Genomic DNA, 144179 nt, shown 5'->3' with positions numbered 1-144179 from the left:
CCATCATCAGCTGCTGCATACAATGTGCAATTTGAGTGGAGCACCTCAGCACACTCTACGCACTGCAGAAGGCACGCAGATGTATCTCTGGAGCTACATGCTGCAGCAGCCATCATTTCTCCTCCAGAAAAAAAAATGCAAATTGAAAGAAGCCAGCAAGCATTGTGATGCTGGCGGTGTTACCTCTTGCAGATTTTGGGTTGCAAATCACCAGCTGAAGAATCATCTGCATATTTGGTTATCTATACACAGCCTGAAAAAGCACTGGAGTTATCTCAGGATCTGGACTGGATTATCCTAAAATAAATTTGCTCAGGCTTTCAGACTCTTAATTAATTTAGAAATTAATCCCTATTTTGCAAGTTGAAGTAAGAGAAGAGTTTTCCAGAGTAACTTTTATGGGTTTTTTTTCATTTTGTAGCTTCACATAGTGTTGTGTTGTTGTTGTTTTAAAATCATGTATGCTCTATGGAGCATCACACTTATTTTTGAAAATGTCTTATTTATGAACTTACCCCAGTTACTTTGGGGTTTTTTGTGTTGTTGTTGTTGTTTTTTTACCTTTTCTTTGCTACTCAAGATCTGTGAGAAACAAGCAAAAGATTCTGCAGTACTTATACTGAAAGAGGTCATACATTATTCAAGTGTATTTGCATGTATTTGGGCTTCCACCCCACACCAATCCACTTTCTATGAGCCAGGAACAAATACATAACACAATTCAGTATTGGTCAAATTGATGGGGGTGGTGGGAGGGATGAGAGATAAATGGGAAAACACAGCATGCCACATAACTGTTAACTGGTACATTGTTGCAGTTTAATAGCTTGGGTTTACCATCTTAAAGAAAGAAGTTAAATTACCTATATCAGGGCTACAGTAGTATGCACACTTACTTGGCATTAGGGATCAGAAAATCTGCCCAGCATTTCTGCTTCTTTCCATTTCTTATTTTCTACATCAGTTTTAGATTTTTTTAAAGTCCTCATAAAAATCATCATTTAAGTCTTCATTAAAACATGAAGACTTTTGTCCAATATGCACATTTTTGCAAAGCATTTCCCCCTAAAATAATGCATTTTTTCTGAGTTGTTTTCACACTATATGTGTTTAGAATTTCTAGTAAAGAAATTCTTGTGCACATTACTTGGTTGGAGAAGTATGGATTTTGAAGGATGGTGTTGTTTAGGTTTGTGTGTTGTTTTGGGGGAATGCGAACTAGGTAGATTCAACTTTGCAAGTGAATTTAATTCCATTTCTTTCCCATCCCTACTTGGGAGTAAGCACCACTGAACACAGTGGAACTAACTTCTGAATAGAGAATAGAGAAGCACGGGGATGGGTGGCATGTGGATTTAAATGGCTTAGCTGTCATCACACCAATGCTAGTGAATACCCACCCTCACCCTAGTTGCTGACGTAGATGGCAGATATGAGATCCCAAGGACAGGCCACAAAAGTGGACTTGGAACACAAACTATGTAGTCCAGGACTAGGATATGTGATCAGTAACCTAACAAAGCACAGTAACACACTAAACGGATGGGCTGTAGCTCAATGGCAGAACACCTGTGTTGCATGCAGTAGATCCAAGGTTCAGTCCTTGCTATCTCCAGCTGGTGTAATGCAGCTTCCTACATTCCTAAATCTAACACTTGTTAAGTCTGTGCATACCCTACTGCATATATCAATATCAACCGACTCCTTTACTTGCAGAACTTTCTTCAAAGCAGAACAGAAACATCAAATGATACATCCAAACAGCTCCATAAGACATATGCCAGTCCAAGGCAGAGCATCAGCATCCTACAAAATATGATATAATTCCAACAGACCTAGAAGCAGAGGTCTGTCTCTCCCTAAAACCTGCATCCTCCTGGAGAGTCATTCACATCTTTACTCCCACAGAGTCTGAGAACAAAGAACTCCAGCCACCACCCTTCCAAGATGGCAAATTCAATACCTCTCATGTGATCTAAGGTTAAAACACCACGTCAGAGCTACCTGAGAACAATAAAATAAAATAAAATAATTCCTTCCAGTAGCACCTTAGAGACCAACTAAGTTTGTTAATTATCAACCCATCAAGGCAGCTCAGAGAGCCCTTTTTGCTCTTAATTTAGCTTGGTATACTTCAATGGAATCTTCCATGTTAGATCTTTTCAGCAATACACAGGCATTCCCATTTCAGTGTCAATTAAACAATTATACTTAACAAACCCAACAGCAATAAGCCATAAATATACTGCTTGACTGTTGGGAACATTGCCAGATCAGAGCAAATGTTCATCTAGACCAGCATCCTTTTCCCACAGTGCATGAGGTAAAAGGTAAAGGTAAAGGACACTTGGATGGTTAAGTCCAGTCAAAGGCGACTTTGGGGTGTGGCGCTCATCTCGTTTCAGGCCAAGGGAGCCAGCGTTTCTCCACAGACAGCTTTCCGGGTCATGTGGGCAGCATGACTAAACCACTTCTGGCACAGCAGGACACCATGACGAGTGCCAGAGCGCACAGAAACATCGTTTCCCATGGTGCCTAGCCACAAGTCAGCTAGGAAACCTGCAAACGGGGCATGAAGGCATTAGGCCCTTTTGAATTTCCCACACTGCCAGGAACTGGTGTTTCACCCCTGAACATGGGGGCTCCATTTAATTGGAATGGCTAACAGCCATTGAAAGGCCCTCCATTACCTTGACTAATCCCTATTATGCTATCTTAAGCAAATGACTCCTGCCACATCTTGTAGTGGTGAATTACAGAAATTTATTCTGTGTTGTGAAAATAGGTTTTACCTTTCTCTGCCCTGAACCTACTACCACCCTCATTGCATGACACTCACATCTTATCTTATGAGAGAGGGGTGTGGGGTGATTTCTCCTATTTCGGCCTGCTCTAAGCGGAGGTAAAGAAGCCAGAGAACTGAAGAGAAAACTGTAGTTGATCATAAAGTCTATGGAGGAGAGGAGGGAGCTCAGAGACAGGTATATAACCTCATTATTCCGTTTGCAAAAAGGCCTGGCGGGTGACAGCCTTTAAGAGTTCTTGGTATGTCAAGGAAACTGTGGCCCTCCTGGTGCTATCAGACTCCACTTCCCATCAGCTCCAGTCAGCATGGCCAATGGTTAGGGGTGCTGGGAGCTATGATCCACACCATCTGGGTGGGACCACAGCTTCCCCCTGCCTAATCTACAATGACTATATGGAGGAAGAAGAGGCAAGCTTGGGAGATAGTGTACCAGTGTTAGAGACATAGTTGGTATGTAGAAAGTCCCAGGTTCAATCACGGACATCTTCAGTTAAAAGGATCAGGTTTCAGGTGATGTGAAAGGCTTCTGGAGAGCTAAATACTAGCCATGTGGCATGGTGTCAAAAAGCTTGGACTCGGGCATGAGAGATTCAAGTTCAAATTCCTAGGTCAGCCATAAAAAGTCATTGTGTGACCACAGACAAAATAGTTCAGCTTAACCTAACTTTCAGGAGTGTTGTGAAGCTGCACAAATTGTTGTTGTTTAGTCATTTGTCCGACTCTTCGTGACCCCATGGACCAGAGCACACCAGGCACTCCTGTCTTCCACTGCCTCCCGCAGTTTGGTCAGACTCATGTTGATAGCTTCAAGAACATTGTCCAACCATCTCATCCTCTGTCGTCCCCTTCTCCTTGTGCCCTCAATCCTTCCCAACATCAGGGACTTTTCCAGGGAGTCTTCTCTTCTCATGAGGTAGCCAAAGTATTGGAGCCTCAGCTTCAGGATCTGTCCCTCCAGTGAGCATTCACTGAGCGAATTTGGAAACCATCAAGCTGTTTCTTTCTTCACCTTCAGTGGAGATTAAATTCTGAGGCCATTCTTAGAAGTTGGGCTTTTCTAAACTGCTTTCAAAGAAGCCATCATATTATGAACAATGTAAACTGATGCTCAATCCAAGTAAGATTGAGATAGTGTTGGTAGGTGGTTCATCTGACTGTGGGTGGGTGTTCAACCTGTTATGGATGGGGTTGCATACATTCCCTCTGAAGGATCAGGCTGAAAGTTGACAGATGCAGCACAGTCACGGGAGCCCCAGTTAGTAACCTAACAAAGAATGCAGCACCTTCCAACAAACACTTGAGGCTGGTGCACCAGTTGCAACCAGTCCTGAGCGGAGAAAGTTTAGCCACAGTTATTCATGCCCTGGTGACCTCTGGCTTAGACTATAGCAACGTGTTGCGCACGGGGTTGCTTTTGAATATTTCTCAGAAATTTCCATTTGTAACCTAGCAGCTGTGTTTTATACTAAACTGGAGTGCCTACAACTCTCTCCAATAACAAATATTTATTTTTTATTTAAACAATCTGGCAAATACAAAAAAAAAGAATGAACAACAACTAGCAGTGTTGTTCTTTTTCCTCAAACTTACAGACTGTTCAGCCATCTAATCCAGGACAAGAAACAGATGCTCAATTCCATCCAGAAGATATGCCCTTAAATGATCTGGGTGCAGGTGTGATCGACTTTATGCCATTACAGGTGGTGAATGGCAAGAAGGCATTCTCAGTTATGGTGCCTCACATTTAGGTTGCCAGTAGAAAAGGACTTTGGGACAGAGTTCTAAGGGATCCTACAGCAAAGTTGGCTTACTACATTTTGAAGTAAGTGAAGTGAATCAACTGTACCCATTACCATGTGAAGAAGCACACTTTGGGCCAGTCACTGCCTAGTAGCCGAACGTACCTCACAGGGCTGTTGTGGGGATTAAATGAGATGGGGGAAGAACCTTGTGTGTAACCTTGAGCTCCTTGGATGAAAAGGTGGGGCAGAAATTAAATCTATCGATCAATCAAATACTTCAGGTGTCCCTGCTTTGACTCATGCCACCTCACAGAGAGCCTGCTTTACCGTGGACAAGCTACAAATCTCTCCCAGGCACCCCACTTCAGTTTCAGATTCACCCCAATCCAATGTGCACCTAACATCTGTTTTCTGCATTGATTTCCCCGCTGCTGCTGAGAACAGACAGCAACGCAAGCCTTGCTCAGAGTGAATTCCAAACATAATGAACTAGGAGAGCTAATAAAAACAACAAGAAGGGACAAACAGATAGTGAAATGGCAACCGGCAGATATAAATGAGATGAGATTTTAATATAGATAGGCTTGACAAAGACAGACCTGGGGAGCCTGCATCCTGATCAGAGAAGATCACCAAGGGTGCTTCCAGACAAGAGCTTAATATTGCAAAACAGGTCATTGGCAACAAAAAAAATTAATGTCAGGTCTTCCGTGGGAAGGGTAAATCCAGATTAAATGGGGGGAGGTGGATTCAGGCTGGCATTTTGATCCCAATGATGTTGTGTGGATACCACGGAAAACCTGCATGGCTCCGAAGGAGAGTAACGGTTTCTAGAACAATGTTGTTGTTGTTTTGCAGAAGCAACAATCTCCCCCATGATGTCTTTGGGTGTATCTTGAAACTATGAGGCTGTTGACCAGAAAGCATAAACAACCCACTACCCAGGGCATTTTCCTCCTTCAAATGCGCAAAAGCAGGTAAGTGGCCAAATCCATTTGTTTCAGGCCCAGCAGCGCCAAGCAGCTACCACTGGACCTTACTCTTCTTCCCAAGCTGTAACACCACTGCCTGTAGCTGGTATTGCCACCATGCCCTCCACCTTTTTGCCTGCTGCGCGCAGAGATTTCCCGCCCACGTGCCTGTCTACTGACAGTGGAATCTTAATAGGACTGAGGATGTGGGTGGAAGAGATTAATGTGGAGGCAGAGCAGGGCCAGCGCGGCCTCTGAGTCTGAAGTTCCTTACCCCTGCTATAGGCAGGCAATGGAAACCACAGCCAGGATTCCCACTGCCCAATTCAGGCCCAAAGCCATCTGATATGCAGCATCCTATGCCACCAAGACACAATTGCCCCACAATAAAGATATAAGGAACTGTATGATTAGCAATAAGTGGGCAATCACAATGGGTTATCTTAGAGCATCTTATTTATATACTTAATTTTTTAAAAAATCATTCACACATATGACTGGCAATTGCTCCACAATTAGCAGCTTCCCCAGGTCACAAATTGGGCAGGAGAAAAGTATTTCTGTGGAGCTGATTTTGTGAGGTATGGAAGTATCCATAATGTATGTGTGGCCTGCAGCTAGGTTTCCATCCACGGTGAAGGATTTACTTTGGCATCAATTTCTTGTTGAAAATAAAACTGTACTAAGGGCAGGATGTTGCTTTTAACTAGCCTGAGATGACTAATTATTAAACTCATTTTCTAAAGGTTAGCATATACAGAAAAGCAATTATATGGAGATTAAAACAAGTTCAGAAACTTGATTCATTCTGAAAGTATGGTAAACCTAAGTCTTGTACTATTTCTGAGTTTTAATGACCTCAGGAACATTTTATTTAACTTAGATGTCAAATGCAATTTCGAAATGAGAGATGAAATATATTTCATGGGTTTTCTTTATTTTTCTTTTTTTTACATAGTACAGAGCACAAATTTCACTGGCTGGGTTTCCCCCCCTGAATTTCTGCAGCTTGGCACGGATGCCATACATGAAGTTTAACCCTTTAGATTTGACACTCTCAGAAGTATGAAACTGGAACTTGGAACTTAGATAACACAGGATTTTCTTGCTTTTGACTATACCTCAGTTAAAATAAATCAAAGCTTAAGCCACATCAGGTTAACCTAGTAAAGAAGTTGTTGTTATTGTTTAGTCATTTATTCATGTCCAACTCTTTGTGACCCAAGCACACCAGGCACTCCTGTCTTCCATTGCCTCCTGGAGTTACGCCAAATTCATGTTGGTAGCTTCGAGAACATTGTCCAACCATCTCATCCTCTGTCGCCCCTTCTCCTTGTGCCCTCAATCTTTCCCAACATCAAGGTCTTTTCCAGGATAAAGAGGTACATCCACATTTATAAACTTAACTGGGTTGGTAAGTTAACATTCCACAGACAATAGATTTCCAATCACTTTACAAAATATTGATCAATACGTAATAAACACATTCACTCACAGTTTCAGTTGCAAGACAAAGAAAGACAAACCATGCTTTAATGCTGTATCTCTTTGCAGGGTTGGGGGAGGTTGTACCTCAAGCACATCTGATTGTGTGTCCAGTTACTATGGAAGCCTTTATTGCTAGGTGGCTCCAACTTCATGACAGAACCAGATCACGTGACTGTAAGAAGTTCCGTTTGTATGACAGTTAGACTACAATTCCACCGTATCCCCAAATCATTGACTGGAGAATACAGTGTCCACAGAAAAGCCGGGACACAAAGGAGTGTGCTATGAATAGTGTGCTATTAAGCCACAATATAGACTCCATTTAAGTTCATCTCTTGGTCTGTCACACTGATGAATGCCTGTTGCCCTGCAGATGTTGTTAGAACGCAGGTCCCATCATCCCTGACAGTGCTGGCTGGAGCTGATGGAAGTTCAAGAACATCTGAAAGGCCACAGGCTCCCCATTCTTGATGTATTCAGTGCCCACTTACATCTCAGTATACTCAAAAGAGATATCCAATAGTTAAGTGTCTAAGCCCCACAGTGGCTGAACATGTCTACTGAAAACACTGAGAAGCCACAGGATTTTGTGTGTGAGAGAGAGATGCAAATCTGCTATTCCTGTTCTCATTTAACACAGTGCAAATTTCATTGAAACACCCATTTCAAAGGGGCTTACCTGTCCCCGCCCCCGGTAAGTGTGCGTGGATTGCAACCCAAGTCTTCAAGATTGCTTTCAGTATCAAAATATTTATTGCTCTTCAAACAGTTGTTGCTTACGGAACGTGGAGCTGTATGTGTATCCAAGACACTTAAGATTCCACTAAAATAATGCCAAAAACGTCCATACCTTCAAGAGAAAGAATCCATTACTGGGAAGTCTTCACAGATGATGTTCATCTGCCAGGGTGGTGTTGGAGCCCAAGTGTGTTGTTGTCAAGTACTGTACAGGGCAATCTAAGCCCTCCCCACAGTGAAGCAATGGATGTAGGATTTATTAGATCTGGCCAATAAGGAAAGAATTATTTATAGTAGAAGAGGCACTCCAGGGAAGCTTGATTCCATTTGGCAGCTGATCCTAGAGATGCTTAGCAATTAGAATAACTCACTACTCTTTTTTAGCGTCCATCACCCTGAGTGTTTTTAATATTATGGGATGGAGGACTGAAGAACTGAGATGGGCGTGCTTGAAAAGGGCATTGTTGATATTATTCTCTGCCTTGCATACTTGCAGCTTCTGAAACTTCCATATAGTAGGGTTACCAGACGTCCCCGGTTCCAGGGACAGTCCCCAGATTTGCAAATCTGTTCCCGGACAAATTCCGTCCCCAGAATGTCCCCAGATTTGCAAATCTGTCCCCGGGAAATATGGCAGCGGCAGCCTCAGCAGCCCGGAGCCAGCCTGGTAGCGCAGTTGGCTCTGGCTGGCTTCAGGAGCTGCTTGCTGCTCACTGCCATGGCCCCCACCATTTTTCCTTGCCGGAAGACCCCATATGATGTGTTGCACACAAGACACATCATATGGGGACTTCCGGGAGGCAAACTGGCGGGCACCATGGCAGCAAGTAGCAAGCAGCTCCTGAAGCCAGCCAGAGCCAACTGCGCTTCCAGGCTGGCTCCAGGCTGCTGACTGCTGCTGCCACTGCCACTGCTGAAGGGGAACCGGGGATGTCCAGTGGTATAGATCTCCTGCCCCCTTCCCCCTTTGTTTTGACTGATCAGGGAAGGCTCAGGAGTTGCGTGTGAGCAGCCATTGCCCATTTAAAAAAAAACTCTGCGCATTTATGTTTCACAGGGTGAGAAAGAAGGGCTTTGCACCTGTATACAATATGCATGTTTGCTTGGGGGCAGGATCTTTTGCCTCAACATCCCCTTTACTGACTCCCTGTTGCTACTCAGCTTCAAAAAAACAAAAGTGTCCCTGGATTCACTGGAAAAAAAATCTGGTAACCATACCATATAGCTTTAAACACAAACACAAGAAAACCTTTAATATTATTAATTATTAATTATTATTATTAATTACAGATTTACAAGTTATGTACTGTATTTCCCTTGTGGAAAGTAACAAAGGGTGAGCTGAGGGAGAGGCAAAATTACAAGTACAGTGGTGCCCCGCTAGACGAATGCCTCGCTAGACGAAAAACTCGCTAGACAAAGGCATTCGTCTAGTGGGAAGCTGCCCCGCAAGACGAAAAAGTCTATGGGGCTGCTTCGCAAGACGAAAAATTTTCGTCTTTTTTTTTTCGTCTAGCGAAAACCGCGGTTTACATTGCCGCTTCGCTAGACGAAAAAAACCGCTAGATGAAAAAATTCGTAGAACGAATTATTTTCATCTAGCCGGGCACCACTGTACTGAATTTAAATTATTTCAACTGAATTAATTACTGTATTTCAATTAAGATCATTAATATAAATGTCTACATATTGAGGAACCAAATTTTAAAATCCTTTTAGAATCTTGTGTCACTTAAAATACCATTAAATCTTTGTGGCAGAGGTTTTCTCCCACTAGAACCTCTTAATCAAAAACATGAAGCCCAAGGCACAATAATAACGTGATAGGCTTAACCACAAATGTAGTTTCCGTTGCCTTTTGTTGAGGGCCACCAGGTCACCCCAGAGACTGTGCCTCCAGTCTCATTTCTCCAATCAGGCCCAGCACCAAGGAGGGGGTCAGGTGGGGCACTGGCTGAGGGTTTGGACCCTCTAAGAAGCCCACCAACCAAGTGGTCACCTTCCCCTTCAGGACCCCAAATGTATGAGACATTTTTAGTAGACTGTTGTTGCTTTTATTCCATGGCTTTTTATCCTCTCAAATAACATATCTTATAAGCAGTCTATTCTATAAACATGTGAAGCTGCCTTATACCTAACCAGCCCACACAGAATCCCTTTTTAAAAGACCTGGAGATGCAAGGGATTGAAGCTCAGACCCTCTACCTGCAAAACATGTGCCCAGCAGCTACTTTACGGCCTCTCTCAAGGGCTTCTGAATCACTCTGGAAACTGAGTTGTTTTTTGCTCTTTGTGTGTAGAATATATGTTCTAATTTGCTCTATATGAGCCAAGGAGACAGAAGAAGAGACAGAAGAAATGTACCAACTCCTTCCCTTTGGGCTGCCAGGTTGCAGATAAGGTTGTCCATTCCATGGCAGTGAAAGAGGAGGCTGAGGTTGTGGAAAGGGATGCTCTTCCTGTGGTCCCTTTCCATAACCCCAGCTCTCACCTCCGCTTGGATTAGGCTTGCTTTTACACCCAATACTACCCTGGAAACCAAGTTGTATCAACATTACTTAGGCTGTACTGGGGAGAAAGACCCACTGAGGATAAAAGAACTTCCTTCTGCAGAGACACGCATAAGATTTTGCTGTTAGCAGCTGTTTGGCGAAGGTTTAATTTACCTTTACCTTATTTATTCATCAGTGATATAAAAGATTTAAATAAAGGGGAAAGGCTATTATAGAGGACAAATTAGTGAAATAAAGGACAGTGGTTCACCCTACCAGAGACAAAGTACATACTATTGATGTTTGAGTGTACATCATTAATTAGTGTATTTATTAAGATCTCTTTATTTAGGGTATGCTATGACCTCTAGTGGTTAGATAAAAGTCATTGTTGGCTTTAGTACAGGAAACTCTGTTTTGTGTGCAATTTACAAACAAACCTAAGGATACACACCCTTTCTGTCTCTGTTTGGTCCCACAAATTCATCCTGTCACCCCTGCTCTGAGATACCTTCATGCATTCAGTGATGCTGCACCATTCCAACACACATTTCAACTGGGGCACCTTTTTATACTGAGCCTTTTTTATACTGAGTGGCATATTTAAGAAAAAAATTAAGAAAAAAAAAAAACCAGCAGGCACATATTTTCTCATCAATGTATTTCCATACCAGGAAAATTACCCTGGTGATTTTGGTTTCTGCATATCATTCACCTCTTAAATGCATGAGAGCCCTACTAAAAAAGACAGAACGTTTGTCATAGTGTGACATTGAATTCCACCTGCTATCTTGAATGGGGCTCGCTCCTTTGTAAGTGAGACACAGAGCCCCCAAAGAACAAAATAAAATATCTATCATTTAAATAGTTCTTGACTACATTGGGAAATTTCTACAGGAGGGAACTTAAATGCCCAATCCAGCCCCTGGAGGCAGCCTTCCCCAACCTAGTATCCTCCAGATGTTTTGGACCGCAACTCTCATCATCCCACACAACTGATGATGCAGGCTGATGAAAGTTGGGTTGCAGAAAATAGCCAGAAGATCAGCGGCATAGGAAGCCTTTTCACTGCTCGGGGCGGCAGTGTGGAGGCACCCCCCTGGGGGCGGGGCATCACGGCACATGCGTTGGACGAATTTCAATGGGCATGCGTAGTGGATCCGGCCGGCGCTGCTGCGAGCTGACGAGCGAGTGGCGGGTCGGGCAGCCCCTGTTGTAAATTGTCCAGGGAAACGGGAGCAACGGGCATGCTCCCTGCTGGGCCAAACACCCCCCCGGCCGAACTGCCGGTCGAACTTCGAAGCCCTGGAACAGCAGCAGAGACCAGAGACCTAGCTTCAGAAAGCCAGGCACTCTTTCTGTTCATTCAGCAGCAGAAGATGCACCACAGAGGCGGGCATGAGCATTATAGTTAAGCATTTATTAGGCGAACATGAGGACAAAAGAAAGCACACGTGCAGTCACCTCCATGTTCGGAAAACGAAAGAGAAAGTACAGACTGAGGAACGGAAGTTCCCAGCAGCACACTGGAACACTATACAGACATGTGACAAGCTCCCATCCTCAGTCTGTTATTAAGGTGGAATGGGAATTACAACAGCCCCACGACCCACCGCTCGCTCACCGGCTCACTGCAGGAGCAGCAGCGCCGGCTTGGAAGCTTCCAATGGGGGGGGGAGGTGTTGTACAGGGAGGGGAGAGGCCCTGTTGTGAAGGCGGGAGTCTCTATGTAGATTGCCTGCAAAGATACATCTTTTGTTTATTTTGAACCAAAGCATGGCCAACTTCTTTTTTAGTAGGGCTCTCATGGGGCTGCCCCATCCAGATGGGGTGCTGGGCGATGGGGGAGGGGCCAGGGAGTGTCACCCCCTCCCCTGGAACACGGGGCACAGCGCCCCTATGCCCCGCCCTTCCTACACCACTGCAGAGGATACCTGGCTTGTTCAGCTGCTCTGAGGCAATAAGATACAAAGGAGGGGGGAATGTGTCCCCTTCTCTTTGTTCAGCAGTTGGGGACCACAATGGGGAGAAATGCTGAGGAAGGAACACAGCTGCCTCTGCCATCCTCCTGATCCCTGCATACAAAAAACATTGAGGGCAGCAAAATAACGTCAGGGAACCCTGATCAAGCCCCAGCCACTAGACCACATTGGATTACCATCAAATAGCCTTGGCTCATCTAAACATGAGATTAACAAGGTTCCTAGGGCATCAAGCAAATGTGGGTCTGCAATGGGAAGAACTGTGGTCTGAGCTTAAAATGGTGGTGTGTTATAAGCACCGCAGTGTGCTCTTAGCTCATTGGATTCTGGGAACTGACAATGATTCTGCTTGGGGAATAGTGTGTTGTACACAGGCTGATTGCTGCTTCCCTGTAATTCTTTCAGAACACATCAATGTGCATAAGAAACAGATTCTCGGATAAACTAAAACACATTGCTCTCTCCTCTGAAGAAAATACTGGAATGGCTGCCCTGTACTTGCCACCTTGCAGGAAAGGGCGAGCGAAGCAAAACATTCATCTTTTTATTGTTCACTGGCTCATGAACAAAACTAGGTTATTCTGCTGTTAGCTTCTGTGTATGACAGTTCACTGGAAACACTTGAATCAGATAATTGGAATCCAACTCTCCTGTTGACAACGGTAGTATGAAAAAACGGAATTGAATATGTAGAAGGAAATGATCTGATGGCTTTCATCTGCTCTTCGTCGCTAGGGAGAGAGCTTTTCCATTTGTCTCCGTCGGAGGCAGCCCCATTCCTCATCATGGAGAGGCTCTTGCCTTCATGGAGAAACCACAGAAAAATAATGACCATGCAGAAAAGGAAATAATATTACAAGCCATCCTGTTGTCAGAGTCAGTCATGTGACTGTGCCAAGACAGGTTAGGATCACATCTCACTATATCTTTGAAATCTATGAAAAGCAGTTTGTGGACTTGTTTTATGGCCATAGGCAGTGATGTGTGATTTCCGCGCCAAAATATTTGGAACCATTATACACCAAGTATACTATGCCAGTTGGGTATATTTGCTGGGCTTTGTAAATCATTCCACATCTAGGATTTAGGGGGAGGGGGAGGGGGAGGGGGAGGGGGAAGTGAAAGTTTCTTCAGGGAAGTTAGGCACTGTCTCATTCTTAGAGTCCTAACCAGGAGTGTTGGGGGTTCCCTAGAGCCCATAGGGCCACAGGTGTTGTGCCCTGAGTCTCATAATAACTTAAGAAAAGCCCTCCTGGATTAGGCCAGGCACCCATCTAGTCCATCTTCCTGTTTTCACAGTGACCAACTGGATGTCTATGGGAAGCCTGCAAGCATCTATCAATTTTGTGGAAGTTGGTCAGACTGGAGTGGCACAACTGTTTTCCAGATTTTTTAGATTAATCTCAAGAGCATCTTGGCTCTTCAGCAGTGGTGAAGTACCCGGAGGTGAAGCTGCCCAGATGTTGTTGGACCACAAGTCCCATCACCCCGACCATTGACCACGTAAGCTGGGGGTGATGGAAGTTAGAGTCCAACAACTTGTTGTTGATGTTGTTATATTTATAGATTTATAAGGTTCAAAGTATGCCCATAACAGCTTATTCTTGAGCAAACTGTCATGAAAATAGCATAAAAGTATAAGTGAAGACAGGTGTAGTATTTTAAGAGCAACGTTTGCATTCAAAAAAATGTACCTTTTTCTCTTCCCAGGGTAAGATCTGACACTTGGTTTAACAAGTTTTTAACAGTTATTTATGAGCCAGAAAATATGAGCTGTGGAAGGAACCTATTGGTTTGTGCCTATGCCATCTACAACATACCTCTCACTCAACTATTGGCAACTATTTCTAAATATTTGAAATTACAAATAAATAAGGTGAAGGACAAAGTAGATACATATAAACATGTAGGTCACCTTAGGGTTGTTTTTTTTAAGATTTATGCAGACATGGGAGGGAGGAAGTCTGACATCCAAATCAAAATTTAACTTGCTGAAATGTGTTTGTGTAAGGCATGTTGCAAAGCTGGGATCAAACCATGGATGAAGAATCTTCTGTGTCCTCTGTTAAAATATTATCTCCCTGTATGTTCCCTAAAACAAGCAGCAAAGCTGCAAACACCCTCTTAATTCCGCAAGGTCCTAAGCACTGTGATTCAGTCAATTTAAGCTCATGGTTGTCCCAGAAATTGCTGAAATACTACTCATTTTTCTAAACTAAGCTCACTAAATTGTTACCATTTCCTTTCGCAGCCCAAGAGGATAAATGAATACACACTGATAATCATTTAATTGCCTTATAAACAACAAGCAATTAGCACTACTTAAATGCTCCAGTGGCACAAATGGCCTTCTAGGAAGACACAATAACAGGTCATTAGATTGTGGGGTTATATACTAGGGAGCCATACAATTGAGTCTGAATACGTTCCTTTTCCTCGCTGTGCTACCGTGTGCCATGCAAATAGAAGCCACCAGTGCCATAGACCCTATAACCAAATTATGCTGGACTGAGTATCACTAGTGATGTTATAGCTCACATATTTCCAGATGGAATGCTAGGAAAGAATAGGAGCCTGTAGTGGAAGATCCATCTCTGTGCCCCCCCCCCATTTGTATATTAGGCAAAAGTGCATTCAAAGACATGTATATCAGAAGAAATCTGCACTAAATTGCTTATGAATTTTCAAGAGGATTTCTCCCTCAAAAAAAATGGCAAACTGATGTGGAAATGTGAAGAACTGAGCTTATGACTGGAAAAATAAGTAACTGATATTGACAGATATAACCATGTGACCTCAATGCCTCAGTTTTCTGTCTGTGGTGGTCATTGCAGAGGGGGAAATTGTGCCTAAATGGCTGCGTTGATTCAACCATTAGCCTTGTTTTGTGAGGCTATTATTGAATTCAGGCTACCAGTACAACCCTCAATAATCAAAACTAAGTGTACTTCTAACTGTCTTTGCATTGTAAGGAGCTCTTGTTTCTTCTGAATCTACAGCCAGCTGAAAGCACAGTGCTTTTAGCTAAAATAAGCATGCAATTCAAATTCCCCTCATCAAATATAGATGAGACACTTCAAAACCGAAAAAAGCCACCCTTGCCATTGATCCACAAGAAAGACAGAGGTCCATTTTCTTCCAGAGAGTGGCTCTGCTTTTATTTTGCTGTTATCACACAAGTGTGTTTCTGAAAGCATTGAGCCGATCTCAAATGGGATGGTTACAAGGCGTTTTTGAAAAATGAATTGGGTAGCCCAGCCCAGCCTTTCTGGGCAGCTATATAGCCAATAAACAGGTCTACACAGCAGAGTTGCTATACACTTAATTACAATCCCTATAATCTACAATCCCTGTGGTAACTTTTCTGGTGCCTCTTTTTGATCCTTTCACATTTAGTTGTCCTATCACTGTGAAACGGAAGCTATAACGCACTATTTTTGGATGCTACGCAAGAATGCCTTTTGAACTTTTGATGTCTTCTCTTTCTATCACAGTAAAGCAGAAGCAGGGCTGATCCAAGACAATTTGCAGCCTGAGGCAAAGGACATGATGACACTTCCCCTAATCCAGATACAAAAACTGACCAGTCTGGCAGTTAAAGTTAACTTCAGCACTGGTGAAAGGGTAGCAAGCTAGCTTAGTGGCTGCATGGCATACACAACTCCATGCCCCTTAGCATCCATCGCCTGAGGCAGCTACCTCATTCTCCTTATTGGTAGGGACGGCGCTAAGCAGAAGTATACAATCCAACCGTGAGCATAATTCAGACAGCATTAAACACCTTGAAATCCCATTGATTTCAGTGGGAGTGGGATACACTGATGTTTAGCTTCCCGCTGAAATAATTACAACTTATTGCACAACCCTGTATATGTCTGCTCAGAAGCAAGCTCCATTGAATTCAATTGGCCTTATTTTCAAGTACTTAAGAATATGAAAAACAAAATAAAAATTTCTTTCCAGTAGCACCTTAGAGACCAACTAAGTTTGTTCTAGGTATGAGCTTTCGTGTGCATGCACGAGCTTGCTGGATCAGGCCAATTGCCCATCTAACCCAGCATCCTCTTCTCACAGTGATCACCTGGATGTCTGTGGGAAACTAGCAAGCAGGACCCAGGCACAAGAGCTCTGGCACACTGTGGTTTCCAACAACTGGAATTATGAAGCATGGCTGCCTCTGAGTGTGGAGGCAAAGCATAGCCATCATGGCTAGTAATCACTGATAGTGTTATCTTCCATGAATTTGTCTAATCCTTTTTAAAGTCTTCCAAGTTGGTGGCCATCACTGCCTCCTGTAGGAGCAAGTTTCATAGGACAACTATGCACAGTCTGAAAAAGCATTTATTTCAGTTACTATAATATGGCAAGTTAATGTAACATTGAAACCTTAAATGCAGTCTATTCTATAAACATGTGAAACTGCCTTATAAGCTGGAGGAGACTCTTGAGAGTCCCATGGACTGCAAGAAGATCAAACCTATCTATTCTTAAAGGAATCAGCCCTGAGTGCCCACTAGAAGGACAGATCCTGAAGTTGAGGCTCCAGTACTTTGGCCGCCTCATGAGAAGAGAAGGCTCCCTAGAAAAGACCCTGATGTTGGGAAAGATGGAGGGCACAAGGGGACGGCAGAGGATGAGATGGTTGGACAGTGTTCTCGAAGCTACTAACATGAGTTTGGCCAAACTGTGAGAGGCAGTGAAGGATAGGCGTGCCTGGCGTGCTCTGGTCCATGGGGTCATGAAGAGTCGGACACGACTGAACGACTGAATAACAACAACCTGCTTATGAGCATCTGGTTGGCCACTGTGAGAACAGGGTGATGGACTAGATGGGCCACTGCCCTGATCCTGAAGAGCTCTTCTTATGTTCTTAACCCTGCCTCTGATCCCCATTCCAACTCCAGTGGAGTGGTTTGGATAGCACAGAGCCCCTGGCTGTGAAAGTGTTAGGGAAAATACAAAAGGGACAGGTTCAGAAAATTCCCTTTAAACTGTGCACTGATTAAGAATGAACAGTTATTATTGTAGTTCATCATTAGTATCTTAGTGCTTAATTACAATGCAGTGTTCTATTCCAGATGATGCGATTTAATTAAGCTCTAAGCTGAGCAAACTAAATAAAATTTAATTAATGTGACTCCTAAAGGTCCCTTGTTATGTCTCCTAAATGTACAACATATTGCAGGTGCAAGTGCCATTTCCCTCGGGAGACCTCATTGAGCTATTTTGCTTCTTCAGTATCTCGCAGGCTAAAACACAAATGCACACGCACCCCTGTTACGGGAGGGAAGGGTTTTTCAGTATGCACATCATGGAAAAACAACAGCACTGGCTCTGTATGTACAAACTGTGTCAAAGCAGTCAAACTGACAGCTTTGTTTAGTAGCAATCCATTAATTGACAACTGGATTTACGTGGCTTCCGAAACCACTGAGGGCTCATTTGCCTTATCACTAACAAAGCAAATGTCTCCAGTCTGAACAAAATGCTCAGATGAGCCACTTTAAGCTAAACAACCTCAAATGAGCTGTGACATATTTAGGAAGAACTCATTGAACACAATTTTATAATAAGGGGGATGGCTTTCATGCGCTGCTAGATTTGTTATGCAAGCAGCCGAAAAATCAAACAGGGAGAAGGCTGCATTTGCCAGAACACTCCTTATGTTGTTCTTCCTATGCTACATTTCTGAGAATCTGTGGCAATATTCTTTTTTTTCTTTTTTTAACAAAATTTATTAGCATTTTCATAATATAACACAAACCCAACCCCACACCTACAAATACAAAAACAAATACAATTACATATAATGTCAGGATTCTTCTTCTTATTTATATACCTTACAAAAAAAAATTTTCTAGTTCTAAATCTTGACGTTTGACTTCCCCCGCCTTTTCACCTTCGGTTTTAAATCAATATACTATTTCCTTAACCACTTTTCTCTATATAAAAAAAATTTAACTTTACTTAACGAAAAAAAAACATACTTATCTTAATCTTTGCATTATAACCTAAATCATAACCAAATATTCTTATAGCTAAACTTATTTCTTCTATCCTTTATCATGCTGCTTTTAACTTAAAATTCAATATCTCCTTACTTATTTAAAATAAACTTGTAATTAACAGACTTCACACTCCGATCTCGGATACCATGGCAGACCATTTAAATTATACATTTAATACTTCAACCCACTCCCCCTCTGTCCATTGTCTTTTTCTGTCTTTCTCCAAAACCAAATCTCGAATTGTCTTCCTCTGAGTGTCCACAGATCCAGGCAGCATCCACAACAAACCCCGCATCGAGCCTCAGGGTGCTCATCATCTCCATTCCTGTGGCAATATTCATTGATGTTGTTTTGAAAACAACAACACCTTCTTCTTACTCTCAGCCTATTCCCATGGTTATAACCATTCAGTGGTTAAAAGCAAAAACACCAGCCCTTTGCACTACAGTCATACCTCGGGTTGCGCGTTTTCGGGTTGTGGAACGAGCCGAACCCAGAAGTACCGGAACGGATTACTTCCAGGTTTCAGCACTCGCGCATGCGCAGAAACACAAAATGATGTCACGCACATGCACAGAAGCGCCGAATCGCGTCGCACGTGTGCGCAGGCGCAGCGCTGTGGGTTGCAAACATGCCTCCCGTACAGATCACATTCGCAATCCAAGGTATGGCTGTATGAGCAATTTGGTGTGTGGTTAAAGTCGGGAAGGTTCTGTAGCTCAGTGGCAGAGCATCTGCCTTGCTGCAGAAGGTCATAGAATCATAGAATTGTAGAGCTGGAGGGACACCAAGGGCCATCTAGTCCAACCCCCTTCAATGCAAGAATCACAGCTCAAGAATCCTTGGCAGATGGCCATGCAACCTTTGTTTAAAAACTTCCAATGAAGGAGCGTCCACCACCTTCCAAGGTCCCAGGTTCATTTCCCAGCATCTCCAGGTAGGGCTAGGAAGGGCTCCTGTTTGAAACCCTGGCCAATTACTACCAGTCAGTTTAGACACTACTGACCTAGATGGATCAATGGTCTCACTCTGGGTGTCGGACCTCAGAGGAGGAATGGTGGAGACCATTTCCCCCTCCTCCTGGACCTTCCAGAAAAGAGGCAGACAATATAGATTTACAACAGTGGTTTGTGGGAGGTCATAGCCCAGAGGCTGTAGAGGGGGAAAGCTGGGAAATAATGGGAGAGGAGCAGGAAGAAGAAGAATCACCAGGGGAGAAACAGCTGACACTCAGTGTCTTTAGAAAGCATGCCAGACCCCCCCTCCCACAACCCAGCAGGCAATGAAAGTAGGAGAGCAGAGAGCTCAGAGGCAGAAGGCACAGATAGCCACCATAGGGATGACGTATAATGCATAGCTGTCAACTTTTCTCTTATTCCGAATAGGGAAATTCCCTTATTCCGAATAGGATTCCTCGCAAGAAAAGGGAAAAATTGACAGCTATGATAATGGGAGAGATGGAGGGTGCGGGGTTTCACTCGGAGCAAAACCATTACTACAAAAGGCAGCTTTTTCTAAGCCTCTCTTTGTGAATATTGAATAAAAGACTTCAGCAAGAACTCTCCTTGTTTATCTATTCCTGGCAGCCTACCATGGGGCGGGGGGGCAGATTGGATTTCCTGGCACCTGGCACTGGGCATACCCACACTTACCTTTTGCCCCACTCTTTCCAGGTACAGGTTAATTGGCGGGGAAATGGAACCAAAAGCTTCTGATCTCATTCTTGCAGCCATGGTAGAAACGGAAAGGAGAGCAGGGAGTATGTGAGCCTCAGGCTCACCTAGGTTCATTCCCATGATAATAAGCCATTTTATTTATAGTATTGCAATTTTACTGTTTTAGCATTTTAACACGTACGCTGCCTTGAGACAGATCGTAATAGGCAGTATATAAATAAGTAAATAACTTATATTCCACAACCAGGGTGCAGCCCCAGAAAAAGTCCCATCCAAATCCCATCAGACCCAGCCAGCCTCCAGATTGTAACCCACAACATCTGGAGGAAATCACATTGGGGAAGCCTGGAGGCTTGTTTGTTTTTGTTGACTACCAGCTGTTGTTGTTGTTGTTGTTTTTGTTTTGCTATTCCCTCCCTCTCTCCTATATGAAAGGAGTGGCATGTTTTCTGCTGGATGAGCATTGCGTGGGGCCAGATACAGCAACGCCATGGCATTTAAGAAAATAACAAACTATTGACCTAATACAAATCTCATCTTAGAAACTGTGGGTTGGACACACATCCCTGTATTGCAACGAGCTACTGATGTATCAGCTCAGACAGGCATTTAAGAAAACCCACTTGTACTGTTTTCACAGCAATCTTCATGTCAGAAAATCAACAATTATTTAGTAGCCCAGTGATTTTCCTAGAAGATAACATTTATTTGCTTTGTGCAGATTATTATTCTGAGCAAAACCTGTGAAACAACAGCATCCCAGGAAAACGTACTATTTACAACTGTCAAAAATAAGTATAAAGGACATACCAAAACAAACAAGGTGCGTTCTGATTGCCTTTAATATGACAGTCTTCCTATATAGTCAATCAAGTAATACTAGGTATTAGTAGAGTTACTGAGAGAAAAATGGAGGGTATGCTGACCTAGTGAATAAAAATTCAGAGCATATTTTATCCCTACCAATTTTAAGATTTGCTTACTAGTCTAGTGTGAGCTGGACAAGCGGATCAGCAAGGCAGCTATGGCAATGGCTTTCCTCTCCAAAAGGGTGTGGGAGAATGAGAAATTAATAACCAATACCAAGATGAAGGTGCTTGTTATGGAAGTGAGTTGTGGGCAACTTACAACCACACGGAGTGACGCATCAACACATTCCACATGCACTGCGTCCAGAGCCGTCTCATCCATTGGGGCTGGTGGCGCGGCGCGCCAGGGCGCAATGGCCTGGAGGGCGCCTCCGTCCTCCAGCCCCGCTGGCAGCGCCTGCCGGCAGCGCCCTCTGACTCCCGGCAAGGGAGCTGGCCGGCCACGCCACGCCCTCTGGCTGCCCAGCAGAGCACAGGAGCACAGCTCTGCGCGCCCTTCCAGCGCTTCCGGGACGGGAGGCGAGGGCGGCCGGCTCGCGCTCCCGCGCGCAGCCGGGCAGCTCGCGCTCCGCGCGCAGCCGACCGCCCACCCGATGGAGCACAAGCTGCCCAGCCGCGCCGCCCGGCTGCGCCGCACCATCCGGATGCGCACGGGAGCGCGAGCCGGCCGCCCTCGCCTCCTGTCCCGGAAGCGCTGGAAGGGCGCGCAGAGCCCCGCGCAGCTCCAGCACCACGCCCCTCATCCCCCGCTCGCCCACCCCCCTCCCAAGGGGCGGCAAGCGCGGGAGGGAGGCGGCGGAGAGGCGGCATGGCGGGGGCGCCGGAGGGATAGCCGCGCCAGGGCGGCAGATCCCCTTAAGACGGCTCTGACTGCGTCAGGACAATTTTGGGCAGCACGTGGCAGGACAGAGTCTCAAAGAAAGATGTGCTCTCCCAAGCCCACATTCCCAGCATGTTCACCACACCTGTCTCAGCAACGCCTCTGCTGGCTTGGTCATGTCCACAAAATGGAAGGTGGTAGGATCCCCAAGGACAAGCTGGCTTCAGGCACCAGGCCTGTGGGCAGACCAACTTTGCATTACAAAGATGTCTGCAAACATGACATGAAGGTTGGCAACATCAACCCTGCCATGTGGGAATCCCTTGCTGACAACCTCTGTGCTTGGAGAAAGGAATGACCACTGAGAGGAGCACAGAGAGAAGAAACACCAGGGTGCATCTGCAGCAGCAGCAGCCAGCCCCTTCACATCTGGGCTTCTAGAGCAGGCTTCCTCAACCTCGGCCCTCCAGATGTTTTGAGACTACAATTCCTGCAGGCATCCCTGACCACTGGTCCCACTAGCTAGGGATCATGGGAGTTGTAGGCCAAAAACATCTGGAGGGCCAAGGTTGAGGAAGCCTGTTCTAGAGGATGTACAGATCTTGCCTTCGGGTATTGCTCCAAAGAAGACCCCTGGTGAGTTCTGTTTAATTCGCAATCTCTCTTACCCAAAAGGGGGGACTGTTATTAGTGCCATCCTACAGGAGCTTTGCTCGGATCGCTATGCATCCTTTGACCATACAGTAAAGCTGGTCAGAGACTGCGGCCTTGGCGCTTTCTTGGCAAAGTGCAACATTGAATCAGCTTCCCACCCAGTGCACCCAGATGATCTCAACTTTCTGGGCTTCAGATTTAATGACTGCTAGTATATAGATCATGGGTAGCCAAACTAAGGCCCAGGGGCCAGATTTGGCCCAATCACCTTCTAAATCTGAGGGACAGTGGACTGGCCCCCTGCTGAAAATGTTTGCTGACCCCTGATACAGATACATGGGAATTATAGCTCTGGAAAGGGAATAGGGGTCTCCTAACAACTCTCAACACCCTTAGCAAACTACAACTCCCAGAATACTTGGAGGGGGGGAGCCATGAGTGCTTATTGTGATATCATAGTGTTTTTAATATATGGTATGAATGTGGCCTATGTTTAGCTAGTGTGCACCTGCAGCAGTAAAGTTGTTTACAAACACAGGCATTTCATATTACGTTATTACTTATTTTAAACAGTTTTCAGACAAGCCCAAAAGTTTTGTACACTTTACATATAGTTTTTTTGTATCTGTCTGAATTAGGAGCGGGGAACTTCTGGCCCTTCAGAGGCTGCAGGACTACACCTCCCATCATTCCTGATCATTGGCCATGTAGGATAGAGATGATGAGAGCTGGAGCCCAACAATATCTGGAGGGCCACAGGTTCCCCATCCCTAATCTAAATTATATGGAATCTCTACACCAAGAAAATGAAGCGTGTCGTCCCTTCTTTTCATCTTGGTATTTAACAAGGTCTCATCTTCACAGGCTCTGAAGACCTTAAGCCCTGCTTGGATACAGAAGATTACAGCTGCAACACCTATAAGAAGAAAGACTGAACATAAAGGCTAAAGAGAATGAAATCTCATTTCCATAAGTTTCACAGCTCAGGGAATTACAGCCCAACATTCATGCCATGAAACAATCATAAATGCCTACACTAAAAAATAATTTAAAAAACCATGCCCTGGTTTCTTACTTTTTTTTTTTTTTGCCTAAAACCTACTACTCAACATAAGCCACAAAAATTCATTTTTTTGAGATATGAAAAATCTTGCCAGTAAAAAGCTCTTTGCATTCTTGGGTTCTGCAGTTTTCTTGAAATACTTGCGAGAGCATTTTTCAAATGTTGCTGACAGAACAGTTGTTGAAAACAACAATTCCTTACAATAAAAGGTAGGGATCTGAAAGAAAATATTAATTTGCCCGTGGTGTTATAGCTGCATATTTCAAAGAGAATCCTAGCCTTTCAGTTGTTGTTGTTGTTGTTGTTAGTAGTTACTTTTATAGCTGACCCAGAAGCTAAGGTGGCATAGGGGGTTCCCCCTCCTTTAATCCCCACAACAATCCTATGAGGTAGGTGAGGTTGAGGCTGTGTAACCCATGGCCAGCCTGAAACACAACTAGGAAGGGGTGAGATGGTTGTCATGTATAATGAGTAAGAATCCAATGTCTTTGTTCAGACCAGGTCTCTCCATGGTTTTAAGTGTGATAATGAGTTGCAATTCAGCAACTTTTCTTTCCAGTCTATTTCTGAAATTCTACACTTAAAACCATGGAGAGACCTGGTCTGAACAAAGACATTGGATTCTTATCTCACTATACATGACAGCCATCTCACCCCTTGCTTTTTCCTGTAAGACCAATTGCAGTTGTTAACAGTCGTCAACAGTTACAGGTAGGTAGCCCTGTTGGTCTGCCGTAGTCAAAACAAAATAAAAAATAAAAAAATCCTTCCAGTAGCACCTTAGAGACCAACTAAATTTGTTCTTGGTCATCAACAGGTTTTCCACACCCATCAGCCAATCACCCATTCCCACCACCCTTCTGAGTAATACCCCTCCTCACTCTCTCACTATATATAAGGGTCTGGTGACTTTTATTTCAGTGTATCTGAAGAAGTGTGCATGCACACGAAAGCTCATACCAAGAACAAACTTAGTTGGTCTCTAAGGTGCTACTGGAAGGATTTTTTATTTTTTTACTATGGCATACCAACACAGCTACCTACCTGTAATTGTTTTTCTGTAAATGAATGTCTGCTTTTTCTCTGTGTTGAGACTAACACTGCCTGGTTTTACAGTGCAACTGTAGGGTGCTCTGTCATTTGTTCATAAATAGCTGTGTAATGTTCTGCACCCCCCCCCTTAATCTACATTGACATAATTTCCAAAACTGCATTTAAAAAAAACCACTGTCTACCTTGGCATTTGGCTGTATTTGTTTCTCTTTCGTTACGTTAGTCAGGTGCTAAGCAAATAAAATCAATTCTGAAGTTATAAAAAGCAATTGAAAATGTCTAGTCTTTTATAGCAAAGACTCTGTTGTGGCAGCCCACAATGCTTCGAAAAAAATCAATCATCATTTCATCCTGCTACGTGTGCTACTAAAATTAAGGATTTATGTTAGGCTACTAGGGGAAATTATTTTTAGAGAACTACCTTTGCAAGATTTTTTTTCTCTCTGCTCATAAAACTCCTGTTTATGGTTTCCTCCCATAACAAGCGATCGCCTCCGTTCCAGCATGAATTATAGATATTAATGGATGATCCCGATTTACATAAAGTTTCCATCTTAATGGGCACCAAAATTGCAACCAGGGCAACAAAACCACTTACGATAAATGGCACACAGTAAACAAGTCATCACTGCCTTAAAAATATCATGAAGAGAAAGGCTGATAATATAATAATTACATATTATCCTCACCACAATTCTCAATGCTCAGAGAAATTTGCACTACTTTATCAGCGGTGCAGTCATAAGAGAATAAAGCCTGAGCTGGATAGCAAGATGGCCGGAAAAGCATTTAAATTCAGTATAGCCTAAATATTTTAGTGAAGTATCATGCCTGCTGGAAAGGAGCAGATTCAGCATCCATGTTTGCATATGCTGCTGTGTTAAGGCCTTTGTCATGTATCATATATTTCCAGCAGGAAGCCATAGGTCATATGGCTTCTTGCTGGTAATATAGGATGCAGAATAACAGGCATGATTCAGCAGAAATTATGCATTTTTAAAGCTGCACACTGACTGGGAAGTAAGACCTCAGTGAAGTCAATGGCGCTTCTTGATATATATATGCACAGGCTCTGGCTGCACATCCCATTGATTTTGATGGCAGGGTTAAGCAAGTATAATAAATTGCTTTCAATAGAATCAGTGGGACTTTTAAAAGTTTGCAACTTTGGCCGCTTCCAGACAATCTGTTTATTAAGCATTCATCTCATTTTGTTTGTACAAAATTTGCAGTGAGGTTAAATAATGCTACGTAGCTATTCCTTGAGCATTGTTCTGGATTGTTTGTGGGGAGGTTAGAGCATATTGCATCAAGCAAGCATTATGCCACGCTTTCCAGCACATATCACTATCACTTTCCTTACCTCAAAAAGTTTGATTTTGGGTGGGGGGGGTGGAGAAACAAGGGGTGGGCTAGTTGTGCAAGAGCACCAAATCCATTTTTTTATTGTGCAACCTACATTTTCTGACATGTGAATATGACTCTCTTCAAGAGCCCAGCTATTCCAGTGACTGGGATGAACTAGTTTGGTTTAATGAAGTTCCCTAAATCCTGAGTGAACAGAACACGAATTAAGTTTGTTTTGGGCAATTTCTAGTTAATTCGTGTGTGTGTGTGTGTGTGTGTGTGTGTGTGTGTGTGTTTTATAACTCTTTAGACTCTCCGGACCTTTAAGTTTAAAGGTAATAGTTGTTGGGAATAAACTGTTCACATTCTCCTGTGTCTGTGTTTTGATGTTTAAGTATTTTATGTACTTCAGCACAGCGGCTTGTAACATTGTGAATACTTGTTTTTGGTTTTTGGTTTTGCTCAGAATCATTTGGGTAATTCCCATCTCCCTAAACCCATTTAATGAGAGCATACTGCTGCCTAAGTAAGGGAGAAATCCAATTTTGATCACCAGGGCAAGCCCTAAGTCTCCTAGTAAAATAAAATGAGCATGCTCTATCAGTGTGCAATGTATGGGTTGTAGCCACCATCACCACCATAGGCAAGATTTTGTGCTCTCACATGTGCTTGGTCCTCTTTGCTATGAGACTTATGCCTCTGAGCCATTGTCCTGCTTGCTTCATCATCCAGAGCTCCCCAGTAAACCAGAATGCCTTTTGGACTCCACAGTGCCAGAGGGGGTTCTGGGGAGTGATCATATTGATATCCATCTCGCCATTCCATAATGAGGTCGGGGCATCAGCAAGAGTGCTAACCTTACCAGCCATAAAGTCCCTCAAAGCATTCAGTTACAGGGGGGGGGGAGGTAATCTTAAGAAGTCCTCGCCCCTGCAACTGCCACCAACAGCTTACACCTAACCAGGAAGTGGTTCGTTTATGAAAACAAGGTTACGGTATATAGAAATTCAACCCACTACCAGACCAATCCCAGCCAGCATGGCTGATGTTCCGGAATGATGGGAGCTGTAGTCCATTAACATTTGGAGAGCTACAAGTTATCTATTCCTGACATAAATACTAGGGTCTTGGCCTCCTGAACCTTCCCTAGTCAACGGAGCAGTACTTTCTGCTTGCCTGTTGACATTAGGCAGGCTCCATCATTGTATTCTTTTAGACTTCTGCTAAAAAGAACTTTCTGCTTGGGCAAGCCTTTTCAGACACATGTGGTTATATGTCTTGTTGTGTTTCGTTGCTTTTAGATGTTTTTCACAGTTTTGTAACATTTAAAATATGTTGTTATTTTATTTTTAATTGTAATTTTATTGCAGAGATGTTTGCAACCTGGACTCTGTTGAGAGAAGGAGAGAATATACATGTGATAAATCAATATAAACTTCAGGGCCCAGCCCAAACCTGGGTTCTAGTACATATTCACCAGTCTGAATTAGAATATGGCCACTGACAATCCCAGATTGGCACTGAGAGATTCTTGATACCAAACTTATTTTCCATATTACCAGAGACATTTCTCTCTCTCTCTCTCATGTGGTTCTGTACATGACTATTCAGAAATAACCCTGTTTGAGTTCAGTGGGATTTACTCCCAGGTAAGTATAAGATTGCAGCTTAAAATATGCAATATGCCAAATCTAATCCATTCGTGGCTTGATATAATGTTTGTGTATATTTCCTCTTTTAAGTATCTGCTTCTGTTCTGCATCTCCTGCTCAATATATTCCCGGCTTGAAAGAAATAAGAGTCCTTCGCTTTCAAAGGTATCTGGTCTTGCTATTTGGCTTTCTAGTCACATACCTCATGTGTTTCAAAAATACTTTAGTCAACTTTTAGAATTCAATAACTGACTTTGATAGAGAAATTACTGTTCCAGTGTATGGCAAATGACAATGGTCTAGAACACTGTTAAATTTAAGTCTTGAAAATGAACTTTAATAAAATGTGCTCCAATAATGTACTGTGACAGCTTTTAGAGAAATCAGCTTCAATACTCTGATTCTCCCAGGAATGCAGTGAGATATACTCAAGCAGCCTTGAGCCATGGAATAAGCAAGCAGACAGCTTTATGATAAATGGTCCTAGAAACCTAAATTACAACTGCACCAAATGAACAATATGTCCAAATTATTTGGTGGCTTTTTTTGTTGCAGAGACAGCTGCCATGAATACAGTGTGCTACCAGAGTTGTCTACAAACCTACAGTGTCACCTAGTGGGCAAACATCCCGTCAGGAAACCAGATCCTGGCTTGAAGGCTGCTGCAGGCTAAATGTCTCCCATCTAAACAACAGAGTGGGTACATGAAAGAACGGCAAAATGTCAGGTTGCCTACCAGAAAGGGAACACTAGGCTGAGCCAGTATTTGGAAAGTATATTGCATGACACACAGCAAATGGGGCTGCAGAAGATGGCGACACTATCACCATCCTTCCTCCAACATGATTTTTTTTCCAGTGCTAGAAAGATGTTATTCTTACTGTTGTGATTTAGTTGTATAGCACCATCAATACATCTGGTGCTTTACACAGCGACAGGGGGTAAAATAATAACCCCCCTGTTCCTAGGAGCCTACAATCCACTGGACAGATGGAGAGACAACAGAAGGAGGGAGTGGTGACAGAGACAGCAAGGACTGAGGAACAATTTGTGAATTTATCTTGGTCCTGATTCTACCTATTTGAAGGGTGGCAATACATTTTGATAATAAATTAATCTTATCTGTGGCCCAATTCCAATATGAGGCTAGGAATAAACATCATGGCGGGGCTCCAGGCAATGAGTGGCAGGTTTAATCCTGGACTAATTTACACTCATAGGTGCAGTGACCTGGTTTAATTCTGATGCCAGTTGCAAGAAGCTCCACAGGGGTAAATAGTTGTTGTTGTTTTTACCTGTCTTGCGTCACATTAACATTGAGCATTTCTGACTATCTAGCCAGCCATCAATTTCTGGCCTATCATTTATGATATTTGCAAATACAGTAATATCTATGTTAAATTGACTCTGAAATGTTCTTTCTCCCTCCCCTTGAAATCCATAAAAATTATTATGAAAAATTTAAATTATAATCAGTGCAATAAATAGAGTAGCTCAGCATCATTAAAATGTAGAATTCATATTTTGTACTGCTGAAGGTACCATGAAGCAAAACATTAGCAGTCAGTTGTTACTAGATCTGCCTATGTGCCTGTCTATACTCACACAAGCCTGTTTATTACATGCTTCATGGAAGCGTCACTTTGGGAATCTTCTCTGGAGGCCAGTGCATGCCAGAGATTATAGTGTTTGACAGAATTACATTAGAAATACCCAGTGCTTTTTTCTGGGGGTACGCAGGGGTACTCTAAACATTTTAAGTGTGGCCTCATTGAGGGGAAGTATTTCAATATGAGTAGGAAAACGAGAGTTTCCCTAAACATTTTTTTTTTAGGGAAAAAAAGCACTGGAAATACTAATGCAGCCCTGCTTATTTGGGGGGACTAGAACAAGAGCCCAAAGTGCCAAAACAAAACATAAAGTATTTCTGTACACAAAATGGCAGACAATATTTAAATAGTATTGTGGACTGAAGCACCAGAAGAGAAAAACAAAATGGCAAGTTGGTTAGTTGTTATAAATTACATAGGCTACCCAAATGTATACAGGAAATATCCTTAAAAAACTGTATGTATAGTATTTATGAGGTGATTTGTTTACTTGATTCCTTACCTGCCCTTTACCATAAGGTCCCAATGCAGGTTACAACAATGCATTATACAATTATAAAACAAATAATTCAGCTGCAATCATAAAGCAAACCATAAGAAAACCACTTTAAAACATTTATCTGTATAAAAACAGTTAAAAGTAATTCGGTTACAGACGCAGGCTGGGATAAAGATGTCCACTTATAAGGCTTGTTGAAAGAGGAATGTATTCATTAGGTGCTGAAAAGACAACAGAGATTATGCCTAATTGTAAGGGGAGGGAATTCCAAAGGGTACCGGTAGGTGCCACACCGCTAAAGGCCCAATTTCTGTATTGTGCAGAATGGGCGTCTTGATAAGATAGTATCTGCAGGAGGCCTCTTCTGCAGAGCACAGTGATCAATTGAGTATTTAAGGTGTGAAACAATCTTTTAGATATCCTGGCCCCACCTGATAAAGGGATCCACCTTGCAAAGGCAAGGTGATTTATTTATTTTTTGCACTGTCCAGGAAGACTGGCCATTCAGAGTGGGGAAGGATGCCTGGATGACAGAATTGTACTGACCACCTCAGGTGGGAGGCTTTAAGGAAGCCTTCCTGTTCAGCTTTCTGGCAAAGATGTTCAGCCAGACCAAACTGGGATGCAGAAGAGTACACTGAGCCAGCCTGTCTAGATGCACTGGAAGATGCCTCAGAGGAATCTTTGCCAAGCTGTTTTTGTGTTCTTCCCATATCTTCTTCACAATCTATGATAGTAGTGGCATTGATGGAAAAGCAAACAGGAAAGCTGAAACCTATGATGAGTGCAGAGCAGTGATGCCTGTTTAGAGAATTTATGGAATTTGTGATACTGTTTATAGAAAGAGTATGCACACGAAAGCTCATACCAATAACAAACTTATTTGGTCTCTAAGGTGCTACTGGGACGCGGGTGACGCTGTGGTGTAAACCACTGAGCCTTGGGCTTGCCGATCAGAAGGTTGGCGGTTTGAATCCCCGTGACGGGGTGAGCTCCCATTGCTTGGTCCCAGCTCCTGCCAACCTAGCAGTTCGAAAGCACGCCCAAAAAGTGCAAGTAGATAAATAGGTACCACTCCGGCGGGAAGGTAAACGGCGTTTCCGTGCACTGCTCTGGTTTCGCCAGAAGTGGCTTAGTCATGCTAGCTAGCCACATGACCTGGAAAAACTGTCTGTGGACAAACATCGGCTCCCTCAGCCAGTAAAGCGAGATGAGCACCGCAACCCCAGAGTTGTTCGCGACTGGACTTAACTGTCCAAGATCCCCTGGCCAGAATCCTTCTGACATGATTCTTTATCTCCTCGCAGACGTAGATAAGTATGTGACCTGGCATGTAGCACTTTTTGCAACTGCCGCCAGGAAAAATTTATATAGCCGAAATAGCTATCAACTGTAAAGGAGATGAATTTATTTGACCCCATCTACACCAAGCTGTATCTTTCTCACTAAACTTTGTACATAATTGTCTATTGTATTATTCAATATTACTTTTAATATATTAGTGGCCCCGCAGTGATTTTAGCTTATAAATTTTATTGTCTAATGTTTCAATTTGTATATTGAGTTTCTATAGCTTTGTGCAGATTAGGTCATGTTTTGACAATGTGAATGCTTTAAGTTTTTGTATCAAGCTAGTATATATTTTATTGAATGACATTGTATACATTGCAGCAGCCTTTGGCTATAAGAAATAAACTTGACTGACTGACTAACTGACTGACTTAACTGTCAGGGGTCTTTTTCCTTTACATTTAAGGTGCTACTGGAAGGATTTTTTTTATTTGGTACTGTTTATGTTTTTCTTTATAAATTATTGGATTTTATGTAATGCTCACATGTTTATAGTTCCCATTTACACTTTTCCTTAATTGTTTTAATTTTTATGAATACTTTTTAATCCTGCACTTTGAAGGAAATTTTACTGAGTTTTCCTTTTCTTTCTTTGAAACCAATTAAAAATGCTTTAAAAAGCAAATGGTGACATTCATTGTTGTTGTTGTTTAGTCGTTTAGTTGTGTCTGACTCTTCGTGACCCCATGGACCAGAGCACGCCAGGCACTCCTGTCTTCCACTGCCTCCTGCAGTTTGGTCAGACTCATGTTGGTAGCTTCAAGAACACTGTCCAACCATCTTGTCCTCTGTTGTCCGCTTTTCTTTCCCAACATCAGGGTCTTTTCCAGGGAGTCTTCTCTTCTCATGAGGTAGCCAAAGTATTGGAGCCTCAGCTGTGCTTCCAGTGAGCACTCAGGGTTGATTTCCTTAACAATGGATAGGTTTGATCTTCTTGCAGTCCATGGGACTCTCAAGAGTCTCCTCCAGCACCATGATTCAAAAGCATCAATTCTTCGGCAATCAGCCTTCTTTATGGTCCAGCTCTCACTTCCATACATCACTACTGGGAAAACCATAGCTTTAACTATACGGACCTTTGTCGGCAAGGTGATGTCTCTGCTTTTTAAGATGCTGTCTAGGTTTGTCATTGCTTTTCTCCCAAGAAGCAGACGTCTTTTAATTTCTTGACTGCTGTTGTCACCATCTGCAGTGATCATGGAACCCAAGAAAGTGAAATCACTCACTGCCTCCATTTCTTCCCCTTCTATTTGCCAGGAGGTGATGGGACCAGTGGCCATGATCTTAGGTTTTTTTTGATGTTGAGCTTCAGACCATATTTTGCACTCCCCTCTTTCACCCTCATCAAAAGATTCTTTAATTCCTCCTCACTTTCTGCCATCAAGTTTGGGTCATCAGCATATCTGAGGTTGTTAATATTTCTTCCGGCAATCTTAATTCCGGCTTGGGATTCATCCAGTCTGGCCTTTCACATGATGAATTCTGCATATAAGTTAAATGTTATGTACTGAGTTGAATAGGATCCAAAATGCTGAGTATATTTCATTAAATAAGCAGGGAGACAATATACAGCCTTGTCGTACTCCTTTCCCAATTTTGAACCAATCAGTTGTTCCATATCCAGTTCTAACTGTAGCTTCTTGTCCCACATAGAGATTTTTCAGGAGACAGATGAGGTGGTCAGGCACTCCCATTTCTTTAAGAACTTGCCATAGTTTGCTGTGGTCAACACAGTCAAATGCTTTTGCGTAGTCAATGAAGCAGAAGTAGATGTTTTTCTGGAACTCTCTAGCTTTCTCCATAATCCAGCGCATGTGTGCAATTTGGTCTCTGGTTCCTCTGCCCCTTCGAAATCTAGCTTGCACTTCCGGGAGTTCTTGGTCCACATACTGCTTAAGCCTGCCTTGTAGAATTTTAAGCATAACCTTGCTAGCGTGTGAAATGAGTGCAATTGTGTGGTAGTTGGAGCACTCTTTGGCACTGCCCTTCTTTGGGATTGGGATTGGGATGTAGATTGATCTTCTCCAATCCTCTGGCCACTGCTGAGTTTTCCAAACTTGCTGGCATATTGAGTGTAGCACCTTAACACCATCATCTTTTAAAATGCTTCAGCTGGAATATCATCATTTCCACTGGCTTTGTTATTAGCAGTGCTTTCTAAGGTCGACATTCATACACACAGACAAAATCTATTCAAAACACAAATCACAAGCCTGAGTAGTCTGCCTGGGACCAAGACAGGAATCCAACTAGTCAAGAGGAGGAGTGGAGAAAATAATGGACAGAGACTTGTGCTTCCTATTTTGGGGCACAAGAGGGCAGCAATGATACACTCTCTCTGCTGCTCTGACTTGATTTAAAAAATTGTAAGCTTTTCTGGGGAAGTGACCTGTCCTGTTATACTTTGTAAAACACCATGAATGAACAAACGCACATAAAGAAAATAGCTAATAAAACACTATTGAAATACATAGTGAAAATAATTAATGTCAATTATAATATTTAGAGAGGGTATGTTTAGCCTGGAAAAGAAGTGGCAGAGGATATCTGATAGCCATCTTCAAATATCACGGCTGTCACATGGAAGATGGAGCACGCTTCTGCTAGAGGCTAGCACCAAACCAATGGCTTAAAGTTGCAAGAAAGGAGATTCACATTAAACATCAGGAAGAACTTTAGGACAGTCAGAGCTGTTCGGCAGTGGGTGGGGACTCCCACGAGAGGCGGTGGACTCTCCTTCCTTGGAGGTTTTGAAGCAGAAGTTGGATCATGGCCATCTGTCAATGGATGCTTTAGCTGAGATTCCTGCATTGCAGGTGGTTGGACTAGATGACTCTTGTGGGTGGGGGTCTCTTATAACTCTATAATTCTATGCTCCAATGATTCAACACATTCGGAAAGCCAGCCTTACTTCCCCCTCTCCCATTTCTCCCTCCCTTCCTTCTGCGATAGGAAGAGCATCAACCAATAGCCAGAACCGGCGCACCGCAGCGGCCTCTACCGGCCACGCCGTTTAGAACACGTCGATACTCCCCTCTGCGCAGGCGCTCTTTGAGATCACCAACCCTTTCATCTCGCGTCATCCCTACCGCCGGGGCGGAAAAGGGCAGGCGGTTCTAATTGGAGCTTGGAGGAGACGGAGTGGGCGTGGCTACAGGAGTGGGCGTGTCCCGGAAGGGAGGCTGCTGGATGGCCGCGGAAGCGGGGAGAGGGAGGCAAGGGCGCCCGGGTTGCCCTCGCTGCGCGCGGCTGATAGATGCTGCTGTCGCCGCCGCCCCTGCACCGGCTGGGCTGGCTCTGGCTGTGGGTGCTGCACTCGCTGGGGCAGCCCCCTCCGGCCGCCGGGAAGGAGGTCGACGTCGCCCGCTACAGGTGAGCCCGGACCAGGATGACTGTTGGAGGGAGAGCAGCTCACTGCTCCCTCGTCACCTGGGCTCCTTTGCTTTCCCTTTTCTAAAGGCTCTGTGGTTCCAGGCAGATTTTCAACAGGTGAAGCCTCTCCTTTCCATGGCGTGCCTCTCTGGCTGGCCACGTTGAATTCTACCTGCCATCAAGTCTCCCGCAGGGACAACGGGAGGGGAAAGGGTGGTGTCAGCCCTGCTCTCAGATGGAAAACCGAGGGTGTGGGAGAGCGGAAATCCTCTAATACTTACATGCAGCTGTATTTATCCGTTTGCTTTTTTTTTTAAGTGTTTGTGGTCTAATAGTGAGAATGAAATAAAAAGTCAGGGGATGAGGATTAGACTTTAGATGGCAAGTTCTACCCTTGTAGAAGACGGTAAGAAACGACAGTCATTTTATTCATGTGTTTGTTTAAATATCTTAGGGATGTGGCTTCGTGGAAAAGTAAACAAGGTATCATAGCCATGGGGAAATCATAAAAATAACCGAGGGCATACTGCTCTTGACATATGCAGGTCTTTGTGGTCATGGTTAAAAGCAGCTGTGAAGAACTTTGAAGCAACCCCCCCCCCAAAAAAAGTAGATCCTGCAAACCTGAAGTGCTTCCTTTAAGAGAGTAGGGAAAGTGCAGTGGATTCTTGAAAACTATTTATAAGGGAATCTTGAAGACATTGGTTTGGTGTGAAGACATGATCAGAGGCCTTTTTCTCTTCCCTTCTTCTCTGCCTTCCACTGCATTCAGTGTATATCAAGCAGGCAGCAAGAAAGTTGGAAGGAAGAGAATTGCTGAGGTGACCTACTGAGGGCCCATCACAGCCCTGGTATGGGAGTTGCCAAAGATGCATATTTATTCTGCATGGTGCCATTCCCTGTGGAGGATGTAATATTTGAAAGCATCTCATTGTGTAAACCCTAGATGAAAAACATTTATTTTGCTTTTCAGACCAAAATTGTTTCCCAGAGTGGCTCGTGGTGATCAAAAAGTCAATTCAGTCCTTGTGGCGGGAATTGTATGTAAATGAAATTGACAGAGGCCTTGCCCTCAGGTTTACAGACTAAAATGACCAAAAGGAATGGGAACAGAGAGAGAAACTTGCGAATGGAGATCAGTTTGACAGCGTCAGAATTACGTGATTAATTCTGAATTGGCATTTAGCTAGTTGTGGTCATACTGACCTTCCCTTGCTGTTGGTCTTGCTGCCTAGAAGTGATACAACTACCCATTAGTCCAATTAGTGCTTTCCCCATCACTCCTGCAGTTCCAGGGCAACTGGAGCAGAGCTCTTTCTGGCTGGAAGATGGGAAGCATACTTATTGCGGCTGCTCCATTTCTGGAAGAAGGCTGCTCTCATCCTTGCTGTGATCTTCTTCATGTGGGTGGGGTTTCAGCCTCCTGGCCGCCCGCAAAACTTCCAATTTTGAAGAGAACATACTTTGTTTTTAGATGATATTGCACATGTATTGCATCATACCCCATTTTAGAAGAAGCATTACCTGCTCTGTGAGAGAAAAGAGAATGCGTCTTCTATGATGGCAAGTGTGTTCCACTTTCAAAATTATGGAAGTGCTGTGCTCACCTTTGTAGAGTTCACCTTTTTTGCTGCTGTTGTTCTGTGGTGTTGTCCACTTTTCTGTAACACTAAATTTCTGAAACGTCTTTCCCCCCCTCCCTTTAGAGCGCGAGTCAAGTCCATGTTTTATCATGCTTACGATAATTACCTGGAAAACGCCTTCCCGTATGATGAACTGCGTCCTCTGACATGTGATGGGCAGGACACTTGGGGAAGGTACTGGGAAGACTGAATCTTCTTTCTCTGGTTGCTTGTGGAATTTTGAAATAACACCTTCTTAGGGGATGTCCCTATTTACTAGAGCAGGTGTCGTCATCCCCCACCTGCCATGCTGAGTGAAGCTGATGGGAATTGCAGTCTAACTTCTGGAAGGCCCCATGTTGGGGAAGGCCATGTTAGAGGACATGTCATGCTAAATTTGGCTGATTCTTACTCAGATATTCCAGAGAATCTAGACCCAAGAAACAGGTTAAACAATAAAAAAAGATGTCCATTTTATAACTTCAGTTGTTGAATGCAAAAGCAGCATGGAAAGCTTACAGCATATGCTAGTGGTCCTGGAACAGCATAGATTTAACCTTTTCACTGCCTTTGGAATGGGTTTGTTTTGCCTAGAGAGGAAAGACTGAGGTGCACATGATGAAACTGTTCCAATACATGAAGTGCTGCCACAAAGAAGAAGCCAATTTCTCTGCAGAATTTGATGTAATGGGCTCAAGTTACAGGAGGATGGATTTCAGTAGAGTAGTGGGAGAAACGTCTTAATTGTAGGAGCAGTTTAGCCATGGAACTAACTACCTACGGTGGAGGTGGGCTCTCCCTCACTAGATATTTTCCAACAGAGACTGGACAGCCATCTCTTGCAGCTGCTCCAGTTCTGGTTTTTCAGAGAGGAATCCCATTGGTTAAATGCCAACATGTGCATCTTTCTATGTATTTTGTGGTTGATGCCACATTTGCCTCACCAGCATTGCCTTCCTTTCTTTTTCAGTTTTTCTCTCACACTGATTGATGCACTGGACACTCTGCTAGTAAGTACCATTTGTCAGTAACACCATCTTTCTTAGTTTTCTCAGGTCCTGCTTATTCTCAGGCATATTGCACATTGGTAGGGGGGGAAATTCTGTTCCTCATACTTTCAGTTTCTCCCTATTTTGAACTTCTTTACAAACAAGTAAAATGTCAGCATTACTAAAACCAAGCACAAAATGGATTCACAAATTTGAAAACAAGGGGTTATATCCAACACTATTGTTTCACTTACACAACATAAGTTTCCATAAGCAATGGACCATGCTCCCCTTTCTTGCCTGCAGCTTCCTCAAATCTTCTCCAGAGGGTTGAGGGACCTTTCAGAACAGATTTGAGGGTGCACAGAGAGAGAAAAGGACAGTGTGAGACTGGAAATTCATGTTTGCAGTGCAGGATACAACCCAAATGCAGAAGTAAAATTGTCCATTATCTCCCAGGACAGAGAAATGCCAGCTAATTCCAGACTTGATCCATAAGAACATAGAAAGCTGCTCTATACCGAGTTAGACTCACTGTTCCATCTACCTCAGTATTGTCTACACTGACTGGCAGCAGCTCTCCAGGGTTTCCAGGCAGAGAGTGTCTCCCAGACCTATCTGGAGATGCTAAGGATGGGACCTGGGACCTTCTGTACACAAGGCCAACTTCTGTTGTTGATGCAATGCCAACATTCCAAGTTCTTGCACATTTTCTTCATTAAAACAACTTGAAACCTCAAGGGCAAAGCTATATTGCTCCAGTGTAATATTATGTAATATATTTTTCTTATTGATTTCTACCCTGCCTGCCCCCAAATTTAGATGTTTGCAGTCTCATGAATTGTGTGCTTTCAGTTACATTTATTTCTTCCCAGATTTTGGGGAACGTCTCTGAATTCCAGAGAGTTGTCAGCGTGCTGCAGGAGGGTGTGAATTTTGATATTGATGTAAATGCTTCTGTCTTTGAAACCAACATCAGAGGTGAGCGGAACTCCAAAAGGTCACTTGTCTTGGAAGTATTTTGCATAACAAATTAGTCTAGGGTTGCAGCACAGAGGAAAGATGAGTGTGTAATATAGTATTATAATTCGGAAGAGTAGCCATGTGTAGCCAGTTGTAGCAAAAACAACAAAGAGTCAATTGTAGCAGCCTTTTAAGGATTGACAATTTATTATAGCATAATCTTTCATGGAGCAGAGTCCATAAGAGGTATAAAGTGTAATCCTAAATTGGCAGGCATTATATTAAAAGCACTGGGGGTTAGAAGAATGGAAAATGGAGAGGGAAATAAAAGCTATAGAAATACCCTGTTCAGAGGCAATACAATACCAGATTAGAACAAGGATGGATTAACCAGATATTCCTGAATGCCAGTTCTTATTATTCCTGACCTTTGGCCTTGCTCTCTGGGGCTGATGAGAGTTGCAGCTTCTAGAGCAGGGGTCAGCAACCTTTTCCAGCCATGGGCCCGTCCACCATCCCTCAGACCATGTGGTGGGCCGGACTATATTTTGGAAAAAAAATATGAACGAATTCCTATGCCCCACAAATAACCCAGAGATACATTTTAAATAAAAGCACACATTCTACTCGTGTAAAAACACCAGGCAGGCCCCACAAATAACCCAGAGATGCATTTTTTTTTAAAGGACACATTCTATTCATGTAAAAACAAGCTGATTCACAGACCGTCTGCGGGCTGGATTGAGAAGGCGATTGGGCCGCATCCGGCCTACAGGCCTTAGGTTGCCTACCCCTGTTTTGAGGGTCCCCACTTCCCCACCCCTGTATTAAAGAGAGAAATCAGACAGACATCTATGGCCTTCTGTCCCCTGCCTGTAGGGGTCCTGGAAGCAGTCAGCTGGCAACTGTTAGAAACAGAGAGCTTAGCTACATGGGCTTTTCGTCTTATCCAGCCGAGTTGCTGTTAACATTCTTGTGATGATTCTAATGCAAGCGTTTGCTCTGGTGCTTTTCTGTATTCATTACTAAGGCGCTAAGTTGAATATTTCATGACTTACGCAGTATATTCCTTGCAATGATCAAGGGAAAAGATGTTGCTGGGATAAGAACAATTAATGTGTGTCTCTTGAGAAGCTTAACCAAATGGCTGGCTGCTCTGTAGCCACTGAAAAGGAAGTCAGTTCTGCACACTTCACATTGGCCAATTTGCACAATCAAATCCTGGGTTAAGAAGCCAGGATGTGAAAGTGTCATGCATGCTCGCATGCAGCTCCTTCATGTGAGCGGCATAACAGGCCAAGATTCAGCTTTTGGCCCTAGTTTCTCATTATGTGTGAACCTAGAAACTGTCGTTTATGGGCTTTTGGACAAGACTGGATGTGAGGCCATGGTTTAAATTTGATTTCTAGTTCCTGGCTGGTTTGGAACCCACACAGCATAGCTTATGACTTTGCACATAAAACAAATCTCTGGTTAAAAGCTGAATCATCACTTGTTCAAAAAAACTCATTGCCACCCACAAGTAGCTCCTGCATATACTGACTTCTTAAGCCAGGAATTGTTTGTCCATTTAGTCTGTTTGCTTCTCCTTTTAAACATACTGTGATTGCAAATAAAGGGGCTGGGCATGGTTATCAAGAGGATGGTGGCTAGTCGGCTGTAGATATGCCTGGAGGAAGTGGATTTTCTAGATCCGTTCCAGTCTGGTTTCCGGCTTGGTTTTGGCTCTGAAACATCCTTGGTCGCCCTGATTGACAGCCTCCATTGGGAAAGAGATGGAGGAATGCAACTCTGCTGGTTCTCCTTGATCTCTCAATGGCTTTTGACACCATCGACCATGGTGTTCTGATGGAGTGACTCAGGGAGGTTGGAGTTAGAAGTACAGTGGTACCCCGCAAGACGAATGCCTCGCACAACGAAAAACTCGCAAAACGAAAGGGTTTTGCGAGTTTTTAGTTGACTCGCGAGACGAATTCGTCTATGGCTCTTTTTCGCAAGACGAATTCGTCTGGCGAGGTACCACTGTAAGCACCGGATCCTCGCCCCGCCGTGTTTTAAAGCTGCAGGGAGTGCTGCTGTTCGCTCCTTGCAGCTTTAAAACGCGGCGCGGATCCGGTGCGCGGGGGGGGCGGCGTCGGATCGCGCACGGCCATCCAAAATGGCGGCGCGATCCCACTCCGCCCCCCCGCGCACCGGAGCCTCGTCACGCCGTGTTTTAAAGCTGCAGGGAGCCAACAGCAGCACTCCTGTTCGCTCCCTGCAGCTTTAAAACGCGGTGCCGCGCCATTACAGGGAGCTGTAAAGGCTTACCTTTTTCTCCGGTCGGGAGGGGTGTTGTGCATCGCATCCATCTTGGATCGACTGTGCATGTCTGGAGATCGCAGACATGCACAGTAAAGCTGCAGGGAGCGAACAGCAATGCTTCTGTTCGCTCCCTCTAGCTTTAAAACACGGCGCGGCGAGGCTCCGGTGCGCGGGGGGGCGGAGTGGGATCGCGCCGCCATTTTGGATGGCCGTGCGCGATCCGACGCCGCCTCTCCCCACCGGAGCCTCATCGCGCCACGTTTTAAAGCTGCAAGGAGCGAACAGCAGTGCTGCTGTTCGCTCCCTGTAGCTTTAAAACACGGCGCGGCGAGGCTCCGGTGACGGTCGGAAGGGGCCCCCGGACTTTTTTCCCCATAGGAACGCATTAATTAAATTTTAATGCGTTCCTATGGGAAACGGTGCCTCGCAAGACGAAATTTCCGCAAGACGAAAAGTCTTGCGGAACGAATTAATTTCGTCTTGCGGGGTACCACTGTACTGTATTACAGTGGGGCTGTTGGGTCCCACAAGGGTTCATTCTGTCTCCTAAGCTATTTAAAATATATGTGAAACTGTTGGGAGCTGTTATCTGGGGATTTGGAGCATGGTACTCTGCTCTCTCCCTCCATTTCATAGAAATCAGAGTCCATGAAGGTGTTGGACAGGTGTTTGGAGGCAGCAGTGGACTAGATGGGGGCCAATAAATTGAGGCTGTTTCCAGATAAGACAGAAGTACTGTAGATGGGTAGTTCCTGTGCCCAGGAATTTGGTGTACAACATGTTCTGGAAGGAGTTGCACTCCCCTCTTAAGGAAAAGGCTTGTAGTCTGGGAGTATTCCCAGATCCCAACTTGTCACTGGAGTCTCAAATTGCTTCTGTGCCTAGGAGTGCTTATATCTAACATAGGCGGATTCACCAGCTGCAGCTGTTCCGAAGTCAGAGTAGCCTGGCCTCAGGTGTCCATTCTTGGTGGCCTCCCTTCTGGACTACTGTAGTATGTTGTATGTGGGGCTGCCCTTGAAGACAGTCCGGAGACTGATGATAGTGCAGAATGTGGCTATTAGGCTGGTAAGTGGAGCAACCTGATGGGGCCATGTGGCTGCCAGTGAGGTACCAGGTACCAGGTCCAATCAATCAGTACTAGTAAGTCCTAAATATCAGCTATCTCTGATCCTGTGATTGGCAGGTGAGGCCTTGTTGGGGTGAATCTGGCTGGTGTTGCGGGCTTGTGGACAGTGCCTTTTCCCCACTTGTGGAATGCCTTCCCTAGTGAGGTACATCTGTCTCGTTACTGACATTCCAGAGAAATTCAAAAACATTCCTGTTTACTGAGGCATTTGATGGCTGAAAGAGACTGTGAGATCACTGGCTGAGATACTGTTTTTAGATTTTTGTTTTGTTTTATCAATTATATGTCTGCTGCCATGGCCTCCTTTGGGAGGAAGAGCAAGATACAAATCAAATTAATAATAACATATTCACCCTTTGCCATTGAGACAGCACTACTTTGCTTTTTAAATAAGCTGTTCCCATTTTCAGTGGTCGGCGGACTCTTGTCTGCTCACTTGTTGTCAAAGAAGGCTGGTGTTGAAGTGGAAGCGGGATGGCCCTGCTCTGGGCCCCTCTTGAGGATGGCAGAGGATGCAGCTCGAAAACTTTTGCCAGGTGAGCACTGTTGTGGAATCTGAAAAATCATTTCCTCCCTTTCTGTGTTGCTGCCTTATAGGCTAAACTAGATTATAAGTAATAGGTACCAGGAACTGCAGGGGGACAAATTCTTGCAAATTGCTAGAAGCAGAAGAGATGTAGTTGGATATCTCAAGTGTGTTGAAAATAAATATTTATGCTCTTAATGCAGCCTTCCCCAACCTTGGGTAACCAGATGTTGTTGGACCCTGGACCTGCTAGCTAGGAATGATGGGAGTTGTAGTCCAACAACATCTGAGGACCCACAGTTGGGAAAGGCTGCCCTAATGTATACTGGGCCGAATGTTGCTAAAATCTGAAGTAATGAAAATAGACTCAAGTGCCTGCTTTTTTATCAATAAGTATACCACAGCAGCAAAAATAGTAATATGGCTAAGTAGTGGATAATGTGGGACACGGGTGGCGCTGCGGTCTAAACCACAGAGCCTAGGGCTTCCGATCAGAAGGTCGGCGGTTCGAATCCCTGGAACAGGGTGAGCTCCCATTGCTCGGTCCCAGCTCCTGCCAACCTAGCAGTTCTAAAGCACGTCGAAGTGCAAGTAGATAAATAGGTACCGCTCTGGCGGGAAGGTAAACGGCATTTCCGTGCACTGCTCTGGTTCGCCAGAAGCGGCTTAGTCATGCTGGCCACATGACCCGGAAGCTGTACTCCGGCTCCCTTGGCCAATAAAGCGAGATGAGCATTGCAACCCCAGAGTTGTCCGCAACTGGACCTAATGGTCAGGGATCCCTTTACCTTTACCTAGTGGATAATGTAATGGCTCTGATAAATACCTAAGATGTGAAATAATGCAGCTAATGCAATGTTTACTTTGAGGAAGTAGAAAGTCATTAAAAGTGCTGTATATGGCATGTATTTGTCACTAAGCATTCATTGCACACTTGAGCTAAAACAGAACATACAGTCTTTGCTGTGTATTTGAATAGCGATGATCATTTTAACTTGTGGTTACTTGGATTCGCATTTTGTTCCCCTATGAATGGGCTACTGTTAAACTGGAATACAAATCCCAATCTATACAACAGAAACCTCTTTGAGCAAAGTAGTTCTTCAGTATACAGCTGTGTTCTTGTGTCTGTGTGTTTTGGAAAATCTTTAAATTATTGTCATAAGCCTAGGAAATCTATTGGTTGCCAAGCCCATTGAGCTTGATTGAACAGTGTATCGGGGTTGCTCACCAGAAGCAGGTAACAATTCCTTATGGGTAAATACCTTGCTTACCAGACCTGCTGTTCAAATTTTGCTGTACGCTATAGGTGACGAGGCAGACAAACCTACATTTCCCAATGCATTGAATTAGGCAATCTTCCCAGTAGTTGTCCTGACTTGTTTGCCCACTGTTTAGATTGTGCTGGGTTGTCACATGACTTGTTGTTAAAACTAGAAACACGCCTGATAGGAGACTTGCAGGAGTATTTGTGGAACCAACCTTGGGAGAATCCACAGTTTGAACTGTATTACCTACACTGGGCCCCCAGTTATGCTAGTTCTGTTTTGAAGCCTTTCAGACTCCAACTGGAATGCCATATGGGACAGTGAACTTACTACACGGAGTAAACCCTGGAGAGACGCCAATTACTTGTACTGCTGGAATTGGTACATTTATAGTGGAATTTGCTACATTAAGTCATCTTACAGGTGACCCAATATTTGAGGATGTTGCCAGAAAGGCTCTTAAGACCCTCTGGAAAAATCGTTCTGATATTGGCTTGGTGAGTGGAAAAACCTCATGTCACACTTTTCAACTACATAGTTTGATTTCTGTTGAAAGTATGGTTGAATTCTTTTAAAACGCTGCCACTGAAGCACATTGATTGCAAGAATATAACAGTACCAAGTCCACCATGTACCATAAACGTACACAGGCTGGTATAAGCTGAATCCTACTCCCAAACCTCTGTTGTTTGTCTACATCAAGGATGAGCATGATGAGCATCGCCGTTTTTCAATAGCTTGTGGTCCAGATACCTTGAGCTTTTTTGCAAGAATACAATGGGCGATCATATTAGAAGATGGCTTGTTGAAGTTACAATACTTGTAGAAACCTGCATTGCTTGCTACTAGTCACTTCCTACCTCCACATTCTTACAATTTGTTTTAAAAAAAGATTTGCTCTTACATTTTCTCAGGTATACAAATCAGTTCAGGAATTTCCTCATTGGTCATTTTACATCATCATCATCATCATCTTAAATGAATCTCTTCTGTCATGGAACTCAAGAGAGCATACATGACCCATTCAGACACTGACCAGACTCAGACCTGCTTAAGTTTAGCAAGGTGGTGGCCTCATGTGCCTTCAGACCCTCCCACTCCCATCCACCACCCATTAGCCATTGGTCTTTGTTTTCACTGAAAACTGGTATGATCCACAAAGTGATTGTCACAGGATTTAATGTGGAAGTGAAATTCACTCTGGGGGAAATCCAGTGTATTCAGTTGCGTTCTAGGTTTATAGTATGTTCTAGGACAAATCCAAGAACTTGGAACTGAAAAGCAGCTGGGATTTTAAATAAAAGTCAGAACAGTTGATGCCATGATGAGCATTCTGTTTTTAAAAGACTGTGTTAATGAATCATTAATGTCACATGTTAGAGATGCCTGGTTCTGTGTTAGTTCTCCTAAGCAGAGTAGACTCATTGAAGTTAATGAACATGGCTAACTTATATCCATTAATTTCAATGGGCCTATTCTGAGTAAAAATTAGTTGATTACCACACAGTGGTTTTTTAAGAATTGGTACAGTAGCACACATTGTTGGCACTAAATGCATGTTAGAAGGGCTGCAGAAATTAAGATTTTTTTTGTTACGTCTTTGTGCTTTTTGGGAGCTTGTACAGATAACAAACCAAGGATCTATTGTTCGCTGAAATGTATAGAAATGTAAACCTATGCTAATTTCAATCCATAGCTTTTAATAAATGGGAGTTGTTGTTTTTTCTTTCAGGTAGGTAATCATGTTGATGTGGTAACCGCCAAATGGGTAGCCCAGGATGCTGGCATTGGAGCTGGAGTAGATTCCTATTTTGAGTATCTTGTTAAAGGAGCCATCCTATTGCAGGACGAGGAGCTGATGTCAATGTTTCTAGGTGAGTTCAGAAAGGGCCATAGCCCAGTGGCAGGGCATCTTCTTTGCATGCCAGAGGTCCCTGGTTCCATCCCTGGCATCTCCAGGTAGGGTCAGGAAATACCTCTGCCTGACAATCTGGGATAGTCATTGCCAGCCATGGTGGACAATGCTCATTGGCTTCCTTCCTTCATCACATTAGAGAAGGGCTGTAGCTCAGGGATATAACATCTGCTTTGCATGCAAGAGGTCCCAGGGTTTGGGGATCTCTCTTCTCTGCAGCCTTAGAGAGCTGCTTATAGTCAATGTGGACAAAACTGAGCTAGATGGGCCAATGATCTGACTCAGGCAGTGACATGTGATGGTCTTGTTCAATGGCGATGAGCACAATCAGGAGAATCACACTTTAAAGCTTCTGATTATGCATCGGCAGCCCTGTCTCTGCCAGCCCCTGTCAGGTGTGGGACAGGTGCAGATGGTTTGAGGAAACTGTCTTGCAGCCAAATTGGAACAGGTGCCAGGCCAAATTAGGACGCATGTCCAGGCCATGGCCCCAGAGGCTCCTTGCCCCTGCTTTAATGATAACTTATGTGCCATTTTTTTCTTTCCCTCCTTGAACCGCAACTGCTCTGTATAAGCTCATGTGTTGTGAGCAGAGTTCCTTTTTAAAATATTTATAAAAGGAAATTCGGATGATAACTGTGTTCTTTGAAATGTATGCAAATAGAATATATGAAAGCCAGTTCGTTTTCATTTGCTCTGAAATTCTTCTTCCAATGTTTATCGTTCATTTTGACTTTTTTTCCTGTAGACTACAACAAAGCTATAAGCAACTACACAAAATTTGATGATTGGTACCTCTGGGTTCAGATGTATAAAGGAACAGTCTCGATGCCTGTTTTTCAGTCCCTTGAGGCCTACTGGCCTGGCTTGCAGGTAAGGGCTCACGAAGAACAGCTGTGTTTTAGCTAAAGAACTTGTGGCTCTTCATATGTTGTTGGAAGCTGTGGTCAAGCAATACTTGGTGGCGACAGGTTCCACCCCTGTTTTAATTGCTTGTGTTCTTTGTAATTCCATTTGTACAGTAAAACTGAGTACCTGCGTCAGAGTAGGCTTCCAATGCAGTATAACATGAATCCAGTCTTTTTGCCTGTGTTGGATAATCCTGTACTTAAATCAGAAGTGTCAAAGCAGATGAGGGCCAATATCTGCACTGGGAAAACCAGCTGTGGCTTTTTCTTGCTAAGAAAACAGTTAGCAATAATCCACTTTTCGTTGTCTCTCTGATCCCGTGTGAACTGTAATTCCGCTGAGAATCTGACAAAGGCTGTTTTAGTATCTAGGAATGAAAATGAATGATTTCCTAAAACAGAGTAGCCCTATTAAACTTGAACATGTTATTTCTAGTAGATTTCTTTCCAGATTTTTTTTTTAAACTGGTTGCCACTGAGGTGTCCGTCCTATGGTTATTTTATATCCCAAGTCTTCTTACAGACATGCTTTCATTACATAATTGATTGTGCTATTACAGTTCTTCCCCCTCCCCCCCTTTTTCCTTTTAAAAAAGCAGATCGAGTACTATTTGAGGGTTCTAGTTGTGCACTGTGCTTGGTTTGATTATATCTGCTATGCTCCATTCTTTCTGTTACCTCACTGGGTTTTTTCTGGTTTTGTTATTCCTCCCAGAGCCTCATTGGAGACATAGATAGTGCAATGCGAACATTCCTCAATTATTACACTGTTTGGAAGCAGTTTGGTGGGTTGCCTGAGTTCTACAATATTCCCCAGGGTTATACAGTGGAAAAGCGTGAAGGGTATCCACTTAGACCTGGTAAATGAGAAATAAGTATTTTGTATGTGGCATCTTTCATTTGTTGTTTACAAGGCATATAAATACTGCAGATGTATGTTTAAACAAAATAATTTATATACTGCTTAACTACAGTAATCTCCAAGCAGTTTACAAGGATGAAATACTGAAAGTAAATATTGGTTAGAACTATAAAATCAAACTCCAGTTAAAATGCCTGCTGGAACAACAACAACAACAAAATGTCTTCAGTAGGCGCTGGAAGCTCAGCAGGGAGGGAGGAAGTCTTCATGACATTCCTCCTAGGAGTGCAGGAATAAAACTGCTTGCACATTTGCAAAACTAGGCATGGTTTCAAAGCAGATGAGGAGACTGTGTGTTAATATTCCTGCTTTGCAGGTGGTTGGAGATGACCCTCAAGACTCCTTCCAATTCTATGATTCCATTATGTCATCTTGAAGCAAGTGCCATAAAATTGGGCCCACAATACTAAACACAACGGCTCCTGGTGAATACGAGCCATGCATGCAAGATAGGGCAACCACTAACACCCCCAAAGACCTCAGTGATTAAGAAGAGATACAAGGGATTAGGCAGGTATCCTGGACCCAAATTGTTAAGCGCCTTGTAAAGTAATATAAAAACCTTGAGCGTGGCTTAGTAGCGTATGGGCAGTCAGTGTAAACTTTTGAACACTGCAGTTATGTGCTGGCGGTAATCTGTCCCCATCGACAGTCTAGCCCACAGCATTTTGCATCAGCTGGAACCTCTGGACCAGGCCCAAATGCAGCCCCACATAGAGCACACTGCAATAATAGAGTCTTGAGGTTACTAATGCATGGATCACCATCCAGCAATGGCCATAGTCAGCATACCAGCTGTAGCTAGTAAAAGGCACTCCTCATCACCAAGGCCTCCTTAGCCTCCAGCAACAAAGATATACAGGAGACTCCCCCCCTCCCCCCCAAAAAGTCCAAGCCTCTTCTTTCAGAGGGAGCATCCAGAACAGGCAACTGTCCAGTCTCCCAAACACATGAACCACCATCCCAAAGGGCTTCCGTCGTCCCACGGTTCATGCTTAGTTTACTGGTCCTCGTCCAGATCACCCCTCCACCTAGGCAAGTGTTCAGATCATGCATAGCATCCCCTGACTCAATGTTATGGAGAAGTAGACCCGTGTGTTAATAGCCTATTGATGACCCTTAGCCCCAAATATCCTAAAGACTGCACCCAGTGACGTCATATAGATATTAAACAAGATTGTTTAAGACTTTAGCTTGTGCCTTGTGCCTTGTTTTTGGGTGATCTCCAAGTTGCTTTGTGGTTTGCCTTGGTTATAGATAAATCTATAGTTCAAAAACATTTCAGTCTAAGTGGCTCCTGAACCTCTTTCTGTTAAAAATAGGGTTCCAAATGCATATTGTTCTCTGGTGTTGCTGAAGGCAGCAGCTTTGAACAGCGAATGCAGAATAAAATGAGTTCCAAACTACGTGGCATGATGGGGGGAATAGTTTTAAGGAAAACTGATTCTTTTATCCCTCATTCAAGTAATAGATGACCTCTGTTTTGAACTATTGTGTGTTCTGAATCTTTGGGAAGCTGTGCAGGTGTTTGCTGTGTGTTGAATAAATACATGTGTATGCAACGATGTAGCTTAAGGGGTGGGATTCACCTCATCAGTTGAAACCCCCTCTCCTTCATGTGCCTCCTGAAATTAGCTCAGGAGCATAGCTGTCAACCTTCCCCACTGCTATATACATAGCTGTCAACCCTCCCTGCTGTTTCCCAATGCTATAATAAGGGAATTTCCCGCAAAAAAGGGGAAAGGTTGACAGCTATGCTCAGGAGTTCAGGAGAACCCCCCAAGTACAGCAAGGGGGAGGGGGGATAATTCCATCTGGAAAGCTGATAATCTTGTGCATACAGATTATTTGTTATAGCGCAACATTGATTTCCACCCAAGCTTTTTCTTTTTTGTATTTTTTGCAGAACTGATAGAGAGCGCAATGTACCTGTATCGTGCTACCCAAGATCCCACCCTTTTGGAACTGGGCAGAGATGTTGTAGAGGCAATAGAAAAAATCAGCAAGGTTGAGTGTGGCTTTGCAACAGTTAAGTATTTCTCCTGAACTATCTTCCTCTGCCCCCTCCTTTTTAGTAATGGACTAGCGTGTCCCTCTCAAGCATTCTTTTCTCACTAGCAAAAGTTAACCTAACAGAATGTGTTGTTTTGGTTGGTTTGTGTGTTTTATTCTGTGGCACAAATATGACACTGATTCTAAATTCTGCTTATTTCAACAATAGACTTGAACAGATCTCTTCATTCATGCCACTGTATATTTCTCAGAATGTTGCTGAAACAATTGTAAGACAGATTCTGGCATATGCAGTGTAACCACTTTTCCCTCCCTTTATTTTAAAGATCAAAGACCTGCGAGATCACAAACTAGATAACCGCATGGAGTCCTTCTTCCTGGCTGAAACAGTGAAATATTTGTATCTACTGTTTGATCCTGACAACTTCATTCATAACAATGGGTCATCCTTTGACGTCGTACTGACACCCTATGGAGAATGTGTTCTTGGTGCTGGTGGATACATCTTCAATACTGAAGCTCATCCCATAGACCCTGCTGCACTGCACTGTTGTAGGAAACAAAAGGAAGAGCAGTGGGAGGTAGAAGATCTAGTGAGAGAGTTCTATTCTCTGAAAAGAAGCAAGAAGTTCACTTTGACAAGAACTTCCGGAGGAAGAGAAGCAGAGAGGCACAAAGACTATGCAGATACTTCTTCAGAAGGCCGCAAAGAGCAAATGAACACTAAACAGAAAGAGAAAAGGAAAATCCCACTCCTGAGCTGCCCTAGTCAACCATTTAACTCCAAACTGGCTGTTCTAGGGCAGGTCTTCTTAGACAATACTTGATTCCTTTGCTCTGATTCAGAGTTGTTGAATTCAATAAATATGTATTTTATTTGCATTTTTCTGTTGCTGTTTCCTTAGGGGGATATCTATCTACATCTTCAAATGGGAGTAAATTCTGTTTGGGCATACATCCACTTTGGAAAGCAGAAGTATTTTGAGAACAACAAAAAGCAGTTGTATGACACTTAGTATAGCTTTAGTTCCCAGATTGTGCCAGCCCCCTGCATGCCTTGTTGGTTAACTTTTCTCTATCTCTCTTTCAGAGAGTGTTCATACTCTTTAACCACAGGCAGCAAGGCAGGTTTGATCTGATATTAAATACAGTAATACCTTGGGTTACGTGTGCTTCAGGTTGCGTTTTTTCAGGTTCTGAACGCAGCAAACCCGGAAGTGTTTACTTCCAGGTTTCGCCCAGCGAGCATGCACAATTCGCGCATGCGCAGAAGTGCGATATTGCGCGTGTGCGATATCGGTGCTCGGGTTACGGACTTTTTGGGGTGCAAACGGCACCCCGGAACAGATCGGGTCCATAACCTGAGGTACCACTGTAGTCATGTTGGCCTCATGCAATAAGAAATATTGTAAGCAAGTATTTGAACTGCATAATCTTTAGGCATATGTGTTTAGAAGACAAAAATAGGTTACATGCCCAGGTTGTGGGTACCTGGATGCAACACCATTACCTGGGTGAGACTCGTTCAAAACTTAAACAGCTGAACCTAAATAAGTTGTAGTTTGAAAACTTGTCACACACTGTTCCAATAAAATGTTGTCTTGGTCTGTAGTCAGCAAGATGTTTGTTTACAGCATGGTGACAGGGAGGATCTTTTGGTGATGATTACTGACTAAAATGTGCTGCAGATACAGTGTACTGAACTGTGGTAGCTCTGTCCTGCAAAGTACCTGATTCAGATTTCACTCTCGCCACGAGTTTGCTACATGGCCCTTAGTCAAACAGCTGTGCAATCACACTTTGCCTGCTATTTGCAAGATGTAGATAACATACAGTACTAACCTACAGAGTTGTCATAAAGATTGCTGAGATAATTATGCTGGGTGCTTCGAATTCTCACATCCTGTATACATGTTAAGTTGATGGCTGTGAGAACAGATGGATTCACACATTTCTATCATAGACATTAAAGAGAAGGGTGATTATTTGTAGTCTTGGGGCTTTCCAACTAGGACACGATGGTGGCTTCTGTTTTGTATGTGATTGTTCTGGCAAAGACATCCCCATCTATCCTACTCTATAGCTGGGAGTACTTTTTGTTTAAAGCAGGGGTTTTTTTGAGGGAATGCAGCTTCCATTTTAAGATGCATTGCTTTTCTTTGTTCAGAGAGAAGCAAACCATGAGTGCTGGCTTGCAACTTTGTTCCCCAGTGTGGCAACTGCAAGACTGAAAAATAAATGATGCAAGCAAAAAGAAAGGGGGAAGAAACCTCTTGCAGGCAGAGACTTTTGTTTCTATTTTTATATACAATACCTATTTACATAAGGGGTACTTCTTATAAATAATAAATGGCAATAAGTGAACTAGAGGAAGGCTATAAATCCTGGAACACGTAGAGATGGGGCTGGTATAAGTTCCATGTTGGCAATTTCTAGGATTTCTGCCAGATTCTAAACAGACAGTTTGTCTGGAAGGAGCAGAAAAGCTCCCATTTTGTGATTATGGGTCAGAATAATTGCATAGAAGCAACTTGCATTTACTTTTTCTTTCCACTTACATATTCTCATATCCCATTTAAGGACAAAACCCTGTGATTTCACCTCAGCCAACGTCCCAGCTTCGTTTTACTATCTACTCTGTTGAAGTTATGGAGAGGAACTTGAAAGCTTGTAGGCCAATTTCTTGCAAGTTGGTTGGCCTAATTAATTAAGTTAGTTAGTTAGTTAAGTTGGTTGGCTACTATGGATTATGTTGTTGTTGTTCAGTCGTTCAGTCGTGTCCGACTCTTCGTGACCCCATGGACCAGAGTACGCCAGGCACGCCTATCCTTCACTGCCTCTCGCAGTTTGGCCAAACTCATGTTAGTAGCTTCAAGAACACTGTCCAACCATCTCATCCTCTGTCGTCCCCTTCTCCTTGTGCCCTCCATCTTTCCCAACATCAGGGTCTTTTCTAGGGATTCTTCTCTTCTCATGAGGTGGCCAAAGTACTGGAGCCTCAACTTCAGGATCTGTCCTTCTAGTGAGTACTCAGGGCTGATTTCTTTGAGAATGGATAGGTTTGATCTTCTTGCAGTCCACGGGACTCTCAAGAGTCTCCTCCAGCACCATAATTCAAAAGCATCAATTCTACGGCGATCAGCCTTCTTTATGGTCCAGCTCTCGCTTCCATACATTACTACTGGGAAAACCATAGCTTTAACTATACGGACTTTTGTCGGCAAGGTGATGTCTTTGCTTTTTAAGATGCTGTCTAGGTTTGTCATTGCTTTTCTCCCAAGAAGCAGGCGTCTTCTGATTTCGTGACTGCTGTCACCATCTGCAGTGATCATGGAACCCAAGAAAGTGAAATCTCTCACTGCCTCCATTTCTTCCCCTTCTATTTGCCAGGAGGTGATGGGACCAGTGGCCATGATCTTAGTTTTTTTGATGTTGAGCTTCAGACCATATTTTGCGCTCTCTTCTTTCACCCTCATTAAAAGGTTCTTCAATTCTTCCTCACTTTCTGCCATCAAGGTAGTATCATCAGCATATCTGAGGTTGTTGATATTTTTTCCGGCAATCTTAATTCCGGTTGGGGATTCATCCAGTCCAGCCTTTCGCATGATATATTCTGCATATAAGTTAAATAAGCAGGGAGACAATATACAGCCTTGTCGTACTCCTTTCCCAATTTTGAACCAATCAGTTGTTCCATATCCAGTTCTAACTGTAGCTTCTTGTCCCACATAGAGATTTCTCAGGAGGCAAATGAGGTGATCCGGCACTCCCATTTCTTTAAGAACTTGCCATAGTTTGCTGTGGTCGACACAGTCAAATGCTTTTGCATAATCAATGAAGCAGAAGTAGATGTTTTTCTGGAACTCTCTGGCTTTCTCCATAATCCAGCGCATGTTTGCAATTTGGTCTCTGGTTCCTCTGCCCCTTCGAAATCCAGCTTGCACTTCTGGGAGTTCTCGGTCCACATACTGCTTAAGCCTGCCTTGTAGAATTTTAAGCATAACCTTGCTAGCGTGTGAAATGAGTGCAATTGTGCGGTAGTTGGAGCATTCTTTGGCACTGCCCTTCTTTGGGATTGGGATGTAGACTGATCTTCTCCAATCCTCTGGCCACTGCTGAGTTTTCCAAACTTGCTGGCATATTGAGTGCAGCACCTTAACAGCATCCTCTTTTAAAATTTTAAATAGTTCAGCTGGAATATCATCACTTCCACTGGCCTTGTTGTTAGCAAGGCTTTCTAAGGCCCATTTGACTTCACTCTCCAGGATGTCTGGCTCAAGGTCAGCAACCACATTTCCTGGGGTGTATGAGACCTCCATATCTTTCTGGTATAATTAACTATGGATTATAGCGTCCCTAAACATTTGAGTTCACAGGGGTGCTTAGAAAATCCACGTGAAGTGCTTCAAATATTCTAACATGCAGTAGGCTAGTAATATAATTATTACATATGCACATAATATGCTCATGCTGATTATAAAAAATAGTTATTGGTGCTTTGGTTGGTAGTAATATTTCGTACACAACTGTGGCTTAATTGAAGAAAGGCTTTACATGTAGCTATCTAACAAAGCGGGGGGGGGGGCGTTTAAAAAGAACCTCACGTGCCTTTGTATCTGCGGAAGGCGTTGACAAAATACCGGAAGTCCTGGCTTTGATTGAAGGGAGAAGGAGATGACAGCTTCGCTTCTCCGCTCCTTACGTGCTTCCCTCACCCGCATTCCTTTCTGTAAAGCTGCTCGCACTTTACGGCCAAAGACTACGTTTCCCATCAGCCCCTGGGGAGTGGGGGAAACGGGAAGAGGCAGGCGCGTACTCCTCTCCCCACCAATCAGGAGGCGGTTGGCTGTACGCGCGGCCGGGCCTGCTGGGGTCGCTGCGGCACAGCCCGGGAGACGTTCCGTTCAAAGCGCCTGAGAGGAGGGGCGCTTCCTGTTTAGCCAGAGGCAGGAGCGGCTATGGCGGCGGCGGCGGCGAAAGGAGCAGGAGCGGCGCCCCCGCTCGCGGCAGCGGGCCCAGATCCCGGAGCGCCGGGGCGGACGGGAGCCTGCAGAAGGCCGGCCAACATCCTGGCCCAGCTCCGGCATGCGCAGCTCAGTGGCCGGGGCTTGTCGCGGGGGCCGCAGGTACCGCGGGGCTGAGGCGGGCTTTGTGGGAAGGCCGAGTCTGAGGCGACGCCGACACGCCACCTCCCTCAGAAGAGGTTGCGCTCGGCTCTCGGGAGACGGGGCGGCGGCGGGAGGGACGGACGAGCCGCGTCCCATTCCAGCCTTGCCTTTTGCAGCTCACTCTGGGCCCGGGGTGGGAAGTGGGGGGCTGTTTTCGCCACTGGCGAAGTGGGAACTGTCCCTCCCTCGCGTGTGATGCCGCCCCTTTGTCTCTCCCCACCCCCATACTCGCATCCAGGAGGCGGCCCTTTCTAGGCACCCGTTAAGGCGAGCTCGGGCAATTGTATCTCATCTCCCCCAGCCTCGGAAATATGGGAGTCGGAGGCTTTCTGGCTCCCAGGGAATCCTGGAGTTGCTGCTGCGAGGCCTGCTTGGCTTCCTGGTCTGCAACTCTCAACGGCTTTTCTGTTGACAAGGCCATTGCCTCTTTGGCATTTGCTGAAGTCCGGTTCCTTTCCCCAGTAGCGTGCAGTCCACTTTACTTCGTTGGAAAGGTGTCGTCTCGCCTTGCTCGCCAGAGTTTTTTGCCCGCGCACGGGCGTCTTGCACAGCCCCATGACAAGGTATGACTCCCAAGCAGGAGTCAGTTGGCAGAATATAAGAGGACCATGTTCTCCATCGCTAAGTCAACGTGTGGCAATTTTGTTGTGTTCCGAGAGGCAATCTTAAAAGAGTGATCTTTATGTAGCAGACACAAAGTCTGGCACTTGAATTTTTCACCTACTTTCCTCCATAACAGCGGCCACGTTTAGGAGCATTAGAAAATAATAGTGTCCAAGGACACATAACAAATACAGTTAATAGCATTTAATAGCATAAAAGTTAATAGCATAAAACCTGAAGTACCAGCATTGCAAATCTACAATGTTGATTATCGATACTGAGCTGTGAAACCCTAATTAAATCATAATTACCTGAATAAGCAAGGCTAAAATTGGGCATCAGGCAAAAGGTGATATTGGCCTCTGAAATGGAAGAATGGGAGATGCTCAAAGGAATGGATATTTATACCCATTTTTTCCTTTGAAGGAGATTTTCTTTCTAACCTTTTTCAATTATTTGAAGACTACAGTCCACAAAATACCCAACTTCAATAAAGGGCTATATTTTTGCTTTTATAAGTATCTGTTGTTGATTATGATGTTCTCCCTCTCTTATTTTTTTCTGTATCCCTTTATTTCTTTTAACTGAAATCACCTTAATAAAACATAAGTATTAAATTTAAAAAATTGAAAGGATTCAATAAATCATGTCCTCAAAATACATTCATTTCAGCTTTGGCAATGGTTTTGATCAAACATAATTTACTGTCATCAAAACATAATAATTTTAGTAGCATCTAATAAAACTACATCCAATACAAACAAATGCTATTTTAAAAAAGTATCTTGATAAGAATTACATGCACTTTATTAAAACCTAAATTTTACAGGGATGTGTTTGACTCATATTGGAGCATACTAAAATTATCAATGTTAAAAATAGCATTTGCTGTGAACACAGCTTGCTTAACCAATACATAAAGGTGGATTAATTAAGTCTGGTCAATCAAGGGTTGTTTTTTAAAAAAATAATGGGAGACATAATAGTACAGTATCAGTTCAAGTAGGGAATGGGAAATAGTGATCTACCATTCTGGTATGCAAGTCTGCCCTGTCTCTGAAGGGTGTTAGAAAAATAGAAAGATGCCTTTTATTCCCATTTCTGTAAGTTTAGTTGGATTGCATTGGTATAAGGAAAATCAGCCATAGGGCCTATTGCAGTATTCTGGAACTAGCCAAAATGAAAATATTTGCCACAAATATATGTGAAGTTTTTTGAAGAAATATTCCTTTGTATGTGATACCTCACAATACACAATAGAATTTAATGTTGCAATCCAGCACTGAGCTGGGTACACTGAAGCCTGCTGTTTTCAGTGATTTAAAGGAGTTTTAACACTGTTGGATTATGATCAAAATGCATAGTATAAATGTTAAAAATTATATTCCTTCCTTTGAGGCAAGTTTCTAGATGCCTAAAGTGGTTCTTTTCTAACTTGAAAATAGAATTTACTTACCAGAATAACCTAACTTGCTCAGTTCTTTTTTTGTCCTTCAGTGAAGTATGTTGTGCCTATCCTACTTAAGTCATTTCCTTTAGTCATTTCCCCTGAATACTAGAAGAGTTCTGGTTTGATGACTAGTGGAAAAGGTGACATTGATCTTGTAAACTCCTAGTTGGGTTTCTTCAATGAGTTTTGAACTTTTGAAACTGTGCTGTTTTGCTTGTATATATTTCATGCTTGATCAGCATTCTTTCTCTTTTGGCACAATAAACTAAATTACAGGTACAGTACATGGAAATTTACATCCAGAATTTTTAAAAACTCTTCTCTGAAAATGGTGGAGCCAGAAGCTTTCTTAAGTGTGAATGCTGAGATTTAAAATACAGTACTGTTTTGTTCCGCTCACAGGGACTTCTTAAAATAGAAGTCCCTGTGAGTTGGGGGGCGGGGAGCTGCAATGGCCCAAAGTTACCTATCTCTGCTGCAACACTTTAGCATGGAGTTGCTAGTCAAAACTTTTTGTGTAGAAGGTTCTTGCCACTGCTTTGTTGCAAGATTGGGAATGAAAAGAGAACTTGAAGCATTTATTCTTTTCCATGGTGATGGAATCTGCATTTCAATAGCATTTTCATGGGGAGGGGAGAATTCATCACTGTGTCATCCACAATGCATTTTTTGCATGGGCATCATCACTACTGCACATTACAATCACACACATCTTTTCTGGTGTAAGTGTTCACAGTGCAGAAACTGGTTTTCCAGCTCAGGTATGCATAACAAAATATACTTGTAAATTTAGTTTTTTTGTTTTTCTTATACAGTGGTACCTCGGGTTACATACGCTTCAGGTTACATACTCCGCTAACCCAGAAATAACGCTTCAGGTTAAGAACTTTGCTTCAGGATAAAAACAGAAATCGTGCTCTGGCGGCACAGCAGCAGCGGGAGGTCCCATTAGCTAAAGTGGTGCTTCAGGTTAAGAACAGTTTCAGGTTAAGAACGGACCTCCAGAACGAATTAAGTACATAACCAGAGGTACCACTGTATTGAAAGTTATATCTGTGAAGAAAAATCATAATGTGAGGAGTCCTTATATCTGAAAAGAGCTGTGGTGTTAATCCTGTCTAGAACCTGACAAAACTGATGGCACACATAAGCTGCCCACTTGGCCAACATCTAAATGATGTCTGTCTGTTTGCACAATGGGATTTCTAGTTTCTCTTCTCTCCCCCTAAAATCTGCTGAACGCTCCCTGAATTCCGCCAGAGCAGATTTGGGGGTTGTGTTTTGGGGGTCCATGGGGAGGAAATGAAGGGAAAGCCCCATTGTGTAAGCAGGCACCTACTTCCGCTACATTAGATTTCACATCTTGACAAGCAACCCTACTTAGAAAATTTATTTTAACCCTTCAGTGGTTATTGAAAATCTGCAGTATTTTAAGTGTGATAAAGCTTCCTAATTTTGATAAAATAAGGGAAGGAAGATGAGAATAACAGATTTGTGGGGAACTAGAGTAAGTTATATTTTGGATATTGAAAGTGCAGGATAATTTACAAAATATTAGTTTTTGAGTCTAAAGATAATACAGAATGAAACGACAGTATCCCATCTCCAAATCAGCTCTGTAAGGTTGAGGTAACCCTCTAGAATTTGTTTAGGGGGCATGCAGGGGGAAAGGAGGGGGGATATTCTGTTGCACAAGCAGAAATTATTGCACAGATAGAATGTTCACATAGCACTATGTTGGATACAGCCCTTTATTTACGGTACTATCAACATTGTGAATTTATAATTTCTCTGAGCCAATGACAATTTAAAAAAAAAACCATCCTTTTCATTTTTATAAAGAAGATAATCTACAAAAGAAAAATAATAGGTGGAAGATATAGCAGGGAAAGCAATCTAATTTTTTTGTATTAATATTTTTTATTAGCAACAAACTAGTCAGCAGTTGTACATTGTTAACATACCTCACCATTATCACTACTCTGCCTGATAACTGCTTATTTCCTTTGCAATGCTCATATGTGAGAGCTGTGGGTATTAATATAGTATAGTTATAACAGAAAGCAGGGAATCTCTTGATCTACAGATTTGATCTGGGTGGCCTTAAAAAAAATCACATTCAGAGCCTAGCTGTCAGTTTTCAATACTATGGAAAATATTGCTGGTGGATTATTATTTTTTTTTAAAAAAAATGTTTTGGAAATTCAGCACTAGACATTGGCCTACTAGAGAATGGTAAGAATTTTTAGGACTGTTCTTGAATGGGAAAAGCTTTAAGCAAAAGAAATGATGGGGTGGCTTGGTTTTTACTACTGTTCACAATAGCTAAACTATGTTAACCAGCTGAGGAATGAGGAAAAGCTTAACTCACAATGATATCTGAAAACAATATTTCCCATTTCCCTTAGGGTAACCTTCAAAGGGCGCCCAGGAGATTATAAACCTGCCCCCCCACCTCACCCCCAGCTGTAGTGGCAATGTTTGCTTCAGTCAACCAAGGTCAAAGCAAACATTTTTAATGCTGATTTAAAAAATCATGTTTTAGCGGCTGTACATTGGCTTGACATGTTCATCAAGCTATCCACCACAAACTCAAGTCCTCATTCCTATTCAGTCACCACCACCACCAATTCAGACTCCTTATGTGAAATTCAGAGAAAAAAGTGCCCCAGTTTGCATCAGTTTACTTGACTACATAGTGTTACATTTGCCATTTTACTGCTCGTTCACCCAGTTTAGATAGATCCTTTCAAAGCTCTTCCTCATTTTTGTTTTAACTATCCAGATCAGTTTGGTATCATCAACTCTAAATCATTTATGAACAAGTTAAAAAGCACAGCTCCCAATATCAGTCGTTGGGGAATTTGCAGAAATCTGCTTTGGCAAGTGTTAGGACAATTGGAACACACAGCTATAAGTTTTTCTTATAAGTAAGATGCAGTGAATATATGTGGATTTAATACATTAACAAAAGTACAATTTTCAGTAAACCATACCAGTCCTTTTATGAGTATCAGAGTATTTGACTAAACATCACTGGCCCCATTCTTCAAAATGTTGCAGTCTGCTTGGCACTAAAGATCTGTTGTAATTAAGGTCACACAGTGTTGCCTGTATCAGAATACAGAACCCTCTTTGTATCCAGATTTTCATGTGAATGACAACTGAATTTTCAAATCTCACTTACAATGAAAGAACTTATATTATTGTGGAAGCATTGTTAACACCCATACCTGATATTTAGAATGCTTGCTGGGGAGATGGGGACAGCGTTTAATTTCTAAAGAAAGACATCCAGGGACTCAGACTTACACCATGAGTTTTATAAGCCATCCTCAACAGTGTGTGGGAAGGGTGAGGAAACTTGCTTAGTGGAAAGGAAAGGACACACTGTGTGAGCTCAAGGGCACTTTTAATGTATTCTAGTGGGTCAGTAGAATTAACTGTTGGCTTCCAAGTTGGAAGGCAATTTGTTGTCCCTTCTATATCAAGAAAAAGAAGTTTCTGCATGATTGGGGATGCCTGAACATATCTAGTGTAATGGTGAATATCAGATACAATGAGCTCACAATTTGGGTATAGTGACCAATTTCCAAGACACCAGGTAGCATGATGCATGCTCTGGGGCAGCATAAAATATATTATATCTGAGAAATGTGTCAGTCTCATCTTTATCTTGTCTTGTAGCTCACAGAAGCTTTGTTAAAGGAAAGAGATAAACAAGCAAAGTGGAATGGAATTCCCTTGCTCTTACAGAAGCTGTATGAGAACAGTCATCCCAACAGTGATTTATCCCAGTGCCAAGGCATCTTAAAGGTAATGTTTCTTACTAGCAGGCTGATGCATGGAGCAGAATCCATTCTCAGTTTCCTCTGATATTTTAAGTCAATTCATAAGTTATGTGTTAGTCACAGATTCTCTTAGTGGCCCCTCAAATGCATGTGCTCAGCTATTTCCATCCTGTGCATAATTGTATATACTGCTATCAGGCCCCTCATTTGTTGTCTCCCCCACTCCCAGCTAAACATCCTCAAAGCTTTAAACTTTCTTTGTACAGAAGATTCTCCAACCCATTGGTTATTTTTTCCAGAAGAGTAAAAAGGAATTGAGTATTGGTTCAAGTTCTGCTCATATAAAGTGAATTTCAACAAATGTGTTTCACATATTTACTTAGAAATCATTTCTTTTCCCAATCTTGCATGTTTGGAAGCTTGGTGTTTCAGACTACATTGATAGAATAATTATGTTTGTTCTGTTTTCTGATATCACATTTAACTGCTGATGCAGTGAATTAATCTGTATTTGTATAATTTTTGGTGATCAGCCATCTGGTGCTGCAAATTGATGTTTTGAAAATCTCATAAGTATCCTCAGTAACCTTTCCTCAGTAACCTTCTGCAACTACTTTGAATAATAGACTATGCTTTGATACGAAGTATCTCTCAGTACTTGCAACTTTAACTTTTGTTCCCTGCCAGGAGATTTCTCCCCTCCTTTCAATGGAAGCTATGGCATTTGTCACAGAAGAGAGAAAGTCTGCTCAAGAATCCACTTTTCCAAATACGTACACATTTGACTTATTTGGAGGAGTTGATGTAAGTGGTTTCAACTTTTTTATAAAAAAAATATGCTGTAGCATATTGTCAAATACAGTAACTAACACATTGCGTGAGGCATTGGTAGTAGGAATAATTAAATACTAATGCTCTTGTTCAAGACAATAGTACAGCCATAGGAAGGTTTGGTTACCCAAGAAAGCGAAATTTAAAATGTAAGGAAGGGATTCTTCATTACAATAGGAATATTGTGTTTTTGGAGACTAAAGTAACTTGGCCTTTTGGCTTAGAAAATGAAGGCTTAAGAGAAAACACAATTTCACTCTACAAGTTGAATAAACAGTCACAGGGTGCAACTTTAACCAAGGTTAAAGTTATATGATCTTGGTGTGTTTCTTCCATTCTTTTGAGTTAGTGGGGTGTAAAGCAGCATGGATTTGCATCACTTTATTGGATGCTAGGAAGGAACCTTCCTCAATGAGATTGGGTATCACAAGGAAGGAAAAATTTTTCTCTCTAGCAGGAATGACTAACTGGCAGTCCATGGGGTACTTGTAGCATCAATAGAGGTAAGGATGAAGGGCACCAATTCCGAAAATAAGAAGAAACTTCTAGAGTGCAGAACCTTGGCCCTCTGGGTTTTTTCAGACTACAACTTCACAGTGTTAGAAACTGAGATATGAAAGCTAAACGGCACTTTAAACCTAGGTTATGGGTGCAACGATGGAATGTCTAGGTGTGTTTTTTATAACAAGAATTCTTCAGAACTGCAACTAAAATATTATGTTCATTTTTTACATGGTCTAGTCCTTCACCTGCTCCCCTCCCCATATATTCTTAAGAGGGTCTCTTTTCCAGTCTTCAGAGTAGCTGGAAGTGGGGAGGCAGAAAAATGTCTTCCTTTCCTTCCACTCTGCAGTTTTAATCTGAAATCTTAGGTGCAGTACTGCGCCCAGAGCTCAGAAACTGCTCACACTAATGAAATTCCTTATCACAAAATGCACCTAGAACATTGGGAGTTTTGAACACTGCAACTCCAACAATCCTTGATCATGTTTATAATCTGGAGTGCCACGGGTTTTGCACCCCTGCTGTAAGTGGCACTAGAAGTGTGTGGCTTATTTCACCCAGTATATTTTGAAGTAAGTCTCTTCATCAGAGGCACTGTGTATTTTTTGTGTTGCAAGGTAAATACATTCTATATTAGGCATCTCATAACTTGACTGGCCAACTGTCCTTCAGCATTTCAAAACGTTTATGGGGCACCCATAATTTCAGTGCTAAGAAAGTTAAGGATTGTCATGGCTCAGAAGTGATATTCAATCTTCTTGAGAGTCATAGGATCCTGACGTATATAATTAACACTTAGCCTCTTGAATCCAGTATATTACCGGTAAGTACAAAGTGTCTAGTTTCCTTTTGCATATTTCATAACCAAATCTTTAATCTTAATAAAGCTTCAATTTAGTCAGAGGCTGGCTCTGGCAATGGAACCCCTTAATGAATGGGTCTGTGATAGAGCTAACTAAAAGTTGTCTATAAATTAAACACAAGGTCATAGTTAAAAGCTTGGAGAGCAACATGTCTGTATCTTAAAGATAAATTTAGAAAAGCACATTCTTTTATTACTACAGAATCTTAATAGCTAGCTTGAACTAATATTGAAACTAAGCTATTTCACATTAAAATATGAAGCTGCCTACTACATCAAAATCTTTTAAATCCTCTTCCAAGTTCATTGGGAAGTTATAAAAGCCTTTTGTCTGTATAAGCTACAATTTTACAACTAATATGCACAAAGACTGAGTAGTGATGCCGGTTGATATAACGTCTTGATCAGATAAGTTACAGGCAACGTAGATTTTGCTTTTAAGTAGCCTATAGCTTTTTAAAGTGGCAGTGTATTCAACTTCTATGCAGCCTTTACAAGAAGAGGCCACAGGCATATTTTATAGAGTCCTGTCCTCCTTAGTGATTAGAGGGGTGGTTCATGGTCCAGTCCTGTATGTTGTGCTATACGATTGCATCCTGGGCCACTACTGAAAGAATAGACTGGATGCCAGCTGTGCTTCTTGCTCTGGGAAAGCACCAGCTATTGGTTGCTACTGTGTCAACTGATAGGGAGGACAGGGTGACTTCCATAAGGTGCAGGAATGTGCAAAGGCCATTTTCAAGGGCAGGAGATGCCCCATAGTCCTATAGATAGCTTTGCTACAATTGCCTGGAATGTTTTCTGGGTGACATTGTTTCCTTTTACAATAGTTGCTTCTGTCTTTTTTAACCCCTTATCAGTCTTATCCCAAGTCTTTCTTTGAAATGGAAAAGAAGGGTCATATAAAAGGGTGTGTGGGGTGAATAAAAGAATCCATTAATTTTAATTCACTTCACTTACATTTATGTAAGTGTGTATTGAGTTTTCCCAGTGTGTATATTCAGTAAATATTAGTAAGTATATGTGTATATTTAAAATATTAATACATGGCAGGGGGAAAGCTTGCCCTGCAAATGTAAAGATCAGTAGACTATCTATGTCCTCTGCAAATGGCATTGCCTCAGTAAAGTTTTGAATATCTGTTTCCCCAGTGATTTGTTTTGAATATAAGTATAAATTTACACTGTAGCCTGATTTTCATACAACACTGAAGTATAGTTGAGTCTTTTGCTTATGTGTTTTCCCCGGAATAGCTGCATCATAGAGGCCAGAAGTTTACACCCCTAATTTCAATATAACTATATCTTTTCATTATGGTTGAAGCACAGCAAACCTATGTTATTGCTTACTATATTGTATTGAAGGGAGCTAGGACAATCAATCATGATGTAAAGGTGGTTTGTTTGACTAGGCACTAACCATAGTTTGTCTGTGCTTGGAGATAACAGGTAACAGCAGATGCTTCCAAGCTCTTCTTCAGCCACGCAGGAGAGGGGATCACATGGACCCAAAGCTTATACACAATACTAAATTATGGTTTAGTTGCCTGTGAATTCAGCCATTGCCCAGTTCACCTACTGTATCCCATTAAACCATACTTTAAAACATATTATTGTCTAAATCTCAACAAGCAGTGTGCACATTGCTCAATAGTTCCTGCAGTGTTCTTCTCCCAGTCTTGTTGCTGCCACACCACAGATTAAATAAATCAGAGTCTGGGTTGTTGTATCATCTGAATCCAGGTTCATGATTCATTTCTTTCCAAACAAACCATGAGAGGTAAGGAATATTTTTCTTTTCTTAATTTTTTTGAGTTAAAATAAACTTTATTCATAATTCAAATCTTACAAAAGAAAAGATAAAAACAAATACATTATCTTTCCCATTCCCATTGTCCCCCTCCCCTCCCTTCTCCCCCTCACCAATACGTGATTTTATTTACACAATATTTGACTTTATCTTTTTTAGTTGTGTTGTTACTTCCATTATCATTATCCTAAATCCTTTATTTTCCTTCATATTTCCCTTGTTCAATTTATACCAAATCCACCAGAATATCAATATCTGAAAAATGTACCATTAAGTAATCTTTCACTCCTTCCCATTCCTTTATTTCTTGATTGGAGCGACCTCTAATATTAGCTGTTAATTTTGCCATTTCAACCAATTCGTACATCTTACTTCTCCATTCTGATATTGTTGGAATATCCTCTCCATTCCATTTTTTTGCAATTAATAACCTTGCAGCTGCTGAGGCATATAGAAAAACCTTTATATAGTTTTTGGAAAATTCGTCCGATATCATACCTAATAAAAAGGATTCTGGTTTTTTTTATAAATGTAATTTTAAATATTTTTTTAAATTCCTCATATATCTCACTCCAGGATTTATTTATCTCTTTACATCCCCACCATAAATGATAAAATGTGCCCACCTCTTTTTTACATTTCCAACATAAATTAGATTGATTTTTATATATTTTGGATAATTTTTCTTTTTGGCTTGCCTTTTATGCATTTAGGAGAAACCACAAGCCTGTGTTCAGATCACACAACAAGCCAGATTCAGATTAATTTTTGTCTGCAGCATGGCAGCAGAAGGGGAGACATGTTGTAGGAACTTTGCAGCATGCACAAACTTACTGCTCATTCACCTTAAAACTATAGTTTCTTTTAAAAGGCAAACAATGGCATTGCATTGCTCTTGAAATATGACTATTGTTTTGAAGAGAAGCATAGTAACGCAGGACACTGGATGTTCTGTGCAGTACAATAGAGGGGAATTGTTGTTTTTTAAAGTAGTTTGCTTTAAAGTTCAACATAGCCCAAAAATGAGATGCTGTTTTTTTTAATTAAAATGCATCTATATAAAGTTATTGTGTATCTAATTTTCACAGCTTCTAGTAGAAATACTTATGAGACCAACTCTTATTACACAAAAGAAGAAGCAGAAAAGTAAGTAAATAATATACTTCCTTCACCAAACCTTGTTTTGTTTCCTTCTCTTCTCCTCGTATCCTGATAGAATAATTGGTCACTAAACCAAGTACTGGTAGCAATACAGTTTGCTAACATTGTGTGTGTGTTTTAATGATGTATGAAAATGAAGTTTTACCACAGTTTAACTTTTATGGTTCCAGAGGTGAAAAATGCTGGTAAAACATGCTGGTTTGTAGGATTAAATACTGCACAATAAACAAAGTATATAGGCAGTGAACATAGCACATCCATAAAACAGCATTAGACTACTTTGTAACATCTGGATAGTGATGCACAATAACCAGTGTGTTAGAGGACCCGCTCCCCAAACCCTGGAGGCAAGCCCAAGTCTTGTTGGGTAGCAGTAGCCAAATGACCAGAGTTAAACACCAACCACTGTCATCACTCCTGCGAGTCCACCACTTTCGCTAGGAGAATCACAGAGCCTTACAGAACGTCACCTAAGATTTGAGAAACAAAATACTAAGAACCAGACTTTCTGTTCCAACAATACATAAGCCTCCAAGAGGTTATGCAGTAGCAGTTTGTCTGAGCAGCCAAATACATGGATTAAGTTCTAGAAATCTTACTCAGAAGAACACACAGGAATTGGGTGGAGTAGATTTCTTTAAAATTAAATTAAAAATAGTTTAAAAAATAGACTCCAGTATGCCAGTGAAAGTATAAGCAAAAGTATAGTTAAGACTACAGTTGTGAATTAGAAGACAGGATACAAAGCAATGAAAGCTAGCTTTCTTAGGCTAATACAAACAATATCAGCAAATGGACCAGTGCTGCTTACTTATACAGTAATAATAGGCACAGAGTTTCACAATCCAGACAAGCTAAATGCCCTTTCATTTAGAAGCAAGGCTAGAATCATGTGGCATATATATAGGCTCATAAGGTAATAAAAGGAAGTCGAAGTCTCACAGTTTCTTGTTTCATGTGGTGTTCAGAACAGGAATATCGCAAGAGATCTGCAGTATTTCTGTCAGCCATATAAACTTGATGTAAACGGATTGCCTGCCTGCCCTAATAATAGTTGTCATTCAGCTTCGATCAGATCTCATTTTTATTGGATTTTAGCAGCTGAGATACTTGCTGGATTTTTTCATTGGTTCATTTGGGCTGTTAAATAGTGTGGTGACGTATGTCTTTGTGGTTGATTGTTCAGGAAGCATTAATCAGTTTTTTTCTATTGCAGTAAGTGATGACCTCATCAAGGATTGTTTAAGCATATTGTACAACACTTGCATATGTGTAAGTTATATTTTCTGTTCTGTCAATAATTTTTGTTTTATAATACAGCTAAGTTTAGGGGATTCTTGGTCTGAGAGAGAAAAGCTTTCAAAGCATTAAATTAATGTTGCATGCTGCAATATTCTTGATGCTAACATTTCTATTACATTTCACAAATTGCAGTGTAGCTAACCTGTTGCTGCTTGCATTTTGTCTAAACATCTTTTTAATAAGGACTCATTGCTATTTATTGCTGAGGTGTTTTAAGCCTTAATGCAGTGGCTTGCTGTGGGAATCTTGGTTAGCATTCCCTGTTTAAGACTCGTTTCAGTTATGTATGCTTTTTAAATTTTAATCTGCAGTTGTATGAGTCATTTAATGTTATTGGTAGTATTTGGACTGTTTTTTATTTAAAAAAATAGAAACTTTTTATCAATGTAAAATTAGTGTTGAAAACTTAAGAGTTGAGTTCATGACATTAAATGTTGCATGAAAACAAACCAATAATTCCTGTCATTCACATTACATTTGTATGCATTGACAAGACTATTGGATATTTTTCTTTGCTGGTATGCACTTTTATACTCACATCATTTGAACGGCCTAGCTTTCCCTGTTGAGAATTTATTGCTCTTCTACTTAAAGTCAAAGAAAGCTGGAAAGGTTCAGAATCCTACGTGGAATAACAAGGAAGGCACTTTCTCCATTCCTTTTTAATTTCCACTTTGCTGCCTCCTGGGAGAGCTCTGTTTTTCTAGATTATTTTTAAATTATGTGTGTTGTTTGTCTCAGCAGTGTTAGCTTTTGCTCATGTGTATATGTGGTTTCTCATTATTGTAGACTGAAGGAGTCACAAAACGATTGGCAGAAAGAAATGATTTTGTATTGTTCTTGTTTACATTGATGACAAATAAAAAGACATTCCTGCAAACAGCCACCCTTATAGAAGACATCCTGGGAGTAAAAAAGGTTTGTTGATAATCTAGCCTATACCATCATGTTCTCATTTAATCTTGAAAACTCTTTTAACAGCTTGTAAGTAGAAGTCCCTTCTCAGTTCAGTAACTGGAAAAAAAAATCTTGTATCCTAAATAGAAAATGCCATATTACTTGCTCCTAGCCTGTCTTCCCTTTGTAAGGTTTAAGAGTTAAGTAGCTTGGCAGCAACTCTCCTAACTCTAAAATGGAATTTTGGAAAGGCATAATGTAATGGCAAGGCTGGGTACCTTTTATTGAGCCTGCTGCAGTGAGTCCCCGTTATACATCTCTGCATGCACTGCTTTGATTACCCCATTCACACCTTAATTTTCTGGTCTCAAATAAAGTAATGTTGTGGGTAGCACTATGCCCAGTTCTGTATACTGGAATTTGCAAGAACATGGCGAAGTGAGTGTGTCCAGAGAATGGTGACTAGGGTTGTGTACGGGGTCTGGAGGGACAGTTGGAAAATGGGTAGGTTTGGTGTGAATAAGAAAAGGTTAAGAGGAGACATGTCTGCTGCCTTCAAATACCTGAAAGGCTGTTGCACGCAAGAGGGAGCAGACTTGTTTTCTGTTGTTTCAGAGCTAAGAGCTGTTGGACAGTGGAATGGACTGCCTTGGGTGGTGGTGGGCTCGCCTTCATTGGAAATATTTAAGCAGCTGGGCAACCAGTTGTCAGGGATGCTGCATTTAAGTTCTGCATTTTAGATCCTTCTTTGATTAGGAAGTTGAACTAGATGATCTCCAATGTCTCTTCTGACTCTGAAATTCTGTGATTCCATTTTTATCATGAGCTTGGAAATACATTTATTTAGCAATTAAGTTTTATCAGCAAATTTAATTAGATCTCCCTTTTCCCAGTTAAAATTATAGCTGAGGCTTTCAAGAAAGGGGGGAGTTTTTAAAGATGAGGCATTATTTCCTGACCCCCGTTATGTTTGCTATTTAAACCTTGTTTGGGTTTGCATAGAGACAAATATAGCACAAATGTAAATTGTATTACTTATTTGTAGTACACAAGCTAAAAGCTTTGGATGTAATGTTTCATGAAACTTGTACACTTTCAGGAATCTGAGGAGTTTCCTTATGTTCTCTAACTTGTGAGATTAGTTGTCAGTTGCTGTCAGTACTTTTCAGCATTGTGCTATTAAAAAAATTGCTTAGCAAAGAGTAACTTACCAATTATAATTTTTAAATATGTTCCCAAGTGTATAATTCATTCAAATTAAAATGAGATACAAGAAATAGAAGGAAAACCAAGAAGCAGGGGACTGCAGCAAGTCTCATTTTGTACCCTACACTTTCATAAATGGTGCACATATGTCCTTAAGACTCTCAGTTTCATTATAAGATAACTGTGCAAAATGTTTAAGCTAGATGCATATTGCAGTCATGTTCTTTTCAATATTCAGTATTCAGTATTATTATTTTAGCTGCTAGTGCTAAAAGAAGTAAATCCTTTTAATTTTCTGGAAGTCCAGACAGTGGGAAGGTAGCTTCATACCCTCATCTAATTAGAGGAAAATAATAAATAATTCCTGCAATTAATAATTTCCAGCCAATCAGCATGGAAAAATAGGCAGTTTTGTGTGAAGTACAGTATAATTTGTGGACTATTTATTAATGTTAATAATGTATCAGAAGTAAATGTTGATAACTGCTAAGAGGGCCTCCCTTTGCTGTTATGCAGCATGACCTCTCAAGGTTGTTGTATGGCCCATCTAATACATTACTTAGATAGAATAGGAGCCCCAGGAAAACTGTTCTCCTATGATAGGCTTCCATGTTGCCTAGGTAAAGTATGCTGTTCCCTCTCCAACTTGTCAAGGAGCAATATGATAGCAACAGCCCCACATGACCAGAACTTCTGTACTTTGCTGGGGTGACCCCTTTGTACAGACATATACAAAACATTAGATCCATTTTAAGTACTTGCTATACAGAATCTAATGAGCCACATAGCAAGTACAGTGGTACCTCGGGTTAAGTACTTAATTCATTCTGGAGATCCATTCTTAACCTGAAACTGTTCTTAACCTGAAGCACCACTTTAGCTAATGGGGCCTCCCGCTGCTGCTGCACCGCCAGAGAACAATTTCTGTTCTTATCCTGAAGCAAAGTTCTTAACCTGAAGTGTTACTTCTGGGTTAGTGGAGTATGTAACCTGAAGCGTATGTGACCCAAGGTACCACTGTAATATAAAAAGTAAAATGGTTGCAGTAAGCCCACAACTTGCACGCAATTTCCTTGTGCCCATTCAGTTTTACATGCTTGGCAGAAAAATAATTTTTTTCAATAGAAAGGGGGTGGGTGTCTGGGAAATCCCAGCTGCCATTGAGCTCAATGTGTTTTGACTAGATGTGATTTTGGCTGTAGGCATGATCCTTGTAACATAGCCCCCACATAAATTGCAGGCTTACTGTAGTTTAAATTATGTTAATGTTCTTCAGAGTGGTAAATTAAGAGATTCCTATCTCTATAATGCCCTATCTAGGAGTTTGCCAAAAAGTGTTAAGTGAGATGAGGACAGAGGTGCACACCAGCTCCTTTTCAGACCTTCAGCTGAGTGCATCTTAGGTTCCTGACTGCAAGTGCACTTTGAATTGAATATTAATGCAGTTAGACTCCTCCTTGTAAATGGGAACCCTGGTTTCCCTATCAGTATTCTAAGCACATTCAGCTGAATATGTTCAGGATCCCCCTTTGTCTGAGTCAGGGACCAAATGAAGTGCAAGTTAGCATGTTTAGGGACATTGAGATCAGTGCTGCCTTTCTCCACTTCTAGCTAGTGGTTTCAGATGGAGATCAGAATAGGGTTGCTTTTTGTTGTGTTTTTTATTTTTTATTACAGAATAGTGTTTTAATCTGCAAGAATCTTGGAAATAATATCTTTGCTAATTAAAAAAAATCATCTATGGGTCACTAGCAGTCATATCGCTTGTCATGTTTTAGGAAATGATTCAGTTGGAGGATATTCCAAACCTCTCCAGTCTAGTCTCTAGCTTTGACCAGCAGCAGCTTGCAAACTTCTGCAGGATCCTTGCAGTTACAATTTCAGAACTGGACACAGGCAGTGATGACAAACATACACTTCTTGCAAAAAATGCTCAACAGAAAAAGAACTTGGGTCCTTCTCGGGCGGAAATTAATCAAGGTAAAGCATCCTGTTTCTGAAATTAATATGTACTCAAATTGATATGTACTCAGTTACTGTATTTTAAGGTGCAAGTAAACTTGATTTCAGTTGGATTTCTAATAATAGTTGTTCCATCAATTTAACATTTGTTAATCCTATTTGCTTCTTGTCATAGCTGCACTCCTCAATATACCAGGCTTCATTGAACGACTGTGTAAACTAGCAACCAGAAAAGTTTCAGAAACAACAGGAACTTCAAGCTTCCTTCAAGAATTGGAGGAGTGGTACACCTGGCTAGATAATGCACTTGTACTTGATGCACTAATGCGTGTAGCAGGTGAAGAGACAGAGCAAAGCAGCACAGGTACCTGCTTTTAAATTTGCTAGAACAGCCATTTAATAACCTAGTAGCTTTATCACCTGTAGATCTACATGTGGCCTTGTCTTCCACTGTACTCTTGCTTTGACATTTTCGTACAGGAATGGAAGCATGTGTGCAGCAGTCCCTAAAAAGACTGGAAAGACTTGTGCAAATATCTCAGGATGGTGTATTCAGTTTCTGCTGCATTGAAGAAACTTAACATCTTCTCATTTCCTACATTTTTGTTCCATTGATAACTATTATATAACTACCTCCTTGCCCCCCCTTTTGTCTCTTAGAATCTTCAGATGAGAGTGGATTTGCCTCTACTTCACCAAGGAATCAACTTCCACAGACCATGAAGATTATGCATGAGATTATGTATAAACTGGAAGTTTTGTATGTCCTCTGTGTGCTTTTAATGGGCAGGCAAAGGAATCAGGTGAGATTCTGTATCAGAAGTGTATAGTGAATTGCAAGCAGCAGCTCTGAAAATTAAAATGGGGGTCCAGCTACTTAAAATCCTACAATCTTTTCAAACTCTAGACCACTGTTAATCCATGTCCTGTTGAGCAGATAAAATTAAAACCTATATTGCAGTTCTTCTCTGGAATAAAGCAGGAATATACTATAAGTCTGTGCCTTTTCACTTCTTATCTTGTAGGAAATGGATGCTTGTTTATTCATGTATCTTGCACAGTGATCAGCTATAAGGTTTTTGGTTGGTGATTTAGTAAGAATTTAATTTGTATGTGCCTTTATGTACTTTTCCATTTGGCAAGTACTTTGCATTAAGTTAGGCAGCAGTTAAGGCACCCTGCTTTATGCAAATACTTTGAAATGAGGCTTTTAGCTAATGTTTTAGCCATGTTTTATGCCAGTCTATTTTGGGATCAAAGTCACACTAAAAAGTTTCACTTTAAATTTTGAAATTTGGTGCATTATTGAAAACAAGTACAGTAGATTGAAATGAAGGGTGCAGCCACTGCAGAAGCACTCTTGAAACAACATTTTCTTCATTTCTAATCATTCTTGTGGGGTGTGCAGAATAGAAAACACTAATGGATATTGCTGGATATTGAAATATATATTTTTCATAGGTGTGTGTGTAGATTATGATGGCTATATTTTGTGGAGAGGTGGGGGAGCTTAAAAGAATAAACTGACACAATTTATGGAAGATCTTAAAACAATATACCTGTAGTGAATATACCTGATCATTCTTCTTGCCTAGGTTCACAAGATGATTGCAGAATTCAGATTGATCCCTGGCCTTAATAATTTGTTTGATAAATTGATCTGGCGGAAGCATTCAGCATCAGCTCTTGTTCTGCATGGGCATAATCAAAACTGTGACTGTAGCCCGGTGAGTATTAGGTTTAAGCTGCTGCATAGGGTATGTTCTTTTGAAATGGCCCTTAAGAGCTCATATGTAATAGCTGTTAATAATGTTGATAACTAGCCTCTTCAGTTATTTTTGATACTATTATTTTTTCTGATTGCAATGGTAACATAATCACTCTTTAAAATGGCTTAAATATTTTTTAAAGCCTGGAAGTCGTGACTTGATGTTTCTACCAGTCTGCTAGTAAGGATATTCTGTAATGTTTCTTATAAAATAAATTCTCAACTTCTTTCTTCTGTAGGATATTACATTGAAGATTCAGTTTTTGAGGCTACTTCAGAGTTTTAGTGATCACCATGAGTGAGTATAGAATATGTTTGCCATAAACTTTGTGGTGGCACTTCATGTATTGCTGAATTGATGGAACATCATATTTGAAGTAACTCAGATAATTTAGAACCTCCTTAAAAGTAACATACAAAGAATGTGTAATAGTTTTTATCATGTTTTGCTGTTACACTTGCAAGAAGTGAGTGCAAAGATATTTGTAAAGCACATTTTGGGAGAGACTATGCAGTGGCTGCCAGTATGCAAGGGACCAAAAAGTGGAATACAGCTGTTAAGACTAGTTTTGTCAGAGGACACATTCAAAGGCACTATGGGCATGAATTTTGAGATCCTAAACAGATTTCCCCAAATCTAAATTTATATTTAGGGCATTCTTTATAAAAAAGTTCAGGGGGAAAGGAACTGGAATTGTGAAACTCGGCCTTCTGCTATTTTAGAAGTTCCTTTTTCACAATTTACTTTAATATGACAGTATTCAGCTAAAAAATTACGCAAGCAGAATGATTCCTGCTTGCGCAACAGAAGTTACCCCCCCACACACACACCATCCCAAATCTGCTCTAAAGGGTTGGGGGGAAACCCCAGAACAGGGGGAGATGGGGGCAGGGGAGACATTCTGTTGCGCAAGCAGAAGTCATTCTGCTTGGGCAAGGAACTACCTAATGCTACTTTGAATGCAACCTGTAGTTTATTCTGTGGGTTCATTGTGAGATTATTTGTCCAATATAGAGTTAAGTTTTGGCTCTGTGTTTCTGTGAAACTGAATAGAACCTTGATACCACAGAAGAACCAGCATAGGTGTGTGCATTTTTGCAAAGGAAATATAGATGATGCATTAAAGAATCAATGTTTGCAATCACTCCTTCTGTCCTGATTTTTATATTAGGAACAAGTATCTACTTCTAAACAGCCAAGAGCTTAATGAACTGAGTGCAATATCCCTCAAAGCCAACATCCCTGAAGTAGAGGCAGTTGTCAACACAGACAGGTAAAGAGAAGTGCATGTATGTTTCTATCATTTGTTCTTTCTGAAAGTATGACAAGTATCCTATTTTACCAGGCCTGTCTCTTGAACCCCTGCAATAAGTTGGGTTATCTCTAACTTTGTTAGTATGTTGAACACTCAATGCAATGGCATCTTTCTGAAGTGTATATTGGACAGCTGGGTGGGGCCACATATGCCCTTTAGGGATTGCTTGCAGTCCTTTACAATCTGCTTCTATCCCTAAAGCCAACTCTTGTCCCTTTTGAGGCAGAACTTAGTTCTGTTTATTCAGACCTGTGAACACTTAGCAGCCAATGTTGGCTGGAGAGAGTGAATGCATAAGCGATGGTTTTTGAGAGTGGACATTGCAAATCATAGGTAATTTTGATAACTGATGGGAACATGAATGGGGAGCAGGAAAAGGATCACATAGGATTTCATAAGGAATTTAATTAACATATTTAAAGGATGCATACACTTATACAAATGAACATATTTATTTATATAATGCCCTTTATACCTATATTTCTGTTTAAAGATTTATTACATCCAAATTCCAAATTGGGTCACACTGACATTCTGTGCAGTGCTTTATGTTGCCCCGTTTGAGGCATGGGACATTCTTTCCATCTAAGAGGGAACAGGTTTCACAGCTTTACCCTTTTCATAGAAACAACAGATTGAGTTTGTGGGCAATAGTGGCGTGCATTCTTTAAAAAACAAAACAAGTAGTAGCAAGGTGTGGTCCTTTCTGCCCCCTTTCCAAGCTATTTGGCCTGGGAAATAATGTTGCTGTAGATGTCAGTTTGGAGGACAAAGGTGCAAGCAAATGGATTTCAACCCTCAGATTCCTAACATTTGAGGATTCATGGGACTGATTATCATTCATTTTCCTAGCAGAGAGTTCAGTTGATATGGAATGATAAACCGGATAAGGTGGCCTCTGTGTTTTAGCCACAGGTCAACACCACTCTGCTTTTGCTTATTTTCATAACTTCCCTATAATTACACATTGTGTGATCTTGTACATCTAGAGACATCTGGAACATACAAGTATTTCCATATTGGCTACCAAAAAAACCCTGGGTGTAAAACATTTTTTTTTAATTGAAATAACATCTGTTGGGTTAGAATATACAAGTTCTGAGTTTGTACAGTTCTGAATGCTGTGTAATGGAAAAGTAACAACCCATTCTTGTGCATGTAAGCTCAGAAATGTCCCATGTTCAGTGAGGCTTAGATTTAGACTAGTCATTTTTTATTTTATTCATAAAATTTATATACCACTTGATTGCAAAAACAAAACAAAACCTCAAAGCGGTTTACAAAAAGCTAAAACAATAAAATTTGTAGTATCTGTGTGTGAGAGAGAGCACAAGGTTTTTACAAATGCAGGTTTTCTTCTTGGGCACTTAAGATTCAAGCCTATTGAAAAGGTTTTTAGAATTACAATAGAAAATTCATTCGCCAGCAGGGGGTGTTAGACTGTAATGTTCCATGGAGTCACAGTATGTTCAAAATACACCATCCATTTTGAAATGGTTGTAGCATTGCAAAAGCTTGGCATAGTTTACTCTGGTATTGCTGTATAGAAGTGCTAGATATTTTCTTAATAGAGTCCCCTTCAGCCAATTGGTTTACTCATGCAATTTCTTCCCATGTTTTAGGAATTTAGTCTGTGATGGGAAAAGAGGCTTGCTGACCAGACTTCTTCAGGTAATGAAGAAAGAGCCAGCAGAATCATCATTCAGGTGGGCTCTGTTATTACTACATTAAGCATAGTGTTCTGTTGTAGGAAAACTTGATCTTCAGAGTCCAGAGAGAAAGTGGATCCTTACTAACTATTAGAAAACTTCAGTTTTGATCAGTTTTGTCCTTGAATTGAAAAAAATTGAGGCCAGCAGTGTTCAGGGACAGGAGACCTTCTCTCAGCATGGTTTTTATCCTGCCCATGACCTTAAAGTTGTCTAGTCTCCAAAGATGTCTTAGTTGTTTAAACTTTGAATCCTAACTAGTGATACACATGAGGAAGATCCATATATACAGCCAGAGTTTTGCTTTGCTTTCCCTGCAACAGTTCTCACTATCAAAAGAGCATGTCACATAAAACTGTTTCCACTTTTTATTTACAATTCACCAGATGTTTCTTTCTTAATATTAAGATGTTAATTTTATTTTATGCACCAGGTTTTGGCAAGCCAGGGCAGTTGAAAGTTTCTTACGAGGCGCTACTTCTTATGCAGATCAGATGTTCCTACTAAAGAGAGGGCTCCTAGAGGTATTCTGAATGTTTACTAAATACAAATGTTTGTGAAACATGCTTCTAAACCCTTAAACCCTTGATTTCTTAGAGAACATGGAGTCTTTACTAAGAGTTAATCAACTTGTTAGACACAGTGTCATAATCTAGGGTTCAGTCTAATCTTCTGAAGTTTGTCACTTTACTGTGCTCTGTGTCTCTGAAACCACAGTTATAAATTATCAGGCTTAATCCCCTAGCAAGTCAAAACACCTTCCCGTAACAAGTATAGGAGGTCAAAGCCGTTTTATTTCTGCCTGCGGAAAGCAAAATGTGAAGCTTATTGTCTTCATGGTAATATTTTTCTCCTTGCCAGCATATTCTCTACTGCATTGTAGACAGTGAATGCAAGTCACGAGATGTGCTTCAGAGTTACTTTGATCTTCTGGGAGAACTGATGAAATTCAACATAGATGCTTTCAAGAGGTTTAATAAGTACATCAATACGGATGAAAAGGTAAACCTAAACCCCCAGAGTCCCAAATGAATCCTCAGCCTTATAATATGTTGGATACTGGCAAAGCCTAATCACTCTACTTTTTTAGTTTCAGATATTTTTGAATCAGATCAACAGCTCACTGGTTGATTCCAACATGCTGGTTCGTTGTATTACTTTGTCTCTAGATCGATTTGAGAGCCAGTCAGATATTAAAGGTAACTTTGTGGTCTGTTCTGAGACCAAGAAATTGTTTTTAAAATATGGGCAACTGTGTCTTTAAGGCTGACACAACCATCAGGGATGTAGTGGCTTCTGAAAATCCTTTTGGAATTATTGGGTGCAATAATTGGTTCATTATCCATGGTGAGCAGGTATATACAGCGTCATGCTCCCCCCCCCCCCCATGCTGCTTAGCAGTGGCATGTTTGCTGCACAGCTAGCAACTTCAGAAAGATTTTCAGCAGCCACTAAGTCTTGGATGATTTGATTATAACAAAGAGGTAAAACTCCTAGTATCTGTTCACAATTGATAAGCACCCATTGTTGCTACTGCTTCCGTTTTTGCCCGAGTTTCTTTGAAGTTCAAAAAGTGGTGATTTTAATGGGCACTTCATGTGGTTGCTTTTCTCAATTAACAAACAGTTATCTGTCCATTGAATCTTAACCTCAATGTGGATAGAAACAAATATTGGCAAAGCCGTTAGTCCTCTCAGAAATGATTCTTGGCTCAGCTCTTTCAACCTAACAAATGGCTTGTCTCCTACAGTGGCAGAAGTCCTGTCTGAGTGCCGCCTGTTATCCTACATGTCACAGATGTCCATGAGGATGTCTTTCCTTTTCCGGCTCATTAATATTATTCATGTACAGACGCTCACACAGGTAAAAAGCTGGCACTGATCTCCCATGGAGCATATGTAAATAGATTTTGTATCCAATGTGATGTTTTCCTTAAGTTCCTAACCTGTTGGACTCTTGTGTTCCATAAATGGACTCTGGGAATATCTGTTAGTTTGGGCCTTTTATATTTTTTATCCTTATTTTCTTTACTGTAGGAAAATGTAAGTTGTCTGAACACAAGTCTAGTTATCTTAATGCTGGCCCGAAGGAAGGACAAACTCCCCTTCTATCTTCAGACACTGCAAGAGATGGAATACACCAAGAAATACCCTGGATTTATCCTGAATAATTTTCACAGTCTTTTGCGTTTCTGGCAACAGCATTACCTCAATAAGGACAAGGACAGCACCTGCTTAGAAAATGTATGTCTGTTCCGGTTGCTTTGGAATATGCTCTTTATATTTTGTATTTGTGGCCCAGTGGGGAAAGAGTAAAACAGATAGATGATCTAATGACAGTGCCAAGGCAGAGTAATGCGACAGCAACATGAGTGTCAGGGTGTATTTTAAGAGTATGAGGGAATTGAAGACTCTTAGGTGGCTGTGTTGGGCTCTCAACAAAACTAAAGTATTGTTTGGTTTTTGTAATAGTCGCAGTTTCTTGGTAAGCCAGAACAGACTGTGCGCTGCCACAGAAACATTCTACTTCCTCAGATGTAGGCTACATCTGCATTGAAAAAGTGAAAACCCATGTTTTGTGTAGGTGGATCTAAACTGAACTGAATTTCTTAACTATAGTAAAGCAGTGCTTTGTATATACCTATACATTTGGTCCATGTTAATTTGAAGCAACAGCCCAGCATTGTCTGGTACTTTATATCGTAACTAACACACACATATACCCCCCCCACACACACACACACCATGATTAGCATGGAAATACTTGTGCTGTGTTCTTGGCCAGTTGTGGCATAACATTTTTCCACAGGAAGGCAGTTTTTATAACTTTCTATAGTAAAATACATATGGAAAACATTATCATTTTGGTCTCCCTGGAGACATCTGGCTGATTACTGGATAGGGGGGGTGGGGGTGTCCTGGTTCAGGCCAGAAAGATTGTTGTGCTACTGGGCCAAATTTAAAGTTTCACTTGTTGGCATCTAAAGCCCTAAACAACTAGGAACCAGGCTGTCTGAAAGATCGCCTTTGCTGCCTGCCCACTGCAGTTGTCTCTGGTGCCATGTGTGCTGGAGGTTTGTTTCATGGTAACTCGGAAGTCCTTCGGCACAGGGGCAGCTGCCTCGTGGAATACAACATCCATCGAAATTAGGCAGGCTCCAACAATTTGTTATATGCTAAAAAAAAAAAAACTACTACTTCAGTGGGCTTTCCCAGATTTGATTCATGGGCAGTATCAGATTTTTTGGTGGGGGGGGGGGTTATCTTTCTTATTTGTTATACATTGCTATGATATTTGTTCATATTCAGCAGCCTATTTTCCAATTTATAAAATGGTCATCAAAATTGAATACTGAGTGCAGAATTTCTGCATTCTAAGAAAATTTGCTTTCCTTTCAAAAGAAAAAGGCAGTTTCCTGTTACTGCCTTTAACATGCTCCTGAAAGAAGACTGGGCTAAATTGCTTGTACAGTTACTCTGAATTCAATTTGAATTCCTAGTTTCCCTGTGCTTGATAATGCGTGGGGCCAACATGAAGTTTCTGTTCTTGGTAGCAAGTTAGTTGCTAGATAAAGCTGCATTTTAGTGGCACTTGCTGTTGTGCTGTAGCATAAACTTTTTTTTCTACCTCCTTTTACAGAGTTCATGTATTAGTTTTTCCTACTGGAAAGAGACTGTATCTATACTGCTTAGTCCAGACCGGACATCACCTTGTGCCATAGTTAGCTACATTGACGAGGCATACATGGACATGGACAGAGATTTCGCCGAGGAGTAATTCTTCAGGCTCTGGCTTCCAATGGACTGTGCTTCAGAGGGAATCTTGCAGACAATGGATTTTCAGGGATATGCTGTGTGCACAAACTTGGAACTATGGAATGTTACCATGTTAAAAGTTTTCTCTCTCCATCCCCTGCTCTCAGCACTGTTTTGAAGAGCAAGACATCACCAACTTCCTAGTCAACATATTCAGGGAATGCTTGTGTTCTGTCCGAAATTGTCTGCAAAAAGCCCAGTCTTTTCTGCTCACTGTGGCTAGAACCCTTTGAGTTTGATAGATGGGATCTTTCAGATGTGCAGTTGTTAGCTGTGGCTTTTTATCCTGGCTACCAGAATTAGATGTTAAAAGTACAGGCAATTTTTGGGGCCATCCAAACAAGCCGATTTTTATGGGCACGCCAGATGCACACCAGCCACATTTAAGCCACTTTTAAAAGTTTCTATTTTTATTGCTTTTTCCTTTGCATTGGGATATAGAACTGATTGTGTGTGTATTTTGTTTTTGAATTCTTGGAGATAATAGCTCTCTTCACTTCCTTGCAAACTACTTTGGGATTGTCTCCTACAAAACTTGTGTCCAAACCCCTTATTTTATCTTGTTGTGGTATTGCATCCAGAAATATCTCTCTCCGTTCTGTGGAAATCTCTTGTCTTCAGCTGATTTTACAGTGGTCTAGAACAGGCATACATTGTGGTGATGGGGTTAGTCTTGGGAGCCTAGCTTTGACTAGGCACTAATGAATTGAAATTAACCGATCTCCCCCCCCCCATAAATATTGCAGCCTGACCATTTTGTCAATAAATAACCAACTCAAGTTGAAAATTTATTCTGCAGTCCTGCTTTGGCTGACCATAAAATCCACTCTTGAACTTTTGCTATTTGGAAACCTAACACTATAGGCTAAAATAGCAAAATTAACACCTTTTATTCCAATTATGTATATTTATTTATTGTTCCTGAAGTGTAATAGTTGCTGGAATTGGCTGATCTTCTCCTAATGATACATGTATTAAATGCTGCCCAGAGATTTTGGTTTGGGACAAATTGCTCAGCAATATCTGAGTTAGCTCTTGTAACTACTGGCATTTAAACAAGTCACTTGGAATATAGCTAATATTTGAAGCCAGAAACTTTCTGGAGTGAACATTATTTTGCATTACTGTGCTAAAGCACTTTAAGAAGATTAGCAGCCCTTTATGTCCCTCAGTTTAAAATTACTTTGATTGCCCCTTAATGTGTAAATGTATACTTCTGGGACATATTCATATAGCACAATATACCCCTGAAAAGTCTTGTGTTAAAATGCCATGGCTATATGGTATTTTCCTCTGTGAAGGAAAACCTTAAATATCAGAACCAGTCTTGGTTCAGAAAGGTAATTTCCAGACATGGAACTTAACAGTAGCTGGGAAAGCGGAGTGCTTGACTATTCTCATCATCATTACCCTGCACTTTTTGCTGCACCTTATTTTCAGATAGTCATGGAAAGAACAGCTGGACTGCAGCAGGTTTGTTTACAGATACTATTTTAATATTTTTGCCTCATAAAACTTGCTTCCAGTACTGTTCTATCTCACAGTCCTAGTTGCTCTTTGGTTTAAATCAGGCTTCCTCAAACTCTGCCCTCCAGAATTTTTTGGCCTACAACTCCCATGATCCCTAGGTAGCAGGACCAGTGGCAGGGATGATGGGAATTGTAGTCTCAAAACATTTGGAGGGCAGAGTTTGAGGAAGCCTAGTTTAAATAATCTAATTGGTTGGGCATCTATTGAAGGAACAGCACAGCACTTGATAAGACTGACCCAATCTGTGTTATCCTTTGTGGTATGTTAGAAATTAAAATAGGGAAATATGGGAGCAAATTATGTATCTGCTGTGCAGGAGCAACCAGCCCACATCCTTTATGATTTTGATTTTTTTTAAGGATATGTTAAAATTTTCATCCCGAGGCACTATTAAACTGGCTTTACCTGACCCCACATGCCTTTGACAGTTATCAAATGAGTAACTTTTTATAGCAGACATTTGCTTTTGGGTTTTAACCTGTTCCTTCTTGGGCTCATCCTTTTCCCACTTCCCCAAATTTTAGGTTAGATTTATGCGCTGATTCTATAAATGTAGTAACCCTACACTTCAAATAAAACGCTATGTATTAAAAGGCTCAAATGAGACTGGATGCCTTTTGAGTCATTTTAATTATTGCATCCAGTCTGCAAAGAACTTACTAATTTTCATCCAATATATATGATATAATTCCTTGTCATTGAATGGTCAGGCTGCTTTGTTCCTTTTATGCATTTGACTCGGGTGAGACTGATCCTTAGAGTGGCTTGGCATCACCCACCATGCTCCTCTATTTGTTTCCAGTTTATTGGTATAGGCCCAGGGGTAAGGAACTTGCAGCCCCACTACAGCTTCCATCAGCCTTGGCCATAGTGATTGGACCTGATGGGAGTTGGAGTCCACCAACAATTAGAACAGTTGGTGATTGCAAGGAGGGGTTTTGACTCAGGCTGCACCATTTGCCTTTTAGTTCTTACAGGGAGCTTGTATGCCTGAGAGATCTCCCACCACAGCTTCTTCTTTGCAAATGTTTAGAAATTGCAATGGTAGGCTTGGATTTAAATGCAAACTGCTTCAAGGAGTGATACCGATGAGTGACACTTAAATGTGGCTGAAAAACAGAAGAGGTCACTGTTGGCTGTGTTGGCTTTGGTTTGGATTTTTAATCACTAAAGGAATGGAACTGCTGTGTGGCAAGAGGATGGGCCTCACCAGGCCAACAAATGTTCCTGGAAATTTAAAGTATCTCAAGTGGATTAATGTTCATGCTGCCCAGATTAATGCTGATTTACTAACAGCACATAAATGTATTAAATGGAAACTATTAAAATAATTTTATTTTAAAAAAATATGCTAGTGAAGGTCTTTACTTTTTCTGCACCAATTCTCATAGTCACGGAGCTCTTCCTATAATAGCATGGATTGGGTATAAGCAAGTGGACTTCACAGCTGTAATGCTCAGGTGGAGGTTTGTGAGTTGATGGGTTAACAGTAGACACACTGAAATTATCAATGGGCCTATTCTTTGTATGGCTGGAAGTGATTAGCACCCTTTTCCAGCAAGTCTTAAGGACCCTTATGGTTGGTGCCAATTTTACTTTAGTGTGGGATCTGCTGGCATACTTTTCTGACTATGCATAATTCTGCATGCTTCAGGAAGAAGAACTATTAATGTGGAAGCTTGCAATCTGAATATGCTTTGAGAAGGGATAGTTAAGTGGAACTTAGCTGCCTCCTAACCATCTTCAGTAGGGATATGTCTGCTGTAAAACCTAGCAGGATATCTTTGTAGCCCTGAGTCAACTGTATTATACTGTTGCATAGCTATCATTAGATGCCGTATGTCTAAGAATAAAAAACACTGGCTTCACAATGAACGCTGCTCTTTGTCAGGTAGAACAATACATTTCCCCTTTATGTGGGTTCTTGAGTTATTTTTTTCCAAAAGACCATAGAGTGGGTGTGGGACCTCTCCTATCCCCTTTTTCTGACTTTGATCTATACATACTCCATGATTGAAGTTTTCACACCTGACCATGTTTCCTTACCTGTAGTGCTTGAGAAAACGCCTCTTATCACCACTGGAAGTCAAGTCTGTACAGGGCCTTTCTCCACTAAGTAGATGGGGAAAGTTGCCTATTGATGGAATTCTTAGAAAAGGACTTTGAAAGTTCTTCCTGCCATCTTTCCATTTTAAACAGAGGAATTGTCATAGTAAGAACAAATGTCCACCCACCCTGCTTCAATACTTATAAATAGGTCACAGCCTTCTCATGAGTGCTAGGCTTTATTCACTACAGAGACAGTGATGGCTGTTGCAGCCATTTACATCTACACAATGACGTACACGGTGAGAGAAGGGATGTTGCACTGCAGCTTCTTATTCTTCAAACTATTAATAAAAAAAACAAAGTATGTTTCAGAGTGGATTGCAGGAACTTCGCGGAGTCCCAACTGCTCCCTCAGTCTTCCTTCCAAGTTGCAACCCAAGGATGCAGCCACTGCTCTTGAGCGCTGCCTTGTCCTACTTTCCTGGACTGGTAGAGCTTGGTCATCTTCCAAATATTATTTGGTACTGTGGCCTGGTTCACACATAACATTAAACCATAGCTTAGCACTATGTGTGAACCCTGCCCTGCACCTTAACTGAATTGTTTACTGCTAACAAACCATGATCCAAAGCCATGGTTGTTTGTTGGCTTATGAATCCTGGTTTGTTTTAACTGGCTTGGTAATATGTGAACCCAGTAGCTTAATGCTGGCTGGTTAGTCTACCCCAGCCCAGAAGCTCTCCAGACTACAAAGGCATAAGGAAAGAGCAGCTGGAAAATAAACCAAATAAACAAGTCATGGCTTATCGTCTGGCTTAGTGGTGTGTGTGTGATCCAAGCTGTCTAGACCCCACTAGATTTAGCTGGCTCTGTTATTCTCTATCACTAGCATTCAAAACAAAAAGATTTGCATCCCCCTCCAGTAAGCCATCCTCACAAGCTTCGTGGTAGCTTAGCCTTTACCTTCAGAGGTACAACTTCCCTAGTGCGAATCCGCAGTTTGTTCACTTGTGTCTCTGCGATATCTGCCCGCTCTTCAGCATCATCCAGCTCGTGCTGCACCTTACGGTATTTCACAAGGTTGGAGTTGGCTTGCTGCTCCTAAGAAGGGAAGACAGGAATGGATGTAGACAGCAGAACTGGTAGTGGTCCTGTGATTAGATACCCCTGTGGCAAGTACGGTCTGCTTAGACACATGGAAAGAGGTTTGCAGGCAGGTGTGAGTGAATTTGCCCTTGTGCCTTCAGAGCCTATAGCATGGATGAGGAATCTTTTTTTAGCCCAAGGGATTGCACTGCCTTATGGACATCCTTCCACAGGCCACTATGCTAGTGGATGTGATTCTTCCCTTTGTACAGTAGGCCACTTTCCAGCCATGCAAAACACTTGAGGAAGGCTTGGAGCAGGATTGGTGAGGGGTGTGGCCTGCAGAGAGTTCCAAGGGCCAGATAGTAAAGCCTGGGATCCACATTCCCCCCTGGGCCAGAGGTTCCTCATATATAAGAGCAATAAGGTGCAGGGGCAATGAAGTTTGATTTGCCCTAAGCACACGAGAATGATTTTAAGGTGCCAGAGCTCCTGTTGTGTCACTTTTTGAATTAACTGCAGCAACTCACAGGGAAGGTAGACACTAGGGTTTCCACAAGACCAGAGGGAGCTGTGAGTAAAGACAGCATGTTTTCTGCTGCCTGTAAGCCTCTGCCCATGCAGAGTCACACTTACTGCCTCCTCAAACTGGCGCTTGTAACTCTTGACTTTGCTCTGCAGTTTGTCAATCAGTTCCTGCATCCGTGCCAGGTTCTTCCTGTCCTCTTCAGTCTGAAAAGCAATGGCAAAACATGGGATAGCTCAGCTCTTCCTGTCAGTGATTCTCTCCCACACTATGCACAGAGATTTTGCCCTTCCGCTCCCTGGGAGCTTCACCTTCCCTAGAATAATCCAACCCCGCCTCGATCTCCACATATATCCAGTAGCATGTGGTCCTCCAGATGTTGGAACTTGCCGCATTTTTCAGGCCCCCTTGCATTATTGTTGAGGATGAAGAAGGGGAATATATGGGCGCAGACTTTTAAAGTTCCCTCCCCCCACTTAGAGTTCAGCTCTACTGTTAATAAAGTAAGGGGCTGAGGAATTGGTGTGAAGATGCTGAGGCTTGTACCTGGTAGGTCAGTTCTTTGATCCTACGCTCATACTTGCGAATACCCTTCTGAGTCTCTGCATACTTCTTCTGTTCTATATCCAATTCACCCTCCAGTTCACGCACCTGAAAAGAACAAATAGGGTGGCTTAGGTTCCTTTACACCTCTCATTACTTGACTCAGAGAAGACAACTAGAATGAAGGATATCATTGTCACACTCGGCAAGGCAGTAGGAATTCATGTGGATGTTCATATGTCACACTAGGAAAAAGTTAGAGGGGACTTGCCTATACTCTCACATTCTAGATCCCTGCAGGAACCTTGTAGCTGAGATTTTGTCAACTCTGGGCTGAGTACCCTGAGCATTTTGTCTTCCTATGACAGGATATAACTGGAAGAGAAGAGGCCAACTTGCACTATTCTCCATGCCTATCCTTGATCATTCCCTCTCAACTAGGACCTCTCAAATAAAAACTTAGCATCTTTTAGGGATATTGGTGAACACAGTATTTCATTCAGTGTCAAGGGAATTCAAACAATGGGACCAGAACAAATCATGCAAGGGCATTTGGCAATTTAATTTTATGCATGTTTTTTTTTTTATCCTACCCATGAGCAATAGAGGGGAAATGAAAGCAATAGAAAATGGTTGAGTTGGAACCTCCTAAGTCAACACATTTCCAAGCTGTTTCCTAGAACCATGAAGACTAGAATCCTCATATTATTGGAATGACAAATTCTCCCTGCAGATGTACAGCATGAGTACAGCCCAAGTTATGATGAAGCATTCTTGGGATGCTTAGCATAGCAGATAGAGGGGCTCAAGCTTGTATGAGCGTTAGGGATTTAGGATAAACAGCTCTGGGTTCACCTCAGAGGAACACTTGTGCAGCATTCAGTCAGAACACCAAGAGTGGCATTGGGAAAGCATATTGCTGGAAGGATCGATCTAGTGGCTTCAGAGTTGGCAGAGTTCATATTTCTATTAATCCCTCCTCCTCCATGCCTTGTAGATCATAGATGGCTGTTGCAAGAAAAATATCACATTCCCTTGTTCTCACCCTGGCTTCCAGTTTTTGGATCTGCTTCTTGCCTCCTTTCAGGGCAATCTGCTCAGCCTCATCCAGCCGCATCTGCAGGTCCTTGATGGTCTGTTCCATATTCTTCTTCATCCGCTCCAAATGGGCACTTGTGTCTTGCTCCTTCTTCAGTTCCTCTGCCATCATGGCTGCCTGGTGGAACAGAGGGCAAAGAGTCCATGTAGCATCTGGAGGGCTGGAACAGATGCATAAAACTACCCTCTCTTGCACACCTGCAGGGTGAGATAGTCCAGCACACATACTAGCACAGCTTAGGCCTACTCAGACACAAGTGAAAGCGAACCCCCTCTATATTATCCACAGCTGTGTTTCAGACTCCACTCACAGCTGTCAACCTTTCCCTTTTTTGCGGGAAATTCTCTTATTATAGCATTGGGAAAGAGCAGGGAGGGTTGACAGCTCCACTACCCATTCAACCAATCAGGTACTGGGTCTAATTTAGAAGTTTCACCCACTAAGTAGAATGTTGCAATCATCAACCTTATAGTAAATCCCTCCTCCACAATCTGTCTCCATGCTCATCAAGTTCTTCGCTTATGTTAACAGCCACTGGCTATCCCCAACTGGGAGTTCCCCCTGGTTTATTTCCTCCCCTCCACCAAAATTACCAAGACTCAGCCCCTTAGCTCCTAAAGCAGAGATAGGTAATAGAGTGCCCTCCAGATGCTGTTGGCTAAAACTCCCATCAGCCCCAGCCAGCCTGGTCATGGATGATGGGAGTTGTAGTCTACAAGACCTGAAGGACACCACTTGCTATCCCTGTCCAAAGGTGCTGCAAATCACTCACCTTCTCTAACCCCCAGGTATCCTGCCTCTCTTGTCCTGCTACTTCAGCAACAGCTTACCACTGGCCAGGCCAGGCCCTCCTCACGTCATCTACTTCAGCTACTGATTCCTTAGTGCTGTGGCAGCATCAAGAATGCCATCTGCAGTAAGGGTTGCTGTAGGCAACCACCTATTAACACAGAGGCATTGCCAGCTCTAGCCAGTCATTACACAGAGAGCATCTCCATGCTCTGGTGAATATGTGATAGTGAAGCTGCCAGCTCTGTAGGTAATTTCGTGTAACGAGTCAAAGCCTCTTTTAACTACGAGAGCCGAAACAAACGTTTTATTGAGTGGACAGCTGTCAAAATTTGGACATTTTAAAATGTATATTTCACAATTTAGATTGATATCCAAAAACCAACACCTGACATTCAGAGAATCAGCATTTGAAATTGGGCTGCTTTTTGTTTGTTTTTGCCTGTTCAAAGAGTGTTTCTGGCTTAATAGATACTAAACAAGCATTACTGTAACAGGAACAGTGCAAGATTCCCTCTCAAGGGCTTCCAATCTCTTACATCCGTGATGGCTTTCTTGGCCTTCTCTTCCGCATTCCGGCATTCCTGCACTGCCTCCTCCACCTCAGTGCTCAACTGGGAAATGTCTGCCTCCATCTTCTTCTTTTGGTTAATCAGACCTGTGTTCTGGGAGAGAAAGGGACCGTGGAAATGAACTCGCCATGACATTAGGAACAAAGGGTGCTAACAAATACTCCATCTAACCATGGGTTGTCTGGTCTGATGGAGAAGCAGCACTCGCAAGCAGAGAGTCTTTCCTGACTCCTGCTCCTTTTGACCCTTTTAACTGGAGATATCAGGAATTGAACCAGGGAGAGTCTGCAAGCAAATTGGTTCACTTTAAGTTCCATGTTGGAAAAAACAGGAGGATATAAATGGAGTAAATACAAAATGCAAATAAATATAACTCATCCTGGGCTTTTTTAAAAACAAACAACTAAATCAAGTTTATCTTCCCCAATTCCTTGAGATAACACCCCCTTTATAAGTAAACAAGAAAATACAGGGTCTTCTAGCCATATCCCCTTCTCTCTGCGTGGGGGCTACTCATAGGACACAGTTTCCCATGAGCCCAAGCGAGAAATTATCCCCAGAAGGAGAGAGGCAGATCAAGAACCCTGCATTTTTTCAGGGCTGATTTGAAACAGTTCACTTCAACCATCAATTCAGCACTGAGTCCAGAAGTTGGTATTTCACATGGGAACTCAGCCTCTGCCTCACCTGCGAGTGTAGCAGATTGACTCTTTCTGTGGCCTCCAGGAGCTCCTGCTCAGCCAGCTTCCTTCCACGCTCAGCTTGCTCCAGGGCTGCACGCAGCTCCTCCACCTCGGCCAGCATCAGGTTGTTGCGCCTCTCCAGGGCAGCAGCCTGCTCCTTCAGGTCATCGTTATGGCGCAAGGTGTCATCCAGTTCTATTTGCAAGTCCTGTCAGGCACAACAAGAAAAAAAGGGGCCTGATTAATACGAGAGAGAAGCAAGAGCTAGAAGTCTCCTGAGGTCTGCAGAGAACCTTTAAGGGTTTTCAGATACCAGGCCCAAACTCTCTCCTGTCAAAGATTGGGTATGGCCTGTCTATAAGGAAAGAGGAGTGGGGAACCTGTAGCGCAACAACCACATGAGGCCTTTGGCCTAATTTCATGCAGGTGGCAAGATGTGGGGGAAAGGGTGTGGCGCAGAAAGAGAGAGAGAGATGGCACACTGGCCCTACTTACCTCTGGATTTGGCCCACCTACCATCAGTAGCTTGCCCCCGCAGGGCAAATCCAATACAGTGGTACCTCGGGTTACATACGCTTCAGGTTACAGATGCTTCAGGTTACATACTCCACTAACCCAGAAATAACGCTTCAGGTTAAGAACTTTGATTCAGGATAAGAACAGAAATCGTGCTCTGGCGGCTCAGCAATAGCAGGAGGTCCCATTTGCTAAAGTGGTGCTTCAGGTTAAGAACAGTTTTAGGTTAAGAATGGACCTCCGGAACGAATTAAGTATGTAACCAGAGGTACCACTGTACACTTTCTGCCTAAGGCAAAGGGCAAGATGGCACCCCCCCCCCCCAGTTCCACATACAGAAGTCAACTAGACTCACAGCCTAATCTTACTCTAATATTGGTAATGGAGTAGCATCTTCCATGGCACTTGAGGGTAACAGGCTAGTTAAGAGGACACAGGACAGGCAGCATGGCTGACACAGCTCTGTCCTTCAAGGAAATGCTGTCCATCAACAACCGCCACCTGAGGGGCGTAACGGTAGAGCTGGGCCTGGGGGAATGTGATATCAGAGGGGAAAGGTGGTAGTTGTGGAGCAGCCATGGAGAGAGGGAGAAATACAGGAGAGCTCCAGGAGGCTCAGTGAGGAGATGTTCCCAACATGACTGACCTTCATTTGGGCTTGGAGCTGCCGCACCAGTTTCTGAGACTCGGCGGCCTGGCGGTTTGCGTGGCTCAGCTGTATCTCCATCTCATTCAGGTCTCCCTCCATCTTCTTGCGCAGCCTGATGGCCTCGTTTCTGGCTTTGGCTTCTGCATCCAGTGAAGCCTGCATGGAGTCCATGGCTCTCTGGTGGTTGCGCCTGGGAGAGTGAAGAAAGATGCTTAAGAATAGAGGCACTTTATACCCACAGATGCAGAACCGGTGAACCTTCGTCACAACTTTTGTTTTCTCAACGATGCCTCTCTGTGTAGATTTGCTCTGTGTTGGTTATGAAGGCTTCAGGAGGCCCAAACCTATACAAACCTAACTAGTTTCATAGAACAGCCTGCCACAGTATGTTCTGTTCCTACCTGAGGTTCTCAAATTCTTCATCCTTCTCTGCCAGTTTCCTATCGACATCAGCCTTGATCTGAGACAACTCCAGCTGGATGCGCAGTGTCTTGCTTTCCTCATGCTCCAGGGCTCCCTAGGAGCAGAAGGAAAGGTAAGTACTTCATGAAAAGACTCACCAGAGTCCTGGTCCCCTCCGTCTGCTTCAGCTTATTTTTGAAAAGGCATCGGGGTGCTGAATAGCCTGAAGCTCATTAGGATATCTAATATTTGTGAGAGACTAGGGCAGCCTTTTCCAACCCTCTCTCCCTCATTAACAACTGTTGTAATGAACTTAAAGCACTCCTGTTTACCCAGGTGTTTGGTTGCTGTAAGTAAGATAACATTAGTTGTTTCTAGGAACCTTGAACCTTATTAGCTGTGGGGCCATGAGGTTGTTCTTAAATGTTGTGTTTTTAATTTAATCATTTTAGCATTTTAATATTTTGGTGTTTGCCACCTTGGGCTTCTCTAGGAGGAAGGCTGAGGTAGAGATTTAATAATAAATAAAATGAAATAAATAAACCTGGCACCATGTCGGCAAAGGCCAGAAGTGTATTTTTCTGACCACTAGATGCCACCGTAGAGCCAGGTAAATGGTCGGCTTCTATGCCTCTAGTTGTTCCACCTGCCAGGATTCAACACCAAAAGAAGGCGGGGGGGGGGGGGAATCAACAGCAGCAAGTGATGGATGAGAGGCAAATGTGGGAAAGAGGAAGACGACTTGTCAAAGGCCTGCATGTTAAAAGGATACTGTTTCTAAATGCCACAGTTCTAACATCTACGTGGCTCTACCTAACAGGATCCTTCATGAACACTGTAGGACTTGGGCAATACTTCCTACATTTGTATTTTCCCATAGGAACATGCACAGACACACTGACATATTTTTCAAATTAAGCAAGGCACTCCTTTCACTGCCCCAAATCTTTGTGGCCCAGTGTCCCTTGGGTCCCTAGATGGTGGATTACAACTCCCACGTGGCAAAGCTCTCTGGTCAAAATCCAGAATGAAGAGCAGCACAATGAGCTAGATCAGGGATGGGGAATCTGTGGCCCTCCAGATGTTGGTGGATTCCAGTCCCCATCAGCCGCTGCTAGCACAGCCCACACTCGGGAATGATGGCAGCAGGAGCCCAACAACTTCTGGGACTCAAGGTTGAAGGACATTGCTATAGCCCCCAGTTCAGTTGGGATATAGCTTGGATTTCACATAATGTGGCCTCACATTGTGCACGGCCACAATGTGAAGCTCTCCCTCTGCTCACAAGCTGGGGGCTTACCTCAGCCTCCTCCAGGGCAGCCTGGATGTCATTTTTCTCACTCTCCAGACCTTTCTTCAGCTTCTCCAGCTCATGGATGGTTTTGCTACTCATGCCAATTTGATCAGTCAAGTCAGTGATCTCCTCTGGTAAAGAAGACAGGAATTATAGGCCTGCATGTAGCTGTAGTTGTTAATAATAATAATAATAAATAATAACAACAACAACAACAACAACAGCAACATGTAGCTGTTATTCAGATACTCCACTCATTCAAAATTCCTGGATGGAAATCAATGCCAGTTCTACTCAGAGTAGACCCACTGGGGTTAATAGACATGACTAAGGTTCATTCATTTCAATAGGTCCACTCTAAGTAGGACTTTGTTGAATTCCACCCTCTATCTCCAAGTGACTGGGGAAAAGGGCGACCCAAATCAAACCCAGAATGGAAGACAAGACAGGACAGAATGCCTAACCTAAAGCTCTGGACCTTTGCTGAGCTTGCCGCATGGGTATGACTTATGCCATCCTTCACCAATCTAGTGCTCTCCGGATGTTTTGGTCTAAAATGCCCATCAGCCCCAGCTAGCATCTGGAGAACACAAGACTGGCGAAGGCTGGCTTACGTACTTGGGCCACACACAAATACAAGAGGCTATCAACCCACCAGCACCACCCTTCCTCCAAGGTGCTCAAAACTAGCCTTGCAAATTGGTCCACAGATGAGCCCACACATTCATTAGGCTACTGGTCTTCAGTGGAAGGATAGAGACCCACAAGTAGGGTCTACCCTGCCTTCACCTCCAGGCCATGACTCCCAGACTTTCAAGCATTCTCTTCCTATTGTAATGGCTAGAAGCTACCTTTACATAAGAAAAATAATAAATGACACCTGTGCCTGCCCAGTAATAGCTCCTTGGATTGTGAAGTACACTCTTGGATTACCCACAGCCCTGATGATACCTTGCAGGTTCTTGTTTTCACGTTTGAGAGTCTCTAGATTATCCAAGGACTCTTCATAGGCGTTCTTGAGCTTGAAGAGCTCTGTGCTGAGGCTGCGGGACTCCTTCTGGGAGGACTCCAGCTCCGACTGCGTCTCCTCGTACTTCTGCTTCCACTCCGCAATGATCCTGTCAAAATTGCGCTGCTTCTTGTCCATAGCAGCAGCAGCCGAGTTTGCTCTCTCCAGGTCGATCGAAAGGTCCTCGATCTCTGTCTGCAGACGGTGCTTGGTCTTCTCCAGAGAGGAGCACTTGGCATGAGCTGCTTCCACAGCTTCCTCTGCCTCCTGCAGCCGGATGGCCAACTTCTTCCTGCAAATTATCATGGTTAGCTAGGGAAATAGCTGTTCCTACATGAGCCAGAGATGGAGCTCTAGCAGCAGTACAGATCTCATCCACCTGGTGCAATGCTTTCCACCTTTCTGTTGAGAAGAATCTTCAAGGGGAGACGGAAGCAACTAACTGGGAAGTGAAACGAGGAGGCAGCTGGAGCTCATTATGGCATGCTTCCTCTCGCTTCCTGCAATATATCCTTAACATGGACTTTTCCAGCTTCCTGCTATTGGGTGGCCATTTACACACCATCAAATTTGCATAATTTATATGCATAGATGCAAATTTACAAAGGATTACTGCAATTTATATAGAATACATCTCACCATAAAGGGGAAGACTGATCAGATGACCTGCTGTCTTCTTTCTAGCTGCCAACTGGCGATGGGCAACTTCAAGGTGCTACTTCTCTCTACTTACACTTTTTAAAAATCTGGACCAGCCAGCCTTTCAGACAGAGAACACCTCCAAACAGAGAACTGTGCTCTGTGAAGTTGGACACATGGCCATCCTACCTGTTGCACTTAATTGCAAAGGTGCCTTTGGGCAACACTGTGGTGCCAAAGCTGCTTCATTTCTGCACAGAATTGGGACGCCACATAATTTATTTCGCATGAATGGCCACCTCTAGGACTTACTTGGCTTCCTCTAACTCTTCTGTCCTCTGGATGGCGTCTGTCTCGTATTTGGTCCTCCACTGGGCCACTTCTGCATTGGCCTTTGACAGGGACCGCTGGAGCTCTCCCTTGGCCTCCACTTCCTCCTCATACTGCTCCCGCAGAAGGTCACAATCGTGGCGGGAAGCTTGCAAAGCGTGAGCCAGAGCGTTCTTGGACTGGAAGGTTGGAATCGCATGCATTAACATGGAAACAAGGCCTCTCTCCCTTGCATGTGTCCACTTATCAAGGAGTAGATAGATCTAACTCCCCAGTGTGTCAAATGAAGGCTGGGGTTCAATACATTCTGACAGCTTATTCATCAATAAGTTAGGAGCAACTGTTTGTGAAGATGGTTGCCTTCTATGCAAAAAATATATACAGTATGCAGGGTAGGAGGAGCTGGGCTCTTTATGGACACTCACCAAGGGGCCTGTGATAGCCACTGGAGCAGATACTCTTGAGAGCTCAAGATGGATGAGTCAACAAGGAAAACAGTCCACTGACTGGCCATGCCAATCGCCCAACATAATCACCACACCTGCCCTGTCCTGGCTGAACCTGAAGCCATGTCTTTTCTTATTTACAGTCTTTATGGAATGTAGAAGAATCGAGGCTAATGTTGTCTCCCTTTCAAAAACATCTTTCCCATCAGAGACATTTGTTAACATACTGAAAATATTGCTGCAGCTATGGAAGTATAATTTACTGTCTTATTCACTATCCCCATGGAAATACAATATCTACATTAAAGGGTTCCTTTTATAGCATTATGGCCAAAAAGATGGGGATGGATCTCAAACATGCCCATGAAAGTCCTGTTCCTGAATCCTAAAAATATGCAGACTGTGGTTATTCAGTGGTATAGAAAAGCACTCAGCACATACTCAGAGGCACTTCTCCTTACTATTATTTGATATATTCCAGGATATGTTCTGGGTATTGAAAAATAGTTTCAGGGCCCAAGTGAGTCTCCCCACAGTACAAATTAAGTCCTGGTTCCCTGTTACCAGCTCTTGACTGCAGGTGTAACCCCAGATGTATATATGGTCACCTTAGTCTCTTCTTCTAGCTGTCTCTTGAGTTCATCAATGGTTTGCGTAAAGGAAGTCTTTCCGCGACTCAGCTGGTTTATAAAGGACTCCTTCTCTTCAAGAAGCCGGCTAAGTTCTCCTAATTTTGTAAAAAGCCAGATATCCCATTGACATTTCATTGGAGAACTCATTGTTTTCCATCCCTTTGAAATCCAAAATAGCCACACTGCCGTTTTCAGGACTGACCCAACACTGAACACAACTCATTTGAAGATAATCAGCATGGGCAGGGTGCAGACATTGGGTGGTATTCAGTTTGTCAGATGGAACAATCCCCCTCCCCCCCCTTCGCATGCTGTTCTAGCAGTTTTCCTGACTCTCTTGAGCTGTTTTTTGGGGGGTGGGAGTGCAGGGGAAGGAAAGCCCCAGTGCACAAGTGAAAGACCTTGTGCAGGCTTCCACTGATGAGACTCATTAGCCCAACAGATTGTATGAATGAACCCCAATCCCCATAGGATAGATGTTATGGGATCTCAGTCTAATGTTCACTTCAAAAGACTGTAGCCACATCAATCAAAATGGATTCAGTGCTTTCTCTTGGTGGCTCTAAAATCTAACTTGTTAGAAAGCCGAACCCAATGAATGTAATTAGCTCTGTATTTTCTGCAGCATACATAGCGTAATTGCTACCAATTGGCATGAGCTTCATAAAGCTCCAAAGTGCTTAATAATTCTAATCTCAGTTATTTATCATTACAGGAGTGGCATCCTTGGGCAATTGCCAGGGCCTCAGTACCAGGCAGGGCCCTCTAATGACGCCTGCCATGTTCTCCTTCGATTAGTTTCTGGCTCAGCACTACAAGCAGGGCCAGGCAACTGCATCTAGCCAACGTTGTAATGTCCCACATCAGTCACCACAGCTAGATAAATCCACCAAGCCACTGACAGGGGAGAGTGGCCCATGAGAGGGCATTTTGCCCAGGGCCCCCCTCAAGCCTGGGGCAACACTGTGAAGTATGTAGACAGACAGCGACTTTCCCAGGGACATTCAATTAGCCTCCTCATGGCCAAGCGAGAATCAAAACCTTCATGCCTCAAGTTCAAACTCAACATGCAAAGATCCCCAAGGCCAATTGTCCAGCATGGATATTCTGCAGCTCTTCATAGGCAATTTATCTGACATAAGAATATCTTGCATCATCAAGGCTACTTATCCAGACTGCTCTCTTCCTGGGGAGTTCCAACATGCATGCAATCAAGGTCTGTAACAGAGGGAGCGACTTTGAAAGCAAAACATACCATTTTCAGTCTGCAGTCTCCCACGCTGGGTGCTCACTTCGGCTAGCTGACGCTGGAGTTCATCCAGCTTTGATTTGGTTTCACTCAGCTGATCCTCATATGTTCGGCAGAGCTTTTCAGCATTTGCCTACAACAGGGATGAAAACTTTGTCTAGATGTCTGAATTGTCAATGCATTAAACAACTGGCTCGAAGCAGAGCCTAGGGCTGGATCATGGCCAGTGAAGAGCTCCAGTGCTCTCATGGTCTGCTCCCTGCACCAGACCTGGCGCTTATGTATAGATCGCTGTTCCCATCAAGCACGGTATATACGGTGCTTCCTTTAAAAAAGGCAGCTACCTTCTTCCCACCCTGACCAGTCAGAAAGTCAATGGTGTAACTTGCATGGCAGTGCTGGTGCTTGTCAACTGAGCAAACCAGCAGGGGACCTGTCAAGGTGAGGAATGCTTCAGATCCAGAGAAAGGGAACTGAAATGCTGAAAAAGTGCATCTGATCCACTCCATCTGAACAACCGAACACTGTAATGGACTTTAAAGCTAAAATACACCTTAGTTGATTCATTGGGCTTATGGTGATTTTTTGAAGTCAGGAGGAAAATGAAAAATCAAGCTTCTTGAGATGCTGACTTCTGCCTCAGGACCAAATTACTGCTGTATGTGATACCTTCCTCCCTCAAGCCACCTTATGGCTTAGAGTTGCAGCACTAAACTAGTCCATTCACATTCATGCACGAAAAGCTCTACCTCTGCTTCCAACATCTCCTCCTCCTTTCAACACATTAGTGCACAAGGAAGCATCAGCAAATGGCATTCACCTTGTTCTTGGTGAGGTAGTCAATGTTGGAGGACAGATCATCCACCTCCATCTTCAACTCGCTCTTCTCCTTCTCCAGCTTCTGCTTCACGCGCTGCAGGTTGTCAATCTGCTCCCCCAGTTCCGCCACAGAATCTGCGTGCTTTTTGCGCAGGGCGGCAGCAGTTGACTCGTGCTGCAACGTGGCCTCCTCCAGGTCCCTGCGCAGCTTCAAGAACTCTGCTTCACGCTTCTTGTTCAGCTCTATCTGGCAAGCCGTGGCGCCACCTGCCTCCTCTAGCCGCTCACTCAGCTCCTCCAGCTCATGCGCCACCTCTGCCCGCTGCTTCTCCACCTTGGCCCTGGCAGCTCGCTCGGCCTCAAGCTCCTCTTCCAGCTCCTCAATGCGGGCCTGAAAGTAGACAAAAGATGGCAGAAACCACCAGGTAACTCTGCCCTGAATGAAAAGGGGAGGAGAACCCAATGACTCTGACCAGGGTTGAGTGGCTCATAACGCTTCTACCTGGGTTTCATTTCACATGGATCATTGTGGTACCAAGTGGCCAGGAGCATCTACATTGCAGTGGACCACAGGAAATTCTTCAAAGGCCGGACCAAATGTTTGCCCCTTTTGACTTTTGGCACAAATGGCGGGCTTGCTCCCCACTTATCCCCCAAAATGTTCAAACCCAGCCCTGCTGCTGTAAAAAATATATATTTCCCTCCCCTTTTTGTGCCTCTTAGATTTACCTGGAGCTCTTTAATTTTCTTCTGTAGCTGAATTGCAAGGACTTGCTCATCTTCAATTCTTGAATTTAACTGGTTCATTTCAAAGTCTTTCCTATGAAAGAAAATAAGAACAAGCTGCGTTTATATCGGGACTGAAATAGATGCCATTGTCACTGCTAGGAGACTTTGGGAGGGTTGTTTCTACACTGATGGTTTGAAAATGTAAATGGTTTTTTTTAAAAAAAAAAAATCGTGTTTTATTGCGTTGTGGGACAAGACCATCTTGCTGAAAATATCATATAAAGGGGTGTTCACATATTACACACAAGGAGTACACAATCTGTGTACCTGTGTAACAACAGTTGAGCTGCACACTTGCACAGTTATTCACAAGTTCAACAAGTGTTCAGTCTGTGTACACAATTGGTTCAGCCACACAAATCAACAAGTGTATACTCTTTGACAGAAACACTTGTTCATGTGCAGAGACCGCTTGTACTTGTGGTTCAGTGCAACATATGAATAAGCCCATAAAGCAGCTTAATACTTAGAACCATGTCGCAATTCACTTGAGTTGAGAGCTGGGGCACAGATGAAGGCAGATTCGCCCGCTGCCCTTGCTTTTCTTCATTGAGGGCAGTGATCTGAAGTCATAATGAGCATCTTAGTGGGTTGCACTGTGCAGCTCATGCCCTTTCTCTGTTTCTCACTCCAGTAACTGAAGCTTCCAGGAGGACATGGGAAAAAGCAGGAGGGATAAATCCTAAGTACATGTGCTTAAGTCCCACGGACACAAATCAGACACATTTCTATTTTCAATTGCATCTTCAACAACCCTTCATACAGCAGAGACTCCTACTCAAATTTGCCTTTTGATACTGCATGAAAATAGAGAACCCTTTTCAATTATTATTCCAAAATTCAAGTGCAGAAACAATTCAGCATCTGTTGTGAGCTATTATCTCACATCTGTTGTTAGGCTGATATCAAGCAGCCTGCTTAACCTTGTTTGGTTTGACTGGGTGGTATTTCCATGAATTGCATGCTCACTTCTTGAGTTTCTCTTCCAGCTGCTGCTTATCATTCTCCAGATCCATCACAGATTCCTGAGTGAGCTTCAAATCACCTTCCAGCTTGCGTTTTGCTCTTTCCAGGTCCATCCGTATCTTCTTCTCTTGTTCCAAAGCACTTTCCAGCTGGAGAGCACAAAGTATAGTGAAGGAAAATGAGAAAGTCACAGAACATGCTTTGCTCACCCAATTTACCCTTTCTCCCAAAATGGTGCCTCCGTGGAAAGATGTCAGAGATAGAGAACCCATGTCCCTCCAAATGTTGTTGAGACTCCAACTCCCAACAACCCCAGCCAGCACTGCCAATGGACAGGGATGGTGGCAGTTGTAGTGCAACACCCTCTGGTGGGCAACAGGTTCCCCAACAATGGATAAGAAGCTCAGCCAGCTGGAAACATTACAGAAGCATCTACCCCAAAAGCACATTGTTTTGGGGCTAGACATTTTGCTGTCTGAGGCCAAAGGCAAGATGGTACCCCCCCCTCCTGCCCCTTCTACACACAGAAGGTGACTAGACCAGCAGTTGAATCTCACTTCAACACTGGCAATGTTAGTGGCACAGTGTCTTCCAAGGCACCTGAGGGCAGCAGGCTAGTTTAAGGGGGTTAACACACACAAGGCTGTCCTGTGTAGAGGGGGAAGCTGTCCCTCACCACAAGCATCTGTTGACACACTCTGCCTAATGGTAGGGCCAGTTCTAGACTGGAACTTATGAAAGGCAGATATTGCTGAGCAGACATTTCAAAGAACTGGAAAAGTAAATATTGTTAAGGTTTCTGAGACTGATAATTTTCCAGCAAAGCATTTATGGTTGCACAATCTAGTGAGCTTTTAGCCAGATCTCTGGACAAAATGGGTTTTGCAGGTCCTCTACCATCCCAGAAGCCTCAATTTCTACACCACCACAGACATTTTTCATGTGCCTTGACTCACGTCATCCACTTGTTGCTCCAGCTTGACTTTAGCCTTGGTCAGAGTGTTGACTTTGTCCTCCTCAGCCTGAAGGTCATCCAAAGCTTGCTGGTGGGCCTCCTGCAATGCCTTCTTCTCCTTGGTCAGCTTAGCAATGACCTCATCCAAAGCAGCCATTTCTTCAATTAGGTTTTTCACCTACGATGGTGTGACAAAAGCTTAGAGGGTTATATGAATAATATGGAAGAGTGAAAGGATGCACACATGTAAAACTGGGCAGGCCTTTGGTGAAGCATAACAACGTTCGTCACAGAAGATGGTAATTTTTAAATACCCATCAACTACAAAAGAAAATTGGTGTAAATTCATGCTTTCTCCCCACCCCTTATGCCACTGCCCCAATAAACCAAATGTGTTATTTCTACTAAAAGAGAAGACAACTCCCCCCCCTTTTGTGCTGTTTTTAAATTGCACAACATGCATCCTCTGTTAAACTTTCAGACATCACAAAACCAGCAGTAGTTTTGGCTGATTTTGTACTCTTCTTCTGCTTCCATTACATGAATTTGTTTTAATCCTAATGGTGCTCACCTTGTTTTCTGTGGCATGCTTCTCCTTCTCCACCTTGGCCAGGGTGATCTCCAAGTCATCAATGTCTTTCTTCAATTCAGCACATTCATCCTCCAGCTTTCGCTTCTTAGAGGTCAGGTCTGAGTTCATTTCCTCCTCATCCTCCAGGCGCTCCATCAGTTCCTTCACCTTGGCTTCCAGCTGAATCTTGGTCTTGATCAAGAGGTCGCAGCGCTCCTCTGCATCAGCCAAGTTGTCCTGCTCCTGTTGAAGAATATCCGAGAGGAGGGAGCACTTTACCACACTGGGAGATGCTATTGCTCCACTCTTAAATGTACAGATATATGAAATGTGCATGGTGGTTAAGGTGCTGTTTTGTCAAATGTCTACAATAAGAGTCTCATTTTGACTGCCTTCAATTCTCCAGCTGAGAGAAACACTGAACCCATCAATTTGTTGAAGTTTGTCAGATCCACAGTTCTATCACATGTATAGAACCATGTTAACTGGGCACAGAATCAAACATCTCAAGTATCTTATTTTTCATTTTAAAAGCCCCCCGACACACCACACGTTTCTAGTTCTCATGGTTGCAAGCTAAAAAGGGAAAACTAGTGTGTGGTACTTGATGAAGGCTCAGAAATTAGAAGGCATCTGCAAAAGAATTCCAAGACTGGTTAGGCAAAGTTGACTATCTAAGCCGGGCAAGGGCACTTGTGGCTACCAATGGAAAATGCAAGGCATACCCCAAATGGCATACCTGATTCTTCAAGGGGACTATTCCTCCATCCAAACCAGGCTAAGTTCTTACACTATGCCATTGCCATGTTTCCATCAACAAGACTCCATTGCCTTGTCTCGGTGTATATTGTCTCTGTAGCCTTCAGTATTCATCTTTTACCTTCTTAGTATATAATAGTCAGGGGGCCACGTGGAGGAAGGCCGAGGGCCACATGTGACTGCAGGGTTGCTCACTTGTGACTTACATAAATGTTTGAAATGAAAATGTCAAGGCCAGATTCACCGTCAGCTTCCTAAACTACATACAACACAATGCCTACCCTTCATTTGGAAAGCTCAGCTGGATAGAGTACTCACTGCTTGAAGCTGCAGTGACAGATCATTCTTCTCCTGGATGATGCTGACTTGCTTCTCTTCCAGCTCCTTCCGTTTAGCCTCCGACTTCTCCAGAGCTTCCTTCAGCTTCTGGAACTCCTCTTTGAGGGTAGCCATTTCCTTCTCAGTCTGAGCTGACTTGAGGAGAGGTTTGATCTTGAAGAAAAGCTTCATCCAGGACCAATTCTTGACTGCATTAAAAGCACGGATGTTCCACTGAATGGTGTAGAGTGCGTCCCTGTGGGAAATAAGTAACACATGTTGCAATGTGATTTGGTGGACACTCCTACTGCCTGATCACTGCCCATTATAAAGGAGGCAGATTCTTGCTCCCTCCTCAAACTATGAGCAATAAGCTATAGATTCCTGGAGGAAGAGATGCACAGAGGAACTCAGTATACTAGGTATACAGTATATCAGCTTGTGTGCAGGTCTTTACTGAAAATCAGATCTTTTCTGAAACTTAAAAACCACTGTATTAACATAGTGAGGGGTAGGGGGGAAGAGACGGAGTGGGGGTGAAAATCAGAAACAAATGTACGAAGGGTCTGTTGGCCATGGCCAAGCAAACAAATGCTGATATTTTAAAGAAAACAGAGAAGAACTTGTTCAAGGAAATACTTCATATACTTGAATGTTAATATCTTTGCACTGCAATATTTTGTAATGTAACCCTCCCATCTGTTTTGAACAGAAGATAGGCACAAAGTGGTTGTCTCTGTGAGTGAATGTCGCAGTCGCTGATATAGGTGCTGCATTGATGGAGCATTGATGGGGCATGCCAGCACCATTCTGAAGTCCTGTCTCTTTTTCTGCTCTTTGAAGGCATGGCAGCCATTTTGTGTTATGCCATACCCCCATAGCAGCCATTTAGTGGCTGCCATCCACAGTGCTTTCTCAAAATAATTCCAAACATGCCCACTGGCCCAAAGTGGTCTGCCCATCTGGTTACTGAAAGTGATAGTTTGAGAATATTCCAGAGGACAACATGCAAGGAGTTCCTGTGATCAGGCTTGCGTGTTGCTATACCTTCTGCCAATGATCCACCCGTACTCAATGCGCATCAGCCGTCCACGCATCCTGGCCTGCAGAAGGGTGATAATCTTGGCCAGACGTTGATCTCGCATCTCCTCCAGGAGACCCAGCAAGCCTGCTTTGAAAAACACCTGAAAACAAGGAAACAGGGAAAGTTGGAACAGAGGAGACACCAGGGTCACATCCTCTGAAGGACATTCTCCTTGTGCCAATTCCTTGCCCCCAAATTATAGAATACGGAAAAGGTGTCGGATATTTAATATATCAAATCACACAAGTCCGCTCACCTCTCTTGGTGTGGTGGCATTGCCCACCGGGATAATTGGCTCTTACCCGGTGGTTTTGCCTACTTCATAGCAATTTGTCACAACTGGTTGGGCATTGGGGCAATCCTTTGTTTTGGATGGAGGGGAGGTTGTAGTCTCCGCCTGCCCCTCCAAACACTGGGGTATCCCATTAAAGGGATCCGGGGGGAGTGGCCATGTCCACGTACCCATGGGGGCAAGGGTCGAAGGCACTCCCCCAGATGGCGGTCCCTGCGGGGGTCACCCTATTTGATATAGGTCTTAGGAACCCTCACCTGGATTGACCACGCTTCCCTTCCAACAGGTGGGCCAGAAGCATTTAGATTGCCCCATGCCCAAGCCAAACTTCTTTCATCTGTATTCAATAAAGTTGTGGCCTGTTTTTACCCCAAAACCCAGTCTTATCGGTCTCTTATTTATGTGGGTTGGGGTATGGGAAGTCTGATGCCTTGTTGTGCAATCCCACTTACATTCAGATCCTAAAATAATTCTATTAGGCTATCTAAGAAGGAAGTATAGCTACCACATTAACTCATAGTATACTGGAAGTTGTAAGAATATGCATTGGTACATTAACTCTTAGTTACCAGTAGTTGTAAGAATATGTGTTGCTAAATGATAGAAAACATTTACTCCACTGATTTCAGACTGGGTTCAAGAAGTATGGCTTTATTAAGTAGCTTTATTCATAAAAGTCATAAAAGCTTCCATAGGCTGATGCTACAGAAAGTAAGCACTGAACAAACAGGAAAGTATGCTAGTAAATCAGGTGTCCTTAGCAAAACAATATGGTAAACACCGAACAAGAAGTTTGAAACAGGGAGAATAAAATGTAGTGGATTTACTACCTGCAAGGGAAGTGTATACAAAATTACACATGCACATTCTGACCATTCTCAAGGCTTTAGTTTTATGGCACACCAAATCACTTAATCCGCCCATTCAATTTGCGCACCACGTACCTTTGTGTGTCCAAACTTATATTGGGAGTGGTCAAGCTCCAAGGAAAGAAGCAGCTTTTCTGTGGCCTTCCTGCTATCCACAAATTTGTCATCAGGAATGGCAGCAGGATTCAAGATACGGTAGCTGCAAAGAGACGACGCCAGCACACTCAGGAAGAGATGAGAATCAAGAACACTTCTTCAACTAAGGCCACCCACTGAGGTCATTTTGGCAGAGGAGGGTTCTCTGCACATCTTTACCAGCATGGGACAGATGCAGAGTGTGCTCCTGAAACCAAGTTTTGTATTTTATTGTTCTATTTTATTTTATTTCTCCCTCTGGAGCAGATGTGGGAAACCTTTGGCCTTCCAGATGTTACTGAACTGCAACTCCCAGCCATTGGCCATGCTTGCTGGGGTTGATGGGACTTATAGTTCAGCAACATCTAGCGGGCCAAAGGCCCCCCAGTCTTGCTCTAGAGATTAGACTGGGACATGTGTTTTTATTCCTCACTGTGTGTTCATAGCATGTTGCCCAGGTCTTGCACAGCTGATAGCATCGGTGATCAGCAAAGTTGAACAGAAAACTTAATTACCGCTGCTTAAAGTCAGCATAGAGGATTCTGTTTGGAAAGCCTTTCCGACAGATGCGGATGCCTTCTAGCACACCGTTACACCGTAGCTGATGCAGCACCATGAAGGGGTCCATGACTCCTGCATGGGGAAGAAGGGAAGGACAAATCCTAACACCACTCCTCAGCGATGAGTGCTCATACTTTGAAAATAAAATAATAATAATATTAATAATAATAATTTACACTAGTGGCCAAAATTGTGGAAAAGTGTACAGTGGTACCCTGCAAGACGAATGCCTCGCACAACAAAAAAACTCACAAAACGAAAGGGCTTTGCGAGTTTTTAGTTGACTCGCGAGACGAATTCGTCTATGGCTGTTTTTCGCAAGACGAATTCATCTGGCCAGGTACCACTGTAAGCCGGCACCGCGCCGCGTTTTAAAGCTGCAGCGAGCGAACAGCAGCGCTGCTGTTCACTCGCTGCAGCCTTAAAACGTGGCGCCGCGCGGCTCCGGTGCCGGTCAGGAGGGGCCCCCAGACTTTTTTCCCCATAGGAACGCATTAATTAAATTTTAATACATTCCTATGGGAAACGGTGCCTCGCAAGACGAAATTTCCGCAAGACGAAAAGTCTTGCGGAACGAATTAATTTCGTCTTGCGAGGCACCACTGTATTTCCAAGGTTTGATGGCTCATAACCATAGCTGTCAACTCTCCCCTTTTTTAAGGGAAATTCCCTGATTCCGAATAGGATTCCTCACAAGAAAAGGGAAAAGTTGACAGCTATGCTCATAACACCTGATTGGCTCTCTAAACACTCATGTTCATTGTCGTCATCCAAATGAAGGAAAGCTACTGTATATCCAGAAAAGGGAAGCAAGTTATGCTTCCTTCTTCTGGTTATTTGGCTATAACTTTTGTTAGAATACAGATAATTGAACAAACTTTGTTGCATTACATTCTTCATTAAATTATCTTTCCATTGGTATATAATTTTATGGTATTACTCCAAAAAAAGTGGTATCATGAGCCATCAAACATCAGAAATACACTTTTTCAAAAAGGTTTCCACAATTTTGGCCACTAGCGTAGGCGTATTTGCATCCACGCAAGGCTAGAGAAATGAGAAAAACAACAAACGCACCTGCTACAAAGCTAAACGGTAGTAGTAGCACAGGCATAGGCAAACTCAGCCCTCCAGATGTATTGGGACTACAACTCCCATCATCCCCAACCACTGATCCTGTTAGCTGGGGATGATGGGAGTTGTAGTCCCAAAGCATCTGGAGGGCTGAGTTTGCCTATGCCTGTAAGTAGTAGAATGAAAAACAAGGAACAAAGCGAAGGGAAAGGGATACCTTTACAGCCCAATTCTAAGCATATTTATTCAGAGCAAAGTCACACTGTATGTTGGATCCAGTCATGAACTTCCATGAATGGAAGGGCTCTTTCCATTGGCAGGAAGAGCTCCAATCCACTCAAGGCTCCCTGTGGAGGAAGGGAGGAGGGGAGGCTGATTCTCCCGTCCCCCAGCAGCCCCCAGCACCACCTCCCATGCTGCTTCAGAAGGTCTCCCAATCCCCCACAGCAACTCCTTCAGGCCCACAGGAGGAAGGAGGAATCAGCAAAAATAACCCTCCCCACACAACCCCATTTCCGCCAGCATGACATCACAAGAGCACAACTCTACTCTGGATCCAATCCTAGAATTCGAGCCATAGTACTAGCGTTTTTAACCTGTATGAGGCTTGCGGCATTGTTTACAGCAGATAAGCTGCAGAGAGATGCCAAACAAATAATAAGATCGTTGTCCACAGACTTCCCCCTGGTCATTCTAATCCCTCACAGACAGAGCGTAGGCCTACTCTTTGCAGTTGTGTACCTGGGGTCTTTGTTTCATTGGGGATGATGCAGCGGACAAAATGAGGCTGGGTAGCACGCAAATTGGTCATCAGTTTGTTCAGGTTTTCCTATAAGACAGACATACAGGGTTAAGTCACTGCATAGGCTCCCAAGTCCACGTCTGGGCAAAATTCAATGAGCTCGTTTTAACCTTTAAAGCCCTCTGCATCTTAGGATGCAGATATCTGAAGGGCCGCCTCCTCTCACATAAGCCTGTCCCATTATTATGATCCACATTTGAGGCCCGACTTTGGGTATCCCTGTCACCCAAAGCTGGCAGCTACTTTTAATCAGGCACAGTTTATTATTTCCTGCCCAACCCTGCTCCCTTATATCCCTTTATCTGGAGATTCTGGGAAGTGATTCTGGGACCCTGTGTGTACAAAGCATGTAGCTGCTACTGAGCAGCAATTAAAATCCATGCAAAGGTTAAGTGGTTGGCCTGGGGAAGGTCCAACCAACCTCTAAGGAGCTTTGAAAATTGGACCGCTCCCTCCCTCCTGCCCACAGTCCTCTACCCCCCCCCACCCCCACAGCACTCCCACTTTTTATGTGAATGGGGCAGGTCTGCTTTAAGCAAACAGAACTGGCACATTTACAGTAGTTTGGCCATCCAATCTATATATTAAAAAACCCTCTACTGCCCCATCAATGCTACTAAATAACATGTTGCTGCTTCTGTACTCTCCACATGCCCAGTTTACCTTGCAATCTAAAACCATTCCTAACCCTCTTTGCTTTTAACCTTGTGGTTTCTGGGTCATTCTTTCTTCACTTGCGAAGCAATGTCTCTCAGTCAGACGGATGCTGCGCTGCTAAGTGGCTCAGTGTGGGGGGTGTTATGTCCAGCTAACTCCCTCTCCCAACACGGGAAAGGCCAAAGGCCTGTTGCTCCGACCCTTGTAAGATCCACCTTTGTTTTCTTCTTCCCAAGGGTTCTCCTTCCCGCAGTCAAGAGTGAGGAGGAGAGAAGTAGCACAGACTTAAAGTGATGTTCATGTAATAAATTATCTAAACATCACTGCAAGTCTTAACTGCCTCTCCCTCAGCAACGGAGAAGCAGCCAGGAACCATGTAGCGCGGACATCAAAGGGGCGGAAATAAGCTTTACTCTACTACAAATGAAACCTGACTCCTCCCCATTCTAGCATTATTCCTGTTCAAATGCTGATATGATGGTCACCAAGAGCTGGCAATATAGGGATAGTTACAGCTGTTATTCCTGAGCAATAATATTCTCAAAAAGGGAGAGTGCTCTGGGCCAACTAAGGGAATCATAGAATCATAGAGTTGGAAGAGACCACAAGGGCCATCCAGTCCAACCCCCTGCCAAGCAGGAAACACCAACAAAGCATTCCTGACAGATGGCTGTCAAGCCTCCGCTTAAAGACCTCCAAAGAAGGAGACTCCACCACACTCCTTGGCAGCAAATTCCACTGTCAAACAGCTCTTACTGTCAGGAAGTTCTTCCTAATGTTTAGGTGGAATCTTCTTTCTTGTAGTTTGAATCCATTGCCCCGTGTCCGCTTCTCTGGAGCAGCAGAAAACAACCTTTCTCCCTCCTCTAGATGACATCCTTTTATATATTTGAACATGGCTATCATATCACCCCTTAACCTTCTCTTCTCCAGGCTAAACATACCCAGCTCCCTAAGCCGTTCCTCATAAGGCATCGTTTCCAGGCCTTTGACCATTTTGGTTGCCCTCCTCTGGACATGTTCCAGCTTGTCAGTATCCTTCTTGAACTGTGGTGCCCAGAACTGGACACAGTATTGCAGGTGAGGTCTGACCAAAGCGGAATACAGTGGTACTATTACTTCCCTTGATCTAGACGCTATACTCCTATTGATGCAGCCCAGAATTGCATTGGCTTTTTTAGCTGCTGCATCACACTGTTGACTCATGTCAAGTTTATGGTCTACCAAGACTCCTAGATCCTTTTCACATGCACTGCTCTCAAGCCAGGTGTCACCCATCCTGTATGAATAGCCAAGCCCCCAAAGTCCTTAGTGTCTGCCTGGTGTTCCAAGACCTCACGTTCAGGTTATTGCCTGGAAGAAGTGTTGTGCATATACACAGAGAGAGCCAAGTGAAATTCTAGCCAGCAGTTCTGCTTACCATGGGGAGTGGGCAAACACTTACCTTATGCAGCTGGGACACAGTTTGGAACGAAGCTGCCTTCTTCCGCTTCTCTTTGCCGCCTGTCCTGGTTGCATCATCTGCCCAACGAAATGTCAGTTTATTGCCTTAATGGCGTTCATTCGGTTCAGGACCTCGGTTGGTTCTCAAGAGCTGCGAGACCAACCCTATTGCTCAAGTTATAGGACAATTAATTCTCCAGCTCTATTGAATACCCAGGCCCAGAGAATGGTCTGAACTCTACACGTCTCTGAAGCTAAGCAGGGGTCAGCCTGGCCACTTTCTGGCTTTTCAGATATTCTTACATATTCTGTATTTTGTGCTTATATAAAATTTGGCACAGATTGGAATGTCGCTCACCTGAAGAAGAGGACACATAGTTCTCATATAAAATAGCCATCAGCTTATTTTGTGATTTTTGGAAGACGGTTACCACTGTCTCATTCAATGGGTCTTTGTTCTTGTCTAGCCAGCCAACAATGTTATAGGGCACCTGCCAAAGAGCAAAGCCAGCTGTAACAGAGGCAGAAAACAGAAAAGCACCACTAAAAACCCAGAATATGGGAGACGGGAAACGAAGACATACCACTCCAGCATAGTGCACCAGCTCAAAGTGGGCTTCATATTTGCGCTTCTTATCCGGCCGCGGCTTTTGGAAGTTGGGTGATTTCCCAATGTGGTTGTCATACAGTTTGGCCTTGAATGACATATCAGAGGCTTTGGGGAACATGCATTCTTCCTCCAAAATGGAGAGGATTCCCATTGGCTGCAAGGAAAGGATACTGATCAACAAACTGGAGGCAAGTTCACTTGGTGTTAATATTAGTCCTATGTGAAAGGAGGACAGCCTATGCAATAACCACTTCCATGTGATGAATGTTATAAAAAGGCTTCTAAAGTTAGCATGCAAAGTATAAGAAAAAACATATTCAATCCATTCGTAGAGGGGGTGGGGAAAAGTGCTTCCAGGAAGTGGAAAAGTCACCACAAAAGAATGCTTCCCCTCAAAATTGATATACTGTTCGTGTGAAAGCAAGCTTGTGCAGTAGGATGACAAACAACTATGCCATGAGGGAAATGCTTTTGTTCTACCATGTTGGTAAAGTGATTTTAATTTTTCAGGCCACTGTATTATGTGCATATTGAATGGTGATTTGATCACGCTTTCTTTCAGCTCAAAATGGTTGCTTGCCTCTGTCCTAGTTCTAAAGGTGTTCTATTTACCATGTTTTCAGTAGAAGAATGCAGCACCCTGGAGCTGTAGAACATAATTTTATGAGGATGGTTCATTTTTGTCTCATGAAAAAAGCAGTATAAACATTATTTCCAACCTAATTTTACTTCATGTTGTTCTTCCCAAAGAGAACTGGGGAACAAGGAGCCATGAGAAGTTTTCAGAAGCTGAAATGAGTCAGTTGCCAGTGGGAGTTAAATGTTTAAATTGCTCCTTTGCTACTGGAAATCACTTTTTAAATTCACATTGTAGCTTGCAAGTAAGTGTCTCTTGCAGTGAGGCCATTTTCAGCAAGCAGGAACCGTTAGCCAGAATGAATGGAATCAGGTTTCAGTCAAAAATATGTAAAAACCTCGTTACAACAGAAAGGAAGTTAATTTTTACTTTGCTCTGTTGTGAAAGTATTGACCTGCCAGACTCCTCTTCCAAATTGGCTAAAAACAAGAGGACGTTAGAACCGATGTAGCCACATTTCCATTATCATTCAACCTTTTCATTGACATATATGTACATAAAGCCAGCCATATTTGTTGTACAATCATGCCTCAATCTTACCTTTTCAATCAGGTCAATACAGGCCTGCAGGTCCAGGCCAAAGTCAATGAAGACCCACTCAATTCCTTCTTTCTTGTATTCTTCTTGTTCCAGGACAAACATGTGATGGTTGAAAAACTGTTGCAGCTTCTCATTGGTGAAGTTGATGCATAGCTGTTCAAAGCTGTTATACTGCAGGCAGAAAGTGAACGTCTAAGAGCCCGGAGACTTCACTGCTCAAGATACGACACTACCAGTAGCCTCGGAAGAGTAAAAACCACCCATCACTTCCCAGCTGTTGATCAGATCTGGTGACAATTGACCAGCATGTTTGTACCCCACACATAAATTCCTGGTTGATAAAACAGACTGCATTGAATAGGAATGCCATAGTTAACTGAATGAAAATGGCTACGCACCACAACCAGGTTACCTGGAGCTCCAAGCATGCCAAGTGTATTGAAACATACAAACAAACGGCAGTGTTCAACTAAATAGCTGTGCTAGAACAAGGGATTAGTGCTAGCACAACAGGATTTGCCCCTCCTCTCCTCTTCCCAGTGGTGAAGCTTCATGCTCCGGGACCGGGGGGCAGACAGCAGGTGGGGGCGTGGCTGGCACATGTCATGGGGGCGTGGCACGCCGCCCGCAGGGGCACGGTGCCCAGCACGGGGGGGGGACAGTCACGATGGCACCCCACTGGGATCATGCTGCCAGGGGTGGTGCACTTCCCCCTTCCTCCGCCAGTGCCTCTTCCCCCACATGCCTTATGCCATCACCCAGAACAGACTTGAGTGGGTGGCGCAGGAGGAGGAGAAGGGAAGAACATTCAGCTGAGCAAGGAGAAAATAGTGTACTGATGGAATATTTTGCTTAGTGCTATGTTGAGTAAAACCCAAAGCCTTAATGCAGCTTCTCTTATGCACCATATGCTATGATTCTGCCTGTCTAGGTTAAATACTTCCGCTTGTCGCATGCCTAGAAAGCAATGGTCTGAGTGGTTTTCTGCATCTCCTGTGCTTTCTAGGCATGGGTCTTGCCTTTGCCCTGTTGCTTTCCCCCAGAAAACCCCCTCTTCATTGCTAAATTGGAACAAACAACAATCCACAGAAAACCCAGCTGCCTTTTGTTCCAATTCAGAGCTAAACTACAGGTTTCCCGGGGGGGGGAGTGCGGGGAGGGAAGTGGCAGACCAACTAGAAGTGTGGATGAGACCATAGTTATTGAGATATTAAACCTCAGCAAAAAGCAGTCCACAGTTGTTGTTTTTAGTAATGCAGTACTATTAAGGCCCGACTGCCTGCATGATCATTAATCAGCACTCAACACTGCGCAAATGAAAACTGCATACGTGAAGCCACCCATAGATAGCATAGCATAGCATAGCATAGCATAGCATAGCATAGCATAGCATAGCATAGCATGAAACCAGAAAGTCGGCAGAATGTTGTTGTTTGTTATGCACAGACATCAGCCTTTCACAGAGTGGCCACTGGAATGTTTAATAATTCTGTAAGTTGCCTCAGGAGGATGGAAAACCACAAGGGAATTTGAGAAAGGGAATGTCCATTGGTCACTCAGGACATAACTACAGACATGAAAGTTTCGGGTAGGTAGCCGTGTTGGTCTGACACAGTCGAAATAAATAAAATAAATAAAAAATTGTCCAGTAGCACCTTAGAAACCAACTAAGTTTCTTCTGGGTATAAGCTTTTGTGTGCATGCACACTTCTTCAGATACACTCTAAGGTCTCTAAGGTGCTACTGGACATTTTTAAAATTCTTTTATTTATTTCGACTGGGTTTAAAGTTGTTCTTTATCCCAGAGGAACTGGTTCTCTAAGGAGATCTATTGATCTCTTAACGCAGAATTCTCAACAACCTCACCAAACTGGATCCAATTCTATAGCTCGGTTGAGTTCTGAATTTTCATGATGTCAACATGCCAGCAACTTTCTTTGGGCAAGGAAGTCAGCAGCAGTTTGGCATGTGTATTTCATTCTTAGCAACACTTCCCCTCCATTACACAGTGCAAAATGTGGGCTAGCTTTGAAACCCACCTCAAAGATCTCAAATCCAGCAATGTCCAGAACTCCGATGAAGAACTGCCTGGCTAGCTTAGTGTCCAAAGTTTTGTTGATACGAAAAACCAGCCACTTGAACATGCGATCATAGGTAGCTTTGGCCAAGGCTCCCACCGCATACACAACCTGCAAATAATTATGTAATGATAATTGGTCAGAATTTGTATTTGTTCATTTCTGATGGTGTTACATAGCAATAACGATGATAGTGGTGGTAGTAATAATAATTTTATTGTTTATACGCCACCCAGCTGACTATGCTTGGCGACATGGTCAAGCACAGAAAAGGGAGGGAGGCTATTTATAAAATAGAATCAGTATGTTTCCGCTGACACTGATGAAATAGTTTCTGGATAACTAAAGACACAATCCTGTGCATACGCGCACTGAACTCAGTTGGGCTTTATTCTGAGGAAACATGCCAAGAATCAGGCTGCATGTGTCACTGCTGCTATTTGATAATTTAAGCACAGGCAGTTTAAGTGACTACCACTCTTTTGCTTGAAATATATATTTTCCACAAGTGGCACATCTTAACACAGAGATTAAGATGCACAATCATTCTCCCAGGTGCATTGCTAAGAGGTCCTATGGGAAACTGGAGGCAGGGAGGCATAAGGCCAAGCTGTACAGTCCAAGAAGTTTACCTGCTCCACATTCTGGCCTTTGGTCACATACTCATTTCCAACTTTCACCCTAGGATGGAGCAGCCCCTTGATCAGGTCACCTGAGCTGATTCCCATGAGGTAAGATGCTTTATCGGCACCTGCAGTGCAATAAAAAAAATCACAAATAAGAAAGTGGTCTTGATAAGAAATCAATGTGGGTTCCTGTAATTTACTGGTAGAACCCCTTGACTAAGAGCCAACACCCAGCAGGAACTGCTTATAGTTCAAGCCATTTAAAAGCAGACCAATATGGGCTCCAGCAGGTAGTAATAATAAGGTCAGAGATTTATAAATCCTAATACATGTGCATTCTGGTCCATAAAAGCTGATGGTGCCACAATAAATTTGTATGACTGCTTCCACACTGGCATTATACTGGTGGGGTTCAAATGCCTACTGGCAGGTTCAGGTTGTGCCACTGAAGTGGATTATACCACTCTTGTACAACCGCCCCCTCCCCCCCAAAATGGACTGTTTGCTGTAAGGAAAGGGACAGGAAAATGCACTGGAAAGTGTGGGATAACAATTACTTGCCCATGACATAGTTTAAGCTTCCCACAAGCAAGTAAGAAAGATTGCTCATAAACAGTGGATTTTGTAGAACTCCCCAGAAACTTTGTACAGACAAATAAGGATGAATTCTCAAAAAAACTGGTTGTCTGGAAGCGACCTTAGTCCTTTCAGCAGGGCTGAGGGAGCTAACAGCAAGGTGTCGTCCAGTGAGCACCCATGCGATTGTGTCCTCCCCACACCCGGTTCATGAGGATCCTGGGGAAGTTGATCTTGGTAGCTCCAGAGAACAGCCACTCCCTCATTCACAAATGCTCCCAAAGCTGAGTTGACAAAAAGCGAAATAATGGCTGTTGGAAGAAAGTAAGAAGATTTAAAAGGTGGGGCAGGGTAGACATCAGCAGTGGGTCCCGCATGCCACTAGGCTTGGCAGCTGCTTGAGCTTGTCAGGTGCTTTCGCTGGCTCTGCTTCCAAGTACCACCAGACTATTGGTTTTGCTGCAACAGACTGATCTGGCGGCCAGTCGGCCACAATGGGATTTGCAGGCAGCAGTGTAGGCAAACTCCCTTACTTTCAGTGCCTTCAGCCTCTGCCTGTTCCTCGCGTTGTTTCTGCTTGAATTTCATGTTGCCAAAGTGCATGATGGCTCCTACTATCTTATAGCAACCATATTTCTCCTCGTTGCTGAAGCCCAGGATGTCCATCGCATGCTGCGGAAGGAATCAGACAAGGTGTGGTCACGACGACACCATCATTCCATTAACAAACAGAAAAGGACGAACTCAGGATGTACTGGCCTCAGTCCAGAAGGACTGCTGCACCCGTCTGGTGGTGCAAATGCTAAGCAAATGCACTATACTGGCTTGTCTAGCTGACATTTCTTTCATGCTGCTAAAATATACCTCATAAAATTAACTCTCAACTGCCTATATATGCAGGTTTTTGCTATTTTTCATTTACTGTGCATCAGAGTTGAGTTCATAGTGTTTTCCATGGTGCCCATGGTGCACCCTTCAAACGCCTGCCATAACATTTTCTAGCATGCAGATAATCCAAAACAGACAAATCCGGAAGCCCATGAACTTTTTGTTAGGAGGCTGGTTGGCAGAACCATTGTGGAGAGAGTAGAAGAGGGTGAGGAGAGAAGGGTGTGGCCTAGGAAAAGAGGCATGTCCCACAGAGAATGCTGGGAGCCGGACTGAGAATCTTGGGAAGACACAGGCTCCCTACCCCTTAAATAAGGATGCATGATTCACATCAAAACAAGTGCCATTTGAAATGGCTAGCTATGTAGCAACAAATGGGAACAGTAGTTTGTTAAGGGTGCTGGGAATTCTAGTTCAGTTGGGGGGGGTAAAGTACAGTTTCCAGGATTCTTTGTGGAAAACAAATGTGCTTATTATATTTATTTTCTCCCCACCCTTTAAAAATAATGGGTCTCAGAAGCAGTTCATAAGGCGAGACTGTGCCCATGCGTTACAAAGAGACTTTGACACCCCCAGTTGATTTCACAGTGGATTAACACATACATCTGTAGCCAAGAGTTCCTCTCCATCATCCAGGTTGTCTACAGTTGTTACACCTTGTGAGCAGAAATGGTAGTCATAGGGGTTGGAAGACAGCAGCAGCATATCTGGGGGGGAAACAGACAGAAGATGCATGCTTTGTTTCATAGCATATTGTAGGTACATGCCCAATTCGAACTATGAATCAAGTGGCTATGAATCAAGGATCAGCTTGGAAGTTTCAGCCTCAGAGGTGAGAGGCCACATAGTCTCCATTACGCGGCTACCAGAAAGGCATGTGCATTGTATAGTTGCATCTCCCGCCAGCTATCTTAGGAACACCCTTGGGCCGCTGACTGATTTAGAAGTGGTCAGCCTTGGCCTTGTGAGCACCAGATAAGATTACTGCTCAGTAGAGCTCTCCAGACCTGCCTAATAAGGTATTGTTTGTCACCGAGCAGCAAGAGCAGCAGGCAGTAGCCCAGATTCCTTACTGCCATGACAGGACACTATGCTAAAAATCCCTGTCCGGTCGGAAAAGGGTTTCGCCTACATTTCCTATTTCACAGCATCGGGTTCCATACTAGAAAGATGCCTTGAGTGCAGATCATAGCATGACTGGGAGGGATCATTGTTGGACAAGCTTGCCATCCTCTCAGAGAGAGGTCCTACATGAATATGTTTGAAGGACCTCTCTGCTCGCAGTGCTCTTATTTGTGTGAGGTTTGTAGAAACAAACAGGGAGAGAAAGATTGAAAGGGAGCAAGTGCAAAGATTCACCGTGATCCCATTCTGGTCAAGCACAGTTATCTGGGTGTTCCATCAATCTGTGGATAGTGATGCCCATCAAAATGGGCATCCTGTTGACAGTAATGACATGCAGATGAATGGCATTTGCATAAATGACAACTGTATTCAAATACGCATCTGCATAATTCCCTGTAGGTTCTGATCCAGAGGGTGATGCATGTGTGTGAATCTGCTCACACACATATCTGTATCTATGATCTATCTCTTGATCTGGCTCAGAGGTACAGCTTCTGAATCAATTGCGTTAAACATCCGACTGATATGCAATGAAACTAACTTCCGGTGTGCTCAGAATTATGGACCCAAGAACAAAAGGTGCTTAGTACTAAACAGAATTTTGAGCAAGTTCCAAAAACTGATAAAATGTTCAAAATTTGAATTGTACTTTCAAATATGCTCAATTTTCACTTTTGAAATTGAAATTTGAGGACAACTTAAAACATTCTTAAAACTGAATTCCTATTTGTAACTTGCCAAATTCAATATTCTACATCCAACCGTGATAGTCATTGGGCAGGGTCAGGTTCTTATGTTTCCAATTTTAATTGAGTTATCCAGTCTGAGGTTTTTTTTAAAAGAAGATCCTCATGAAAATTCATCAGCATTTTCCTGCAAATTTCTCCTAATATTCACATTTTTGTATGATTTTTGCATAACATACACATTTTCGCAAAGCAGTTTCTCCTAATATAATGCACTTTTGTATGTTATTTTTCACTAATACAGGTATTTGCATTTTTATGCATACTTGGCCCTACTATATGCATTTTGTGACACATTTCTTGGCTTGCAAAATTCAGAGAAGTGTGACTTTCAAAGGATAGCCGTGTTTTGGGCCACACATTGTTTTGAAAAGTGCACATTTGTTTTTAAAAGTGAATGGAATTGAATTTATTCCCCATCCCTACTCAGTAGCCCATAATATCATACCGAGCACAGCTCTTTTGTGATCATCTGCATTGTGCTTTCCAAACTTGATTGTCAAATTTCTTTGTATATTATTTTAGTGCCCCTCACCTTGGAGTTCTGGCTTCTTTCCAGAAAGGATTTGATAGTAGATGTGGTAGCTCCTCTCTCCTGGCTGCTGGAAAATCACTCTCGATTTTTCCAACAAATCTAGAAACAACAGGTAAGAAATCAGATTGCAGGGCTACTACTTCAAGGGTTTATCAAACTGCTCAAATTAAAAACAAAATGGGATGTCATGTGACATCAGCTATTTACTCACAGATGTCAATGTCAGCAGAAGCCAGCTTCCCTGAAGGACCAAAATGGATGCGAATGAACTTGCCCTGTTTTGATATGAAGGAAAGTGGCACATGAATAGAAGTACTCACTATGACCTGCTGGTTCTTAAAGAGGAAACCTGCTGTATTCAAGGTAAGATTATTTGTGCATCTAGGCCAGTATTGTCTACTCTGACAGACAACAGCCAGATAGAGGAATAAATTGCCATCTGATTATAGCCTCTGAAGTTACTATTCAAGGGGAACTCCTATTGGCACCAATGGAGTTGCCCCTTGGCATGCAAATAGCATCTTCAGATTTTTGTTGGGATTGTGGCAGGTAAGGAAGAAGTTAAACTTCCTGTCCCCACCTGTCTTCACACAGCCCCAAGCCTCCTCATGCTTTCCCATACTTGCTATTTCCATAACATAAATGTGCAGCTTTAATTGCATTCACAATAAAATCATATTGTGTTTGGTCATAACCCCCCTTCCTCAGAGGCTGATTTCTCTGTTCCAAATATCAAAACGTCACTATAATCTGCTAAGCTAATTATTAAGAGAATTTATAGATATGGAAATAGTTTGTTTCATACGCTTCACTATGTCATAAACACTTCTATAGGCTTACCAAAGGAAAAACCACATATGCATACTGCCTGTATAAATGCTCTATACTGTACTTTTGTTTTTAAAAATACTTACAAATCGTGAGGAATTGTCATTTCTCAGGGTTTTGGCGTTGCCAAAGGATTCCATAGCAGGGTTAGCCTCAATGATTTGATCTTCAAGGGTACCCTAGGTCACATAAACATAGAATAGTTCAAAAACCCAGTGTTGCAAGCCAGATTTATCTGAATACTGCTGAGAACAAGATGAGGAACACAGGGTAGAGGATGCCATTACTTTCTTAAACCTTGACCAATATCAGCAGTTGCCTCCTGAATCACTGGCATGTGGCCCTTGGAAGGCTTCCCAGAAGAGAAAGCAGCCCTCAGGCTGAAAAAGGGTTCTCTAACCCTCAATCAAGGGTAGCCTCCAAATGTTGTCAAAGTACAAACCCCATCATCCTTGACCACTGGCCATAATGGCTGGAGCTCAGGGGAGCTGCACTCCAAAAACATCTCTAGGGCTGCCTATATCTAGAAGAGTCCACTGATATTTTGGATGCAGCTTGAGCCACATACATTCTGGAATCTGGAACACTGTGTTTGAGAGATGTTCAAAGACTACATATAAGCAATTCAATGAGAGGGAACAATGCTTCTTACTGGAGAATGGAGAGAGAACATACAAAGGAAGCATCAGGGTTCTTCCAGATGGGTGTTTATTGTGGGATCAGCACTCGTCAGGTTTGGAAGTTGTTTTTATTTGTTTTACAGTGTCCACATGACATCATTGTCATCAAAATACCAGCTCATATCTCCCTGCCCTCCCTTTAATCTGGATTTGCCCTTTCCAGAGAAAATCCAATATTATTTTTTTAAAAAAACAAAAAACAGCAACAACTGATGCCAAAGACCCATGTGCAACATCCCAGTTTATAGTATTATGCCTCCATCTGGAAGCACCCTCAGGCTACTTATGAAGGTGTCAGTATGTCAGAAATGAACAGATGGACATAGGAACCTGAACCACAAACATGGGGTGTAAATTCAGTTTTGGATAGTTAATCCGGGCCATTAATACAACAGTGACAGAGGATTTGTTTGCTTCTAATTATGCTTCTTGTGTTGGCTTGGAATGCAACACCACTGAAATAATGTGTTCTGAAAAATGGAGATTTACATCTTATATTACCACCACTCATTCGAAAGGAAAGACGCCTCTTCTTTTTCATGTCTTTAAATCTTAAAAGATGAAGGGAAACTTATAAAGCACTAAGTATGCAATCCTATACCCATTTTCCTGGGAGTAAGATACACTACTCACTGTTAAGTAGGGTTGCCATACATCCAGAAGTTCCCAGATATATCCAGAATACTACAGCCACAAGCAGTGTTTGGGTGGAAATTGGAGAAAGGTCCGCAATAAACCAGACGTATGGCTGCCCATGTTGGCAGTGCCATTTCCCCTCAAAAATAACTCAAAAACGTCCAGGTTTTCACTTTTTGAAATATGGCAACCCTACTGTTAAGACCATGTTCATGGAAGACAATCTAACTTGGCTACGAGCAATCGCCAAAGAAGAAAGAAGTTGGTTAAACTTAGACACATTGAAACAATCAGGTCTCTGTTAGGTCCATTAATTTCAGTGGGTCTACTCTTAGTAAAACTTAGTTGACTACCACCCCAAAGTACTGCACTATCAGAGAAGAGCAAAGGAACTAGAGTAAAATGAACAACTTCTAAATATCTAAACAACCACTGAAATACACACACATTATAATGTTTAGCAGTTTAAAGGCAAAGAATGAAGTGTTGTTGCTTTTCTACAGATTTTTGGAAACACCCTATAATATTCCTTTGTTGAGATACTTTGTATGCTAACAAAGTCTTATATTATATAGGATAGATTTCTGGGCACTAGAATGAAGCCAGAAATGCTGATTCATGCAATCATTCTGCTTGTAGTGGTCAGCTAAAATTGCCACATGTATCAGCTATGCATCTGGTGCCAAGTGGTCACATGGAGCCACTGTAGGCACTTTTGGATGATCTGCTTATTGAATATGCATCCTGATTTGTTTGCAGGGAGGTTAGATGATGTTGAGTCAAGGCAAATGTTACACAAAACTGATCTTTTGGAGAAGCTGGTTTGTTGCACGAGACCTCCCAATCAACTATAATAAAAGTCTATAAATACTGTGCCATGCACAGGTCCAAACCTTTTGCATGCTCAAATGGTCCAAAATGGAAGTCTGTGCACAAAAAGTTTAATCATATGCACAGCTGCTTCTTCATATGGCCAACTAGCCACTGGCAAGGACTGGAAAGAGCTGCCATGAATCTGATGATCATGTTTCCTGCTCCTCAGGTACCATTTTATTGGAACTAATAAGGTATTATTTTATCTCTCTGCCTTTGAACATGTAATCAGTTACTTCTTTTAAATACTTACCCCAGTTTTAGTGGCAGGAGCTTGCTATAACAAAAGGTAAGAAAATAGCATTACAATTCCAGAAATATAAAACCAGTTTCACAGAAAGTTCCATCCAAAGAGGAGGACATTTCAGATTTGTCCAGAAGAATGTTAAAAAAGCTTAACTAAATTTTTTAAAAAACCCAACTTTTTTTTATTCAAAAAACCCACTAAAATATGTTAAATAGATTAGATCAATATCAAGAACAGCATCAAGAAGCAAGAGGGTTAAAATCAAAATCCAGGGAAGGAAAACAATGCTGGTGAATTTCTTTTGGCGTAACCCAAGTCCAAAAATAATCAAGAAGCAAGAAGGGTATTTTTAAAAAGAAAAGGAAAAGGAAAAAAGGAGTGTGAGAAGAAGAAGAAAAGAGTCAGAAAACATACAAGATGAAAAAGAATCAAAGGGAACAGTATAGATAACGGAGGGAGGGGATCACAAAAAGCAAGGCTTAAAAGAAAAGAGGTACAAGACTGCATTGGGGAATTTCCCCCATTTTCAGAAAAGAAAAATTGTGGAGTGGAGGAAAAAGCCAGTGGTTTAAAAATTCCGTAAAGCAGCAACTGCTTGGGGTTTTTAGCAGCGCCCACTTTATGAAACCTTTTCCCTCAAAGCAATTTTTTCAAGCCTTGCTTGTTTCAAAGTAAAAGAAAAAGTCACGTCCACCACGCACGCTGCCAAACACAAAAGAAGACGAAAACAAAACAAAAGAAAAATGAACAAAAGAAAACAGCCAAAAAGAAAAAGGGGGGGAAAGGTTTTCAAATGAGGGCCTTACTCCTTTCTTGCCCGGAGAGTCACCCAGGGCTGCGACAATGGCAAAGTACTGAATAACCCGCTTGGTGTTTACAGTCTTACCAGCACCAGATTCTCCGCTTAGAGTAATAGAAATACACAGATCAAGAACACGAAGCAGCTACTGTCAAAGGTTATTTCACAGGCACACAGAAGAAACTAGCCAAAATCCCACCCACCCAGAAATATACAGCAGAGTTGGGGGGCATGTGGGGAGGGTACTGGAGCACTGGTTGTTTATTTGGGTATGGTGGCATCTAGCGTGCAGGGGGCATTTGTATGAGAGTTGTCCAGAGTAGAAGAAGTCCCCCCCCCCAAAAGCAAAGGTGATGTGACATGGGGGAAGGCTGTCCTGACATTGCTTCTGAAATGGTGTGGGGAAACTGATGTCCCTGCTGGATTGAAAATGTGTCCCCCATCTGCAGGCTGAAAGACCTATATCAGATTTGGCACACATGGGTTCCTTGTGCAGCAAGGGCTGCCTTCGAGGGGGCAGCAAACATGTAGTTCCAGCATAAGGAAACCTGTGGCCTCATTGGACTACAACTCCCTTCATTCCTGACCATCGGTAATGCTGGTCGATGATGATGCCAGTGGGAGAATCACAGGTTCAACCCCTTGCCCTGATGTAAATGCACCTACATTTTGCACCTAGAGTAACGGCAAAGAGTGCAGATTCTTAGTGTACTGTATATCTTGTAAGAGCTTTTACAAGGCGTGTACTTTAAATAGCTGAACTTCTATTTCCAATGCACCATTTTACTATAGGCAAAAATGAATTGGCTACAGGTGGTTAATAATCTTCCACTTTTATCTCAAGCAGAAAATGCATTTCTCACGAAGTTACTGAAAAGGAGGAGGAGATAGATTTTCCTTTCTTTTCGATACAAACCCAGAGGAAATTTAGTTCATCCGTGGAATAGAAGCAGGGCCTCCAAGTATTCCTGGCCCAAGTCCAGCAGGCTGGCTCCAGGGTCCAAGCTTCTTTATCACATCAGCAGGCTAGTATCACCCTCCCTCCTGTCCCTTTCTCTGCAAAGCCCTCTGGCACTGGCCTGGCATTGATTTCATGCCTATAGTTAGCTGTTCTTCCATTGTAATCCCAGCACACAAAGAGACATGCTCGGCAGTGGGGGGAGCGAGGCCTCTGTAGGACAAAAGCCAAACATTGCACGCTATCAACCCCTGCTTTACCTAATTAGGCCATGGCCAAAGCTTCAAGCGTCAGGGGCTTCTGGCAGTAGACTAGGCTTTATATAGCCTCCTCAACATGGTTGTTTCGGTTATCATGTCTTCCTCCTTCTCGCTCTACAATTGGGCCTCAGCAACCCCGACATTCCTCCGCAGCTGTGAGGTAGCCATTTCCTATCCACCCTTTATCCTATCTGCAGCCCCTTTCTCTACCCCTACTTAGCTAAACCTTGTCTCCTTCCCTCAAGTAATTATCTTTCATAGGGCAACCACACCGTGTCTCTATTCTCTCTATTAATCCCACCACCCCACTAGGGACGGAAGGAACTATCAATTTTTGTTGTCCTAGTTTCTCATTTTTTCCAATCTTAAAATCAGTTCTCCACATTTTGCAGCAATTTGTGATATATATAATCCTCATGAATATCCACCAGCATTTTAGTGCAAACGTTCCCCGATAAACATTTCTGGATGCAGATTTGACTAATGTGCACCTAGTAAAATGAGTTTTTTGTTCTTTTTCACATCCATTTTTGCACACTTTGCACATGTATGTATGCATGTGAGAGAGAATTTCAAAGCATAGCCATGTTTCAGTGGAAAGTGTGGATTTGAGAGATTCAGCTTCAAATGAGAACCTGATTACTTCCCGCCCCCATCCTTACTCACACATATGCATTGCTCCCCAATTTCTTTGGATGTTGACTCCATGAGTTCTATGTGTTAAAAGTGAAATGGTGAAAATGATATGTCACTCTAACAGAGCAATATTTTGCTTGTGATCAGGTGGCCTGCACACCTTGTGACCATCCAAGCTGAATACAGCCCACCAGCCACATCTGGGGGCCTATCAGGCAATGGAAGAAACCCATGTTTTCTTACTGTCTGATAGCAGCCACAATATCAGGTTATAGCAATGAATACTAGGCAGGGTGACTATACATTATCTGAACACCCATTGCTGGGGAACATGAGCAGGAGAATACTATTGCACCAATGTCATGCTTGTGAGATTCCCAGAGGCATCAGAATGACCACATGGGGAAACATGATGGCTGGCTTTTGGTCTGCTCCAGAAGGGCTCATCTCATGTTCCAATATGATGTTCTTAGGGGAGCTGTTATGGAACACCTGGCAAGATGCAACACGCAATTGCTGAACAGTGTCATGTTCATGGGTTATGAGTTGTGCAGGCTTGCTTTAGTTTCACTCTGCCATCTTCGGATATTTGCTATGGAAATGGATTGGTTGAACAGGACCTCCCCCACCCACCCCAGTTTTGTGTTTTGTGCCCTAGTAATAACTAGTCACATTCAAAGAAGCAGACAGGAAATACAAATAGACAACATATGAGCAGCCACACAATGAGAGGAATTTTCTGCCCTACTTTTTGTTGGCAGTATACTCCTGGAAGGGCTATAGCAGCTGTTAGCTAACATGTAAGAGCCAGAAATTCTGCTGTGTGTGTGTGTGTGTGTGTGTGTGTGTGTGCACTTAGGCAACAAACTGAAGGGAGTGTAAAGATTCTACAGCGCAGCCAAACCATTTGGCTTTCTCAAACAGGGAGACAGGGGTGTTTCCTCTGCCTACAGTTTCTTTTCATGCATAACCAATATTGCGAGACCAGGAAAGAATATCAGACCTTGCATCTTAAGGGCACTCCCAGATGACCTGTTTATTTACATTCATCGTGATTTCTTTGCAGGGCGATTAAACGGTGCTGGCTACTTAATTCACTCTGAATTGTTTGCAGGGAGAATAGACGATGTTGCCTCAAAGGAAGGGTTATCCTACCCTTTCCACTGCATCCTGTCACTTTCTTTATAGCAAAAGGCCACAGCCTTTGTGGGGAAGGGGGCTTGTTGCACAAGAGATCCCAGTCAACTATAATTGCACAACTTGGATTTGCCAGTATATGACTGAATCCCACCGCAAAATAGTTTGGAAGTGCCCTAGCTCGCAGGCAATACAAAACAGAAAACGGACTTATAAAGACAGAACTTACGTGATGAGCATAGACTGGTTCTCACGATCTGGAAGACAAGAAATAGGACTGTTAGACTCAAACAGTTACTTTCAGGCTCTGCCACTGGTTCTTCATATTATGCTTCCAGGCAGACAGCTCCTAGCACAATCTGATCAATGCTTTGCTTTTTCAATGTTAAGCTATATGAAAAATTGCTGTTGACTGTCAACACTGTCCATGGCATCATAGTTTTTGTGTGTGCACATTCCACTAAGGCCACATGCATACCATACATTTAAAGCACTATGGTACCACATTTAAACAGTCATGGATTCCCTCCAAAGAATTCTGGGAGCTGTAGTTTGTTAAGTCGTTAGAAGAGCCCTATCCCCTACTACAGAGCTACAATTCCTAGTTACCTGGGAAGAGAAATTGATGGTTAAACCACTCTTGAGGATTATATCTCTGTGAGGGGAACAGGGGGTCTCCCAACACTTCTTAGCACCCATAACAAACTACAGCTCCCATAATTCTTTGGAGGAAGCCAATACTGTTTTAAAGTGGTATCATCGTGCTTTAAATGTATGGTGTGAATCTGAACACTTCCATCGTCCACCGTAATAAATCTGGCCTTAGTTCCCTCCACTCCAGTAGGCAGATCATGATGGGACTTAACTAGGATTCAACCTGACTATCCCTCCTTACATAGGAAACCGCTTTATTTTGAGTCACACCATTAGTCCATCTAGCTAAATACTGTCAACACTGACTAGCAGCAACTGTCCAGGATTTCAGACGAAATATTTCCCAGCCCTACCTGGAGATGCCAGGGATTGAACCTGGCGCAGTCTGCAGGCAAAGCAGCTGGTCTGCTACTGAGCTTCAACTCTTTTCTTCCAGACTAGTTCTTTTTTACTGAACATGCCTGCAGCTGTAGGTGACTATACTCAGACTGGTAGCCCCACCCTGTTATATCTCAGTGATTCCAGCTGAGAAGAAAATTAGGGCTGGCACTCAGCAACCTGTTCAGCTGCAACTCACGTTTATAGCCCTATTTCCATACTTATTCTCCTATACGCATAAGTACACCACCCCCGTGCTACTATGGTGCCAAACTAGTTTTTGTGGCACTCCCAAGGTCCCCTGAAATTTGACCCTTTAAAAAATTAATTATTATTGTTTTCCAATGCTTTGTGGTCTTCATTTTTGATTCTGTGATGCTAAAATATGTGACACACACCCACCCTCCTGCCCCAAAATGTCCCTTTTTTATATAAAAAAAGGCCACACACACTTTGACCACACCACACACACTTTCACACTGGTGTTACCCTCAGTGGGTTGAACACAGGTCAGTTAGCCACCCCTGCCATACAGCAATGCAAAATAAATTTGCAACACATCAAAGAGAATGACCAATATGCAAGGCAGAAGCTCTGCTGGTGCAATGGGTTTCCAGGCATACAACAGAACTTCTTCCTCTCCCCTTCAGCCTTTTGCATCAGCCCAAGGGAGTTGCAGGACCCTCCAAGGCAGATTTTGTGAGAGCACAGGGGAAGGAAACCATACTGGCGCAGCCCTAGATTTCCAGCTTAAACTTCTTACTTATTTTAGTTCCATATGCACAGAATTTCTGATGCAGGGGAACATTCAAACTTGCCATCCCTCCCACATCTGCATTCTGAAGTGCTATAGTCCCTTTCTGAATGCACTTGCTTAGGAAGCTAGTAGTCTGCTAGCAGTGCAACATCTGAAGCAAGGAACACGGAAGATTACAGCAGTCTATTGGCAGTAAAAAACACACACCACAAGATGTATTTTTCTAATCAACAAAATTTCTGCCATCTTCTCTCTCTGCTTCTTACATTAATTCTCACACAGAGAAACAAACAGAAAGCATTTAGAAAATTAAGAGCTTCATTGCCTCTGGGACAAAGGACTGTTTTCCTCTCTGAGTTTGGTATGCAAGAAAAGTATGAAGCTGATCAAATAAGAGTTGGGGCAATACTAGGAATGTTTTAATGCAGTCGCTAGACTAGATTAGCTTTGAACTTCCTTCCCACAACAATGAGACAATGGATAAGATACTTACTGCGTAACATGTCGTTGTAGGCATTGTCTGCAATGGAATAAATGTGGGGCGGTGCCTCAGACCTCCGCTTGCCCTTATAGGCTGCTACCACAGGAGCAGTATAGACTGGAAGCCATTTATATGGGTTTATGGTAACACAGAACAAGCCTGAATAGGTCTGAGAGGAAAGAAAAAGTAAAAATACATCACCATTTAGTCCTATTTCAGATAGGACAGAAGATGGCAGCCACTCCACCAACATATTTTGGACTTGTGTGTGATTATTCCTCAGGAACATCTTATTTCTGGCTGTCATGAAGCCTAATATGAAGTAACTATAACAAATGCAGATTAAAAATGCACCCTATTAAATCTCTTTGCTTGCAACTCTGCTACTGAAACCTGAATTGGAACCTATGCTTGGGAACAAATATTATTTACCAGTACTCATTCTTCTGAGTCACGCAGTATCAACACTTGTATGTAGATATTCTCTCTCACACATCTCTGGACATTTTCTAAGTGAACACCTAATCAAAGGTACCAAGCAGCTGCTCTCTATGTGTCTAGAACAAAAATTTGGGGAACATTTCTAATATAATGGTTAAAGCGTGGGGTGGGGTGGGATTTTGTGACACAATCCTTGCTATTTGGGATAGCAAAAGGATGTGAATTGGGAGAAATCTGTTCTGGGTCTTTTGATTCAGACATATGACATGGTGCCCTTGTCTTACTTACGTAGATCATCCACTTGGCATAACGCCGTTTCAGGTTATGCAGCACAGAGGCCTCATTGAGATGAGTTAACATAGCCATGTCTTCAATCATGTCGAATTTGGGAGGATTCACTTGTTGAATGTCATCCTCCTTTACAACAACAGTCTACAGGGATTAAACAAACATTTTGGTAAAACATTTGGACATTGTGTTTCATGGAACAGATGAGCCACTGTGCCCATTGCAACTCTGTTTTCCTAGAATTTCAGCAATATCCTCCTATGAAACTTCCTTTGTGGTATTGGCCATACTCAAGGAGCACTTTAGATTAATTCTCCAGCTCTTTCTCCTAGACTAGAAATATATGAAGACAGACTCTTGGTCGCAGCACTTTATTGGGCAAGGACTAGCAACCCAGCTCCACATATGGGACATGGAAGTAAATCCCATTGACTTTCAAGAATGGAGCCTTAGGGATTTAATATGGCTTAGTCACATCTTGTCGTGACTCCTGTAATTGCACTTCAATTGCTCCTGTGGTGTAATGCAGCGGCTGCTGTCAAGGGTTTCTATGGATAAATATAACCTAAACTAAATAATATGCCACAGGGCTTTAATCAGGAAGGTTTGAGGTTATTTAGACAAACAGCTGAAGTATACAATTCATTACTTATAATAACTGGAATTAGTTTGATCCTATAAATCTAAGAACTGGAATAACTATCATATTACACATCTGTGCCTGATGAGAATGAATTGCATTTAACAAATGTTAAAGCTCATATGAAAAGAAAGCCTTGCCAGTATCAGCTTAATTAGGCAGACACGACTAGTGGTTAAAAACATAACAAAATAACCTGGAAGCTTGAAGAAACAAAGCTAGGCATTAGTGGAAGTCTGCTGAGAAGCAGATAGCTGGTTCCAAGGATTGAAAACAGTATTAGTTATATATCTTATATCTATTTTGTTGGTTATTAATAATTGGATTCTAAGCCATGCTGTAGCTAGATCATGATGGTTAACAATGATATTGGAGCCAAAGTATAACATATGCTAAGATATATTCTTAAAATTCCTATAAAATGTGTATCTATATCAATATAAAATGACCTGGAACAAACCTTGGTTATAGCTCATGCTTAGTGAGGAGAGAGCTAAATCATGAGCCCAGACTAAGAAAACATGCTAAGTCAAACCTTGGCTTAGCTCAGCACTGCCCAGGTCTAAAAAAGACAAGGAAAGAGCTAAGGGGCTGCGAGCTCCCCTCCAGGTCCCCACACATTCACAGTCTCAGTAAGCCCTACTTTAATTTACTGTGTCATGTGACCCAGCCCAATAAGTCAGATAGTGTGTTTGTAGTGGTGGTGGCCAACCACAGCATGCTCTCCCCAGGGTGATATGCCTAGCACCTGTTTTAATGACTTTTAGGCACCAGTTGAAGATCCCCCATGGTTTTAATAATACTGTTTTTATCAGTTCATTGCTGGTTTGTTGCTGATCTTTTTATTGTTGGGTGTCTCTTATTGCCGTTTTCCCATCATTTTTAACGCAGTATTTCGTTTTAAGTCAATTGCTTTAATTCTTGCTACTAACAAATGGTAAAATAGAAATATGTTAAATAAACATCATTGGCTTATTCAATTTGCCCCACAGAACAGTGGCTCTCCAGGGTCTCTGAGTCAGGTCCTCCCTTGCCACACTAGGTGCCAAGGAAGGAACATGGGATATTATCCATGCAAAATATGTGTTCTACCTCTGAGCTCGTGGTTGACATCTGGTGCATTTCCATGGGGAAGAAAATTCTAGATCTGGAGAAGCGTAACCCAAATTAGTGTATTGTCCTAAAAGGTAATGGGAAGTAAGTGTAGAGCTGAATCTACAGGTGCTTGGATCAACAAGATATAGGGATGTTGTTGTTGTTTTATTCATCTTTATGCACAGTTCATCAACCAGAGCTGCAAGGAAAATCTCAGTACTACAGCTAGGTTGAAAGCAAAAGCTACCCAAAGCCTGAAGCAGGAAGTCATTAGCCATCTTGCTGTCACTCAGAAGTAGAAGTTTGAAGATAAGAGTTATTAGATGTTGAATCAACATCAAGAGAAGGTTTTAATTAGGACTGCAACATGTAATTGATTCAGCAGTTTGATTAATGGGTTCAAATATTTTTAGTGACAATGTACCTCATCTAATTTGATGGACAGCTGATTATAGTTTTTAATTCCTGTGCATAATAAACAAAAATGCAGGTGGAAAACACACCATCTTAAATTAGGTATTTCTTTTTGTCTCTCACTGAGTAGGTCTGTTTGGATGTTTGCCTGAAAATGTGTTGAGGGTAAAGTGGGGTCCAATATAGTAATCCCTACCATCTGCAGCCTCAGACCTTAATGTGCTGTGTGGAAGGGCAGAAGGAAGATTGTTCACAATGTGAATTCTCCCTATAACCAGGAACATCAATCACACAGGGTTTCCAATTGCAGCGAGGCATCTAAGTGCTCTCAGCCAAATGCACTTAGAATTTCTTTTTGGACTTTCCTTTCCTGAATAATGTGGGAAGGTTAGGGTGGTTTCCGCAGGGCCAACATATGTGGGGAAGTTGAAGACGGGGCCAGTCCTTGCTCCCCTCCACCTGCTGCACACTTTATCCTCCCCATAGAGGACATTAGCCCAGATAAGGCTAACAGGGAACACCTATTCTAAAAATGTCTGCTGCACCACACACAACCATCATCCTAAAAAAAGGATTATTTTCAATGTTTTTTCCTCACATGTCAATTTAATTGGGGACTGGTTAATGGACTAACTTAATGGACTAATCATATTAATTGACTAAGATTAACTGAGAGACTGACCTAGTGGATTTTTTAGCAGCTGCTAGGTTATTAAAAACTATCGAGCATTCTGCCACCTTGAAGGGCAACTCAATAAAGGCAATAGAAATCAGAGTACAAACTTTATTCCCATTTAAATTAATGTAGCAACTGAGTACTGTGAATAGATAAAGCACCACAGAAATCAAGCACAGATATCTACATTGTGTTGCTTGCTTATCCACTGCAGGAGCCCTTTTCAAGCATTCAGTCTAGAGATAGTGGAGGTATAACAGAGGGCATTGCATGTCCATATGTTTGTGTATGAGATCTCTGCAGATAATTTAATGAAGATTTAATGTGTGTTATGGGCAAAGCCTGTCGCTGCAATGCCTGGTTATCCTAGATTGAATGCCTGATAAGGGTTAGTGTAAAGTGCCATAAAATTGCTTTTTAAAATCCTAATGGGTATTTATAGTACTAGCAGCAGCAGTAGCATCAGTTCAGAATAAATGTTTAAAAAAATTATTTTGTACAGATATCTTGCTTGTTAAGTCAGTCAATTCCCTGAAAAAAATGGCTGACAAGTCTACAATAAATACATCATTTACAAAAAAAAAACAAAAAAACAATTTAGGTGATTTCTATTTCCTGTGTGTAGATTGATAGACCATAGCGTAGCCTATTATTTTTCTATTATTTCCTGAACCAAGCTGGATAATCAAATCCATTGTAGCAACCAGATAAACAAAATAAGTCATTACGGCTATGGAATGTTGTCACAGCTGTCAGGTTGAGACAGTTGATTGCCTGAGGGTAAATTAGGGGACAAGGAAAGGTATTTCACTAATTCTTTCAACGCTTTTCCTTAAAAGGAATCTTCTTGAAACTATATGCTTGTACTACTGTATTTGGAATGATTGAGTTGTAAGGAAAATTCATGTCAAAGTCATAAATTTCATCGGCAACCGAACTACCTTTTAATGAGGGTGAAAGAGGAAAGCGCAAAATATGGTCTGAAGCTCAACATCAAAAAAACTAAGATCATGGCCACTGGTCCCATCACCTCCTGGCAAATAGAAGGGGAAGAAATGGAGGCAGTGAGAGATTTCACTTTCTTGGGTTCCATGATCACTGCAGATGGTGACAGCAGTCACGAAATTAGAAGACGCCTGCTTCTTGGGAGAAAAGCAATGACAAACCTAGACAGCATCTTAAAAAGCAAAGACATCACCTTGCCAACAAAGGTCCGTATAGTTAAAGCTATGGTTTTCCCAGTAGTAATGTACGGAAGTGAGAGCTGGACCGTCAAGAAGGCTGATCGCCGAAGAATTGATGCTTTTGAATTATGGTGCTGGAGGAGACTCTTGAGAGTCCCATGGACTGCAAGAAGATCAAACCTATCCATTCTCAAGGAAATCGGCCCTGAGTGCTCACTGGAAGGACAGATCCTGAGGCTGAGGCTCCAGTACTTTGGCCACCTCATGAGAAGAGAAGACTCCCTGGAAAAGACCCTGATGTTGGGAAAGATGGAGGGAACGAGGAGAAGGGGACGACAGAGGATGAGATGGTTGGACAGTGTTCTCGAAGCTACTAACATGAGTTTGGCCAAACTGCGGGAGGCAGTGAATGATAGGCGTGCCTGGCGTGCTCTGGTCCATGGGGTCACGAAGAGTCGGACACGACTGAACGACTGAACAACAACAACAACAACAACAAATTGAAATTATGTTGTTCTGCTGTTGAATTGATGTATGTGAAGTCACTCTCATATTTAGGAAAAAAGCACTATAAAAATTAAAAGTATATTAGGAGTAGGAGTACTGTTACTGTTACTACTGATATGAGTAGTAGTAGTAGTAGCAGTACTACTATTGTAAGAGGGAGGCAGGCAAGGATAGCATCTGCTCCTATTACAGCAAAATAATTCCAGTATAAATAACTGGAATAAATAATAATTATTTCATTTGACTGCGTAGCAGTTGGTTCTTGAATTACAGCAGTGGCGTAGTTGCTGCTCCTTTGTGTCTTTGTCTCACAAATTTTAGTTTCTGTTTATTTTTATTAAAAGATTTGTAAACAGCCGTTCAGCACATAAAAGCCATCACAGGGCAGTGTGCAATTCTCAGGAAAGCATAATGGGTGGGATACAACATGGCACTAAGGAAATTGTTCCATCAGTGTAAGCGTTTCCACTTGCCTGACAGAACAAATCTCCTCTCCCTGTGCTGTTCTGGGGAAACTTCTGGCTCTCCAGAGCAGATTTAGAGGGGGCGAGGCAGTGAGGGGATAGGAGAGAAGGGGAGGGACTTTGTTATGCTAGTGGGTAGTTGAAAATCTATAATCAATCCTAAAATAGATTCACCCTTTAAAATGAGTACAAATGAACCCTAGAGACAGCAGATTGAAATGTTAATATCTTAACCCAGCTTTCAAAAAACAACACAATATAGTGGTACCTCTGGTTATGAACTTTAATTCGTTCTGGAGGTCCGTTCTTAACCTGAGGTACTACTTTACCTAATGGGGCCTCCCGCTGCCGCCACCACGCGATTTCTGTTCTCATCCTGAAGCAAAGTTCTTAACCCAAGGTACCATTTCTGATTTAGCGGAGTCTGTAACCTGAAGTGTCTGTAACCCAAGATACCACTGTAATGATGAAGACACACAAATTTCAAGCCTGGTCTTAACAGGGAAGACTACATGGGAGGGAATGATAATGAGGTTATTTCCCATGCTTAAGGTTTTTTTTATATATAAGACATCTGAAAGCAGCCCTGCATATGGGAGTTTTTAATGTTGTTTTATTGTGTTTTGTATTTTGTTGGAAGCTGCCCAGAGTGGCTGGGCAACCCAGTCAGATGGATGGCATATAAATAATAAAAATTATCATCATCATCATCAACAAAAACAACCAAACAGGATCATTGCACCTCTCCCGTGTGATCTGTCCCAGAAGAGTAGCATGTGATGGAGCCCTGGGAAGCTCCTGTAACATAAGAACCACTTTTAATTCTTGATTATTGCAGAAGCATCAGTAAGAACTGCGGCCACTGTGACATGTTTAAGCATATTTCACCTCCCTCCTTTCCTCTGCCATATGCTCTCATGCAGGCTCTCTTTCCTTTTCAATTCCTCCCTGCCACATTTCGCCCCCCCACCCACCCTCCATCAGTGTGGAATACTTTTACCTTTTTGTCTTTAGTTTCCACGGTGACTTTGCCACCAGAGGATTCTTTGATTTCAACTTCAATATATGCTTCCTTTTCATCCGGGATCCAGGCCCTCTTCTTTCCTTTATGATCCCGGAAAGAGACAAGAGAAATGAGAGCACTCCGGAAAAGGGCACAATAAGGGGTGCAATTCTTAGTAGTTTCCATACATGCACATATAAAATTTAGCAGTACAATTGAACACAATAGTATTCTCCCCCTTTCATTCTCCAGCCAATGGATATGGAAATCCTGGGTATTGAAAGCTGATTTTGTGTAATTCTCAACCCCCCCCCCCCGCATCTTGTTTTAGAATTGATTTGTGTATTTTGCTGCTACCTTATACAGTATGTGGTAAATCATGAATCAAGGGCTAGAGCAGGGATAATTGGGGCAGGGATATTTAAGCAAGCCTTCCAAACTCAAATTTGTTGCACACAGGACTGTCTTTAGCAGATGCGGCGCCGGGGTGCAAATATCCACCAAGCACCCCCAAATTACCACAGGGGCGCGGCGCATTGCCAGCCATGGGGGGGCCGCAACTCTCCCCCATGCTGCTGCGGGAGAGCAATCCCCGCATAGGCTTGGGAGGGAAGCTGCAAACCTGCCAGCCATATAGTTGGCGGGGCGCAGCTTCCATCCTAAGCCTCTGCGGGAATCGCTCTCCTCCCGCGGAAGCTTGGGAAAGAAGCTGCATGCCCACCAGCCATATAGTTGGCGGGGCGCAGCTGGCGGGCATGCAGGGAAAGGGGAGGCTGCCAGCAAAGCCGGGCAGCTCCCCCACTTGCTGGGGTGCCCCTGAGAGGCCGGCGCCCTGGTGTGATGCACCACTAATCCCTATGGGAAAGACGGCTCTGGTTGCACAATACTGAATAACCATGTTTCAAACTCAAATTTGTAATAATAATAATAATAATAGTGTGTGTGTGTGTGTGTGTGTGTGTGTGTGTGTGTGTGTATTTGTTGAAAGCATTTCTATCCTGCCCTCCAGGTGAAAAAGGCTTCCAGAGTGACTTGCAAAGACAAAAAATAAGATGTTGGATTAAGTTTTATGGCTTGCTTGTTTTTGCTTTGCTTTGCTTGTTTGTTTGTTTTAAATACCCTGGAAGTTATCCAGAAGTTTTAAGATTATAGAAGTACACCACTTTATATGTTATTATGGCTTATAAATCTTTTAAAATATAGATAAAAAATACCATGTATCCCTCATAATCAGTTTTTTTTAATAAACTTCCAAAGATTGGACACAGATTTTGAAATCCTGGCCAAATGCATAATTATTTCAGTTCTATCAAAGGCAAACTTGTATTTGCCAGGTAAATGTTTGTGATAAAAAAAGAAATCCAAGGATGTGTAGAAGAGGCAATGGCTGCAATTATGAACATAGGCTGCCTATATCCCATTGACTTCAGTGGGATTTAGGTAGATTAACTATGTGCATGATTGCACACAATGATTGGCTGCATGCACACGATACCTTTAAAGCATTATTTCCTACTGGAGTTTACCCCTCACAGAGTTACTATTCTCTTGAATGATTTCAGAAATGGACTAGGAATTTCTAGAATCAGACACATGGAAGTTTGCTTTGGGATGATCCAGAAATGCACTGTTTCAAGAGATGCTGAAATACAGCAGGCCTTTCTAGATTTTGTCCAGTGACATTTGTCCCTGTTTCTGGATTTGCCTGTGACCCCAAGAGTTGAGTCAGATGGAAAATGTATTTTAGGACAAAGAAAGCAATATTATGTTCCTGCATTCCTTCTGCATTAGCATTGGGGTATTTATTCTGAAACCAAACAGATCACTCCTGTAAATTGTAACAATGGCAGTGAATAGCCCACATGTAATATGATAATGGCAGAGGTGGAAAGAATGAGTATCCATTTCTGCAGTCAATTGTTTATCCCTAGTGTGACAGATGGCAAAGAAACAGCTTCCCAAACTAAATTCTCCACAGGTTTCTAGAAAGCAGATACTTCTGTCTCACACAGTCCTTTCAGAAGTACTTTTTTCACGTGTCCAATTTACATATTACAGTAGTGGTGTAATTGTCAAGAAAAACACAATCTCACTAAAGGTTTACCTGCAAATTGCAATATGGAGCTGTATGATTAGTAGAACTTATATAGTTGCAATCAGATTTCATAAACGTTTGATTCAAATACTCTGAAATTAATGGGTTTTAATCTGCAGCAACACTGGGTAAACAAATGTTCTCCTAGGAGCAGTTATAATTGCCCCAATACATATAAGCAAACAATAGCAACACTTGAGAAGAAAGGGAGGGAGGGGGTCATGGATACAAGGCCCCTTGAGAACTGTAAAAGTCGCCTTACCATCAAAAGGTATATTGTGATATTTTAACATCTCCTCATAACTTTTCCGGAGGTACTCAGCCGCCTCCCCAAACTCAGTCATGTCCAACATAGACATCTTGCCTACTACAAGGAGTAGTGCTCAACAGCAGAAAACAGATAATCTGAACACTCTGGAACATTGAGGAGAACAGAAACAAAGCATTAGCCCACCAGTTAGCTACAAAAAAACACAATATCCCCCCATGCAGAAAAATGCTCTCCATTCACTTTCTATCCTACCTAAACATAGAAAAGATTATTCCAGTGTCAAAAGAAGAATTAGAACTATCTTTCTTTCTTTCTTTCTTTCTTTCTTTCTTTCTTTCTTTCTTTCTTCCCCAGTATGTCCCTATAGGCTTCAGTCCATCAACTTGTACTACATCTAAACAGAATAAATACCTCACTCCAATGTATCAGCCTACTCCTTTTCTACTGGGTGAACCAAAGCCAACTGTCTCTTGGCCAATGCGTGCCTCATATATGGCAAACAACAGTTGTTTCAATATGATCCTGGCACACTCCATCACACCTTTATTCCAAATCACTGACATAGCAATTTGCTTAATTAATCTGGTAACGCAGTGATGGGATGACTTGCTTCTTGCTGAGACGATGGCTTATTTTTACAAGAATCCCTTTGGTCCCTTTACGTGTATGTGTTTTAAATGAGAAAGCAAGAGTACAAAAGATCTCTTAATATATATATAGTAGGTGATCATGAATATGCATCCTTGCTTAAGAACGTAAGAAGCAACTTGCTGGATCAGACCCAGCTCCAACTTATTCAACATTCTCTACAAAAATCCCGACAATCAGTAAGCGCTGGTCAGTCAACTTGAAACTGGCCGGTGGTTCACTAGTGGATTGTGAGCTATCTACTGTCTGCTCCTGCCATACACTTTTGCCAATTTATATCTCAGAGATAGTTCTCTGCAGATGGTCCCTATGCTTCTACTCTGATTGAGCTAGTATCTGCAGACCTGTCCATGCATGAGTGGTAATGTGTATGGTTGGAAGCCTGGCTTTGCATGAACTCTCTATCAAACTAGTGAAGAAGTTTGGCTGATGCATCCATTAATTTGACCAAATAAATGCCTAAGAAGACAAGGTTCCATTTAGAATTACAAAAGAGTGGTGAGTGCAGCTAGACCATTAACTCCTGCAGGACCACTCATTGTTTTATAAGTGGCTATTGTTGACAACATTCCAATAAAAAGTTGCTACAGCAACAAATAGTTCTCATATTCAGGATCCATGCATGCTAAAACACAACATTATAACCACAGACATCCTGTTCCTTATTCTCTTTTTCTTTATGAAAAGGCATGCTAAGGAAGGTAACAGCACAGAACAAACATGCAACACAGACAAGCTTTTGATTACCAACCTTGGCTACGGGCTGAGTGACTGTGTGTGTGTATGCTGTGAAGCCCCTTTTTATTGTGTCCCTCAAGGTCAGAGTAGGGAGAGATATGTCAGAAATTCCCATGTGTCATATCAGCTCCATTGGTGCTGCTGCCCTACTGCCCATAGAGACACAAAAGGCAAACTTTTATCTCTCTGCACATGCGGGCTGGTTATTTTTACTCCTGTATTGTCAGGTGATTACAAAGGCAGAGAGTGGGGGCTCCAGCTTTGACAGGCAGCACAACCCTCTCTCACAGCCATTCTGTTCCAGAAGGGGAACACCACAAAATGCAATCGCATAATTTGTTCTTTCAGCCCCTTCTGTTTCGATTGCTTCAACTTTCAACCACAGCCTTTTGGCCTATACTCAGAACTTTCACGACCAGGAAGGTAATTGCTGAGCAGGATTGTTAACCATCCATTCTTCAGGGATGCCACCAGTGATCTCAAACTCCAGATTCAAAAACAGTGGCATGGGTGACTTCAACTTCATTTAATCGCAGCGTGTTCGATTCAAAACATATCAAGCCTGATTTTCAGTGGGATAAAGAAATTGAAAGGAATAGGGTTCAGTTCCCCTTGTACTTTCTCCTGCTATTTATTACTTTAGATTAATCCATAAGACCATTTAATATGACACTGACTTAAAAGCTCATGCAAAAGGAACATAAAATGAGGTTGGGAGAGGAAGGGCATAAATAGGAAAGATTTTAAAAATTCCAGCCAGACTCCCTAGCAGCAGTGGCGGAGCTTCATGCTCCGGCACCGGGGGGCGGAGAGCAGGTGGGGGCAGGGCTGGCGAGCATCCCAGGGGCGTGGCCCCCCACCAGGATCGCGCTGCCGGGGGTGGTGCACTCCCCCCGCACTCCTCTTCCTCCGCCAGTGGCTAGCAGCAGGCTGAGGCAGTTGAATCCTGAGGAACAGCGCCCTCACCGACACACCACCTGCCCCTGCCCCTCCTGCCAGAGAAGTGAGGAGAAGTGGCAGTGGCAGCTTCTAGCAATAACTCTTAGAACTCCTGTGAGATCTTGCTTCCGCCACCTCATTTCCTTATGTCACACATGGTAAGTGTAAAGAAACATTATTGGTGACTTCTACACTGCTGCTAAACTCTCTCTTTAAAACTTGTCAAAGCCCAGCATCTGAACATCTTGTAGAAGCACCACCAGTTGGATTCATGTGATTCTGTGCTTACTTACTGCATAGCATAGGAATCAGCCACTGGAGGTCTCCCGGAGCGGTAGGAATGGGGGCGGGATTCAGTTTAGTTTGCATTTATAGGTGAACTTACTTAATTCCAAATGAATATGCAAACTGAAAACTGCAGCCAAAGATGTGCATATATCACTAATGACCGCTCCCCACATCAAAAGGGGGGCGACTTTTGCATGGTCGCGTGCAGCCCCCTGGATCCCAGTGCGGCTCCTGGTAGTTCAGACTGGCTTCATCCTCCCCAGGCTGGATACCTGGAGGTCTCCTCCTACCTCAGCCAATCGCCCAATCCCACCTGGGGAGATGTTGCCAGGGGATTGGCCTGCACACACAATAGAAGGTAGCTTGCCAGGGAAGCGGCAGTCGGGCTCCAGAGCTTCTCCCACCCTCCACTCCCTCAATTAAGTCTTATTTTGCAGGTTAACCTCTTCTCCACAGGTACGCGGGCGCTGCTATGCCAAGGCCGATGTTGAAGGGCCAGAAAAGAATTTTCCTGCATTGTCAGGTTTCACCTTTCCCGTAGCAATTCGTCACAACTTTGGCAGTCATGGCCTTGGGCGGTCAGTCCTTGGGCAGAATCCTTTAGTCTATCTTCCTAAATGGGGGGGTGAGGCGGTGACCCACACCCTCTTTGCGGCGGTGATACCAGGGTTCCCTGTTAAAGGGGTCTTGGAGGAAGGCATTGCCCATACGCCAAGTGGTTGTCATTGCTCTCCCCCTCCAGCGGCAGTGAAAGGGGGGTGGGCTGTCTGCTTGAACATATGTTCTCCAGAGCCAGCCCAATCCCCACACACTCTGGATAACCCTGAAGTCTCCCAGATCCCCGGCTGGGGACTGGGAAGGATAAACGCACAATGCCTGAACCAAGGTCTCCCTACATCTGAATCTTAATAAAGTTGTGACCAATTTTAATCCCATAGCACGTTGTCTTGCGTCATTATTCTGCTCAGGGGTCACCTGGGGTTTGGGGGACTCTGCCTGTCCACGCAAAATGCCGCTGAATTTTCACAGAAATGCAAAATGCAGTGGAAATAAGAATTATTATTATTATTATTATTATTATTATGAATTTGAGAGTGGAAAAATGAGAAGTGAAGAGAAACTGTAACTGACAGATTCATGCATTCCTGGGAGGCAGCTTCACAGCAGCAGTGAACCAAACTCCCAGCCCTTGCCCATGTATGGTGCAGCCATGTGAATGACGCCTCATCAACTACAGTGACAGTGCTGGCAGTCTGACAACAACGGTGGGTCCCTGGCATTTGCAAGGTGCTGACACTGAGCCTAATTCATGCTAAATAATCTGAATTGATCCCAGTAGGTTTCAGGTGTGTGGTGGTTAGCTGCTTGACACAGGACAATTGATGTGTCTTATGCAAGCCTAAGAGCTGCTTGCTCCTTATAAACTTCTAACACACATCTTCACAAGTGGCATTTCCTGAGCCAGTGGGGAGGGGTGGGGGGAAAACAGAAGGACTATCCAGTGTCTTGGGCATCACAGTCAGCTTTGCCACTGGGGTGAAACTTGTAGTAGGGTTATTGGCTGAGATGCTTAACTTGCTTGCTTGAATTTGGCAGAACAGTCTAAATTAATGTTAACGTTTTTTAGAATATGTTTTGGTTGGTGGCTTTCAGAACAGCAGGATAGAAAAGCCTATAAACCAATACATGTAGCTCATATTTAGGATCTTGAGTTATCTTTGCCAGGAGTACTCCATCACTTAAGGAGCTAATAAATATCTCCTCTCAGAGAGTGCAAGCTGTATACCCTTTCCCTGGGATCATCTATACATTTATGATCATCTCTCTATTTATTGCCTAGTCAGGGCCAGACACCTCAACCTGCTCCTCCTCTTTAGCGTTGTAATCTACTTGTTTGTTCGCCCAGACAAAACAGGTAACAAGGAGGAGCAATAGATGCTTCAGTGGTGCCCAGTGCCCATTAGGACTGGCAGAAAAGCAAGGAGGCAGCAGTAGATAAACCCCAAGCCAAGGGCAAGGCAGAGCCAACTAATTCTAGTCCCCATTCTCCTCCTCCCTGATGAGACAAAGGAGGAGGCTGTTGACAGGCTGGACTAGATGCAAGTAAGAAAGCAACAAAGTGGGTATTGGCTCAGAGGTTGGCGGGGTAGTGCCCTGTTCACCCAAATGGACCAGCCTCCATTGAGAGGCCCGTTTGCCCATTGGGTTTCTACCTGGCAAACAAGCAAGTGTTGGCAATAATGAGGAAGAGGAGGAGCAGGAGCTTGTGATAATTTCAGTGAAGTGGAAGACTCATTCTGGGAGAGGTGCCCACACAGAATTTCTTGCCTGGAGCTAACACTGTGCTTGGTAGTGTTTGAATGTGTGTTTCCAAGAGCATGCTCCTTACAGGCAATGACTTACATATTAGTAGAAGCTGGGCCCATGAAATGCCATGGGCACCCATGTGTAACAACCTTATTAAAGCTAAGGCAGGGTGGAAAATGAGTGTGAGCCACAAGCAAGAGCAAAGTACTATATTGTAAATCACTCCAGGAGGCCTCATGATTTAAGTCATACTGTATTGGTTTCAATGGGAACTAAGTGCAGCTAATGCTGTGATCATTTTTAAAAAAGTATCTTCCTAAAGTACATCAGTGGCAAGCTCTTTCAAAGCATGCAACAAACCAGGTGGGATACCCAACCGTGTACAAAGGCTTGCAAGGCTTTGGGGAATGTAGAATTCCATCTCATGTTATACTAGCCTCTCTGAAATCCCAAGGGAGGCTGCTGTGCTATTGCTAATCACCAGAGTCCCCTCCAGAGAAATATTTCTCTGTTAAGAAGCTCTGATAAAAGGCAGGAAGCTGTTGGGGTCTTTTGCTGATAGGTCCTACCCTCAACACATCACTCCCACCAGTTGCTGTGAGAAGCAACCAAAGCAAAGGAGCTAAATCACAGATTAGATAGGGACAATCTGCAGAGGAGCTATTTTGGGCATATTTCCATTTTGTAAGACTAGCCACTTATAGGGAAGTGTTCGGGGATATAACAGCCTTGTGCTGGTTCTTGCACCCAGGGCCACACTAGTGGTAACATCATCATTATCAACAATAACAACTTTGTTGAGCTTCCTATGCCCTTGAAGCATTGGACAGACATTCTATCAGTTGTGGCACACCAGAAGGTGTTTGCTTTTCCTGGACAAGAGTCACTAGCTTCTACTTTTAATAATAGATAAGAGAGTATGAGGCACCTACTAACTCCAAAGAAAAGGAAGATGAGAAGAACCTAAAGAGATCGTTCCATTGCTTAGGGAAGTTGATAGCCTTGCCTATTGCAGGAGGTTGAGCGGACTAGCTGAACCACACATGCTGGCAAAGGTAAAGGTGGAAAACACAGGCGGTGAGAAGAAGACTAGCTGACCATTGTTGCAACAATTCACATGCAAGCAGAACATTTGAAGAATGTACAGTATATCCGTATATTCTTGTAAGCAAGACTGAAAGGTATGGCATGGGGCAAGACCTACCAGAGATGAGCTGCTATGTCGATCGTGTTTTTGCTAATAAAGAGTTAACTCCCACTTGCCTGGTATGAATTACTGCTGGTTCGCTCCTAACATACAGTTACCAACATCTGCTGTTGGAATGATTAAAGTCATCCACACTTTTTCCGAACCTGCATTTTGATAGTATTGCGTACCAATTTATTCCTCCAGGTCCAAGAGCTTTTCTCATTATTCTGCAGCTGTGCTTTGCAAAAATCCAATCTTACCCACTGAATCAGATCTTAGCTGATGAGTGGAAAATCCGGAGAGAGATTTTGCTTAACCAAGCTTCAGTTCAGCAGGTAACATTGAATTTTCAAAAGGCAAAGCTGTGGAACAATGAGAAAAGCTTTTGGACCCAGAGGAATTACTGGTAATCAGTACACAATATGACCAAATTACAGGGCAAGTGAAAGTGTGGATGAGGCCTAACCATAAAAGAGGAAATAAATTATTTGATATTAAAATTATCTCCATCGTGGCATCAGAGAATTCATTAGGTTCAAATAATACTAATGCATGTATTTTATCAGCCTATCAGGTCTATGACACTTTTAACATGCTGGCGTTTCCTAAGATGATGTAACAATCTGTAATATGGGAAAATAAATGGAAGTATCTGTTTCACAGCAAGATCCTGCATGTGTCTTAGAAACTGTACACCTAACTGACATAAACAATGTCTCCTGCTCCACAGGACCTTTGATCATTGAGGGTTTTCAGGAAGGATAGGGGGTGCTCCCTGAAGAATAGAGATGAAAAGCCTTCAAATGCATACAAAATAATGGATGCAGCACTTTGGATCTCACATTCTCCAGAGACATAGATAGAGACTCAACCAAAAAATGAGTGGGCTAGGCTAATCAAGGCAATAAGGAATTCAATGCAGGCAAGGAAACAGACTGGTAAAGGTGGGATAGTGTACTCTATGTCTCCTCTGGCCCAACTTAGAAACCAAATGGATTGCTAAAGCAAGAAATCCCATTCATCTGCACCCAGCATAGAAATACAGCAGGCTGCTGAAGTTGGAGTGGAGTTGTTGTTGTTCAGTCATTCAGTCGTGTCCGACTCTTCGTGACCCCATGGACCACAGCACGCCAGGCACCCCTATCATCCACTGCCTCCTGCAGTTTGGCCAAACTCATGCCAGTCGCTTTGAGAACACTGTCCAACCATCTCATCCTCTGTTGTCCCCTTCTCCTTGTGCCCTCAATCTTTCCCAACATCAGGGTCTTTTCCAGGGAGTCTTCTCTTCTCATGAGGTGGCCAAAGTACTGGAGCCTCAACTTCAGGACCTGTCCTTCCAGTGAGCACTCAGGGCTGATTTCTTTAAGGATGGATAAGTTTGATCTTTTTGCAGTCCATGGGACACTCAAGATTCTCCTCCAGCACCATAATTCAAAAGCATCAATTCTTCGGCGATCAGCCTTCTTTATGGTCCAGCTCTCACTTCCATACATTACTACTGGGAAAACCATAGCTTTAACTATACGGACCTTTGTCGGCAAGGTGATGTCTCTGCTTTTTAAGATGCTGTCTAGGTTTGTCATTGCTTTCCTCCCAAGAAGCAGGCGTCTTCTAATTTCGTGACTGCTGTCACCATCTGCAGTGATCATGGAGCCCAAGAAAGTAAAATCTCTCACTGCCTCCATTTCTTCCCCTTCTATTTGGCAGGAGGTGATGGGACCAGTGGCCATGATCTTAGTTTTTTTGATGTTGAGCTTCAGACCATATTTTGCGCTCTCCTCTTTCACCCTCATTAAAAGGTTCTTTAATTCCTCCTCACTTTCTGCCATCAAGGTTGTGTCATCAGCATATATGAGGTTGTTGATATTTCTTTCAGCAATCTTAATTCCGGTTTGGGATTCATCCAGTCCAGCCTTTCGCATGATGAATTCTGCATATAAGTTAAATAAGCAGGGAGACATATACAGCCTTGCAGTACTCCTTTCCCAATTTTGAACCAATCAGTTGTTCCATATCCAGTTCTAACTGTAGCTTCTTGTCCCACATAGAGATTTCTCAGGAGACAAATGAGGTGATCCGGAACTCCCATTTCTTTAAGAACTTGCCATAGTTCGCTGTGGTCAACACAGTCAAATGCTTTTGCATAGTCAATGAAGCAGAAGTAGATGTCTTTCTGGAACTCTCTAGCTTTCTCCATAATCCAGCGCATGTTTGCAATTTGGTCTCTGGTTCCTCTGCCCCTTCGAAATCCAGCTTGCTGGAATATCATCACTTCCACTGGCCTTGTTATTAGCAATGCTTTCTAAGGCCCATTTGACTTCACTCTCCAGGATGTCTGGCTCAAGGTCAGCAACCACACTACCTAGGGTGTACGAGACCTCCTTATCTTCCTGGTATAATTCCTCTGTGTATTCTCGCCACCTCTTCTTGATGTCTTCTGCTTCTGTTAGGTCCTTCCCACTTTTATCCTTTATTATGGTAATCTTTGGACGAAATGTTCCTTTCATATCTCCAATTTTATTGAACAGATCTCTGGTTTTTCCCATTCTGTTGTTTTCCTCTATTTCTTTGCACTGCTCATTTAAGAAGGCCCTCTTGTCTTGCAGTGGAGTAGGAGCTCTATTCCCGCTTCTGCCAACCCCAGCAGGCTAGAACTTTAACAAAAAGCTATTAACAAAAAGCTATTAACTTTTGTAGGATCATTTACAATGCTGTCAAGGGGCAATGATTTCTTTATTGTTTTATGAATTAAATCCCACCCACCTTTCTGCCAAACAGCCAGTATGGTGTAGTCAGTTAGTGTGTCAGATGAGAACCTGGGAAGATCAGGGTTCAAATGCCCACTAAGCCATGAGGAACCCACCTTGGGCTAGTTGCAACCTCTCAACCTAACCCACCTCACAGGGTTGCTGTGAATACCGGTAAATGTTGGGAAGGGTAAAACCATGAACCCCACCTTTAGTGCCTTAAAAGAAACGTGGGGCATATATGTAATAAATTAAGTATATATAATGGTGAATACTGGTAGAATATTGGGAGAGGGGGGTTGAACTTGGGTCTCCTCAATCCTAGCCAGTCACTCTGTTACACCACACTAGCTCACAAGATGATTTGGACCATGGGCCTTAAATTCCTCATGGCTGTTTCTAGTTAATTATTGTGACAGAGGATCCTTCCCCTTGGATTCTCAGTAACGTCCTCCATTGTCTTGCCCAAAGAACATAGTGATAGCAGAAACCTCAACAGATGAAAGGGAATGCTTGAAAAATCACATGGAACTGCTTTTTAGAGGGATTCTACCATTTGGGCTTCCCTTACCCATTTCAGATCAGAGGACTGGGACCTGCTTCCTACATTCCCCCTGAGGATTCAATGGGCTGTGCGATTTTTTATTTTATTTTTCATTTATCCCAAACGGGTGCATGGTATTTGCTTGCATTGTGCTCCAGAACAGCTGCAGCTTTGAACTGAAGAGGTGTCTGTATTTCATGTACGAGCAAAGTAATCCCCTACATTGTGCACATATCAGCATGGCAGCTTTAGAAAGTATTGTGGTGAAATACTGCTTCATAAATTAGATTGTGAACTACTTCTGTCCATAACGTGCTTCCAGCATGGCTCCCAAAACTGAAAAGCCATGACTGTGCTTTGTAGAAACAATGAAATAAGATGGCTATGGGTTTTTGTTTTGTTTTTTTAAAAAAAGTTTTATTTCGTATGTAAATTTGTAAGCACAATTAACGTTAAAAGATGCAAATAAAAAGGAAGTCTAAGGGCTCATCCACACTTACCTTTTGTCCCGTTCTTTCTTGGCAAAGGTCCATGTCTGAGCGTGCTTTTTCTGTCCTACCACTTTCCCCAGGAAAACCCACTCTTTAATGTGGAATCAGAACAAAAGCAATTCAGGTTTTCTGCAGATTTCTGTGTGCTCTGATTCAGCAGTAAAGAGTGGGCAAAAAAACCCTGTTCGGACACAGAGCTTTAAAGTGTGCCTAGAAATGCAGCACAAGAAGTCTGGATGACCCCTAACTGAAAGATTCCCATGTTTCTGGAATGTTTCCTAGAAATTATCCTGGAAAATATATTGGCCACAGTCCATTCAAGGTAAGCTCATTTAAGTGCCATTGGTTTAAATAGGATAGGAATATGCTTAAACCTCTCCAGTGGGATTCAATGGGATTTAAATGCATTTAAAAGCCAAACTATACAAGACAACAGAGATTGCTTCAAAGTTTGGCACGTAGAGGTTTATGTACACATTAACT

General features: G+C 42.7%; 3 protein-coding genes across 6 annotated transcripts; 2 read left to right on the top strand and 1 right to left on the bottom strand.

Moving 5' to 3' along the window:
- The first annotated feature begins 33984 nt into the window (after positions 1–33984).
- Positions 33985–49633, top strand: LOC117048868 (ER degradation-enhancing alpha-mannosidase-like protein 2). 2 transcript variants are annotated; one of them, XM_033153264.1, is made up of 12 exons: positions 33985–34192; positions 35482–35520; positions 35899–36009; positions 36785–36824; positions 37679–37784; positions 41610–41735; positions 43279–43490; positions 44726–44867; positions 45657–45781; positions 46532–46676; positions 48645–48766; positions 49078–49633. In XM_033153264.1, exons 1-12 carry the CDS (start codon positions 34077–34079, stop codon positions 49576–49578), a joined length of 1785 nt encoding a protein of 594 aa, XP_033009155.1. In that variant the 5' UTR covers positions 33985–34076; the 3' UTR covers positions 49579–49633. The 2 variants fall into 2 exon arrangements, with proteins under 2 accessions (XP_033009155.1, XP_033009156.1); XM_033153265.1 differs by lacking the exon at positions 35482–35520.
- A 4024-nt stretch (positions 49634–53657) lies between these two features.
- TRPC4AP (transient receptor potential cation channel subfamily C member 4 associated protein) lies at positions 53658–80420 on the top strand. Its single transcript, XM_033153263.1, has 19 exons — positions 53658–53877; positions 59660–59788; positions 60451–60567; positions 64858–64915; positions 66147–66202; positions 67022–67150; positions 70114–70315; positions 70473–70661; positions 70958–71100; positions 71893–72024; positions 72305–72363; positions 73238–73339; positions 75004–75087; positions 75524–75614; positions 75952–76092; positions 76181–76289; positions 76841–76953; positions 77127–77333; positions 78730–80420. The coding sequence occupies exons 1-19, from the start codon at positions 53710–53712 to the stop codon at positions 78865–78867; spliced, it is 2367 nt and encodes a 788-aa protein (XP_033009154.1). The 5' UTR covers positions 53658–53709; the 3' UTR covers positions 78868–80420.
- A 2281-nt stretch (positions 80421–82701) lies between these two features.
- On the bottom strand, positions 82702–135340 carry MYH7B (myosin heavy chain 7B). 3 transcript variants are annotated; one of them, XM_033153260.1, is made up of 43 exons: positions 135205–135340; positions 133797–133948; positions 131437–131540; positions 125457–125600; positions 124740–124896; positions 122687–122714; positions 119474–119570; positions 118674–118697; positions 116318–116410; positions 115615–115678; positions 115404–115502; positions 113601–113704; positions 112643–112781; positions 111540–111658; positions 110869–111018; positions 108830–109000; positions 107627–107806; positions 107401–107533; positions 107044–107120; positions 104882–104969; positions 103021–103138; positions 102446–102569; positions 101173–101309; positions 100126–100381; positions 99049–99291; positions 98479–98655; positions 97526–97671; positions 96497–96587; positions 95769–96158; positions 94955–95081; positions 93676–93794; positions 92604–92800; positions 91595–91944; positions 90650–90774; positions 89349–89464; positions 88945–89137; positions 87787–87990; positions 87067–87192; positions 85685–85855; positions 84643–84747; positions 84207–84302; positions 83448–83585; positions 82702–82825 (listed from the first exon to the last, which is right to left on the bottom strand). In XM_033153260.1, the coding sequence occupies exons 2-43, from the start codon at positions 133891–133893 to the stop codon at positions 82814–82816; spliced, it is 5829 nt and encodes a 1942-aa protein (XP_033009151.1). In that variant the 5' UTR covers positions 133894–133948; positions 135205–135340; the 3' UTR covers positions 82702–82813. The 3 variants fall into 3 exon arrangements, with proteins under 3 accessions (XP_033009151.1, XP_033009152.1, XP_033009153.1); XM_033153261.1 differs by lacking the exons at positions 119474–119570; positions 124740–124896; positions 125457–125600; ... (1 more) ...; positions 133797–133948; positions 135205–135340; XM_033153262.1 differs by lacking the exons at positions 119474–119570; positions 122687–122714; positions 124740–124896; ... (2 more) ...; positions 133797–133948; positions 135205–135340 and adding an exon at positions 120685–120782.
- Between the last annotated feature and the right edge of the window lie 8839 nt (positions 135341–144179).

The sequence above is a fragment of the Lacerta agilis genome, chromosome 6 (genome assembly GCF_009819535.1).
Source record: "Lacerta agilis isolate rLacAgi1 chromosome 6, rLacAgi1.pri, whole genome shotgun sequence".
In the NCBI taxonomy this organism is placed as follows: Eukaryota; Metazoa; Chordata; class Lepidosauria; order Squamata; family Lacertidae; genus Lacerta; species Lacerta agilis.
The sequence above is the reverse complement of the archived record's forward strand: the minus strand, read 5'-3'. Positions and strand labels throughout refer to the sequence as shown.

What these genes read in the sequence shown, in the direction of transcription:
- LOC117048868 (XM_033153264.1), top strand. Translation starts at nt 34,077, where the DNA reads ATGCTGCTGTCGCCGCCGCCCCTGCACCGGCTGGGCTGGCTCTGGCTG. An exon ending in GTCGACGTCGCCCGCTACAG is followed by an intron (nt 34,193 to 35,481) that starts GTGAGCCCGGAC and finishes TCACTCCTGCAG; the next exon opens with TTCCAGGGCAACTGGAGCAG. An exon ending in CCTACTGGCCTGGCTTGCAG is followed by an intron (nt 45,782 to 46,531) that starts GTAAGGGCTCAC and finishes TATTCCTCCCAG; the next exon opens with AGCCTCATTGGAGACATAGA.
- TRPC4AP (XM_033153263.1), top strand. Translation starts at nt 53,710, where the DNA reads ATGGCGGCGGCGGCGGCGAAAGGAGCAGGAGCGGCGCCCCCGCTCGCG. An exon ending in AGTGCCAAGGCATCTTAAAG is followed by an intron (nt 59,789 to 60,450) that starts GTAATGTTTCTT and finishes GTTCCCTGCCAG; the next exon opens with GAGATTTCTCCCCTCCTTTC. An exon ending in AAAACTGTGACTGTAGCCCG is followed by an intron (nt 72,025 to 72,304) that starts GTGAGTATTAGG and finishes TTTCTTCTGTAG; the next exon opens with GATATTACATTGAAGATTCA.
- MYH7B (XM_033153260.1), bottom strand. Translation starts at nt 133,893, where the DNA reads ATGTCTATGTTGGACATGACTGAGTTTGGGGAGGCGGCTGAGTACCTC. An exon ending in AGGAACTCTTGGCTACAGAT is followed by an intron (nt 112,782 to 113,600) that starts GTATGTGTTAAT and finishes TTCCTTCCGCAG; the next exon opens with CATGCGATGGACATCCTGGG. An exon ending in GTATTGACCTGATTGAAAAG is followed by an intron (nt 107,807 to 108,829) that starts GTAAGATTGAGG and finishes CTTTCCTTGCAG; the next exon opens with CCAATGGGAATCCTCTCCAT.